The sequence below is a fragment of the Zea mays genome, chromosome 1 (assembly GCF_902167145.1).
Source record: "Zea mays cultivar B73 chromosome 1, Zm-B73-REFERENCE-NAM-5.0, whole genome shotgun sequence".
Taxonomy (NCBI): Eukaryota; Viridiplantae; Streptophyta; class Magnoliopsida; order Poales; family Poaceae; genus Zea; species Zea mays.
The window spans coordinates 267,966,641-268,110,819 of NC_050096.1; the positions used below are offsets into that span (position 1 = coordinate 267,966,641).

Genomic DNA, 144,179 nt, shown 5'->3' on the forward strand with positions numbered 1-144,179 from the left:
CCTGTAGCAAGAGAGAGAAAGGGGAAGAGGAAAAGGATACGAAATTGAACGACGTGGCACACCTTTTTTGACGTGGTCATCATGGCGGAGGTGAAGCGTCGTCCGTTTCGCCTGCCAGAGGTGTCGCCTGCCCTGCCGCGGAGTTAATGCGACGGGACGAGTGGTTCGCGGGGCAGGCGTTGCGTGAGCCGTTCGAGGGACGGAACACGGGCGCGTCGTCTTCACGCCGTGGGAGAGGGCTCCCCTGCTGCTCCAGGAGGGGACGTGAGCCTACAGACGATTTGACTGCTGCTTCCGCCCGCCTGCTGCCGCCATTACTGCCGGCCCACTTTTGGCCATATCGACCGTCGCGCCTTCTCCCGCGGCTGACTGACTCGTGACCGATGCGCTTGGTTGGCACTGTTGGGCTATGCGTAGGGTTGCCTCGAGTCGCGGCACCGGTTCCACAGTCGAGGAGGCGCGACATTGGCGTAAGTGGCGGTGCATTTTTTCGCACGTAGTAACTGTCGCGCCAGTTACATGACGTGTGGGCCTGGGCCGCCATGCTGGATGCGTCGAAGTCGAAAGGGTGCATCCCTGTGGTGCAGTTGCATGCCGCCTGCATGGCGGTCTGCCCTTTCACCCACTGGTTTAGGCAAAGATGGAGAAGTGCTTGTAACCGCTGGGCGGTTACACGCTCCTCGCGCGGCGGTTTGGCTTCTTTTGTCCCGGCCAGCTTGCATGGCGTGTGGGACCCAGCCCCCGTGTCGTAGGGGGAGGACCTTGGAGCGCGTTGGTGAAGACTTAGTCCGCGACGCCTGAGGACGCAAGTGAGGAGAGTCGCCTTTAAAAAGGGATCGACCCCCCGGGTGGTAGCCACGCCTTCGCACTCTCCTCATGCATCGTGCCCTTCCGCCTTCCGAGCCCCCGGATGGGGAGCGCCTGCGTTGCTTTCGTCTTGCTGCTGTTGGAGGAGCGCAACTTCACGGAGGTTGTCACCTTTCAGCCATCGCTCGGCTTCAAGGATTTTCATCAGGCAGTCTGGCTGCATTCCCTCACCAATGGTCACCCAAGACGGTGACCACCAGTTCGATGGTGGGGAGAAGCAAGCCGGGCTGCGGCCTCTGCCCTGCCCTCAGCTTCAAGGATCTTCATCATCCTTGCTGGGGCGAGGGGCGAGCTGAGCCGGAGCTCTACCTCTCGTACGGGCCGGCGGGCCACCTCCTCCTTCAGCAATCAGGGTAGAGGACGCTCACCGGCCTAGCGGAGGGGGCGGACTTCGACAACGCGGGGCCGATCGGCCGCAAGCGTCATCAGCTCCAGCATGCCTGGTTCGCTGGCTCAGCTGGCTCTGGCACAGCTTCCGGTGCCACCTCCCACCGCTGGGTGGAGTGTGGCTATCTGCCCGCCGTACGGGCGGCTGTTGCGCCGCGCGCACCGGGGACCGCCCAAGACGTCGCGCGCTGCTAGGGCAGCGTTCGTGTTCTTGGGCTGTCCCGCCCTCGGTTCGGCACAATGCTTCCGCGTAGAGGTCGGTGCTCGCCCGTCCGGGAGGATTTGAGTGGGGATCTGCCGGTGGGCAGGTGGCTGCCGTCGTTGGTGCTGAGGTGGTGTCAGTCGGAGAAGGCTTCTCCGCCAACGAGACCGTCGGCGCCCCCCCCCCCCCCGCGGACTGACCTCCGGCTCTTTGGCTTTGATAGCTTGTCCTTGCCCCTCAAGTGGGGACGTGGGCGAGGGCCTTGTCGCAGTAGCGTCTGCCCTGAGGTCATCGCTGCTGTTGTTTGGCCGCCCGGAGCGGAGGTCGTTGTCGCTGCTGCCGGAGTGGGCGGCGGCGAGCCACCTGGAATTTTGTCGTCCCGCAGGCCCTCCAATGTGGGAGGTTGTTCGTACCTGCGGGAGTGGAACTGGAGTTCCGTTTGTAATGGCATTTTGAGTGCCGACGTCTGTTCATTGTGGCTGTCGTGGCCTGAACATGTAGGTATTTTGGGTGCAATACCGTGTTTCTTCCTTATTTCGAGCACCAGGACTCGCCTGTCGGCTGGCTGGACCGCTTAACCAAGTGTGAGTTCTCATGTGCGGAAGGTGACGAGTGAGGTATCCGTATCCCGGAGGCGTAGGAGTCCCTTGGCTCGACCGGCCTTGCCGCTCGAGGCTTCTCTTGCTCAGTTAAAGAAAACCCTCGGCTGCTCTGCGATGAGCCAGAGCCGAAGGCAGCGGTGTGAGCATGGATAGAGGCGGAGTCAGCTCGAGAAGAAACTTCGTCGGCCCAGGAGCAGGTGACTTCCCAGGCCGAAGAGGCGTAGCAGCGGCGGCTAGAACTTGGTCAGGTCGTCCACTGGCGGGACCAACCCTGGAGTCGGGCTGCCGAGGCCATGAGCCGGGCTGATGTCCTTGGGGGTCAGCTGGCTGAGGCTACGGAGCGGCCGGTCGAGCTGTCTGCTCGGGTCGGGTTCCTGGAGGAGACCCTGGCGGCGATGGCCCAGGCGCGGTGCTGACATCTTCCTTTGAGGTGGAGATCCTCCGACCGTGTTGCTGTCCGAGGCCGGGTCGGATTCCGTCGAAGGTGGAGTCGATGCCGAGGGTGCTGCTGCTCCCCCTACTGATGTCTGAACCTGCATGATCAATTTGTCTGTAGTGTGTGTATGTTTTTTGCGGCCACCGAGGCCCAAACATATCATCGTCGTGTTGTAAAGCTGCATTTCTTTTCCCCTTGTTTCGAGTATCAGGACTTGTTCGTCGGTAGCAGAATCGTTTATCCGAGCGAGAGTTACTTTTCATGGAAGGTGATGAGTGAGGTATCCGTATCCCGGAGGCGTAGGAGTCCCTCGGCTCGGTCGGCCTTGCCGCTTACGTGTGCTCTTACTCGTCCACAGGATTCTATCATCGATATAGTCGAGAAGGCACGAAAAATCGTTTCGGCAGAACGGCTTTCGAGCGTTTAAGACTTGTTCGGTCAGCAGAATCGCTTATCCGAGCGTGAGTTACTTATCACATAAGGTGATGAGTGAGGTATCCGTATCCCAGAGGCGTAGGAGTCCCTCGGCTCGGTCGGCCTTGCTGCTTACGTGTACTCCGTCGTTTTCAGGATCCCACTATCGAAGTAGTCGAAAAGCATGGAAGACGTTCTGGCAGAAAGACTTTTTCCGAGGAAAATTTTGACACAGAGGGGGTTCCCCCCTTCTAGCCCCCGAGGGAGGGTCGGGCTTTGTCGAGGCAGGGCTGACCCTTCCTTGACGGTTAGACTCTTTTTGCGTATGTAAAGAGAACGAGGTATGTGAACGACTTGAAAACATCTCAAGGGTAAAAGCGACATAGCTGTCAGATGTTCCAAGCGTTGTTGTAGACCTTGCCTTGACTGTTGGCCAGCTTTTATGTTCCGGGCTTTAAAATCTTGGCGATGATGAACGACCCTTCCCAGGGAGGTGTGAGCTTATGACGCTCTCGGGCGTCTTGTTGTAGCCGAAGCACCAAGTCCCCCACCTAGAGGTCTCGGGACCGAACCCCTCGAGCATGGTAGCGTCGCAGAGACTGCTGATACCGTGCCGATTGTAGTAAGGCCATGTCCCGAGCCTCTTCCAGCTGGTCCAGTGAGTCTTCTCGACTGGCCTGGTTGCTTCGGTCGTCGTACGTCCTTGTCCTTGGGGAGCCGTATTCTAAGTTTGTGGGCAAGATAGCCTTGGCCCCATATACTAGAAAGTACGGCGTGAAGCCCGTGGCTCGGCTTGGCGTCGTCCTCAGACTCCAGACCACCGAGGGGAGTTCCTTCATCCATCGCCTGCTGAACTTGTTGAGGTTGTTGTAGATCCTCGGCTTGAGTCCCTGCAGGATCATGCCGTTGGCACGCTCTACCTACCCATTCGTCATGGGGTGAGCTACGATGGCCCAGTCCACCCGGATGTGGTGGTTCTCGCAGAAGTCCAGGAACTTTCTGCCAGTGAACTGGGTGCCGTTGTCGGTGATGATGGAGTTCGGGACCCCAAAGCGATGGATGATGTTGGTGAAGAACGCCACCGCATGTTCGGACCTGATGTTGTTTAGGGGTCGGACCTCAATCCACTTGGAGAATTTGTTGATAGCGACCAGCAGGTGCGTGAAGCCCCCAGGTGCCTTCTGCAAGGGACCGACGAGGTCCAGACCCCACACAGCAAACAACCAGGTGATGGGTATTGTTTGCAGGGCCTAAGCGGGCAGGTGTGTCCGCCTTGCGTAGAATTGACACCCTTGGCAGGTGCGTACAATCCTAGTGGCGTCAGCCACCGCGGTTGGCCAGTAAAAACCTTGTCGGAAGGCGTTTCCAACGAGGGCTCGAGGTGCTGCGTGATGACCGCAAGCCCCCGAGTGTATTTCTCGCAATAGCTCCTGACCTTCGGCGATGGATATGCATCGTTGGAGGATGCCTGAGGGGCTACGGTGGTAGAGCTCCTTCTCGTCACCCAGCAAGACGAACGACTTGGCGCGCCGCGCCAGTCGCCGAGCTTCGGCTCTGTCGAGGGGTAGCTCTCCTCGGTGGAGATATTGCAGGTATGGGGTCTGCCAGTTTCGACTAGGCGTGACCCCATTCCGCTCTTCCTCGACGCACAGTGCCTCACCCTCGGCGGCCGAGGGTGCCTCGGGCTGAGCCGAGGCCTCCTTGGGCTTGGGCGTGTCGTCGGTCTTGACGGAGGGTTGATGTAGGTCTCGGGAGAAGACGTCCGGGGGAACTGTTGTCCGTCCCGAGGCTATCTTAGCCAGCTCGTCCGCAGTCTCGTTGTATCGTCGAGCGACGTGGTTGAGCTCGAGCCCATAGAACTTGTCTTCCAGGCGCCGAACCTCGTCGTAGTAGGCTTCCATCTTCGGGTCACAGCAATGGGAGTTCTTCATGACTTGGTCGATGACAAGCTGCGAGTCGCCACGAGCATCGAGGCGTCGAACCCCTAGCTCGATGGCGATGCGCAACCCGTTAACGAGAGCCTCGTACTCGGCCACGTTGTTTGACGCCGGGAAATGGAGGCGCAGCACGTAGCGGAGGTGCTTCCCGAGGGGTGAGATGAAGAGCAGGCCCGCGCCCGCTCCTGTTTTCATCAGCGACCCATCGAAAAACATGGTCCAGAGTTCCGGTTGGATCGGAGTTGCTGGAAGCTGGGTGTCGACCCATTCAGCCACAAAGTCCGCCAAGACTTGGGACTTGATGGCCTTCCGAGGAGCGAACGAGATTGTCTCGCCCATGATCTCCACCGCCCACTTTGCAATCCTATCCGAGGCCTCTCGGCACTGGATGATCTCCCCCAGGGGGAAGGATGACACCACAGTCACCGGATGGGACTCGAAGTAGTGTCGCAACTTTCGCCGCGTCAGAATTACCGCGTACAGTAGCTTCTGAATTTGCGGGTAGCGGATTTTGGTCTCGGACAGTACCTCACTGATGAAGTAGATTGACCTCTGGATGGGCAATACATGCCCTTCTTCTCGTCTCTCGACTACGATCGCGGCACTGACCACCTGAGTGGTTGCGACTACGTAGATCAAGAGGGCTTCTCCGGCAGCGGGGGGCACCAAGATGGGCGCGCTTGTAAGGAGCGCCTTTAAGTTCCCGAGGGCTTCCTTGGCCTCGGGGGTCCAAGTGAAGCGCTCGGTCTTCCTTAAGAGGCGGTACATGGGTAGGCCTCTTTCGCCGAGGCGCGAGATGAAGCGGCTCAGAGCCGCAAGGCATCCCATGACCCTCTGTACTCCTTTCAAGTCCTTGATAGGCCCCATGTTGGTGATGGCCGCGATTTTCTCCGGGTTGGCCTCGATGCCCCGCTCGGAGACGATGAACCCCAGGAGCATACCTCGGGGGACTCCGAAGACACACTTCTCGGGATTGAGTTTTATGCCTTTCGCCTTGAGACACTTGAATGTCGTTTCAAGGTCAGCGAGGAGGTCGGAGGCTTTCCTCTTCTTGACTACGATGTCATCGACGTAAGCCTCGATCGTTCGGCCAATGTGCTCTCCGAACACGTGGTTCATGCACCTTTGGTATGTCACACCTGCATTCCTCAAACCGAATGGCATAGTAATATAGCAGTACATGCCAAAAGGTGTGATGAAAGAAGTCGCGAGCTGGTTGGACTCTTTCATCCTGATTTGGTGATACCCTGAGTAGGCATCGAGGAACGACAGGGTTTCACACCCAGCAGTGGAATCCACGATTTGATCGATGCGAGGCAGAGGGTAGGGAACTTTCGGACATGCTTTGTTTAGACCAGTGTAGTCTACACACATCCTCCATTTCCCACCTTTCTTTTTCACAAGCACAGGGTTGGCTAGCCATTCGGGATGGAATACCTCTTTGATGAACCCTGCAGCCATCAGCTTGTGGATCTCCTCGCCTATGGCTCTGCGCTTTTCTTCGTCGAATCGGCACAGAGGCTGCTTCACGGGTCGGGCTCCAGGTCGGATATCCAGCGAGTGCTCGACGACATCCCTCGGTATGCCAGGCATGTCCGAGGGACTCCACGCAAAAACCTCGGCGTTCGTGCGGAGAAAGTCGACGAGCATTGCTTCCTATTTGGGGTCGAGCTCGGAGCCGATCCGGACTTGCTTGGAGGCGTCGTTGCTGGGGTCGAGAGGGACGGACTTAACCGCCTCTGCTAGCTCAAAGTTGCCGGCGTGGCGCTTCACGTCTGGCACTTCCTTGGAGAGGCTCTCCAGATCGGCGATGAGGGCCTCAGATTCGGCGAGGGCCTCAGCGTACTCCACGCACTCCACGTCGCATTCGTACGCGTGTCGGTGCGTGGGTCCGACAGTGATGACCCCGTGGGGGCCTGACATCTTGAGCTTGAGATAGGTGTAGTTAGGGACGACCATGAACTTGGCGTAGCATGGTCTCCCCAGCACTGCGTGGTAGGTTACTCGGAACCCGACCACCTCGAACGTGAGGGTTTCCTTTCGGAAGTTGGAGGGAGTCCCGAAGAAGACGGGCAGATCGAGTTGCCCAAGGGGTTGGACGCGCTTCCTGGGGATGATCCCGTGAAAGGGCGCCGCACCGGCCCAGATCGCGGACAGATCGATCTGCAAGAGCCCGAGGGTCTCGTCGTAGATGATGTTGAGGCTGCTGCCTCCGTCCATGAGGACCTTGGTAAGCCTGACGTTGCCGATGACGGGATCAACAACGAGCGGGTACTTTCCTGGGCTCGTCACGCGGTCGAGATGGTCGCCTTGGTCGAAGGTGATGGGCTTGTTGGACCAGTCTAGGTAGACTGGCGCCGCCACCTTCACCGAGCAGACCTCCCGACGCTCTTGCTTGCAGTGTCGAGTCGAGGCGTTCGCCACTTGCCCACCGTAGATCATGAAGCAGTCGTGGACCTCGGGGAACTCCTCTGCCTTGTGGCCCTCCTTCTTGTCGTTGTTATGGCCTCTGCCACCTTCCACCGGGGGCCCGGCCTTGTGGAAGTAGCGCCGAAGCATGACGCACTCCTCAAGGGTGTGCTTGATGGGACCCTGATGATAGGGGCACGACTCCTTGAGCATCTTGTCGAACAAGTTGGCCCCTTTGGGAGGCTTCTGAGGGTTCCTCTACTCGGCGGCGGCGACAAGATCTGCATCGGTGGCGTCGCGTTTCGCTTGCGACTTCTTCTTGCCCTTCTTCTTGGTGCCGCGCTAAGCGGACGCCTCAGGGACATCTTCCTGCTGGCGCCCTTGAGGCTGCTTGTCCTTCCGGAAGATGGCCTCGACCGCCTCCTGACCAGAGGCGAACTTGGTGGCGATGTCCATCAGCTCGCTCGCCCTGGTGGGAGTCTTGCGACCCAACTTGCTCACCAGGTCGCGACAAGTGGTGTCGGCGAGGAACACGCCGATGACATATGAGTCGGTGATGTTGGGCAGCTCGGTGCGCTGTTTCGAAAATCGCCGGATGTAGTCCCGCAGGGATTCTCCCGGCTGCTGGCGGCAGCTTCGGAGATCCTAGGAGTTCCCAAGGCGCACGTATGTGCCCTGGAAGTTGCCGGCGAAGGCTTTGACCAGGTCGTCCCAGTTGGAGATCTACGCAGGAGGCAGATGCTCCAGCCAGGCTCGGGCAGCGTCAGAGAGGAACAGGGGGAGGTTGCAGATGATGAGGTTGTCATCGTCCGTTCCACCCAGCTGGCAGGCCAGCCGGTAGTCCGCGAGCCACAGTTCCGGCCTTGTTTCCCCCGAGTACTTGGTGATGGTAGTCGGGGTTCGGAACTGGGTCGGGAACAGCGCCCGTCGTATGGCCCGGCTGAAAGCTTGCGGACCGGGTGGTTCGGGCGAGGGACTCCGATCCTCCCCACTGTCGTAGCGTCCCCCCACGCCTGGGGTGGTAGCCTCGGCGCACCTTCTTGTCGAGGTGGGCTCGACGGTCGCGGCGGTGGTGCTCGTTGCTGAGGCGACCTGGGGCTACAGGCGTTGCGTCCCGCGTGCGCCCGGTGTGGACCAAGGCTTCCCGCATGAATCGGGAAGTCGCGGCGCGATGCTCCGGGGGGTACCCCTGCCTTCGGGAGGCAGAGCTTTCGGCTCGTCAGACCGCGACATCCTCCAGGAGATTCTTGAGCTCTCCTTGAATACGCCGCCTCTCGGTGGTGGATGGCTCCGGCATTGCTCGGAGTAGTATTGCTGCTGCAGCCAGGTTCTGGCCGACCCCACTGGAAGCCGGGGCAGCCTTGCCCTGGCATCGTCGGCGATGCGGTGCTGGATGTCCTGGGCCAGATGACGCGCTTCTCCGGCTGGTGCTCGGCCTGCCCACTCCTGCCCGATGTTCTGCCGGAGCTGCACAAGTTGTCCTGCTTCCTCGTTGAGCCTGGCCTGCATCTCGCGGATTTGCTCGAGCTGTGCGTCCTGACCCCCCGCAGGGACTGGGACCACAGCTAGCTCCCGAAGGATGTCAACACGAGGCGCATGCCTAGGGGGATCGCCATCCTCCGGCATACCAAGATGGTTGCCTTTGTCGAGACCCCCTAGATCGACGTGGAAACATTCGCGACTTGGGCCACAGTCCTCGTCGTCAAGGCCGTGGCCATCATCGGAGTAATCGTAGAGGCAGTAGTCACATGCGGCCATGAAGTCTCGCATGACACTGGGGTTACCGAGCCCGGAGAAATCCCAACCAGAGTCGGGCTCGTCATCTTCCTCGGAACCTGGGGGCCCATAGGTCGAGACGGCCGTCAGTCGGTCCCAGGTTGACCACATATGGTACCCCGGAAGGTTAGGATATGCCTTTATGAAAGCGTCCACCGAAGCGGGGTCGCTCGGTGGGTCGAAGCTGAATCTAAAAGGCACAGGGTGGAAAACGGACGGTACCTCTTGATCGACGGATGGTGATGAAGTCGCGTCGGGGACGGACTGCACTGTTATCTCAGGTACGAGGCTAACGCCCAGCAAGTCCTTCGCGAGCGTGCTGGCGTCATCCGTCCGCTTGGGGTTGGCGTGTTGCGGGGAAATGACGCTCGTCTTTGTCTCAGACGCGAGTTCAACGCCCGACGTGTCCCCCGCTAGGGCGCCGGCGTCGTCGACTCGCTCGACAGCCGACGAGGTGCCGTCTCCTGCTTGGCCATGGTTGCCCCGCCTCCTCCTCCATCGGCGGGGAAGGTGACGGGACAGACCCGGATGCTGCTCTTCCGCCACGTGGGGAAGACGTCGTCGATTCCGCCGCCGTCGGGCGGGCTAACGGCCGTCGTTGTCGTTGTCGCGCGGCGGAGGAAGGAGTACCATGTCATAGCTGTCGTCGAGGGACATGAACTCGAGACTCCCGAAACGGAGCAGCGTTCCGGGCTGGAGAGGTTGCTGGAGACTACCCATCTGGAGCTTGACGGGAAGCTGTTCGTCAACACGCAGCAGGCCCCTACCTGGCGCGCCAACTGTCGGCGTTTTGACCTCGGGGGGTCCCTGGACCGACGAGTAAATTGTCGCTGCGTGTCCTAGTCCAGATGGGTCGGCGCGAGATGGAACACAAGGGGGAAAAGCCGCGGCTCGTGTTATCCTGCGCCCAGGGCGGATGCGCTTGCAGTAGGGGGTTACAAGCGTTCGCAAGGGAGAGAGAGAGAGCCTGTTCGTCAGCCCGTCCTCCTGCGCGGCCACCTTCCGTACGAGGGCCCTGGACCTTCCTTTTATAGATGTAAGGAGAGGGTCCAGGTGTACAATGGGGAGTGTAGCAATGTGCTAATGTGTCTAGGAGAGAGGAGCCAGAGCCCTATGTATATGCCGACGTGGCTGTTGGAGAGGTGTTGGTGCCCTATTCATGTGATGTCGTGGCCGTCGGGAGGAGCGCTTGAGCCATGTAGAAGCATAGCTGTCGGGGCTGTCGGGTCCTTGCTGACGTCTCCTTGCTTCCGTAAGGGGCTGATAACCGTCGTCGTCATGGGAGCACGCGGGGTGCCATCATTACCTGTTTACCGGGGCGAGCCAGATGGGACGCCGGTCTTGTTCCTTGTCGCCTGAGCTAGCTAGGGGTAGGGTAATGATGGGCCCCCTATAACGTGGTCGGTCCGAGCCCAAGGTCAGGCGAGGCGGTGACTCCTCCGAGGTCGAAGTTGAGTCTGAGCCCTGGGGTCGGGCGAGGCAGAGTCCGTCTTCCGAGGTCGAGGCTGAGTCCGAGCCCTGGGGTCGGGCGAGGCGGAGCTTCCTATGGCGCCTGAGGCTGGACTCGGCTGCTGTCAGCCTCACCCTGGCGGGTGGCACAGCAGTCGGAGCAGGGCAGGCGACGCTGTTTTCCTGTCAGGTCAGTCAGTGGAGGGGCGAAATGACTGCGGTCACTTCGGCCCTGTCGACCGAGGAACGCGCGTCAGGATAAGGTGTCAGGCGATCCTTGCATTGAATGCTCCTGCGATACGGTAGGTTGGCGAGGCGATCTGGCCAAGGTTGCTTCTCCGCGAAGCCTGCCCGAGCTGGGCCTCGGGCGAGTCGAAGGTGCGCCCGTTGCTTGAGGAGGCCCTCGGGCGAGGCGTGAATCCACCTGGGTCTACTGTTCCTGCCCGAGGCTAGGTTCGGGCGAGGCGAGATCGTGTCCCTTGAGTGGACGTAGCCTTGACCTGTATTGCGCCCATCAGGCCTTTGCAGCTTGTGCTGATGGTGGTTACCAGCCGAGTTTAGGAGTCTTGGGGGTACCCCTAATTATGGTCCCCGACAGCAATTTTACCCAATCCTTTGACCAAACCTTGATTCCCATCCCCGAATGTGATAGCTCTTTGGGGATCTTGGTTTTTCTCGTAGGAGAAGAACATCTTCTTCTCCTCTGTCATGTGGTTTGTGCACCCACTATCGATGATCCAACTTGAGCCCCCGGATGCATAAACCTACAAAACAAATTTAGTCCTTGTTTTTAGGTACCCAAACGGTTTTGGGTCCTTTGACATTAGATATAAGAGCTTTGGGTACCCAAACACAAGTCTTTGATCCCTTGTGTTTGCCCCCAACATACTTAGCAACTACCTTGCCGGATTTGTTAGTTAAAACATAAGAAGCATCAAAAGTTTTAAATGAAATGTTTGAATCATTTGATGCAATAGGAGTTTTCTTCTTAGGCAATTTAGCACGGATTGATTGCCTAGAGCTAGATGTCTCACCCTTATACATAAAAGCATGATTAGGGCCAGAGTGAGACTTCCTAGAGTGAATTCTCCTAATCTTGTGCTCAGGATAACCGGCAGGGTACAAAATGTAACCCTTGTTATCCTGAGCCATGGGAGTCTTGCCCTTAACAAAATTAGACAATCTTTTAGGAGGGGCATTAAATTTGACATTGTCTCCCTTTTGGAATCCAATGCCATCCTTGATGCCAGGGCGTCTCCCACTATAAAGCATACTACGAGCAAATTTAAATTTTTCATTATCTATCTCATGCTCGGCAATTTTAGCATCTAATTTTGCTATATGATCGTTTTGTTGTTTAATTAAAGTCATGTGATCATGAATATCATCAATATTAATGTCTCTACATCTAGTGCAAATAGAAACATGCTCAACGGTAGATGTAGGGGGTTTGCAAGATTTTAGTTCAACAATCTTAGCATGTAAAATATCATTTTCACTTCTAAGATTGGAAATGGAAGCATTGCAAATATTTAAGTCCTTAGCCTTAGCAATTAAATTTTCATTATCATTTCTAAGGCTAGCAAAAGAATCATTCAATTTTTCAATCCTAGCAAGCAAATTAGCATTATCATCTCTAAGATTGGAAATTGAATCATCACATACATTTGAATCAACCTTAGCTATTAGACTAGCATTCTCATTTCTAAGGTTGGCAATAGTATCATGGCAAGTGCTTAGCTCACTAGATAGTTTTTCACATTTTCTACTTCTAGAGCGTAAGCATTTTTAACCTTAACATGTTTCTTGTTTTCCTTGATTAGGAAGTCCTCTTGGGTGTCCAAGAGTTCATCCTTCTCATAAATAGCACTAATTAGTTCATTTAGTTTTTCTTTTTGTTCCATGTTAAGATTGGCAAAAATATTACGCAAATTTTCTTCCTCATCACTAGAGGATGCATATTTAGTGGAGGATTTTGATTTTACCTTCTTCCTTTTGTCGTTCTTTGCCATGAGACACTTGTGGCCGACATTGGGGAAGAGGAGCCCTTTGGTGACGACGATGTTGGCAGCGTCCTCATCGGAGGAGGAGTCGCTGGAGCTCTCGTCGGAGTCCCATTCGCGGCACACATGGGCATCGCCGCCCCTCTTCTTGTGGTACCTCTTCTTTTCTCTCCTCTTTCCCTTCTTGTCGTTGCCCCTGTCACTGTCACTAGATAGTGGACATTTTTCAATAAAATGACCGGGCTTACCACACTTGTAGCAAACTTTCTTGGAGCCGGGCTTGTAATCCTTCCCCCTCCTTTGCTTGAGGATTTGGCGGAAGCTCTTGATGATGAGCGCCATTTCCTCGTTGTCGAGCTTGGAGGCATCGATGGGTAATCTACTTGATGTAGATTCCTCCTTCTTCTCCTTCGTCGCCTTGAATGCGACCGGTTGTGCTTCAGGCGTGGAGGGGCCGTCGTGCTCGATAATTTTCTTTGAGCCTTTGATCATCAACTCAAAGCTCACAAACTTTCCTATTACTTCCTCGGGAGACATTAGTGTATATCTAGGATTACCACGAATTAATTGAACTTGCGTAGGGTTAAGAAAAACGAGTGATCTAAGAATAACCTTAACCATTTCATGGTCATCCCATTTTTTGCTCCCAAGGTTGCGCACTTGGTTTACCAAGGTCTTGAGCCGGTTGTACATTTCTTGTGGCTCCTCCCCTTGGTGAAGCCGGAAGCGACCGAGCTCCCCCTCGATCGTCTCCCGCTTGGTGATCTTGGTCACCTCGTCTCCTTCGTGTGCAGTCTTGAGCACGTCCCAAATTTCCTTTGCGCTCTTCAACCCTTGCACCTTATTATACTCCTCTCGACTTAGAAAGGCGAGGAGTATAGTTGTGGCTTGGGAGTTGAAGTGATGGATTTGTTCGACCTCCTCCGAGTCGTAATCCTTATCTCCCTTCTTTGGTACCTGCACTCCATACTCAACAATATCCCATATGCTTTTGTGGAGTGAGGTTAGGTGATGCCTCATTTTATCACTCCACATAGAATAATCTTCACCTTCAAACATAGGTGGTTTGCCTAATGGAACGGAAAGTAATGGAGTGCGTCTAGAAATGCGAGGATAGCGAAGGGGCATCTTACTATACTTCTTGCACTCATGGCGCTTCGAAGTGGTGGATGCCGATTCCGAGCCGGAGGTGGAGGGTGACGAAGAGTCGGTCTCGTAGTAGACCACCTTTTTCATCTTCTTCTTCTTGTCACCCATCCGATGGGACTTGATGGAGGAAGAGGATTCCTCCTTGTGCTTGTGGGCGGACTCCCTTGAGTGTGTTCTCCCCGAGCTTGCGGACTTGTCGCCGGTCCCGAGATCCCTCTTGGCGGATGCTCCCGATATCACTTCGAGCGGTTAGGCTCTAATGAAGCACCGGCTTTGATACCAATTGAAAGTCGCCTAGAGGGGGGGGTGAATAGGGCGAATCTGAAATTTATAAACTTAAGCACAACTATAAGTCGGGTTAGCGTTGGAAATATAAACGAGTCCGAGAGAGAGAGGGCGAAAAAACAAATCGTAAGCAAATAAAGCGTGAGACACAAGGATTTGTTTTACCGAGGTTCGGTTCTTGCAAACCTACTCCTCGTTGAGGTGGTCACAAAGACCGGGTCTCTTTCAACCCTTTCCCTCTCTCAAACGGTCACTTAGACCGAGTGAGCTTCTCTTCTCAATCAAACAGGACACAAAGTTCCCGCAAGGACCACCACACAATTGGTGTCTCTTGCCTCAATTACAATTGAGTTGATCACAAGAAGAATGAGAAAGAAAAGAAGCAATCCAAGCGCAAGAGCTCAAATGAACACAAATGTCACTCTCTCTAGTCACTATTTGATTTGGAGTGATTCCGGACTTGGGAGAGGATTTGATCTCTTTGGTTGTGTCTAGAATTGAATGCTATAGCTCTTGTAATGTGTTGAAGGTGGAAAACTTGGATGCCATTGAATGTGGGGTGGTTGGGGTATTTATAGCCCCAACCACCAAAAGTGGCCGTTGGAAGGCTGCTGTCGCATGGCGCACTGGACAGTCCGGTGCACCACCGGACACTGTCCCGTGCGCCAGCCGGCCGTTGGGTTCTGACCGTTGGAGCTCTGACTGGTGGGGCCTCTGGGCTGTCCGGTGGTGCACCGGACAGGTCCTGTAGACTGTCCGGTGCGCCGTCTGGCGCTGCTCTGACTCTGGCGTGCATTGTAGCGCATTGAATGTGTTTGCAGTCGACCGTTGGCGCGAAGTAGCCGTTGCTCCGCTGGCACACCGGACAGTCCGGTGTGACACCAGACACTGTCTGGTGCTTCACCGGACAGTCCGGTGAATTATAGCGGAGCGGCCTCCCATTTTCTCGAAGGTGGCAAGTTCAGCTTCGAGTTCCCTGGTGCACCGGACAGTCCGGTGGTGCACCGGACAGTCCGGTGCGCCAGACCAGGGTGTCTTTCGGTTGTCTTTTGCTCTCTTTGTTTGAACCCTTCTTGGTCTTTTTATTAGCTTATTGTGAACCTTTGGCACCTGTAGAACTTATATACTAGAGCAAACTAGTTAGTCCAATTATTTGTGTTGGGCAATTCAACCACCAAAATTAATTTAGGAAAAGGTGTAAGCCTATTTCCCTTTCAGTATCAACTCACATATCTATATTTCTACATTTTAGGCCTCAATTGGTGTTCCTACTTCATCTCAACCAAACCCGTCAACATTTGAAGGTTTAAGCCAATACAATTTGGCTCCATTTGAAGGCCAAAACTACATGAACAATGATGAAGGCAATGGAGTCTGTCAGAACATCGAAGGAGGACCTAGAATTAGGCCACACAAGTTGTTCTCAATAAGGAAAAGGAACGATTAACTGTGATATGTGCCTTGTTAATGTAAACTATGACTATTGCGCCTTGTTACTACAAAATATGATTCTGAAACGATTTTTATTGGGTCACTACATTATGTGCTGGATGTGTTGGATGGAGCGCTTGGTTCCCGTGAGCATTCTGAAACGATTTTTATTTGGTAATTGCATTCTGAAACGATTTTTATTTGGTAATTGCATTCTGAAACGATTTTTATTAGCCCTGCTGTATAAGCTGGATAGAGCGCTCGGTTCCCGTGAGCTCATGCGGGTTGTTGGAGCGCCTACTTACAAGTTACAATGAGTTCTGAAGCATAGCTGGTTGCGTATGCACAAGCAGACTAGCCGCGTGCAGCATGCCCTTCACTCATGTTCCATTTCCACCGGTTGCTGCGCCGTCTTGGCTTTTCAGTAGCCCTGGCATTTGACTACTAGTGCTAGCTACTAGTTTCTTCACTCGCCTTACAAAGTTACAAGTGACCTCGACAAAGTGTTACTGGTAGTTTAGTTTCTGGAAAAGCTTGTTCTCTTGTTGGATGATTGATGACAATTTGATAAGGCTGTACCTTCTGGCTTCAGATTTTCTTCATGGCATATTGTATGAGCTGGATGGAGCGCTCGGTATTGGCTAAGCTAACCAAGCCAAGGAGCCAAGCCGATTAGTGTTTTAAGGATGGAGCCAAACGTGTTTGCTATAAGATTAGACCACCTAATTTGGAGGGAGGAGTTTGACAGAATATAAGTTGTAAGTGGGTATTTGATAACACCCCAAACTTGCAAGTGGGTTTTATGCAGTTTTCCCTAAAAAATCTACATATGATATTTTTCTAGGTGTGTGCACGTGCGTTGCAACGGGAGTACGCTGGGATGAGCATCGACACATATCTGATCGAATCTTATATTTCCTTGGGGTCTAGAGAAAGTTTGGTCGCAAGCCAAACATGTTAAAACCTGAGCATGTGTTACCCTTGTGCCCCATCAGCACACTGTTCCACGCTTGTATGAGTCTTGTTAATTTGCATGCCTTATGTCTCGGTAGCAGTATCAGATTCTTCAACCGTGGTCAAACCAACTGAAAGATTACAGAACAGTGGGAAAACGAACTCACTATAAGTCGAGACCTTTTTGTTCTACACTTGTCCTTTACATGGGCAACATATATTTTCTTATCATCAGCTGCTCTTACCACAGCATGCTATCCAGAGTTCCAGACAGCAACTCCAATAGAAATTTCAAATCCAAGAACAACAACCAATGTAATTGTAACTATTAAGTTAGTACTGTAGACCGCCACCGCCCTCGCCTCCGCCCACAAACACCGCCGCGCTTCCAAACACCTCCACAAACCACGCCACCAATGCTGCCAATGCCGCCGCAATCCGCCCGCCTCCGCAAACCATGCCGCGAACAACACAAACCCCACCGCAATCCCCGACAAAACCGCCCGCCTCGCTGTAATGCCCGCCCGCCCACGCACACCACGCCGTGAGCTCGCCGCAATCCGCCCGCCCGCAAACACCATTGCAGTCCGTTGGCCGCGACCCCGCCACAATCCCGAGCAAGCCGTAGAAACACTCGCACATGTCGCCACCGCCGCAAACAATCGCGCGAACATCTGCCGCAAACAACTACGCGCCCTTCGCGCGCCCGCCTGCCGCAAACATCGCTGCAGTCCATTGGCCACGGGCCCGAGCAATCCCCAGCAATCCGCCGTCGCAAGCACGAGCAAGCCGTTGATTGTCTATGGCGGAGGTTTGGTATGCTCTCAATCCTACTCCCCCCGCCTCCCTCCGCACTTGCCCTCAGCGAAAGCCGTGACCGCGCCAACCACCTGTGCATGCCGCAAACAACCGCGCCTGCCTGTCTCTAATCAAGTTGCGGCCTCCCCCTGCGCACATCACAATGACAACGCCAACATCCATTCTGCGCATGCCGCGAACAACCACGCTCGCCCGCCTCCAGTCCAGCCGCGAACAACCTTATCGTCCATGGATTTTGCCGCTGGTTCCATCGCCGGAGCAAAGTCTCCACCTCCAACCAGTCATTCCTCACTCGCGAGGGTGAAGCAAACGGCGGATGTGCGGGTACATTTCTCTCCTACTACATGGTAATGCTTTTGTATTTTCAATTTGCATCAAGATGAGCACCATTAGCAACTAGGAAACTAAGAAGTTTGCAGGGTGTCTCAGCTAATAACTTTGATGGATCATGGTCATTCTGCAAGAAAACAAAGATTAATCAAAATTTTCTTATGTGATGTCACCTGCTGAAGCAAACAACAGAACCCATTGTTAATGCAAGTGGTCATCTATGCTTCAATCATTCTATTTCTGATAACCACAACATCACCAAAAATAATTCTAGAAAGGAATCATTAGTTATGACACAACAATAGAAACCAAAGACAGACCTTGAATTAGAAGTGGTCATCTATGCTTCAGAATGCGAAAGTAAGTCTCAAATACAACAGAAACTATTTCAGACAGAATGATTGAAGTGAATGCAGTTTTCTGTATTCTTTTGTTTTCTGAAACGTCGTGTAAAAGTGAGTAGAGGTAGTAACACATTTTGGCCCAAAGAAAAAAGCACAACTCTTTGCAGATAATACAGACTATATATAGAACAATACCAATAATCAAATATAGAGTTTACTGAAGTACAATTTCATGTGCATATGAGGACCTTTGCAGGAACAATAAGTGCATAAAAATTTATATTATATAAGCATATTATTGACTATTATTTTTATTCTCTAATAGGCATTTCATTTGACGCCACAACCACTCCGCTGTATGTATCAAAAGTCACAAGTGAAGTTATAATAAGACAGACCACAAAAATACAAATACTAATGTAAGTTCCATCAGTAGATTGAATATGCTGCTCATATCACAGAAATAAATAAGAAAATTACAAGTTTATGAGTATTGAGTTCAGTGCTTTGCACTCTTGAATAATTTCATCCTCATCAAGTAGTTCTTCCAATGTAAAATTTTCTTTGTCCATAATTGTATCCACCTAAAAAAGCACTATGTTAGCACAGTTAAGAACCTCTCTTTAATAATAAATGACAAAGAAAAAACGCAAGGCCTCCATGGTTGAAGCTATTTGCAGTGACTACTGAAAGAATAAGAATGATTCACGTTGACAGTTGTCAAGTTTGGAAATCACTTCAAAAAAGAATTAATTTCAGATACATATCAAGTTGTACACAAAAAATAACACTGAAACTAAATTACAGATGTCACATGATTTTTATTCCATATATATATTGTGACTATGCAAGTTGTCGGAGAGGAAATTCTCCGGCCGGGTGGTGGAATGCACCCGCCCTAAATCCTAAGATGAGGAGGGGGCCTAAGCGTTTTGCCTGCGAGATTAACTATGGGATGAACACAAAAGCACACAAGGATTTAGAGTGGTTCAGGCCGCCGGAGCGTAAAACCCTACTCCACTGTGTGTTGTATTGAGAGATTGAGAGCTTGTGAGCTTGAGTGTTTGAGAGTCTAGCGTGTGAGTTGGACCTATGTCTAAGTGAGCTTGGTTGAACCTGCCTTGTAACGCCATGTGCCTTCCCTTTTATAGACCAAGGGAGGCACATACAAGGGAGCTGAGCCCCGACATGTGGGTCCAGGAGCAAAACGGAAGGAACATACTATGGAAGTATCCAATGCCAGCAGCCTTGAGCAACCGTCGTGCGTCCTGATGTCCGTAGTGCAGCGTGGACTTCGATAGTCAGTGACGGTTTTCCTGGCAACATATGAGTCATGATGGGCGCGATGCACGCGACAGTATGGGCGTACCGGCTGCCAGGGGAATTGACAGGCATGCCGCCTGTCATCGGAGTGACAGGTCACCGCCTGCCCGCGGAATGGGCAGGCATGCCGCCTGCCCACGGACTAGACAGGTCGCATTAAATGCTGAGGCGATACGCCGCCTGCCAGCGGAATAGACAGGGGCACGCCTTATCCGCAATAAATGCTAGGGCGGCGTAGCCCACGGCGCAGCCCGTGGCGCAGAGGCCTTACGTCAGGCTCTGCCCGTTGGCTTACGTCACGGGCAGTAGGCCACATGGCAGCATCGGGTCTCTGCCTGGGCGGGGAGCAGAAGTGTACACGATGAGGCCCGGACACATGTTAGCCCTGGACCTCTGCCTGGGTCTTGACTAAGGTCTGGGTATTCTCTGTCCTGGAATTCTGGGACCCTACTGTGAGCGGTCCAGACCCCACACAGAGGGGTCCAGACCCTATCCCAGGGGTCCGGCTTGCACTCGTGGAGGTTCCGGACCAACCTTGGGGGTCCTGACTGTACACCCAGAGGTCCGGCGCACTCCCATGGGGGTCCGGACTTACTGTAGGTGTCTTGGCGCATATCACCTTTCCCGGACACGTGGTGGCTCCGAACCCGCTTGTGTGGTGGGTCAGGCGCTGTTGCGGTCCCAGAGTAGTCGCCCGAGGCTGGGGCGAGCCACGCCTTGGTCCCACACGCAGCACCATCGCCACGCGACTAAGATATAGCCGCGTGGGTACTACGTCTTCATATAGTAGCAGGGGATACCCATGTTTAGGGGTACCGACAGTGGCCCCTGGGCCCACCTCAGGGGAGGATGCGAGCCTGCAGGTGGGGCCAAAGCTTGTACCTTGCCTTGATACGGCCTGAGCGGCGATTGGGCGCCATTTCAGTGCGCCTGCTGACGTACCCTCGGTCAAAATTCCTTCGGTCATGTCAACTGCCACATCTGCCCCCGCGGCTGACTGACCCATGGCCCCATGTCTGGCGGTTCCATCGGGCCACGCGTGGGGCGCCTTGTTGCCGCTGCTCCAGTTTAAATATCTTCCAACGGCGGTTTCGAAGCGGCATGCGGTCGTGTGCGGCGGTTCGCCTTCTCCGCACTCAGAGGCCGGCGCACCAGCCGCATGACTTGTGGGCCCGGGCCCCCGTGTCAGAGACCGGGTTGTTTGGGCGCTAGGTTCGCGACGAATGGAATTCCCCGCGGCGTTTTGGGGCGCGAGTGGAGGAGTCTACCTTAAAAAGGGTTTCACCCCATGTGCAGCGGTTACGCTTTCGCATTCTCCTTAATAATTTTCGCCCCTTCGCCTTCGTGCTCCTCTGCGCCCTTTTGCATCCGCGCTTTCCTGCTCTGCACCTGCGCCGCCGCAGTTGCCATGACTTTGCTTGGCCATCCCGACCGCTTCCAGGGCAAGACAGAGCTCAACCTGGTGCACAACCTGCTCGGGTGGACCACGCTAGTTCACGACGGGAAGATTCGCGCCGGCGCCACCCCCTCGGTGGTCTCGTTGTCGGGGAGTTCATCCTCTTCATCTCCTATGTCTCCTGCGGGTTGGCGTTGTCGATCTTGCCGTTCTTCTTGCTGCTGCTGGAGGAGTTTGGGCTCCAGCTTCAGCACCTCACTCCCCACTCCGTCCTCCAGGCGGCGGTCTTCGTCCACCTCTGTGAGATGTTCATGAGGGTGGCGCCCTGCACCGCACTCTTCCGCCATTTCTTCGTGCTGGTGAAGTCCGGGAAGGCGAAGGACCACCTTGGTGCATACTATTTCCAGACGAGGTCGGATTCGTCGATGGCTTACATCCCCACCTTCGGCGGCGCGAGGTGGAAGAACTGGCGCAACGACTGGGTCATTGCCAACGTCGAGGCCAATGACCGCCTTGCCCTGCCGAGTGGTGGGCCGACACTCGACCGGAAGCTGTGGAGGGCCAAGCCATCCCTCACGCCGGAGTTCCTGCCCGTGCTGGACAGGATTAAGGTCTTGACGACCGGCGGGCTGACCTCGATGCACGTGGTCGGCGTTTTCTTGAAGCGCCGGATCATGCCGCTGCAGAGAAGGCCACATCCGTGTTGCTGGTTCACCGGCTCGAATGATATTGGGAGGATCCGGCGTGGGCCGGGAACTGACTTGTCCTAGGAGGAGCTGGAATACCTGGTGAGGGGAGTTACTGGGGAAGCCTTCGTCACTGAGTCCCTAATCCTCCCCCAGGACATCCGGCAATTTGCGACGACCTAGGGTTGAGGACGGCGATTCTCGCCACGCTGCCGACTCTAGACGACAGCGGCGTGGTGGTCCGTCAGACCGGCGGCCGGGACCCCCACCGTGGGATCCAGATTCCCAGTGTACCGGCCGGGGCCCCCAGCCGGCTAGGGAGGCTCCAAGAGCTGGCCCCGCCGTGGCCCCCTAGCCCCATGGACAAGGGAAAGGGGCATGCAAGCAGCGCCTCCGCCCCAGGTGACTCCAGGGGGGCGGAGGACGAGAGGCGTCACAGGCTGCGCCGCGCCGATGGGTCGTTCGTCACCGAGCCGGCCCAGAAGCGCCAGTGGACTACAGGCGTGGCCGAGGAGATGGGCTCCCAGGCCCACGACGCGCAGAGGCACGTCAGTTTGCCGCCACCACCTCCACCACCGCCACTGTCAGGCCCACCGCCGCCACCGCCATCTAGGGGTGACCTCCCCCAGGGGCAGCAGCAGCAGCAAGGGCGGCGATCCCGCTTCCAGGGCCAATGGATGGTCCAGGGTCCCAAGTAAGTGCAGTCGCTTTTTTCTCTGGGCTTAATCGTCATGACGACAAGTCTTAACCCGCCGTGTGTTTTTCAGGGCTTCCTCCCCCTCTACTCCCAAAATCGCGCCTCCTCCACCGGACGCCAGGCCCACCAACGGGTTTGGCTCCCAACAACAGGCATCTGCTGGGAGTGGTGCCGGTGTCCCGCCTCCGGCTGCCACCGAGACCGCGCCAGCGGCTTCCCACGCACCAACTGGGGATCCGGCGGCAGCGGGGCCATCATCGGATAGCTCTGCAGCAGCGCCAGCGTTGGGCGGCGCCGCGACGGCGGAGGAGACGCCAGCTGGAGGGTCCGCGCCCCCTCCAGACACCGAGGTTGAAGCGGGAGGTGTGTCCAGCTCCTACCCCCCGCCTGCTCCGGAGGAGGTGGAGGTGGTGTTCGGGCGACGCCTCCGGTCGGGCACTGAGCCAGAAGAGGCGCTAGTCCCGCTCCCCCGCGTGCTATCCTGCGCCCACCAGGTCCTCAGTGACACTGGGGCGGCAATTTTGCAGGAGTGGGAGGCGCTAGAGGCCGAGCGCCAACGCCTCAGCGATTGGCGTATGTAGCTGGAGGAGCGCACGAAGTCAGCATCCCAGCAGTACCTCTACGAGCGGTCCCAACTCAAGTGGGACTGCAAGGATTACAAGAGGGACCTCTAGAAGGTATACGCCAGGGAGCTGGAGGCGTCCCGGAAGGAGAATAGGTTGGCGAGGAGGGAGGAGGCCTTATCCCAGCGGGAGGCCGTCGCTACAGAGCTCCGGGCCAAGCGGAGCGCCCTGGACCAGATCCTGGAGGAGCAGCGGGCCCAACAGACCGGGGCTATAGAGAGGCTGCAGGTGTGGCAGCAAGAGCTCGATGGCAAGGCCAGCGAGGCTGCCCTCGCTGAGGAGAGGCTCAAGGCCAAGGAGCAGTCCCTGGACAGGCGGGAGACGGACCTCGCCAGGCGGGAGACAGATCTCTCCAGGCGGGAGACGAATCTCGCCTTCCGGGAAGAGATGCTCACCCGGCGGGGCGAGATGCTGGCCGAGCACAAGCTCGAGGCCGAGGCGAAGGAGAAGGAGCTGTAGTAGCGGATCCGCCAGTTCCAGGCGGCGCAGGCGGCACCGGGCCCCCAGGCGGTGGAGGCCACTAGGAAGGCCCTCGAAGACCTCCAGGTGGAGCATCGCGCCGAGGTCCAGCGTATCACCGCATGGGCCAGCAAGGCGAGCACGACTCTGGTGCCATTAGGAGTGAGCCCCATCCCGGTGTCGGAGCAGCCAACGTCGATCTCGGACGCGCTCCCGGTGCTGGACTCCGCCGCCGACCAACTCTAACGCCTGGACCAACTTCTTGGCGCCCGCCTGGAGGACGAGGGCGGTAGGCTCTGCTGGGCGGTGATAGAGTACGTCTTGACATGCTTCCGGAGCCACGACCCGGCCATATCCTTGGAGCCGGTGATCGCTGGTCTGATGGCCGCCACTGAAGACACTGCCCGGGAGGGCGTACAAGACGCCGTAGATGTGGTGGCCGAACGTTTCCAACGGGATCCTGCTGACGACGAGTAGCCAAATCTGCAGAGAGAAGGCAAGGGTCCCGCTGGGAAGCGGCTTGTAATAATTTTTGGCCTTGTAAGATATTTTTGAGAACCATCACTTAAATAGCAATAGAACTTATCTGTGTGCCACTTGCTTTTGCTGTGTGTGCTGTGTGTGATGTCACCAACTTCCACTTGGTACTCGCCCCCCTGGGATGCAGGCTTGAGGCTTCGAGGCTGGATACCAACACACCAAAGAAAGAATTGGTGACCCGGCCCCCGGGAGGTAGTATGAACTAGGACCTGGGCCTGTACACAGCCTCAGCTAGGAAGTTTTAGCAACACACCCATAGGACCCCCCCGTCTGGTATCTTTCATCCTTTGATTCATGCAACAGGACCAGCAGGGTTAGCCTGGGAAGCCAAGTCGTATGCCCAGACCCCCTGGATCACGGCTCTAAATACTAGGACACCCATCGCAGAGTGGTGGAGCGTGCAGGCTTAGGGTACGGAACCAGGCTAAGCGGCTACACAACTCCGGACCACCCCAGGAGACAAGTGTCTATTCTCTAGAACCGGACCCAAGTTGTCGGACCACAAGACTATAGTTCCAAATACTAGGGTGCCCGTCGCAGAGTGGTGGAGAGTGTAGGCTTAGGGTACGGAACCAAGCTAAGCGGCTGCACTGCTCCGGACCACCCTAGGAGTGAGCACCCGTTCTCCAGAACTGGCCCCTAGGCTTCCGGACCCCCCTACCTTTGTAGAGGGATCCTAAACTGCAAGTCTGGCTACTCAATTCGGACGTCATCATACCAGCAAGAGTGGGAAACCACATGGGTGGGTAAGATAAAAATAATGTTTGTAAACTGCAGCAGAATAAAACCAGCGGAAAAGCAACTCTGGGGGATGAATCTCTTCCTTATAACTTGATAAACATGAGCGTAAGTCAACAGACCGGGTTTATGAGGACAGACCTCACCGGGCTGACGTACATATATGTGCAACCTAGATACAGAGGAAGAAAAAACGAATTCCCTAGTCTTGCCTTTACGGGAAAAACTTACGGAGATGCTCTATATCCCATGGATTGGGCAGAGGCACTCCTTCAGTCGTGGCAAGGCGGACGCACCCGGGGTGGCATATTTCCGTCACCTTGAAGGGTCCTTCCCAGCTCGAGGAGAGTTTGTGGAGCCCTTCTTGGTTCAGTACTCGCCTTAGGACCAGGTCCCCGACCCCGAGCTCCCTACTATGCACGAACCATTGGTGGTAGCGCCTGAGCGCCTGGTTGTACCGTGCATTTCAGATCGCCGCTCGCCATCTGTGCTCGTCGATGAAGTCCACGTCCTCATGCCGTAGTTGTTCCTGCGTAGACTCATCAAACGAATGGACCCGTGGGGAGCCCATAATGATTCCAGGGGAAGGCAGGCTTCAGCTCCATAGACCAGGAAGAACGTGGTCTCCCCGGTAGCCCGGCTGGGTGTGGTCCGGTTCCCCCACAGCACATACGGAAGCTCACTGACCCAATTAGCACCATGCTTTTTCAAGCAGTCGTAGGTGCGTGTCTTGAGTCCCCTGAGGATTTCCGCGTTTGCCCTCTCCACTTGGCTGTTGCTCTTGGGATGAGCGACAGACGCAAAGCAGAGCTGGGTGCTGATGCCCTCGCAATACTCCTGGAAGAGCCGACTTCTGAACTGGGTCCCATTGTCCGTAAAGATACGGCTTGGGACCCCGAATCTGTAGACGATCGACTTGAGGAAAGCAACAACAACACCCTGGGTGATGCTGACCACAGAGGTGGCCTCAAGCCACTTTGTGAACTTGTCGATGGCGACGAAGAGAAAGCGGTACCCGCCGACGGCCCTGGGGAATGGCCTCAGGATATCCACCCCCCATACGGCGAATGGCCAGGAGGGTGGAATCATTTGCAGAGCCTGAGCCGGTGTGTGTATCTGCTTTGCATGGAACTGGCAGGCTTTGCAGGACTTTACCAGCTCAGCTGCATCTTAGAGGGCAGTTGGCCAGTAGAAGCCATGCCGAAAGGCCTTACCGACCAGCGTGCGGGATGAGGAATGACTTCCGCACTCTCCTCCATGGATCTCCGTGAGCAGCTCACGACCCTCCTCCTGGGTGATGCACCGCATGAGAATGCTGTTGGTGCCACGGCGGTAAAGACCCCCCTCTACCACCATGTAGCGTTTAGCCAACCGCACTATGCGCTCTGCGGACACATGGTCTTCAGGAAGGATATTCTCCTTCAGGTAGTCCCGGATCTCGAAGATCCATGCATCAGGACCACTCTGAGCTGTTGGCTGCGGTGCTAAGGGATTGGCAGGACTCCCAATAGCATACGCAGCCTTTGGTGGGTTCTGGACGCCACTGGGACCGCCAGCTTCAAGGTGCCAGGCTCGCCCCCTTCGCCCAGTTCGGCAGGCTGGGCGGCGGGTCTCAGCAACCGTCTTTTGAAGACACCCTCTGGCATGGGTGCCCGAGTTGATGCCCTCTAGGAGAGTTCATCTGCCGCTAAATTGTCTGCCCGAGGAACATGTTGCAGTTCCAGGGCCGTGAAGTCCTTTTCCAGCTTCCTTACGTGGAGGAGGTAAGCTGCGAGCCCGGGCTCGTTCCAGCTACATTCCCACGGACTTGCTTGATGATTAGTTGGGAGTCCCCCTTCATGAGGAGCTGGCGGATCCCTAGGGATAGGGCTGCAAACAAGCCGAAGATCAGTGTCTCGTACTCTGCCATGTTGTTGGTGGCCTTGAACTTGAGGCGCACCATGTACTTCACTTGATCTCTGCTTGGATCAACGAGGATCACCCCCGCACCAGCACTCTGCTGGCGGGCAGATCCATCGAAGAAGAGCGTCCAGTGGGGCTCAGTGAAGACCGTACCCCTGGGCTCCACCGGTGTGGGGTCCGAATCAGGATCCGGACCCCTAGGAGCGCTCAGGGGAGGTGTCCACTCCACGATGAAGTTGGCCAGGACCTGGCTCTTGATGGTGTGGCGAGGCTGGAAGTCCAGCTGGAACTCAGCGAGCTCCGCTTCCCACTTGGCGATGTTGCCTGTGGCGTTAGAGTTGTGGAGGATGGCCTTTAACGGGAAAGAGGTCACCACCACCACCCTATGCGCCTGGAAATAGTGGCGCAGCTTCCTGGACGCAACAAGCACAACATAAATAAGCTTGTGTGTCTCGAGTACCTGGCCTTCGCCTCATGGAGGACCTCGCTGACGTAGTAGACCGACTTCTGTACCGTCCGAACCCCTACGGATGGCCCTGGGTCCTCGAGTTCCGTGGTGGTCAGGCCACCACCTTCTCCCAGGGGAACTTCCTGACTTCCCTGGGGTAGTTGCACCGTCCTTTCAACGACTAGCACAATGCTCACCGCCTCTGCAGCCGCCGCAATGTACAGGTACAACGGCTCCCCTGGCTCCGAAGCAACCATGATCGATAGAGAGACAAGGTGCTGCTTCAACTCTTGGAAGGCTTGTTCCGCCTCTTCGGTCCAAGAGAATGGGCCGGATTTCCGCAGGAGCTTGAAGAAGGGCAGCGCCCTCTCGGCCAGCCTCGAAATGAAGCGGCTAAGGGCGGCTAATGACCCCATAAGCTTCTGTACGTCCTTGATGCGGGTCGGAGGCCTCATTGCCTCAATCGCCCTGATCTTCTCCGGGTTAGCTTCAATGCCCCAGTGTGAAACCAGGAACCCCAGGAGCTTCCCTGCGGAGACGCCAAAGACACATTTCTCCGGGTTCAGCTTTGTGCGGGTCGCCCGCAGCTTGTCAAAGACTAGGGTCAAGTCTTCCACTAGAGTCGACCCCTTTCTAGTCTTGACCATGATGTCATCGACATATATCTCCACTCTGTCCCTAATCAGGTCCCTGAAGGTCTTACTCATCGCCCAGACAAATGTTGGCAAGGCGTTCTTTAGACCGTAGGGCACTACAACATAGCAGTACAGCCCATCCACTGTTACAAAAGCGGTATTCTTCCTATCCTCCTTAGACATCCGAAATTGATGGAAACCAGAGTAAGCATCCATGAAGGACAAGAGGTCGCACCTAGAGGTGGAATCCACGATTTGATCTATGCGTGGCAGTGGGTATGGGTCCTTGGGACAAGCCTTATTCAGGCTGGTGTAGTCGATGCACATCCGAAGCTTCCCGTTTGCCTTTGGCACGATGACTGGGTTGGCTAGCCACACGGGGTGATGAACCTCTTCGATGAAGCCGGCGTGCAGCAACTTCCGGACCTCCTCACGGATGAAGTCCTGCCACTCCACGGACTGTCTCCAAGGCTTCTGACTCACCAGCTTGGCGTCGGGGTAGATCTTCATATGGTGCTCAATCACCTCCCTGGGGATCCCAGGCATCTGTGATGGCTCCCAAGCGAACACGTCGGCATTTGCCTAGAGGAAGGCAACGAGCGCGAGTTCCTATTTCTCTCCCAGATTGCCCGCGATGCGGGTGGTCTGGGAGGAGTCCGCGCCGACCTGGATGGTCTTCACGGGTCCACCGTCTGCTCCGGACGGCTGCACCTTCGGCACCTTGGTAGGCGCCTTGGCACTGGAGGTTGAGGGGTTCCTCCCTCCGTCGTCCGAACGAGCAATCTCGGCCGCCAGGGCGTGCAGCTTCTCGACGGCCGCAAGCGCAGCAGCGCGGTCGCCCCGCACGGTGAGAACCTCTGCCGGGGACGACATCTTGAGGACCAAATACCCATAATGGGCAATGGCCATGAACCGGTACAGGGTCGGCCTGCCAATGATGGCATTGAAGGGGAGGTTAACCTCCGCGACATCGAACTGGACGTTCTCCGTGTGGAAGTTCTCCTCCGTCCTAAATGTAATCGGGAGCGTGATGCTCCCAAGGGGATACACCGGTTGTGAGCCCACTCCGGAGAATGGGCGAGAGGGCCCCAGACGGGACCCCGGAATCTGCAGCTGCTTGAATGCCGCATGGCTGATGACGTTGAGGCCGGCTCCGCCGTCGATCAGCACATGGTGCAGCCGCATGTTGGCGATGACAGGGGCGGTGATGAGCGGCAGTATGCCAGCCCCTGCCATGTTGTCAGGGCAGTCGGATGCCCCGAAGGAGATAGTGGTGCTCCTCCACCGATGGTGTGGAGCAGCCTTTGTGACCCCTGGGACTGCCGAAAGAACCTCCCGGCGTAGGGACTTCACGTTCCTGCGGGAGGTGAGCTCCCAGCTCCCACCGTACATCATGTACTGCTTCTTGTGACGGTCGTTGTCATCACCGGAGTCGGAGTCTCTGGTGAAAACGTCCTTGAGGTCCCCCTCAGGTGACTGATACCCGATGTCTCATTCCCCTACGGCCGCGGCGCCCTCGTCGGCCCTCTCCTTGCCAGGCCAGCGACGAGGTGGTGAGCCATCCTTGGAGGACTGCTCGCGCCGCTCGCTGACGCGCTTCGCGAGCTTGATGATCTCGCGGCACTCCGTGGCGCTGTGGTGGCTGTTGGGGTGCACATGGCATGTGCCGCTGTTGCCTCCCTGGGGCCGCAGGCGCTTGTTGCGCTCATTCCAGCCCCCAGCCACGACCGCGACGACCGGAGCGGCGGTCCATGGCTTCTCGTGGCCGCGGTTCTTCTTCTTCTTCTTGCCGCCCTGGGAGGCGGCACTCGAGCCACCCGTCTAGGCGACTCCGATCTGTGGTGCCGAGTGCCATGTACGGCCCTCGGCGGCTCTAGCACATTTATCGGCCAGAGTGAAGAGCGTGGTGACGTTGTCCACGTTGTGCGTAGGCAACTTCTCCAGCATCTTTTCATCACGCACTCCCTGGCGGAAAGCGGTGATGATGGAAGCATCTGAGATACGAGGGATGGTCCCACGTACCTTAGTGAAGCGGGAGATGAATGCCCAGAGAGTTTCTCCGGGTTCCTGCCTCACTGCATGGAGGTGAGCTTCCACGCCATGCTATTGATAAGCGCTGGCGAAGTTCGCTGTGAACCGCGTGCAGAGCTCTTCCCAGGAGTAGATCGATCCTGGGGCAAGGTTCATGAGCCAAGTCCGAGCTGGCCCAGACAAGGCTACATGGAAATATGTCGCCATTACGACGGTGTCTCCACCTGACACCGTAATGGCGGTGACGTATACCTGCAGTAATTCTGACGAATTTGACGTACCGTCGTACTTGTCCAGCAGGTGTGGCCAGAACTTGGATGGCCACGTCGTCGCGCGGAGATGATCCACTAGAGCAGCGCAGCCCACGCCGGCCAATGGGATACCCGTCTGGAACCGAGCACCCCTTGGTGTCTGTGGTGCTACTACAACGAAGTCTTGGTCAAGGTTGTGACCCTTGAGGTTTTGTCGGCGCTCACGCGCCCTCTCCAGAGAGACGCGGGCATCTTCGCCCACATGCCTGCGGTTGAGTTCAGCTCGCAGGTCTTCAGGCCTCTCCAGAGAGGCCGGAGCGTCCTCAGCCACACGTCTGCAGTTGAGCTCCGCCCGCAAGTCCTCGGTTGGTGCGGCCCTCACCGAGGGTGAGCGCACCGATGCCGATACCTCGTGTTGACGCCGGGACGACCGAGGTCTGGCCCTGGCAGAGCCAGAGTGCGCCATGTCGAGGAGACGATCGACATCGTCTCTCCACTGCTTCATGGCCCCTGGCGAGGTCGTGGAGCTTGGTGGGTGGCGCAACAACTCCCTGGCCGCCGATAACGCCCAGGCAGGAGCAACCCCCGATGGAGTCCGGGACGCCTGCGTAGGCGCGTGCTGCCGCGCAGCGCGCACAGCAGCAGCACCAGGCGTAGGACAACTAGAGCTTAGCGGAGCGGAAGATGCAGCCTCTTCCTCCATCAGGAAGTCCTCGGAGGCCGCATCACGATGCTCGACGATGTGAACCATGGTGACGAGCAAGAACATGCGAAAAACCTAAAGCCTAAGCCCCCTACCTGGCGCGCCAAATGTCGGAGAGGAAATTCTCCGGCCGGGTGGCGGAATGCACCCGCCCTAAATCCTAAGATGAGGAGGGGCCTAAGCGTTTTGCCTGCGAGATTGACTGTGGGATGAACAGAAAAGCACACAAGGATTTAGAGTGGTTCAGGCCACCGGAGCGTAAAACCCTACTCCACTGTGTGTTGTATTGAGAGCTTGAGAGCTTGTGAGCTTGAGTGCCTGAGAGTTTAGCGTGTGAGTTGGACCCATGTCTAAGTGAGCTTGGTTGAACCTGCCTTGTAACGCCGTGTGCTTTCCCTTTTATAGACCAAGGGAGGCACATACAAGGGAGCTGAGCCCTGACATGTGGGCCCAGGAGCAAAACGAAAGGAACATACTATGGAAGTATCCAATGCCAGCAGCCTTAAGCAACCGTCGTGCGTCCTGATGTCCGTAGTGCAGCGTGGACTTCAATAGTCGGTGACAGTTTTCCTGGCAATATACGAGTCATGATGGGCACGATGCACGCGACAGTATGGGCGTACCAGCTGCCAGGGGAATTGACAGGCATGCCGCCTGCCATCGGAGTGACAGGTCGCCGCCTGCCCGCGGAATGGGCAGGCACGCCGCCTGCTCGCGGACTGGACAAGTCGCATTAAATGTTGAGGCGGTACGCTGCCTACCAGCGAAATAGACAGGGGCACGCCTTATCCGCAATAAATGCTGGGGCGGCGTAGCCCGCGTCGTAGAGGCCTTACGTCAGGCTCCGCCCGTTGGCTTATGTCACGGGCAGTAGGCCACGTGGCAGTATCGGGTCTCCGCCTGGGTGGGGAGCAGAAGTGTACACAATGAGACCCGGACACGTGTCGGCCCCGGACCTCCGCCTGGGTCTTGACCAAGGTCTAGGTATTCTGTCCTAGAATTCCGGGACCCTGCTGTGAGCGGTCCGGACCCCACACAGAGGGGTCCGGCTTGCACACGTGGAGGTCCCGGACCAACCTTGGGGGTCCTGACTGTACACCTAGAGGTCCGGCGCACTCCCATGGAGGGTCCGAACTTACTGTATGTGTCTTGGCACATATCACCTTTCCCGGACACGTGGCGGCTCCGAACCCGCCCGTGTGGTGGGGTTGGGCGCTGTTGCGGTCCCAGAGTAGTCGCCCGAGGCTGGGGCGAGCCACGCCTTGGTCCCACACGCAGCACCATCGCCACGCGACTAAGAGATAGCCGCGTGGGTACTACGTCTTCATATAGTAGCAAGGGTATCCCTGTTTAGGGGTACCGACACAAGTAATCCAACAAGGACATTCCCAAAAACAGAAATAATGGGAAGGGCATATTGCAATGGTACACTATGCCAGCATGAAATGCAATTCCTTTCTGGAGCAGCAGTGTACACACAAAAATTCCTGTATGGTCTCAAATGGTAAGCTGCCAAAGTCATCACTTGTAGCACTGGTATAGACTGAAACTTTGGAGGTCAAATCTTTCACATTTATTCTCTTAAGCATTGATGGCAGTGCCATGCTGATTACCAGAAAAATTCCTGCCAATGGTTATATAAGCTTTCTTTTTGCCATGGGTCAAAACCAACAGCCTCGAGCCCCCGACAAAGAAACTACAATAAGCAGATTTGGTTGAGAAATCTCCTGTAGTGGATGGTGATCGAATGTGCCAGTAGGTCGTGTATTCTCGGGTGAAGATCAATTTCTGCTATACTATCCCATAGATCGATGGAGGTATTCCATCATGCTGTAGCTGACAGCCCCCTGATGTACCATACCCAAGCATTGTTGTCCAATGCATCCTGCACCATTGTTCTTTTGATTGCTCTCTTTGCCACATGTGTGAACGACAGATTTTCCCTGAAACCATTTATCACACCAAAAAAGTTTTCGGCTGTCATCACCTAACACAGAATAAGCTGAAATGCAGAACATGGACATAGAATTAGAGTGAACCTGTAAATCTAGAGCAGCCCATGGCTGATCAGGTTAGATCTTTTTTAACCATAGCCACCTCATTCTTAGAGCCCAACCCAAAATTTCCAGGTCCAAAATTCCTAAACCACCAAGATCAAGTGGCCTTTGGACCCGACCCCAGTGTTTCATTCAACTAAATATGGCAACTGATCCGTGAATACAGACTACTTCAGAGTTCAGAGTAACCTGTATCAAGCATGATGCATATGTGTGCTTTGAACCTTGTAGATAGTATTCCTTATGTTTCCATCCTGTTCAACTCAGTACCATACTAAGTTAGTAGTATGTGACAAGACTCGATTGGAGAATTCGCTACCTATACTATTGTGATTTATTGATTTACCATTTTTTCTGTAATTGTCCAACATTGGTAGAATAGATATCATAGTTTCATGCATGTTTCATGGGCACTTTTGTTATCTATGTCAGTAGTGTCATCACAAATCTTCCTGAGCTCTTTCCTCGCTGCTTTGTTAACCTTGTCATTCAAAGCTCGGAATGACTGACCCCCAATTGGGATACCTAATATCTTGTGCACCACTTGAGGACTGATATGAAAAATATTCCTAGAAAATTCTATCCTCAGGGGTATTCTTTGTATTCTTCATTAAAAACATCGCTAAGGCTCTATCGTCAAGCTTATCATTTTGTAAATGTAAAAACTGACCAAACCCAATCTTAGACAATCTCCTCTTGAAACTATCAGACAAGACACATATTAATCTGAATATAACAGTTGGTGAGCACCTCATAGTTGAATAAAACCCCTTTTTAATCTACAAAACAAACTAAAAATGACTGATTATTAAAAAAGATGTAGTGACTCGGCATTGATAACTGAACTCATAACAAGGAATGACCGGCACAAAAATAAACTGCAATAACTGAATACAATGAATTAGTAAATAAAAAATGAGAGAGCATACATCAGTTGTAAATCTCACTATTTTTCCCTTCTCCTCTAGTGGAGTTGGAAAATCACTGTCATCATCAGAAATTGGAACAAGTGCTTTGCCTTTTGTTTTGATTTTTGAAATTACTCTGCTGACAGGAACCTTCCTAACAGCAGATCTAGTCTTCATTTGTATATCGGATGGCTTATCACTGCCAGCCGTAGCCTAAAAACGTAAAAAAATTAGAATAACTGACTACAAAAATTGTAATGTATAATATGCTATTAGAATGGCTGACTACACAAATTACAACGCAAAATACTCAACACACTTACAATGACTGACAACGACTCAACACACTTACAATGTTAATCTGAGTAGTACTAAATAATCAACCTGATTAGACTAGTGTAAAAGGCATTATGATTAGGCTACCACGTTCTCTATGTCCTCTCGAGAGTGTGCTTGCATTAGAATATTGTGAACGATGGTAGAACATGATTAAAATGGTTGTTCCTTTTAAGTAAATCTGTCTATGTGACGCTTATAAGTCATAGTGAATGTACATGTTCTTGACAAGTATAATAATAAAAGAACTAACAAAAATCTAGAGCAATTGGGATAAGTGCTAGTACTCGAGATGTCATGTTTGTGTTGGTTAAGTATAGGAAGTACTCGTCGTTTTCTTTGGTGATTGGTTGGGTGCCAAATAACGCATAGATGGCTAGTGCTTGCGTATAGTCGTTGCATGTCTTTTTAGTTGATGTTTAGTTCGCTACCATGTGCCTTGGAGTGTCTTGCACTATTTTCCATCATGTTCATACATATGCATCTCATTTAGGACCGAGAGATGACGATCGTGCGAATTGAAGTGGTGCCGACCACAAGATGAACTTGATGGACAACCCGAAGAAGGGCAAACGAGACAAACATCAAGATAGTGGATGCTCGCCAAGCAAGTACCCTCTAGCAAACACTACCTAGTTTTGGATTCCAGGCAAGCACCGGTTTTATGCATAACCATTATATATGATATTTTATGGAAACTATTGTTTGTAGGCTTGTACTGTGCACTTAAGTGTAGGAATTACTTGAAACCCTAGTTGCATGAACTCGGGTTCCTTTTTGAGATGGAAACTAGTATGCTAGGTCGAGTAGCTGCTTTACTAATTAAGGATCTCAGTAGAAGTCGAGTGATTTTTCTAGCACTCGCGTGAGGTTAGGAATTGGTTGTATCCATTTTTGATAACATAATTATGAATGTCTGTGGACACAGATCCATGGGGATGCGTTGTCTACAAGACGAAATTGGAATAAGGTTTAACGTGCGGATACCTATGTCAAGCGTTTAAACATATTAAACACATGCCGAGAAATATAGTAATCGATAAGCCTAGTACCTGAGTGAAGCCGGGCGCGGACTTTCCCCCTCACTTGTCCTGAGACGTGGTCTTCCATTCTAGGTATGGTGGGTGCAAGTGCAGTCACTGCATGGTGACAACTGGGGTCAGTGGGGCATTGCATGCCAAGGTGGTGGGCACTGGCCGCGAACGGGGAATCGATGGGGACGGTTGATGTGGGTGAAGACGGAGTGCCCTGACACATCATGTGTTTAGGTTTACCTTGCAAGGTTAAAAATTTGATTCAAATCGTCTGCTTCTCTTGGCTAATGAGACTGCTTGATCCATGGTACTGAATTGAGTAATAAGTGGAAATGAGGTTACTTGTAAAAGGATGTTGATTGACATAATGTTTGATACCATGGATGGATAGTTAGATGCTCATCTAGTCTAAAAGTATTATTCTAGAACTTGAAAAGCTAAATCTTGTTTTAGACTCAGCTAGTGTGAATAAAACGGTGACGCCTAAGAGGGGGTGAATTAGGACTTCTAAAACTTTCTCTAAACTAGGCCACAAATAAATCCCTAGAGCAAAACCTATGCAAATAATTAAACTAGAATGTGTAAACTAGGTTTTGTCTAAGTGATGCTATCTCTACCACAATGTCTAAGTTTCAATCCTAAACAATATAAGTATAAAGACAAGATTGAAACTTAAATGCGTAATATAAATGCGGAAGTTAAAAAGCAAGGTAGAGATGCAAACAAACGTGGATGATGCCAGTATTTTACCGAGGTATCCGGAACCACACAAGGTCTCGACTAATCCTTGTTGGTGCCCCTACGCAAAAGGAAGCCCATGCGAGGGCCAAGCACCACTATCGAGTAACTCCGTAGAGAGTCGCGGGCTTCTCTACGTGCAAGTGGTTCTCCGCTTCCGGCTCCTCTCGGATGCTCCCCACCGTCTCCACTTTTGAGCTTTCAGCCGAAAACATCGCGGGCCTCGTTCCCTCTGGTACACGGTGGCGGTCGTGACACAAACACGGTTGCCACTGTCTCACAAGACTCTCACCCCACTCGGTACAATCACAACGGTTCACGCAAGAGCCGAGGGGTTGTGTGATTTTTCTAAACTCACTCAACTAACTAGGATTCACCTAGAGCAAGCGCTAATACGGTCTAACTAACATAAGTACTACGCAAAGCACATACGCTAATCATCGACTGATTCTATTAGGCACTTGGGTATATGAGCACTTGGGAATGTCTATACTATGCCTTGGTATGTTGCTTGGGCTCCCACACCCCCAAATGCCCGGTTGGGGGTATTTATAGCCTTCCCCACACTTCTAGCTGTTGGACAGAAAGCAGCAGCTTTCTATCGACGGGCGCACGGGACTGTCCGGTGCACACCGGACAAGCACTGTTCACTGTCCGGTGTCTTCCCACGTCAGCCGACCGTTGAGGTCTGTAGCAGTCGATCGTTGGATCCGACCATTACCCAGACTGTCCGGTGCACACCGGATAGTCCTATGCTATAGCCTGAGGACGCTTGGTTGTGGGCCCCTCTACGCAGACTGCCTGGTGTCCCACCGGACAGTCCGGTGTGCACTGTACAAGTTTCTGTTCACTGTTTGGTGCGCCACCAGGGTGCTGGCTGACTGCCCACTTCATGGATTTCTTCGCTGATTCTTTGGGCTTCTTTTGTTCTTGAGTCTTGGACTTCTAAGCTCTTTTTATGTCTTCTTTTAAGGTGTTGCATCCTCAGTGCCTTAGTCCAATCCTCTTCGCATCATGTGAACTACAAACATAAACACTAGCAAACACATTAGTCCACATGTTATGTTGATCATCAAACACCAAAACCTATTGAACCAAATGGCCCGGGGTCCATTTTCCTTACATAGTGCTTTTGGCAAACCAAACCTCTCAGCCAAACAACTTCATGGTCTAGAGTAGGGATGGCAATATTACCCGTGGGTTCGGATATCCGCGGATATCCGACCCGTCGCGTTCGGTTTCGGGTACAATATTTTACCCGCGGGTCTTACCCATACCTAGGGCTGGAAGAAATGCTCGTGGCTCGCTGGCTTGCTCGGTTCATGGTCAGCTCGGCTCGGCTCGGTTCGTTAACGAGCCAGCTGACATCCTAGCTCGGTTTGTTAACGAGCCAGCTCGGTTCGTTAACGAGCCAGCTCGCGAGCTAAACGAGCTACCATATTCCAGTAAAACAAAACTATATACATATCATTTACAGAATAATTGATGAACATGTTATATATGTGAGGTGTCTATGGCCTATGAATTAAACTAATGATTAATGAACTATGTCTATGTGTTAATTTGGTCTATGCAAATATAATTATGGGTTAAACTGATGAACATGTATTGTGAATTAATGAGTGATGAATTGTGCTAATTTGGTGTTATATTGACGTGGTTTGTGAAACTATGAGTATAATTATTATTTTCTATTGTTAAATTAGTTTGAAATTAATTAAAAAATAATTTTTATGTATATTTTATTTTTTTCTGCTCTGGCTCGCGAGCTAAACGAGCCAGCTCGAGCTCGTAAACGAGCCAAGCCGAGCTGACTCTGTGGCTCGTTACCTTAACGAACCGAGCTGGCTCGTTAGCTTAACGAGCCAGCTCGAACTCGGACGAGCCAAGTCGAGCTGACTCGTTATCCACCCCTACCCATACCCGACCTGAGGTAACATCGGATCGGGTTCAGATACTGTACTTTACCCGCGGGTACCCACGAATATCCGAAAATATGTAAATAGGAGCCACTGAGCCAAGTAGCCAATTATGGCCCAGTTGCAGGCCCAACTTGTGACCGGCTGGGCTAACCTACGCTCTCCAAGTCCCACCCGGCATCCCGGCCGCCAGTAGTACTGCAGTAGGCATCGAGGCATCAAGCCGAGCGAGTGAGCGACCACCGCGTCTCCCCTGCCGTCCTGCGTCCGACGTACCTGTCCTAGCCACCCGGCCGCCACCCGCCAGTAGTAGGCATCAAGCCGAGGCGCCGAGCGACCCTAGGACCCTACTGTGGGGGACAGATATCCCCCGGGTCCACTAGAAGGCAGGAAGGCCTCGCGAGAGTCTTTGGGCTAATTACCTCGCAATGCCATCCCTTCGTGGGCCGGGGCAGAACTGCCAGCGGAGTGGGCTAACGTGAGAAAGAAGCAGACCCAGGCCCAGACAACCCGTCAGACTCAAACGCTATCCGTAGCGTCCGCCCGACTTTCCCGCGTGCAGTGCCCTTGAATATCGGGGCGGATTAGGGATAAGTCGACAAGATTGTGGGAAGATCAGTTTAGTCGATTCACTATTATTTAGGGTATACATAATCATCACATATAGTGCCCCATGGTCGAGTATATAAGGCATATAGGGGTACCCCATCATTTCCATAAACCAGCTCGGTTCGTTAACGAGCCAGCTCGGTTCGTTAACGAGCCAGCTCGGTTCGTTAACGAGCTAGCTCGCGAGCTAAATGAGCTACCATATTCCAATAAAACAAAACTATATACATATCATTTACAGAATAATTGATGAACATGTTATATATATGTGAGGTGTCTATGGCCTATGAATTAAGCTAATGATTAATGAACTATGTCTATGTGTTAATTTGGTCTATGCAAATATAATTATGGGTTAAACTGATGAACATGTATGTGAATTGTGAATTAATGAGTGATAAATTGTGCTAATTTGGTGTTATATTGACGTGGTTTGTGAAACTATGAGTATAATTATTATTTTCTATTATTAAATTAGTTTGAAATTAATTAAAAAATAATTGTTATGTACATTTTATTTTTTCTGCTCTGGCTCGCGAGCTAAACGAGTCAGTTCAAGCTCGTAAACGAGTCGAGCCGAGCTGGCTCGTTATCCACCCCTACCCATACCTGACCCGAGGTAACATCGGATCGGGTTTAGATACTGTACTTTACCCGCGGGTACCCACGAATATCCGAAAATATGTAAATAGGAGCCACCGAGCCATGTAGCCAATTGTGGCCCAATTGCAGGCCCAACTTATGACCGGCTGGGCTAACCTATGCTCTCCAAGTCCCACCCGGCGTCTCGGCCGCCAGTAGTACTGCAGTAGGCATTGAGGCATCAAGCCGAGCAAGTGAGCGACCACCACGTCGCCCCTGCTGTCCTGCGTCCAGCGTACCTGCCCCAGCCACCCGGCCGCCACCCGCCCATAGTAGGCATCAAGCCGAGGCACCGAGCGACCCTAGGACCCTACTGTGGGGGACAGATATCCCCCGGGTCCACTAGAAGGCAGGAAGGTCTCGCGAGAGTCTTTGGGCCAATTACCTCGCAAGGCCATCCCTTCGTGGGCCGGGGCAGAGCTGCTGGCGGAGTGGGCTAACACGAGAAAGAAGCAGACCCAGGCCCAGGCAACCCGTCAGACTCAAACGCTATCCGTATCGTCCTCCCGACTTTCCCGCGTGCAGTGCCCTTGAATATCGGGGCGGATTAGGGATAAGTCGGCAAGATTGTAGGAAGATCAGTTCAGTCGATTCACTATTATTTAGGGTATACATAATCATCACATACACATGTAGTGCCCCACGGTCGAGTATATAAGGCATAGGGGGTACCCCATCATTTCCATCAACCATCTACCTATCTCACTAGCTTTTCTCCATCCTGGAGACTTCCCTTGTAACCTACCGCATAAAGATCCACACCAGGAAGTAGGGTATTACGCCTCTCCAAGCGACCCGAACCTGTAGAAAATTGTCTATCGTCTCTTATGCATCCCGCACGAACCATTGAGTTATAGTCAACAACACCGTCCTACCCAAAAGCACCGCGAGGGGTAACCCTAGGTGTGCGGTCGGACTCTAAACACTGACAGCTGGCGCGCCAGGTAGGGGTGTGTGTCATTGACCCGAGCTACCTCAATGGCCGTTACTTCCCAGTGCAAGATCGCTCTTCGCCCTGGATCCGTGTTCTGCTTCGGAACCATATCGTCCATAGCAGATGATAAAGGAACTCTGCACCGCATAACAGATCCGCCGAAGAAGAGGTTTTCCCCGGAAATCCCTAGGAAATCCGGAGCAAGACAACGGATAGCGCATCCTCCTGCGCCTCGAGCGAAGACTACTTCTTACAAGCCAAAAATCGGGAATTTGCCTGTCCGAAGAACTTCGCTGCCCACTTCGCCCACAAAGGAGTGGATGCGGATTAAAGAAAGGAAGAGGCAAGCGTTCTGAGAAAGGGGGCGAAGCTTCGCCGAGTTATCTTTCCAGCACCTTCGCCCTCAAAGGAGGACGGAAAGAAGCACACCATCACAACAACTCCTTTCTACCCCGACATCCTCTTCATCTAGGGGAGATTGGAATCATCTCCCATCTCCGACAAAGGGCCGACCGTGCAAGGGGAAGAACCTCCCCAACGCGATGAAGGAACAGAAGCCAGAATGTTCGGCGACATCACGAGGCTAGGGAGCGAGATCCAGCACAGCCCGTATCCTGAGATGAAGTTTCAGAAGTGGGAGAAACCCCTGATGAGCGAGTATACCAAGAAAGACGGAATTTGTGACACCCCAGGTGTCTATTTCGTGTTATGTCGGGAGATTTATCCTAATCTCGGATGCTCAGTGAAAATTTCTATTTCTCGATCATATCAATCTCCATTCATCAAGTTACTCATGAATGTTTCACTACGTTTGGAATTATTCAATCTCAAGAACAGCCAAATTTGGAGCCTGTTAAAACTTTTGTTTCTTGAAGCAAATGCAAATTCGAAAGTCAATCTCGTCTCGCAACTTCTGTCCAGACTCATTTATTCGGACTCTAGACAATTGTGATGTTATCTAATCTATGTCCGAATCCGCTTTCTCCATAGTAAGTCTATGTCCAAATACTTAATATGAATCCGCATTCTCCCGCAGGATCTCTTTGTGTGAACCTCTAATTAGTTTTTATGCAAATAATCTTGTTATCTTTTTGTCATCATTCATCTCTATCTATCAAGTGTATTCTAAAGATTTCTTAAAGTTTGAACCAAATATTCGTGTGAAATTATAAATCCTACGCTTGCCTGAGACTGCTCGATTAAGTAAAAGAAAATTTATAAATTCAACCAAGTCATAACAACTTTCCCAAAACACTCTATATGAACTCTACAACAAAAGTTATTAAGGGTTCATGTAGAGAAAATGCCAAGAAAATGTTAAGAAAATACTTCGATTGCTTTAAAAATATAAATTGAAGCTTTATAACTATACTACTTTTACCAAAGTGAAACTTTAATTTATATTCGAGATATGAGGTTTGACCTTTAATAAAAGTTGCAGAACATCTGTTATACAACAAATATTTTATTTCTACCAAGCCTTGATTCAATCTCTAAGTATCTCAAATCGTGCATCAAGACAGAATAAAAATCTGATTTCGGGATTCGAATTCTTCTAAGTCTGGAATCAGTGTCGTTCGGGTCGACGTCTCGCGTTCCCAAATTTTTGTTGAACAACTCAAGTTTTCCCAAATATAAAAGTTGTTAATAACTAATAGGGGCACAACATATTAAAAGGTGGCATTCATCCGATTCCGTTTGACATGCTTTGACATTCAGTTTTCACGAGTTTTCACTGATTTCTAACCCACTGACAAACCAGTTTTCGTGGGTCTATAACTCTCTAACCAGTGCTCGAATCACCTCAAGTCATGTACACGATTTGTAGAGTATACATCAAGGAACAAATCTTTTGCAGTGATTTGGGTCTGAATTCAAACAGAAAATGCCAAAAATGTTCGTCCAATGCGTGCCTTCTTCTGTCGCTGTGCAGACTAGTGCTCTGGCAGGCAGCCGCCCACGCCCACCAATGAGCAGAGCTCACACCTGCCATTGCCCCCTCCTGTCTGACCCTTCTCTGCCTCCCCCATCTATATAAACGGCGCCAGGGCACTCCCCAACGTTCTCCATTCCTTCTCCACGCTCCCAGCGCTGTCCCTCCCATTCTCGCGAGCTCCCGTCCATGGCCGCCGTCGTTCTGCTCGCAGCCGTGGGCGGCGCTCCACCAGCCACCTCCGACCGAGCTACGACCCTCCAGTAGTGCACACTGGCCTCCTCGTACTCCCCCTCCATTTCCCCATCGTCGGAGAGCATCCCATCGGCGGGAATCGCGAAGGCCCGGTGTGCTTCTCTGTGCAAATCGCGTGGGGGACATGGTGCAGGAATTCAACTAAAAGCAGGGGGTTACGTGCAAAGGGCATGACTCACGTGAATAGTGCAGCCAAGGGCTTATGTGCTGAAGTTTTTCTTTTTCGAATTTTATTTCACAGATTTGGTGCCGAACTTTAGAAAATCGTAGTAAATCACAGAAAAATCGTAAAATAGTAAATGAGAGCTTTTTGGAATCCTTGGGAAATTGTCTATGCAGTGGATCTATATGTTGGCATATTTTAGTAGAAACGTTTGGCTGTAGAAATTCATTTTTGAAAATAGGATTAGAAAACAAATGAACTTGCTTCTCTCCGTAGTTTTAATTATAAAAATCTAAAAATGATGAAACTTGTTTTGTTGGTTATATGTTGTCATACTCTAGCTAAGAAAAATATAAAACACATATGGTGTTCACTGTTTTATTGGTGTGTTAATTAAAACATGTTAAATAGAGAAAAGAAGATTGATTTGCTTGTTATTTTTTTGATCTGTAGCTCTAGTGCTCTAAATGCATTCAAATTTTTACAGTAGACTCTTGGTGTGATGCTTGGTGACTGGTAAACATTTCATGAATTGTTGTGCATGTATGATTAAGTTAGTGATTTAACTTGTTTAATGCACCTTAAGTAGTTTTAAATGATTTAAAAATAATGTATAGATGCAAAAATGTAAAATGGTGTTCCACTGTCCTTGCATGATATTATAGTAGCCTAATAAAACTTAATATGGTCATGAATCCACAGAAAATAATTAGTTTTAGATTTAACTTGCTCTCACATGCTTTATTGCATTAACAATTTGTTATTTTTGTATTAAATAAAATATAAAACCTGGGCATGTGAAATTTATACATTGGTCATGATTTGTTATTACCTATGCCTCATAAAAATTCCAGCCCTAAATTAGATAGTTTCATATGGTGCTAAAATGACAGACATTTTATAGTTATAAGAACAATTAGTGAAAAATTAGAAGTAAACAAGGGCATGCATGTTTCTTGAAATGCTTAAGTGCCTTGATATAAATTGAAACTTGATAACTAAGTCACAATGACTTAAACTTGAGAATTTGTGGCACTATCCCTCCATGATTTTGTTTGGTGCTTGAGTTAAGTGCTATTATGACCGCAAGCTGAATTTCCTGCGTGTTTAGTTTTAGTTGTGCGATTAATCTACTTAAGTACAGTATGTTTTAAGTAGATATGTGCTATATAAAAGTCGTAGTTCACTTGTGTATCTAGCTTGTCCTAAAAATGCATGAGCTAAGAATTGATTGTTTAGAAGTTATACTTTTCACAAGTTCAGTAACTGAATTTGTCCAATTTCTGAACAGATTTCAGAGATTGCAATGGTTGCTTAATTTAATGTTGAAATCAGTTATTGCTGGTCACAAGAAATTTGTAGATAACTTTATTAACTTTCTTGTGTTAAAATTTGGCAGCCATAAGTCTGATCGTTTAGAAGTTATGCTTTTCGCAAGTTTAGTAACTGAATCTGTCCAATTCCTGTACAGATTTCAGAGGTCGCATTGTTTGCTTAAGTTCAGTTTAGAATCAGTCCTTGTAAATTATAAGAAAGTTGCTGTCGACGTTTCGAGACCGGGGGGTCCCTAAGCCGACGAGTGAATGTGCCGCGTGCCCCAGCCCAGATGGGTCGAGCGCGTGGGCAAGCGCGAAGGGGGGAAGTGAGGTGGCCGGAGACGGGCGTGAGAGAGGTGGAAATCCCGCGGCCTTCGTGTTCGTCCCACGCCCAGGTCGGGTGCGCTTGCAGTAGGGGGTTACAAGCGTCCACGCGGGTGAGGGAAGCGAGCGGCCCTAAGAGAGCGCCTGTCTCGTCCTCGTCCCCGCGCGGCCAACCCTCTCTAAGAGGGCCCTGGTCCTTCCTTTTATAGGCGTAAGGAGAGGATCCAGGTGTACAATGGGGGTGTAGCAGAGTGCTACGTGTCTAGCGGGGGAGAGCTAGCGCCCTAAGTACATGCCAATGTGGCAGCCGGAGAGATCTTGGCACCCAGCTGGTGTGATGTCGTGGCTGTCGGAGGATCAACGGAGCCTGGCGGAGGGACAGCTGTCGGAGCGGTTGAGTCCTTGCTGACGTCCTCCTGCTTCCGTAAGAGAGCTGAGAGTCGCCGTCGTCACAGGGCTTGCGGGGCGCCATCATTGCCTATCTGGCGGAGCTAGCCAGATGGGACACCGGTCTTGTTCTCTGCGGCCCGAGTCGGCTCGGGGTAGGGTGATGATGGCGCTTCCTGTTGACGTGGCTGGCCTGCGCCCTAGGTCGGGCGACGTGGAGGCTCCTCCGAAGCCGAGGTCGAGTCTGTCTTCCATGGCCGAGCCCGAGCCCGAGCCCCTGGGTCGGGCGAAGCGGAGGTCGTTCGGCAGAGGCCAGGGCGGAGTGGAGCCCTGGGGTCGGGCGAAGCGGAGTTCGCCGTCTTCCGGGGCCTAGCCCGAGTCCGAGCCCTGGGTCGGGCGGAGCGGAGTTCGCCGTCTTCCGGGGCATAGCCCGAGTCCGAGCCCTGGGTCGGGCGGAGCGGAGTTCGCCGTCTTCCGGGGCTTAGCCCGAGTCCGAGCCCTGGGTTGGGCGGAGTGGAGTTCGCCGTCTTCCGGGGCTTAGCCCGAGTCCGAGCCCTGGGTCGGGCGGAGCGGAGTTCGCCGTCTTCCGGGGCTTAGCCCGAGTCCGAGCCCTGGGTCGGGCGGAGCGGAGTTCGCCGTCTTCCGGGGCTTAGCCCGAGTCCGAGCCCTGGGTCGGGCGGAGCGGAGTTCGCCGTCTTCCGGGGCTTAGCCCGAGTCCGAGCCCTGGTCGGGCGGAGCAGAGTTTCCTATGGTGCCTTTGGCAGGGCCTGACTGCCTGTCAGTCTCACTCTGTCAAGTGGCACTGCAGTCGGAGTGGCGCAGGCGGCGCTGTCCTTCTGTCAGACCGGTCAGTGGAGCGGCGAAGTGACGGCGGTCACTTCGGCTCTGCCGGGGGGCGCGCGTCAGGATAAAGGTGTCAGGCCACCTTTGCGTTAAATGCTCCTGCGACCCGGTCGGTCGGCGCGGCGATTTAGTCAGGGTTGCTTCTTAGCAAAGGCAAGGCCTCGGGCGAGCCGGAGATGTGTCCACCGTTGGAGGGGGGCCTCGGGCGAGACGGAAATCCCTCGGGGTCGGCTGCCCTTGTCCGAGGCTAGGCTCGAGCGAGGCGTGATCGAGTCGCTCGTATGGACTGATCCCTGACTTAATCGCACCCATCAGGCCTCTGCAGCTTTATGCTGATGGGGGTTACCAGCTGAGAATTAGGCGTCTTGAGGGTACCCCTAATTATGGTCCCCGACAGTAGCCCCCGAGCCTCGAAGGGAGTGTTAGCACTCGCTTGGAGGCTTTCGTCGCACTTTTTTGGAAGGGGACCAGCCTTTCTCGGTTGCATTTTGTTCTGGTGGGTGCGCGCGAGCGCACCCGCCGGGTGTAGCCCCCGAGGCCTCGGAGGAGTGGTTTCACTCCTCCGAGGTCTTAATGCCTTGCGTAATGCTTCGGCTGGTCTGGTTGTTCCCTCATGCGAACTGGCCGTAGCCCGGGTGCACGGTCGGGGCCCAAGTTCTCGGGCTGGTATGTTGACGCTGTCAACGGTTCGGCCGGAGCCGGTTTTGCGAGAGCAGCCCCCGAGCCTCCGCACAGGGCGAGAGGGCGATCAGGGACAGACTCGGCTTTTTTACATACGCCCCTACGTCGCCTTTCCGCAAGGAGGAGGGGGGGAGAGCGCCATGTTACCCTCGATGGGCACCGAACATGGTGTCTCCGGTGAGCTGCAAGCGGGTAATCCGAGTGGACGTCCGTGCCCCGTTCGTTGGGGGTCGGCTAGGGGCCCAGAGGCACGCCCAAAAGTACCTGCGGGTGATCTGCCGGACCCGGTCCCCTGGCGACGGGGTCCGAGGGCTCGATGCCTCCCTCCGATGGGATTCCGTTACAAGATCGCTCCCGCTGGTCTCGGAAATGTCCTAGGGTACCTCGGGAGCGCAGCCCGAGCCTTGGTTATGTATCGAACGTACCCCTGGTCATCCCTCGCTCGGCGTCTGAGGCGACTGTGAACCCTTCGGGGGCCAGCCTTCGAACCCCTGATCAGTAATGGGCGCGGAGCCCGAGTAGCCTGAGGCGGCCGTGGAGCCCTTCGGGGGGCCGGCCTTCGAACCTCTGACCAGTAGTGGGTGTAGGGCCCACGCGATCTGAGGCGGCTGTTGAACCCCTTGGGGGGCCAGCCTTCGAACCTCTGATCAGTAGGGGGGGCTCGGAGCACGGTTCCTTCACAGGGAAGGATCCTTTTCGGGGTATCCCCCTTTCCCGGTCCCTGTTGCAAGAGATAGAGAAAGAGGAAAAAAGGAAAAGGATACGAAATCGAACGACGTGGCGTACCTTTTTTGGCGCGGTTATTACGGCGAAGGCGAAGCGTCGCCCGCTTCTCCTGCCAGAAGCGCCGCCTGTCCTGCCGCGGAGTTAATGCGACGGGGTGAGTTGTTGGCAGGGCGGCCGTTGCGCGTGCGCGAGCCGTTCGAGGAACGACTGTTTCGCTTCGCGTTTTTTGAATCCCGCGTCCGGTCCGGGCGGAACGCTGGAAACGGTCTCGCCCTGGTCTTTATATACCCGGGAGAGGGTTTGGTGACGGTTCTTCGCTCCGCTTCCTGCCTCTTCCTTTAGGTTTTCGCAACCCGAGAGACTTTAGCCAGAGAAGAGGAAACCGCCCTTCCTGCCTCTTGCGCCGCCATCCCTTCCGTTTTGGTGATGGCTGACCGGGTAACCATCATCTCACCACGCGATCCGTGGCCCTTTTCCACGGTGACGGCGAGCGATCTGGAGGAGCTGGTCGGCGAGGGTTTGCTTCGCCCTCTCACCGATGAGCAGCGACCAGAATGGATTCCTCCCGTGGGCGGAGTCGCTCCATCCCCACCGCCGGGGTACGTCGTGAGCTTCGTCTCCTTCCACGAGCGGGGATTCGGTGTGCCGACGGGCCGCTTTATGCGGGCAATCCTGTTCCACTATGGGGTGGAGTTGCATAACCTCACCCCCAACTCCATCTCGCAGGCCGCTATCTTCGTAGCGGTGTGCGAAGGGTATTTGGGGATCGCCCCCTATTGGGATTTGTGGACTCATCTCTTTTTCGCCGAGCTTTTTGCCTCGCCGACGGGGGAGAGGAAGGTCCGCGCAGCGGTGCGGGCCGGCGGCTGCACCCTTTTGCTGAGGCAGTCGCGGGCGTCGCAGTACATTCCTGCCATCCTCGCGTCCTCGAACAAGGGGTGGCAGCGCCGGTGGTTCTACCTCCGGAATGACAGTGAGTTGCTCCCGCCGTTCTCCCAGCGAGTAGTCACCGCCGCCACCGACGCCTGGCGTCATGGGACCCCGCACGAGAGACAGAAGAACCTCGGACCCCTTCTCCAGGCCCTGGAGGCGTTGCGGGAGGGGGGACTCACCGCTGCGGGAGTGGTTGCCGCCATCCACCGTCGGAGGGTGCTTCCCTTGGCGGAGCGACGGCTGCCGCTTTGGGAGATGACCCCGGAGGCTGACTGGGAGGGCTCACGGATGTCCCCTGATCCTCTTCCCTTCGACGCCCTCCAATGGCGGGTGTCGGCTGCGATGGGGAAGCCGGACTCCCACGCCTTCTCCCAGCTTCGGATGCGCCCCGACCAGGGGTGCGTAACTCTGGTGAGTGTTCGCTCCTTCCTTCTTCATACATCGAGTTGCTCCTGGTTCTTACGATCGGGCTTCTTTCCCCCCTTTCTTCAGGAGGTGGGGTGGCACAAGCCCTCCCGGCCACGGGTCCCGGAGGACGCGGTGGACCGAGCAGCGCGGCGGGTTGCCGCGGAGGAGAAGAAGAAGAAGAAGGACGCGGAGAAGGCCCGGGCCCGCGAGCGGAGGCGGGCTCGGGACGCCTTGGAGAAGCGTCGTCGCCAGCAGGAGAGGGAGGGACTCCCGAGGGAGCCGTCGCCGGAGACGCCCGACGACGACGACGACGATGATGAGGAGGAGGAGGACGACATGGCCGCCCGTCTCGGCCTCAGCCCCGGCTTGGGGTGTGGCCAGGAGCCGTCGAGCCAGCCCCCGAGCGGGCCGACACCGTCAGTCCCCGGAGTTGGGGCATCGGGGTCCCGGCCCGAGGCACGGGGGCAACCCGAGAGGTCACCTGACCCCTCGGCTGGAGGAGCTAAGGTGGCTCCGGAGGGCCAGGTCAGGGCGTATGCTCCCCAGGGGCCGCTGCTCGTACCGGCAGCGCATGGGGGTGACCCTCAAGTCATCATGACAGTGCCCGGGCAATCTGCTCCACGGGTGTCCAAAGCAAGGGTGGCGCCGAAGTTGCCGGCGAAGCGGACCTCGGCGGCTGTTCCGGGAGCCGGGATCCAAGAAACCTCCCCCAGGCGCGGTGGATCATGGCCCGGAGTGGGTAAGTATCTCGGAATGTCTTCGTCTTGGCTTTCCATTCATATGTCTCGGCCGTGATTTTCCCTTTTTCCTCAGCAAGCGAAGCCATGGCCAGACCGACCTGGCACCCCAGAAGGCCCTTAAGACGGCGCCGGTCTGTGCGGCCAGCGCCGCCCCGGGCCTTGTCGTTCAGCCGACCCTTTCGCAGGGCGTTTCACCACAGGGGGCTCGGGCGTCACCTGTCGCTGGGGAGCAGGTTCTCGAGGCTGGCTCTTCTGCCGAGGCGGCCATCGTGATAGGGGAGGCGGCTGACGCCGACGTGGTCCCGAGCCCGCCTGTCGTGCCGGCCATGCTGGCGCCTGCCGCTTCCGAAGTCGCCGCCGTCCCAGTCGGAGAGCGACCGGTTGCTGCCGGCGTCGAGATGGCTGATGCGTCGGCGCCTAGTGCCTCGGAAGAGGTGGGCGTGGAGGCGCGATCCGTCCAGCCGGGCGGCAGCCTCATCGCTGTGCGGCGGAGCCCCGGGGCCCGGCGCCAGTTGCTCCGGTTTCGGACCCGCGAGGCCTCGGACCCTGTCTTCGTTCTCGACGATGAACAGGAGGACCAGTCCTGGGATGAGCTCCGCGAGTGTGCTGAAGCAACGGTGGGGTCGCTCCGGTCATCGCTGGAGGTTTTCTGCAGGGACGTCCCCAAAATCCTCCAGGTAACGGTTTCAGGCATACCTTTTCCTTTCTGTGAGCGAGGCGTTCTTCGTGACGCCCTGTTTCCTTCCCCCAGGATCTGACGGATCAGAGCGCCGCCAAGTCGTCGTTCATCCGCCGCGAGGTCGATGTCTGGGGCTCGCTGCGATCCCTGAGGACCTCGCTCGCCGGGGCTACTGCGCACCTTTCTCAGCAGGATGCCAAGGTAGCGGACCTCCAGTTGCTCTGCGCTGACCTGAGAGCCGAGGCGGCAGCAGCGCACGCGGAGGCGCAACGGCAGCGGTCGGAGTTCGTCCAGGTCGTCGAGGAGCGGGACCAATCTCGGGGCCGGGCTGCCGAGGCCGAAAGCCAGGCTGAGACCCTCGCGGCCGACCTAGCCGCAGCCCAGGTCGCGGCCTCGGAGCAGCGTGCCCGAGCCGGAGGTACGCCTTGGTCGTCCCTGGTTCTTGTTCTTGTCTGTTTCCTCTACTTGTGCTTGAGGTCTTTCTTCTGGTTGTTCGCAGAGCTCGAGTCCGCCCTTGACGAGTCCGCCAAGGCGCACGCCGAGGCGCTTGCCGGAGCTACCGAGCAGAGGGAGGCTGACCTCGCGGCCATGTCCGAGGCCGTCTCGGACGTTTATCGGATCCTTGGCTCCGGCGACGTCCCCTCAGGAAGCTCTCCTCAAAGCCGCCTTCAAGCCTTGGGTGATCACGCGCGCGGCAGAGTCCGCGAGGCGCTACACCATGGCGTCAGGCGGGCCTTCGCCGTGCTCGCTTCCCACTACGTTGTGGACCTGGAGCGGGTTAGTGAGGGGTATTGTCTTCCTGACGAAGACGAAGCTGCCCTGGCAGAAGTTCAGCGGCTCGACGCGGTCGCCGCGGGTCCGAGCGCGGCGCTGGTGACCACCTTTGAGGCGGAGATCCTTCCCCCTGCGCCGTCGTCGGAAGCCGAGATGGACCTTACCGACGGCGGGGACGGAACTGAAGGCGCGACTCCTTCCCAAGGCGGCGCCTAACTCTTGTTGGAACAGTTTCTGTTGGATGTGTGTCTTACCGCGGCCGCTGAGGCCTGAACACTTTGTTTTTCTTGCATGAAGTCGTACTCTCCTTTCTTTCAATTTGCGTGTCCGGCCTAGCTTGTCAATAATAAGGGCGGCTTCTCGAGTTGGGTCATTTTTCGTGGCAGGTGATGAGTGAGGTGTCCCTAACCCGGAGGCATAGGAGTTCCTCGGCTCAGTCGGCCTCGCCACTTACATGTACCCACGTTCGCTCCTCGGGACCCTGCTTCTGACATAGCCGGGAGAACGCAAAAGCCCTTTTTGATCGAAAATTTTGGATGCGGAGAAGTACACCCAATCTTGACGCAGAGGGGTTCCCCCTTTTTAGCCCCCGAGGGAGGGTCGGGCTCCGCCGGGGCGAGGCCGACCCTTCCTTGACGACTGAGACTTGTGTATGAGCGAGGTATACGAACAGCTTGAAAACATCTTAAGGGTAGAAGCGACGTAGCTGTCGGACGTTCCAAGCATTGCCGTAGACCTCGCCTTGACCGCCGACCAGCTTGTACGTTCTGGGCTCCAGAACGTCGGCGATGACAAGCGGCCTTTCCCAGGGGTGTGTGCAGCCCCCGGGTACCCCCAGCAAGGGCTCGGGGTGCTGTGCGATGGTCGGGGTTTTTTCCTGGTTGGCTTTGATGCCCCGTTTGGAGATAATGAACTCCAAGACCATGCCCTGGGACGCCCCGAGGACCCACCTTTCAGGGCTGAGCTTGACGCTTTTCGCTTCTTTTAGCTTGTGGATCTCCTCGCATATCACTCTGCGCTTCCCCTTGTCGAATCGGCGCGGAGGCTGCCTGACGGGTCGGGCTCTAGCCCGAATATCCAGCGAGTGCTCGGCGACATCCCTCGGTATGCTAGGCATGTCCGAGGGACTCCACGCAAAGACGTTGGCGTTTGCGCGGAGAAAGTAGGCGAGCACTGCTTCCTATTTGGGGTCGAGCCCGGAACCGATCCGGGTCTGCTTGGAGGTGTCGCCACTGGGGTCGAGAGGGACGGCCTTAACCGTCTCCGCTGGCTCGAAGTTGCCGGCATGACGCTTCACGTCTAGCACCTCTTTGGAGAGGCTCTCCAGGTCGGCGATGAGGGCCTCGGACACGGTGAGGGCCTCGGCGTACTCCACGCACTCCACGTCGCATTCGAACGCGTGTTTGTACGTGGGGCCGACGGTGATGACCCCGTTGGGGCCCGGCATCTTGAGCTTCAGGTAGGTGTAGTTGGGGACGGCCATGAACTTCGCGTAGCATGGCCTCCCCAGTACCGCGTGGTAGGTTCCTCGGAACCCGACCACCTCGAACGTCAAAGTCTCCCTTCGGAAGTTGGAGGGCGTTCCGAAGCAGACGGGAAGGTCGAGTCGTCCGAGGGGCTGGACGCGCTTCCCGGGAATGATCCCGTGGAAGGGCGCAGCGCCTGCTCGGACGGAGGACAGATCGACGCGCAGGAGCCTGAGGGTCTCGGCGTAGATGATGTTGAGGCAGCTGCCCCCGTCCATCAGGACCATGGTGAGCCTGACGTCGCCGACGATGGGGTCGACGACGAGCGGGTATTTCCCCGGGCTCGGCACGTGGTCGGGGTGGTCAGCTTGGTCGAAGGTGATGGGCTTATCGGACCAGTCTAGGTAGACTGGCGTCGCCACCTTCACCGAGCAGACCTCCCGGCGCTCTTGCTTGCGATGCCGAACCGAGGCATTCGCCACATGCCCACCGTAGATCATGAAGCAGTCGCGGACCTCGGGGAACTCTCCTGCTTGGTGATCTTCCTTCTTGTCGTCGTCGCGGGCCCTGCCACCCTCTGCGGGTGGCCCGGCCCTGTGGAAGTGGCGCCGAAGCATGAGCACTCCTCGAGGGTGTGCTTGACGGGCCCCTGATGATAGGGGCACGGCTCCTTGAGCATCCTGTCGAAGAGGTTAGCACCTCCGGGGGGCTTCCAAGGGTTCTTGTACTCGGCGGCGGCGACAAGGTCCGCGTCGGCGGCGTCGCGTTTCGCTTGCGACTTCTTCCTGCCTTTCTTTTTGGCGCCGCGCGGAGTTGACGCCTCGGGAGCATCTTCCGATGGGCGGCCCTGGGGCTGCTTGTCCTTTCGGAAGATAGCCTCGACCACCTCCTGGCCAGAGGCGAACTTGGTGGCGATGTCCATCAGCTCGCTCGCCCCGGTGGGGGTCTTGCGACCCAACTTACTCACCAGGTCGCGGCAGGTGGTGCCGGCAAGGAACGCGCCGATGACATCCGAGTCGGTGATGTTGGGCAGCTCGGTGCGCTGCTTCGAGAATCGCCGGATGTAGTCCCGGAGAGACTCTCCCGGCTGTTGCCGGCAGCTTCGGAGGTCCCAGGAATTCCCGGGGCGCACGTACGTGCCCTGGAAATTGCCGGCGAAGGCTTGGACCAAGTCATCCCAGTTGGAGATCTGCCCCGGAGGCAGGTGCTCCAACCAGGCGCGAGAAGTGTCGGAGAGGAACAGGGGGAGGTTGCGGATGATGAGGTTGTCGTCGTCCGTTCCACCCAGTTGGCAGGCCAGGCGGTAGTCTGCGAGCCACAGTTCCGGTCTCGCTTCCCCCGAGTACTTTGTGATAGTAGTCGGGGGTCGGAACCGGGTCGAGAACGGCGCCCGTCGGATGGCCCGACTGAAGGCCTGCGGACCGGGTGGTTCGGGCGAGGGACTCCGATCCTCCCCGCTGTCATAGCGTCCCCCACGCCTGGGGTGGTAACCTCGGCGCACCCTCTCGTCGAGGTGGGCCCGACGGTCACGACGATGGTGCTCGTTGCCGAGGTGGCCCGGGGCCGCAGGCGCGGTGTTGCGCGTGCGCCCGGTGTAGACCGAGGCTTCCCGCATGAATCGGGAAGTCGCGGCATGAGGTTCCGAGGGGTATCCCTGCCTTCGGGAGGCAGAGCTCTCGGCCCGTCGGACCGCAGCGCCTTCCAGGAGATTCTTGAGCTCTCCCTGGATTCGCCGACCCTCGGTGGTTGATGGCTCCGGCATCGCGCGGAGGAGCATCGCTGCGGCTGCCAGGTTCTGACCGACCCCACTGGATGCGGGTGGCGGCCTGACCCTGACGTCGTTGGCGACGCGGTGCTGGAAACCCTAGGGCAGGTGACGTATTTCTCTGGCCGGGGGTTGGCCCGCCCATACCTGCCCGACGTCCCGGTGGATCGGCTCAAGCGCTCCTGCTCCCTCGTCGAGCCTGGCCTGCGCCCCGCGGACTTGCTCGAGCTGTGGGTCGTGACCCCCCGCCGGAACGGGGACCACAGCTAGCTCCCGCGGGATGTCTGCGCGAGGCACCGGCCTAGGGAGATCACCGTCCTCCGGCATGCCGAGATGGTTGCCTTCGGAGGGATCCCCTAGCTCGACGTGGAAACATTCGCGGCTTGGGCCGCAGTTCTCGTCGTCGAGGCTGCGGCTACCGTCGGAACAGTCGGAGAGGCAGTAGTCACATGCGGTCATAAAGTCCCGCATGGCACTGGGGTTGCCAAATCCAGAGAAATCCCAACAGATGCTGGGATCGTCATCTTCCTCGGACCCAGAGGGCCCGTAGGTCGAGACGTCCGTCAGCCGGTCCCAAGGCGACCGCGTGCGAAACCCCAGAGGGGTTGCACTCGCCTCAACGAGAGCGCCCGCCAAAGCAAGGTCGCTAGGCGGGTTGAGGCTGAGTCGAAATGACGTAGGATGGGAATCAGTCGGCACCTTTTGGTCGACGAGGAGCGACATAGTCACGTCGGGGACTGATTGCACTATCGTCTCAGGTGCGAGGGCGACGTCCTGCAAGCTCTCCGCGAGCGCGCTGGCGTCGTCCACTTGCTCGGGATTGGCGTGTCGCGGGGGGACGGCGCCCGCCTTCGTCTCAAACGCGAGGTCGACGCCCGACGCGCCCCCCGTTGGGGCGTTGGGGACGTCAATTCGCTCGACAGCCGACGAAGCGCGGCCTCCCGCTTGGCCTTGGTTGCCCCGCCTCCTCCTCCGTTGGCGGGGGAGAGGACGGGGCGAGCTCGAATGTTGTTCTTCCACCACGCGGGGAAGATGTCGTCGATTCCGCTGCCGGCGGACGGGTTGTCGGCCGCCATTGTCGTTGTCGCGCAGCGGTGGAAGGAGTATCATGTCGTAGCTGCCGTCGAAGGACATGAACTCAAGACTCCCGAAACGGAGCACCGTCCCGGGCCGGAGAGGTTCCTGGAGACTGCCCATCTGGAGCTTGACGGGAAGCTGTTCGTCAACACGCAGCAGGCCCCTACCTGGCGCGCCAACTGTCGGCGTTTCGAGACCGGGGGGTCCCTAAGCCGACGAGTGAATGTGCCGCGTGCCCCAGCCCAGATGGGTCGAGCGCGTGGGCGAGCGCGAAGGGGGGAAGCTAGGTGGCCGGAGACGGGCGTGAGAGAGGTGGAAATCCCGCGGCCTTCATGTTCGTCCCGCGCCCAGGTCGGGTGCGCTTGCAGTAGGGGGTTACAAGCGTCCACGCGGGTGAGGGAAGCGAGCGGCCCCAAGAGAGCGCCTGTCTCGTCCTCGTCCCCGCGCGGCCAACCCTCTCTAAGAGGGCCCTGGTCCTTCCTTTTATAGGCGTAAGGAGAGGATCCAGGTGTACAATGGGGGTGTAGCAGAGTGCTACGTGTCTAGCGGGGGAGAGCTAGCGCCCTAAGTACATGCCAATGTGGCAGCCGGAGAGATCTTGGCACCCAGCTGGTGTGATGTCGTGGCTGTCGGAGGAGCAACGGAGCCTGGCGGAGGGACAGCTGTCGGAGCGGTTGAGTCCTTGCTGACGTCCTCCTGCTTCCGTAAGAGAGCTGAGAGTCGCCATCGTCACAGGGCTTGCGGGGCGCCATCATTGCCTATCTGGCGGAGCTAGCCAGATGGGACACCGGTCTTGTTCTCTGCGGCCCGAGTCGGCTCGCGGTAGGGTGATGATGGCGCTTCCTGTTGACGTGGCTGGCCTGCGCCCTAGGTCGGGCGACGTGGAGGCTCCTCCGAAGCCGAGGTCGAGTCTGTCTTCCATGGCCGAGGCCGAGCCCGAGCCCCTGGGTCGGGCGAGGCGGAGGTCGTTCGGCAGAGGCCAGGGCGGAGTGGAGCCCTGGGGTCGGGCGAAGCGGAGTTCGCCGTCTTCCGGGGCCTAGCCCGAGTCCGAGCCCTGGGTCGGGCGGAGCGGAGTTCGCCGTCTTCCGGGCTTAGCCCGAGTCTGAGCCCTAGGTCGGGCGGAGCGGAGTTTGCCGTCTTCCGGGGCTTAGCCCGAGTCCGAGCCCTGGGTCGGGCGGAGGGAGTTCGCCGTCTTCTGGGGCTTAGCCCGAATCCGAGCCCTGGGTCGGGCGGAGCGGAGTTCGCCGTCTTCCGGGGCTTAGCCCGAGTCCGAGCCCTGGGTCGGGCGGAGCGGAGTTCGCCGTCTTCCGGGGCTTAGCCCGAGTCCGAGCCCTGGGTCGGGCGGAGCGGAGTTCGCCGTCTTCCGGGGCTTAGCCCGAGTCCGAGCCCTGGGTCGGGCGGAGCGGAGTTTCCTATGGTGCCTTTGGCAGGGCCTGACTGCCTGTCAGTCTCACTCTGTCAAGTGGCACTGCAGTCGGAGTGGCGCAGGCGGCGCTGTCCTTCTGTCAGACCGGTCAGTGGAGCGGCGAAGTGACGGCGGTCACTTCGGCTCTGCCGGGGGGCGCGCGTCAGGATAAAGGTGTCAGGCCACCTTTGCGTTAAATGCTCCTGCGACCCGGTCGGTCGGCGCGGCGATTTAGTCAGGGTTGCTTCTTAGCGAAGGCAAGGCCTCGGGCGAGCCGGAGATGTGTCCACCGTTGGAGGGGGGCCTCGGGCGAGACGGAAATCCCTCGGGGTCGGCTGCCCTTGTCCAAGGCTAGGCTCGGGCGAGGCGTGATCGAGTCGCTCGTATGGACTGATCCCTGACTTAATCGCACCCATCAGGCCTCTGCAGCTTTATGCTGATGGGGGTTACCAGCTGAGAATTAGGCGTCTTGAGGGTACCCCTAATTATGGTCCCCGACAGTTGTAGATAATGTTCTTATATTACTTGTGTTAAATTTTCATGACAATAAACCAAATAGTTTGAGAGTTATGAATTTTATAAGAGGATTGCTGTATTCTGTCCACTGTCAGAACAGATTTAGAAAACTGTATTGTTTGATTTAGTTAAATATAGAATCACTTCTTGGTGATTATAAAAGTTATGTAGTAAGTTTTCTAAGCTTTCCAAAAAGTCTTGGATCACTCTTTTTGGTGATCTGAAGATTAAGTTGTGGATGTTTAAAGTGTGAAGTCTGAATCTGTCTAAATCTGGACAGCAAAGCCTTCTAGTGTCTTTTACTCTTGATACACTTTAAATCAACCTGAGATGTTTATAAATAATTTGTAGAACATTTAATTAGCTTTCCAGAAAGTCTAGGATCAATTGATTTGAATTCTTGAGTCTCTAGTTATAAATTTTTGAAGTCGCAAGTCTGAATCTGTCAAAATCTAAATAAAACTGTCATATATCACTATTTAACCTTATTAAGTGTTTAATTACCTCGAGATGAAAATACCAAACTTAGAGAGTGTTTAATAAGATTTCTAAAGAGTATTTGTTCACCATGTTTAGATAAATAACGTGTGAGTTATAACTGAAACAAGCAACTGCTATGCTGCTGTCCCAAACATGTTGAATGTGATTGATTGCCCTACCTTGTTTTAGCTGTCTTTAGTCGACTGCTTGTTTGTTTTGGGATTTGGCTGAACGTGAGTAATAATAATAAGTGACTAGTATAATTGGGGTTATATATAAGTAAGTAGTACACATTTCACTAAGTTAGTGAACTAAATTGGTTAAGGTCTAATAAGTAGCTTAGCTTAATCAACAGTTAGCAAGTGCAGTTATATATTAGGGAAACAAAATGAATAATGTCATGTCTTTGGCTTTCTGCTAATACTACTAAGTAACCAACGTCATTAAAATAGTACAATTTGTAATTGTGAATAAACTATCTCCTCGTGTGTGTTCTCTGGGGTGTATGCTTGCAGTAGAAGGTTGTGAATGATTGTAAAACCCGATTAAGCAACTATTCCTTTTTAACTAAGTCTGTCTATGTGTAAGTCATCGTAAATTTATGCGTACTTAACTAACTTAATGATTAAGTAACTAGTGGATGATTAAGGTGAGCGTAGTAAATGCGTGTACTTGTGATGTCCTAGTTGTGTTGCGTAAATAAGTAAAAGGTTGTCGTCTTTTTAATGGTGTTATGTTGAACGCCGATGACGTGTAAATAACTAATGTTAGCGTGTGGTTGTTCATGGTGTCTTACAATTAAATGTTAGTTCGCTACCGTGTATTATATATCTTGTGATATTTTTCATTGTATTCATACATATGCATCCTGCATCTCATTTAGGACCGAGAGGTGGTGATCGTGCAATTGATGTAGTGCCAACCACAAGGTGCAGTCGGTGGACAACCCAAGGAAGGATGGACTTAACCAGTGGATGCTTGCCAAGCGAGCACCTCCCCCAGCAAACACTATCTAAGTGTTAAATTAAAGGCAACCCCCGGTTTTATGCATAACCGTTTATATATGCTATTTTACTACACTTAATGTTTGTAGGCTTGTACTGTGCACTTAAGTGTAGGAGTTGGTTGAAACCCTAGTTGCATGAACTCAGAATTCCTTTTGAGATGGATACTAGTATGCTAGGTCGAGTAGCTGCTATGCTAAATCAGGATCTCGGTAGAAGTCGAGTGATTTTTCTAGCACACGCGCGAGGTCAGGAATTGGTTGTATCCATTTTTTATAACAAGAATGATGATGGTATGTGGACACGGATCCGTGGGGATGCGTTGTCTATGAGACGAAATTGGAATAAGGATTAACGTGCGGATACCTGTGTCAAGCGTTTGAATGTACTAAACACATGTCGGGAAATATGGTAACCGGTAAACCTAGTACCTGAGTGAAGCCGGGCGCGGACTTTATCCCTCACTTGTCCTGAGACTAGGTCTCCCATTCTAGATATGGTGGGTACAAGTGCGACCACTGCACGGCGGCGGTCGGGGTCAGTGGAGCATTGTACGCCAAGGCGGTGAGGCCTGGCCGTGAACGGGGAATTGATGGGGACGGTTGACATGTGTGGGGACGGAGTACCCTGACATGTCATGTGTTTAGGTTTACCTTGCAAGGTTAAAACTCGATTCGAATCGTCTGCTTCTCGCAGCTAATGAGACTGCTTGATCCATTGTACTGTATTGAGTAATAAGTGGAAATGAGATAGTGGCAAAAGATGCTGATTGATATAATGTTAGATACCATGTATGAATAGATATGTTCTCATCTAGTCTAAATTATTATTCTAGAACTTGAAAAGCTAAAACTTGTTTTTAGACTCAGCTAGTGCTTTTGGCAAACCAAACCCCTCAGCCAAACAACTGCATGGTCTAGAGGTAGAGGAGTAGACTCCTCACACCGGGTAAGTCTAGCTGAGTATTAGTATACTCAGCCTTGCTTGTGGCATAATTTTTGCAGGTACCTTCTTGTTTTGCTTGATGGTGTGACTTGGCCTCCATCCCTGCCACCGGGATAGACGGTCGAGTGGGTTACTGCTCCGCAGGAGAGGACTAGGAGGAATAGCGTGGCCAGGCTTCGCCATGTTACCCAGTTTTCTCCGTTAGTTATTTCCGTTGCACTAAAATTATTGTTATTATTTCTAAAACTCCGATAATGTAATCACTAATGATACTTTCTTAATTTATGGTATTATGCTTTATTGTATTTCTCTGTGCCTCACCTTTGAGTGAGCTAGTGGTATTCGATCCTGGATAAGTGGCTTTATCGGACTAGATTCGAGGGACTGACGGGTTATTCCGATTTAAGTGTGTGCTGCCTTTAAGGGTGCGACTTGGGCGCTTAAGCTGGAATAATTCGGGCGGTTCTGCCACAGAATTCTCGCCGGCGTGATCGCCGACAAGCTCAGGACTGAGAACGAGAACAAGCCGAGCAGGGCGCAAGGTTGCCCCGAGAGAATCCCCTCTTCGCTCGAAACCTAAACCCTGACTTCGCACGCGCAATGAACACACCGAGCGAAGTCAGAGGAGTGCTGGCCCAGATAGCTGATGGCCTCCCACGAACTCCGGACGCTGAAGGCTATCGGTGGCTACTTACTCAGGCAGCTAACCACCTTCTACCTATCGCCCATCCCCCGAGCGACCTACGACACACCATCAACAGTCGGCGGGACGCGCAGAGCTCCATCAACGCTTCACACGACCAACGACATAAAAACGAGATAAGGCGCTGGGAGGAGTATGACCGGGACCACGATGTCCCGGCTCAAAGTCATGCCACCCGAGTTGAGTCGGTTGTGGCCTCAACTAGTGGCCCGTTCCGGGGACGGTCGAGGCGACACATCACCGACTCCCCACCCCGGGACCAACACCATGAACGCCGACAGGAAGACACATGTGGAGTCTCCACGCTTACTCCGTGTCTTTGGGCCATCCAGTGGCCCCCTAACTTCAAAGTCTCCAACATCGACAAGTACGAGCCTAAGCAGGACCCAGGGGGCTGGTTGGCCATCTACACGACCACCGCCCGGGCCACTGGGGCAACAGAAGACGTAATGATAGCATATTTTCCCATCATCCTTATGCAAGATGCACTGCAGTGGCTACGACATCTGCCACGACATTGCATTGATGATTGGAGCGACTTCAGCCGGCGATTCATCGTCAAATTCTAGTCCCTCTCTGACAAGCCGGCGCAGCTGTGGGACCTCATATCCATCAGGCGACAGGGCGATGAAACACTTCGGAAATACCTCAAGAGGTTTCAAACCATGAGAAATCGCATCCCCGAAGTCACCGAGGCAGCGGTAATCAAATATTTCTACTAGGGATCCAATGACTCGACCTTCGTCCGAGCCGTACTGCAGAAAGCGCCGACCACCTTCGAACAACTGTTTCGAGAGGCAGACCTCTACATCACCGCTGACGAGCGGGCCCAGGACCTCATCGGAGGTACAAAACCTGCACCACCAGCACCACGGCGCGACACGAACTAGCAACCTGACAGGCGCTAGGATAAGAGGCCTCGTGAGGTGGTACATGCTGCCGGACCACCCGTCGCTCGAGCCCAAGGTGCACCCCACGGAGGCGAACAGACACTAGATGACATCCTTGACGCCCAGTGTCCGTACCACAAGGACATGCGCCACACCCTACGGAACTGTAGAGACTTCAAGCACTCCGTCGGACACGGCCAACCGTTCCAGCCTCTACCACCTCCCCCACCACGAGGAGGGCCCGACAAGCCCAGATAGCCTCAGCAACCAGAAGGGGGAGGGGGTGGAGCGTTCACACGCGTTGACAGGGAGGTCAACATCATCTTCGGAGGACACGGGTCGTAGGAGAACAGAAGGCAGCAGAAGCTCAACGACCGACAGGTCCTGGCGGCAACCACAAGTGCCCCAGCTCCTTATCGGTGGTCGGAGCACGCAATAACCTTCAGCGAGCGAATCAATGGCTCAACTTCGACCACCCCGGCAAGTATCCGCTCCTCGTTGATCCGGTGATCCGAGAGAGCAGGGTGAAGAAAGTACTAGTGGACGGGGGAAGTAGCATTAACGTTACCTTCCCCCGGACGCTCCAAGCCTTGGGGGTTGCACTCAAAGACCTCACCGAGTTAGGTACACCTTTCTTCGATATCGTGTCGACTGAAGGGGAATACCCACTCGGGCACATCTACATGCCTGTCACCTTTTGAACTCCGGAGAACTACAGAACCGAGTTCCTGAGGTTCAAGGTGGCACGCTTCGACTGTGGGTACAACGCCATCATCGGCAGACCGGGACTGGTGAAGTTCATGGCCATCCCACACTACTCATACATGATATTGAAGATGTCGGGACCTCAAGAAATCATTACCACACGAACCATTGAGTTACATTCAACAACACCGTCCTACCCAAAAGCACCGCGAGGGGTAACCCTGGGTGTGCGGTCGGACTCTAAACACCGACACCTGCGTCCCTGGCACCTAGCTCCCTGCCCCTACGTGGCTGCGTCACTGCACTTCGAGGTAGGAGCCGGCCTGTCACACCCGGATTTATGCGACAAAGCCGGGTGCATCTCATATATGCGTCAAAGAAGACAACACATATAATAACAGAGTGTATAGAGATAAATGTCACAATATAATCAGAGTACTTATTACATAGCAGAAGTCTTACAAAATAAAAGATAATTATAAAACAAACTAAAATCCATCCTTGGTGCCATAAAGGCAACTAGGAGACGCCACCTAGATCAAATCGAATTCCTCGTTATGTGGCTCCTCTAGAACCACATGTTCTTCTCCTGTGGGGGGTGTGAGACAGCAAGGGTGAGCTCACACATGTTCATCGCTCAACAAGTTGTGGGGAATAATGTGCATGAACTCACCAAAGGTGGGAGTTCATGTGATGTGTAAGGCTGATCAACGAAAGGGGTTAAAGCTGAGCATTGCTTTTAATAAGTTGGTCAAATTTTATTAGCAGTTACTAAATGTAAGTAAATACCAAACCATAATAAGAATAATATAACAAAATTAATAAATAATCCCATGCAATGCATATGACAAATTGAGTTTAGTTTTATAATTTAATCATGCGAGAGTCCTGAGCTGCTCTTGACCGTGAGCTGGGCTAGTATACCAGGTTTACACTCTACAGAGGTTGTACCCTGTACCCACAAGTCATGTTACCCATCTGCCAAGGTGTCATGAGTCCCATACACCTCTACCAAGGAAGCGAGGCAGGGTAACACTATGAGGCCTTTACAAAGTTCCACTAGCTTCCGAAAACCCGCTACAGTTTATGGGAAGAGCACTTGCAAGAATCCCTCGTCTGACCACCATCGCAGCAAAATCAACCCGAGAACATCCCTGCATGCAACTCCCCTACTGCCCTTGCCCCTTTCGGGTAAGGTAGTCTTCCACTAGCTTTCCTAATTAGTCAGCCAAGGGCGCCCCATCCCACCCTTATGGTGGCACGTGTTTCTCAAGTTAAGCTCCATATTCCAATTAAAGATAATGATGATCTTGACATGAACATAAATAAAATAACAGAATAATTGGAACATGGACATAATGTAGTATTAATCCCAAAACCATATAGAGCAATAGCAAAACTACCTAAATGATTCAGGGGTAAACAAGGTAACAAGATAAGCAGACTAGGGTGACCTATTGGGTCCCATCAAAATTAAACCTATGCATGAATAAGTGATATTAAACAACATTATTGGGTAAAAAAGTGGTCAAGGGCACAACTTGCCTGGCACTTGAGATTCCACGTACCAGGATGATTCTTCAGATCCTCATGACCTCGCTGCTAGTGAAAGCAATACAAACAAACATGGTATAGACAAAATTAATATCACACCAAACATAAGAATAAAATAAATAATAATGATATACGCGAAGTTACGAGATCGTGGGATCGAGATCTACTAAGATCGGAGTCAGGGTTACAAAGTTATGATTTTTGAAAGATCTATGTGGTTGAATATCAAATTACATTATAAATTGATTATTATACATCATATGAGAAAATATACTCTAAATAATCAATTCAACTTTAATCTAGGTTATACTTGACTAGAGATCAAATTTTAGAATATCATAATGATAAGCAGATTAACAAGACTAACCAACATAAGTTAAATAAAGATCTAATTATAAAAGAATGAGACATGGTACAATGAATGTTGTTATTGTATAGTAAATATTCATATGAAGCTAACGCAACTGGAATGGTTCAATTCGGAGTTAAAATGGGGAAGTTATAAATTTCCAAAGGTTTTATGTATTTGATACTAGATTAATTAAGAGACTAATTTTAATGGGGCTTTCATGTCAAAACAGTGGCACTAGATGATAAACAATAATCTTACAAAATTATAGAAACTGGAATGGGTCAATTTGAACTTATTATGAATTTTCTATGAATTTACTAAGTTTCTGCTATTATTTTTACTCTAAAAACTATTTCCCAATTGAATTTATTTGATTTTCTGCATCCCTGGCCGAGCGCATCATTACCAGAAAACCCAGGGGTTAATCCATAAAATTTCCCAGACTCAGAACCCATTTATGTGGGCCGCGGGTTGACTCTATGGTTTCCCAGGTGCTCTTATGCAATTTTACCCATACGAACCGATATTGACAGATCTCGGTCGCCCGATCAAACACGGACAGATAGAATTAGAGCAGAGCTGTTATGAATCGGTATGAAACCGGGGTCACTGGATTAAATTATTTCCCACACACATGGGACGGCGGGTTGATTACCCATAAACTAGGGGTCCTAACTGTAAAGACGCTCGACCGAAAGGGTATCTGCCCAACTGAGCCATCCGATCACCAACGATCGGCCCATATTAGAACCCAGACGATACGTAACCAGTAATTTGCTCTGGTCGCCAGATCTGATATCGACGGATGAGGAACATCCACGCCCCAACATGACCTAAACCGTCTGTCATAGAATCGACGCCCCAAATCAACTCTCGCAAAGGGGGTACATGCTGACCTAATCTTGGCCGCCCGCACTCCAATCAATGGCCATGCTCAACTCAGTTCCTCACAGCGGAACTCGGCGGCGCCGCCCACCGCATACGGCGAACCATCGCTGGAGTAGGATATCCATTACGCCCTAATGTGCTAATTCCATCGGGGAGTGGTGCTATACGCAGGTGGGTACATGCGAACAACATGAAGAATATCTCACCGTTGAGTATGGCGCAGAGGTCCCAAGCGACAGTGACGCCGATCCACGATGGAGAGGACACGCCGGTGAGCAATTCCTCGGTTCCCCTAGTCGGAGCTCTCACAGGGGACGATTCGCAAGCCCAGGATGATGCTACGGTGGCCCGCAATGTGATGACGCCCCCCTCTCTCTTGTTCATGGCAGAACTGCTGACAACGGTGGCAAACGGTGATTTGGGTACGGCGAGGCGACAAGACCCAAGGGGGTGTTTATATCCACTGTGCACCCGATCCCGCAGGTGCGGAGGCCGTTATGCCAGTCGGGTCGCCTGGCCGCGCCATGCGCGGATCGATGGTTGCGACTCCGAGCGGATCGACGAAGGGTGCGGGGGTTCGCTCTAATGGGGACGAAGCCGACACCGAGGCCCATCCGTCTATGACCTGGTGTGGCGCGCTGAGCGACTGAGAAGCGGTCCCACCAGCGCAGCCAGCGAGCGAGCAAGGGAAAGCGGGCGTCCGGTGGGGCCGGGCTGTCAGCACACGACCACGGGAGGAGACGAGGCTGGCCACGTGTGTCGCAAGCAACTGATAGGAGCGGTCCATATGTCAGTGTCGTGCACAGGTTCCTGGGCTACGCGGGATAAGCTGGGCCGAGCAGGCTGAATCCGGCCCAAGCGAAATTTTCCATTTTCTTTTATCTTTTCCTTTCCCTTTTTTCCTCTTTATTCTCTTTCTTTTACTTATTTTCAAATTCAAGTTTAATTTCATATTCTAAATTCAAATATGAGTTTCAAATTTGGTTATAAGTGCATCAACACATGAAACCCAACATGAAGCAAGTATAGTTTTTATTTGAGTTATTTATTATCTCGGTTAAGTAAATGCTTCTAAACATAATATTGATTAATGGGGTATTCACCCAAATCAATAGGAAACCTCCAATCTGTTTATTTTTCTGAGTTTAAAATAAATTTAAAAGTCCCGTCATGACTTGAGTCATCTAATTTTAATACTATCTTTACCTAGCAATAATCATTTAAATAAAGGCTTTAAGTGTATCATTTAATGAAATGAATAATCATTTTGTTGAATAGAAAACCTTTCTATTACCTCTTTTCGAAAATAATTCTCAGTTCCAAAATTCAGTCCTCAAAATTCAAGGCTCAAATATAATTTAAGATATCTGAATTTACCATTTTATTCCTTTATTTATTTATTTTGTATATTTTTTCTTATGCAAATTTTGGGCTCTACACGGCCATCGGGGCCCTGGCAGATCCCAAGCTGCTACTGCCAGCCGCCCAGCCACCGGCGTCCAGGTCCAGATCCCAGGCAGATTGCTTGCTTGTGTACCAGTAATCGGATTTATTATACCCACGGGTACAAAATCCTACCTGTGGGTATAGTCACGGGCGGGTATGAGTAATGTCCGCGGGTATTGTCGCGGGCGGATATTTACCATACCCGATCCGAACCCGACCCATTGCCATCCCTAGTCTAGAGGTAGAGGAGTAGATTTCTCACATCGGGTAAGTCTAGCTGAGTATTAGTATACTTAGCTTTACTTATGGTATATTTTTTTTCAGGTACTCCTTGGATGAATGGTTGCTGGTGTGACTTGGCTTTTCTCCATACCACCGGGATGAACGGTCGAGTGAGTTGCTGACTCTGCAGGAAAGGGCCAAAAGGAGTAGCGTGGTCAGGCTTCGCCATGTTACTCGGTTTTCTCCGTTAGTTATTTCTATTGCATTAAAAACTATGATTACTGCTTCTGAAACTCCGATAATGTAATCACTATTGAGACTTCCTTAATATGTGGTATTATACTTTATTGTATATTTCTATGTGTCTCATTTCGAGTGAGCTAGTGATACTCGATCCTTGTTAAGTGGTTTTATCGGACTAGATCTGACGGATCGACAGTTTATTCCAATTTAAGTGTGTCGTTGCCTTTAAGGCGGGACTTGGACATTTAAGCTGGAATAATCTGGATGATTCCGCCACAACAAGATAGCTAAGAAACTGTATAATACAACAGGATGTCTCTAAAAGCAGTCAGATCATAAATATAGTTAAGAGCCAATATTTATCGAGAGTCATGTAGATACTGTAGGAAACGGGTGACGCCTAAGAGGGGGGTGAATTAGGACTTCTAAAACTTTTACTAAACTAGGCCACAATTAAAACCCTAGAGTAAAACTTATTTAAATAATCAAACTAGAATATGCAAACTAGGTTTTGTCTAAGTGTTGCTATCTCTACCGCAATGGCTAAGTTTCAATCTACACTAAATAAGTATGAATACAAGATTGAAACTTAAATGCTTAATGTAAATGCGGAAACTTAAAGAGCAAGGTAGAGATGCAAACTCTCGTGGATAACGCCGGTATTTTTACCGAGGTATCTAGAACCGCGCAAGGTCCCGACTAATCCTCGTTGGTGACCATACGCAAAGGGAAGCCCACGCGAGGGCCAAGCACCTCGGTCGAGTAACTCCGTAGAGAGCTGCGGGCCTTCTCCACGCGCAAGTGGTGCTCCGCTTCCGGCTCCTCTCAGACACTCCCCGCCGTCTCCACTATCGAGCTTCCGGCCGAAACGCCGCGGGCCTCGTTCCCTCCGGTACACGGTGGCGGTCGTGACACAAACACGGTTGTCACGGTCTCGCAAGACTCTCGCCCCACTCGGTACAATTACAATGGCTCACGCAAGAGCCGAGGGGTTGTGTGGTTTTACAAAACTCACTCAACTAACTAGGGTTCACCTAGAGCAAGCGCTAAAGCGGTCTAACTAACCTAAGCACTTCGCAAAGCACCTACACTAATCACCGAGTGATTCTATTAAGCACTTGGGTGTTTGAGCTCTTGGAAATGTGCACTATATGCCTTGGTATGTTGCTTAGGCTCTCACACTTGAGAATGGCCGGTTGGGGGTGTATTTATAGCCCCCAACACAATTGTAGCCGTTGGAGAAAAGCTGCAGTTCTCTGCGGCACACCGAACAGTCTGGTGGTGCACCGGACAACGCACTGTAGCCTGTCCGGTGCTCCTAGCCGTTGCTCTGTCAGAGCATGTGACCGTTGGCGCCGCAGGCTTTCTATACCAGACAGTCCGGTGTTCACACCGGACATTTCGGTGGTATTCTCTCCGGGTGCCACTTGGAACTAGCCGTTGGGCTACAGTTCACTGTTGCACCGGACAGTCCGGCGTGTGGGCACCGGACAGTCCGGTGCTCCATGCACAGACAGTCCACAGGCAGCACTTCTTCACTTCTTGGACTTTTCTTGAATCTTCTTAATGTCTTCTTTTGAGGTGTTGTTTTCCTCAATTTCTTAGTCCAAGTAGATCTTGCATCCTGTGAACTACAAACATAAACACTAGAAAACTTATTAGTTCACGGATTTTGTTGACCATCAAACACCAAAACTCAATTAGCCAAATGGCCCGGGGTCCATTTTCCTTACAATCTCCCCCTTTTTGGTGATTGATGACAACACAACCAAAGCAAGCAAATAATATAAGTATTTGAATGAAAATATGCAATCTATTTGCTATGATGCATGTTTGTCCCCACGATGTGATATTATGGAATTAAGCCTCCCCTAACTCCATAATTCACTTACTTCCTATTTTGGACCAAATAACCAAAACCACTTTAAAAGCCACTTGTAGATTCTAAAAAAAATTAAATTGGTGGTGTTTGGTGTTTGATATATTTTCATTGCTTTGGTCCCTAAACTTCTCCCCCTTTGGCATCAACCACCGAAAAGGAAGACATTAAAAACATGTAGGAAGTAAATAAGACTTGCCCTCATAAGAGATTTGTCAATTGATACCAATTGTAGGATACCAATTGAAACACTTGTAGGGCCATCAAATGATAACTCCTCCTAAATGAGTGTACTCTTTAGAAAGAAATTTCTCCCCCTTTTTAGAGACGAAGAAATACTCCCTCTGACAGAGATCTTCAACTTAGGAAAAAGCATGTGAAAATTTAGAGGTGCAAGACATGATTTGAAAAGACTAACTTCCCTTATGCATAAGTAACAGAATATGAGTTAACCAGATATGCATTTTTAGCAACATGGAAGTATATGATATGAAATGTAGTCTAATCAAATATTGGAGAAGACATGTAAATGATACTAGATGTAGTCTCAAAAGATACCGATTGAAATTCAATGGCGAGCTTGAGAGACATGAGAGTTCTTGGAGATTTTGCAGTGGAAGATTGTTGTCTTTCTCCGGGGACCTCATTTTACTTACAATGAGACTATTACATAAAATAAACTTGAAAAGGTGTTAGTCTCAAAGTATTAGATTATACAGTAACCTCCCCCTAAAGATGTGCATACAAGTTTTGAATACTTGTAGGAGACATGCACTTTGATTTGATATCAAGAGGGGCAAATTATCTATAATCCGAACTTTGGCACATATAAGTTAAATGATACACATTGTAGAATATGAGTGTTTTAAGACTTGTAATATTTAAAAATATCACTTGATGTATCATTTACTATGGAGTGACTTAGAAGCTATGTGCCATGCTTAAATGAACATTTTAAACTATGTAGGCTTGCTTAAGTATAAGAATTTAAAAACAAGCAGTCCTACCATGTGATTTACCTAGTATGCATGCATTTAAACAAAAGTAAGTACAAATTGCAATACTAGGCATGAAAGGTAAACTAGACAAAATAAATAGATACACATATCTAAGAATAAGAAATACTGTAAATCTAGTTACCTTAGTCATGGGTGGGGAAATTTGGGTCCAAAGTTTCTACTAACCCACTTGGCAATAAACTTGATCCAATATGATGTATCCCATGATATACATCCCAACTTTTCCAAGTCTCCAAATTTCTCGTAGTCCTTCGGACTAATCACTTCCCTTTCGGGATCCAAACCTTCTTGGTGCTTTTCATGGTTGAAATTATTTCCTTTGGCACCTAGATGCGTTTGGCCCCTTTTCCTTTGTTGGCTTGCTTGTTGGCCTTGATTGCTATCACCTTTCCATTCTTTTTCTTCTTGATCAAATATGGTGTAGCAGCCTTTTTGTCCACTTTTTTGATGTAGGTGTTGAAGATTTTGCAAGATGGCTTTTGCTTGAGCTTTTGCCTTTGTTTATCCCCAGTATTCACCTTGCATTGAAAATACTTGTGGCCTTCCTTGTGGCATAGCCTACAAATCACAGTTTCACCCTCCATAGGCTTGTTCACTCCCGCAGTGATGTTATCCTGTGGAGGTTGGATTTGTTTGGCTTTGCCTTTCTTGTTATACAAGGCTTTTCCAAGGCGAGCCACTTCTTGCTTTAATTTCTCATTTTCCTTTGCAATCTCGTCCGAGCAGGTTTCTATAATCACATTGTTAACAAGAACTTGATTGCAGGGGTTAGAATCATCAATTAAATCAAAGCAGGAAATAGAAGCATCTTTCTTAATTATTTCAGGTATTTCAACAAAAGATGCTACTGGGGTGCTACCAATGTTTTCTAGCTTAGTAGTTAGCTCATTATTGTGTATGCTAAGAATTTCCATTTTCTCTAGAAGTTTTCAATAGCTTCTTGGGAGCTAGCTAACTTAGCCTTAAGTTTTTCATTCTTTTTAATAAGGCCATCATTGGTAGCAGTGGATGGAGCACTAGACTCTAATAGCTCAATTTTAGTTGATAGCTCACTATTTAAGTTTGCAAAAGTTTCAATTTTTTCTAGCAAACCTTTATAATCATTTTGAGAGCTAATCAACTTATTTTTCAAAGTTTTAAGTTGAGCTTTTTGTTTAGTGCAAACATCCTGGAAAAATTCAATGACTTCCGCAAGCTCATCTGCGGAGGGCTTTCCCTCACCTTCATCATCACTACTACTTTCATCACTAGAGGATGGAATGCTTTTGTTACCTCTTGCCATAAGGCATTTGTGTGATGACCGTGATGAGTGTGATGAGGACCAGTGGCTACGCGTCCTTGGAGGTTCATCTTCGCTTGAAGAATCATCCGAAGTTTTGACACTTGTTAGCGCCTTGCCTTTGCTCCTCCCCTTTTTGGGTTTGGCCATATTTGGACAGTTGTCCCTGAAGTGGCCCTTCTCCCCGCATGTGAAGCATCCTCTCTTTCTTTGCTTTTTCCTGTCAATGTTAAAGAGAAGATCCTCTACCTGCAGAGGTACACCCATTAGATTGATCTTGTGGATCATCCCCATTACCTTTCCGACCCGTCGGATTGTTTCTTCGTTCTCGGAGGATGATGTGTACTGTTGATTATCTTCATCATCATCACTTTCTTCCTCTTCCTCTTTTCGCTTGAGGAACTTGGAGTGGGAGCCTTCTTTTTGCCCTTCCTTTCATCACATGCAAAAGCATATGGCCTTGAGGAAGTTGGCTCCTCTCGCCGACACATTTTTCGCGACATCTCAAAAGCCGCGATTTTCCCAATCACAATGGTCGGGGTCATTTTGCTCAAGTCCTCCATGTTGTGAAGGATGGTGATGATGCTCCCATATCTTCGTTGTGGTAGTAGGGAGATAATCTTCCTCACAATGTCCGCATCACCTAGCTTATTTATGCCAATGGAGTTGAGCTCATTGATGATTAGTTTAAACGAGAATACATGTCTCTAACAAGCTCATCATCTCTCATAGCAAAAGAATTATACTCATTTAAGACTAGGCAATGTTTTTGCTCACGGACATTGGATGTGCCGTTATGGAGCTCATGCAATTTTAGCCAAATCTCATTAGCAGTTTTCAGAATAAATACTTGATTAAAAATATCCATGCTAAGAGATTCATACAAGCAATTTTTGGCTCTAGCATTTAAATGAATTTCTTTTTCCTCACTCGTGGTGGGTTTCTCGGGATTCTTGGGGGGTTTCATCCCGTCACGAGTGACTCTCCAAACACCTAGATCAACGACCTCTAGGTAACAAGCCATTCTAGCACTATAATATGGGAAGTTAGTGTCGTCAAAGTGTGGTGGCCTATAAGTATCCATCCCTTCCTCTAAAAAGTGTCGACTCTTTTAGCGGTGAAGCTAAAGCGTTTCAAATGAGCCAAACCGGGCTCTGATACCACTTGTAGGAAATGGGTGACGCCTAAGAGGGGGAGGTTAATTAGGACTTCTAAAACTTTTACTAAACTAGGCCACAATTAAAACCCTAGAGCAAAACCTATGCAAATAATCAAACTAGAATGTGCAAACTAGGTTTTGTCTAAGTGTTGCTATCTCTACCGCAATGGCTAAGTTTCAATCTACAATAAATAAGTATGAATACAAGATTGAAACTTAAATGCTTAATGTAAATGCGGAAACTTAAAGAGCAAGGTAGAGATGCAAACTCTCTTGGATGACGCCGATATTTTTACCGAGGTATCCAGAACCGCGCAAGGTCCCGACTAATCCTCGTTGGTGCCCCTACGCAAAGGGAAGCCCACGCGAGGGCCAAGCACCTCGGTCGAGTAACTTCGTAGAGAGCCGCAGGCCTTCTCCACGCGCAAGTGGTGCTCCGCTTCCGGCTCCTCTCGGACGCTCCCCGCCGTCTCCACTATCGAGCTTCCGGTTGAAACGCCGCGGGCCTCGTTCCCTCCGGTACACAGTGGCGGCCGTGACATAACGCGGTTGTCACGGTCTCGCAAGACTCTCGCCCCACTCGGTACAATTACAACGGCTCGCGCAAGAGCCAAGGGGTTGTGTGGTTTTACAAAACTCACTCAACTAACTAGGGTTCACCTAGAGCAAGCGCTAAAGCGGTCTAACTAACCTAAGCACTTCACAAAGCACCTACGCTAATCACCGAGTGATTCTATTAAGCACTTGGGTGTTTGAGCTCTTGGAAATGTGCACTATATGCCTTGGTATGTTGCTTGGGCTCTCACACTTGAGAATGGCCGGTTGGGGGTGTATTTATAGCCCCCAACACAATTGTAGCCGTTGGAGAAAAGCTGCAGTTCTCTGCGGCACACCGGACAGTCCGGTGGTGCACCGGACATCGCACTGTAGCCTGTCCGGTGCACCTAGCCGTTGCTCTGTCAGAGCAGGTGACCATTGGCGCCGCAGGCTTTCCACACCGGACAGTCCGGTGCTCACACCGAACAGTCCGGTGGTCTTCTCTCCGGGTGCCACCTGGAACTAGCCGTTGGGCTACAGTTCCCTGGTGCATCGGACAGTCCGGTGCTCCACGCACAGACAGTTCACAGGCAGCACTTCTTCACTTCTTGGACTTTTCTTGAATCTTCTTAATGTCTTCTTTTGAGGTGTTGCTTTCCTCAATTTCTTAGTCCAAGTAGATCTTGCATCCTGTGAACTACAAACATAAACACTAGAAAACTTATTAGTTCACGGATTGTGTTGACCATCAAACACTAAAACTCAATTAGCCAAATGGCCCGGGATCCATTTTCCTTATAGAGACGAACTATTTATTAAGAAAATGTCTCTTATATTTTTTTCGTTTAATCCCTTAGATACTCCCAAATTATAAAGTATTAAATAAGGTTATACATGTTCTCGTAACTTGGTGGCACTCATCCCACGTCGTCGCATCACGAGACGATGACTCACGTCTCTATCCTCCTTAATTATTGCACATTGAGTTTTTTTGCAAAAATTAGAAGCATATAGATAGTATCTTTGTGCGCGTGGTAGGTGTCGTAAGTCATACTTGTTTGGACGATTTATAACTTGTTGTTCAATTTATTCCCATCTATCTAAAGGTCTGTTTGAAGCACCAGGTTGTTGAGGATATGCTTATAAAAACTTGGTTGCTATGACAGTGGATAAGATTCCCAATAAACACATATAGTCATATCCATATACATACCTACAACCTATCATAGGTACAAAATTATGTTATATTTAAAATTGGCAACAAAGAAAATGAAAAGAATAATTGAATCAATTTATTTTAAAAAGTAAGGATAGACTTATCTTTGTTTATCGAAAAAGCTAGAAATTAGTTTTCTAACTAGGTTCTAAACACGCACACCTGGCTTTTTACAAGTTAATTTATAGAAACTATCTTAAAAATTATGGTGATTCCAAACAGACTCTAAGCTATTGTAGGATGCATGCAATTTACCTTTTTATATTTGATCTCGTCAACAACCATTTCTATTTTTAGCGAACATACCTTCATCACATGTATTTAATTAAGAGTGTGTTCAAATGCATTAGAGTTAATAGTTAGTTGGCTAAACATTGCTAGTGAAATTAGCTAACTAACAAATAGTTAGGGGTGTTTGGGATGACTCTAGGTTTCGGCTCCAGTGTGGAGTTATAGTTTATAATATCAATTTCAATAGTTTTAAAAATATATTTAATCTAAATAATAAACAAAATGACTTATCTAAATGTCTTATAAAGGCTTACAACTCTAGGTCTACGATTTTCTGAAGCACCTAATGACCAGCTCCATCAACTCCACCAAATTTTCTAAAGCTAACTATTACTCTCATCCACATGAGTTAGTTATTTTGGGTTATCCTAAGTCAAACTATTGAAAGGGAAATGTGCCTTTGTGCCATTTCTAAATGTTTTGGTGATAAAATGCTCAACACACCACCTTTAATTAACAATTTTTTATGAGCGTGAGCACGGGTGTATAAAGAGCAAATTGAAGATGTCAAGTCCAAAAGTATAGGTGTATATTTGGGTCGATTCTGATGGGCTGGCCCGAAGCACGAAAAAAGCACGGCCCAGGCACGGCACGACCCGAAATAATTTAGTGCCGGGCTAGCACGACTCGATATATCGAGCCAGGTTTGGACCGAGGTCGCGGCCCATGGGCGGGCACGAGCACGACCATTTAACGCAGGCACGAAAAGGCCAATATATTCATTAAACACACTTCATTCCACACTTTCATGTACTTGACAAAAGAACACAAAGCTAGAGGTGATGCTAGTTAGATGTTTTTGTAGCTTTGAATTAGAGTATGTGATGCAATTTTACTTTTGTTATGAACATTAGATAATGAACTGAACTTACGAACTATATAGATGGTTATATACTTTTTCTTTCTAACAAAATGATTATACTTGATAAAGAACACAAATCTAGAGATTATGTTAGTTATACTCTTTTATTTGTTTTATTAAATCTGTTTTGAATTTTGGGATCTAATGTGAATTTCGGACCAAAAATTGAATTATGGGCCAAAAAATGAATTTCGGACTTTTTATAATTCCGGGCAGCCCGAAATAAGCCCCACACATTTAATCAATTACGTGACAGACCGTGGGTCGAGGGCTAGGCCCGTAGGCCGGTCAGACACGACTCGGAATTCAAACGGGTCGGGCTGGCCTAAAATTTAAACGGGTCAGGCCTTTTCGGGCTTGCGTGAGGTCTGGCGGCCCGAATGTACACCTATATCAAAAAGAGCACAAACATGGACCTAAATATGCAACTTTGTGAGAAATGGTATAGGAACGTGGTTTACACTTCTAAATATGTTGCATAGGTCCTTTACAAAGTTTCTAGTACTTGTGTTTGGTTCTAACTCATTTTGTAGAGAAAATTACTTTTTGGACTGAGTTTGCACATATTGCAAATCCTATTGAAATGAAGTTGCAAAGGTATGGTTCTAGCACTTAGTTGGTTGTTTTAGTTGGTAATAATGTTTATCTAAGTGTTAGGGAACTTCTCAAGTCGAGCCAAAAAAGATTTAAAAAGTTTGGCTCGAAAGTGGACAAAGTTAGGCCTCATCGGACATGTCTGATGCCCGGCCTGGCCAGCTGGCCAACTGCCCGTTCTCGGGAAATTGATGGGGCTCGCTGGCTAAAAATCATCAAACAGTCGGTGTGAACCGAACATGTCTGGTGCGCCAGGCGGCCAACAGCTCTCAGGCAACACAACAGTCAGCACTGTAATCAGCGCCGGATATATCAGCACCACGTTAACGCCAAGTCAGAAGGTAACGTGATGCGTCACGATGCCCGATCTTCACGACGTAGGATCAATCTTCAGATAACTAGCTTCAAAGAAGCCAAGATAACTTGCTGCAAGCAGCGATAACTAGTGCAACCTGGCAAATAAAACTCGAAGCCAACCACCGTCTTTAACCGGCAGCCTGAATCGAGGATTCGCCCAACCACACTCTCAAAGAACCAACCAACACAGCTTACAATCAATCGAGGAGACCTCGAAGGGAGTAGGAGCACCAATTGGGAGCGGATGAAGCCGCCGCTTCTGCAATCCCGCGAAGGAATTCACAAGAGCAAAGGGGTAGAGATCACTCTCAATATTTGTTAGCACACAGCTGAACAAAGGGGTTCTGTTTTAGATTATCATAAGCTGCCTTACATCTTAGACATAGAGGGGTATTTATACTAGTAACAACCAGCCTTAGCGAGGTATAAACACAAAACAGAAGTATTTTCACGAGCTAATGTGAAGGAGCCTCTTCGGGAGATCTGCAGAGTTGATTTCCGTGTGGCTGTTTGACTTCTGTGCAGTCTTCAGTATTTTGACAATAACTTCTTCTAGGAATCTTCAAATGACGTGGGACTGGTTGCATTGGAAAGCTAACTTGATAAGCTTTCTCACCATATATAGCATGCTTAATGAAACTTCGTAGAATGATGCAGTTTAATACGAAAACTTGATCATCAAGCAGACTGTTGACCTTCTGACCAGTCAGCACTAAAGTAGGTCGGCTGCCTTACTGGTAGATGTGGTTAAGTCGGCTGTAGAAGCATTGGAAACTAGACTTCAAGAGCTTTCCAAAAAGTACTTATGGGCCTTCATAGCTTTTGGGAATCAAAAGTTATGACTGTTTCTTCTGGACGGTTCTGTAGCGCTGGACTGACTCAGACGTAGCTCTTCTTGCTGATTCGCCTTTGATAAGTTTTGTCCTCCTCTTTGGTGAACCTAAGTAATATCAACATACACGACTTAGGTAGCATAAAATTCTCATTAGTGTTTAATCGAAATTCATAAAGTAGCGTGTGCACCTCTTGTTGTAGCTTCTTAGCTCGGCTACGTGTAATTGGTCCATCAAAGACTTGGGTCGGTGATGATGTTGGTTGTACTTGAGTTGATGTAGTATGACTTAGGGGTTGTAACGTGTTGCTTGATGGCGTGGTCATATCATCCTCCTCCCCTTGAAAAGGAGTCGTCCTCGACTCTGAAATGTCTTCACTTGTATATGGTAAGAGGTCAGCAACATTGAACGTGTTGCTCACGCCATAGCTTGGTGGAAGATCTATCTTGTATGCATTATCATTGATCTTGGTAAGAACACGAAATGGACCATCCGCTCGTGGCATCAATTTGGATTTGCGCTGATCAGGAAAACGCTCCTTGTGCAAGTGAATCCAAACCAAGTCACCCGGTTCAAATAACACTTTCTTCCTATGCTTGTTCATGCTTGCTGCCTTGCGCACTGCTTTGAGCTCAATTGCTTCCTTGGTCTTCTCATGTATCTTTTTTATGTATGCAGCACGCTTGGAAGCTTCCATATTAGTTCTTTCCTGCAATGGAAGGGGCAACAAATCTATCGGAGCAATAGGTTTGAACCCATATACAATTTCGAAGGGGCATAAATTAGTTGTAGAATGTACTGCCCTATTATAAGCAAACTCCACGTGTGGCAAACATTCCTCCCAATCCTTCAAGTTCTTCTTTACCATTGTTCGCAGCAGCATTGACAATGTACGATTCACCACTTCAGTTTGGCCATCAGTTTGGGGGTGGCATGTGGTGGAGAACAAAAGTTTAGTCCCAAGCTTGGCCCACAATGTCTTCCAAAAATAGCTCACAAACTTCACATCACGGTCAGATACGATGGTTTTGGGCACTCCATGTAGTCTCACGATTTCTCTGAAAAACAAATTGGCAACATGTGAAGCATCGTCGCTCTTGTTGCATGGAATAAAATGAGCCATTTTTGAAAATCTATCAACCACAACAAAAATAGAATCTCTCTGTTTTTGAGTCTTCGGCAGCCCTAAAATAAAATCCATGCTTATGTCTTCCCAAGGAATTTTAGGAGTGGGTAAAGGAGTATATAAACCATGAGGGTTCAGTTTTGACTTAGCTTTGTGACAGGTGACACAACGCTCCACAAATCTGATGACGTCTCTCCTTATCTTGGGCCAATAGAAATGATCACTGAGCAGTTCATAAGTCTTCTTTTGTCCAAAATGACCTGTTAGACCTCCTCCATGTCACTCCTACAATAAAAGCAATCTAACCAAAGAATTTGGTACACAAAGTTTGTTAGCTCTAAACAAAAATCCATCGTGTATATGATATTTTTCCCAACCTTTTCCATCTTTACAATGATTGTATGGTTCTGAAAATTCAGGATCATCATTATACATTTCTTTCAAATTTTCAAGACCCAAAACTTTTACCTCTAGTTGATTCAACAACACATTCCTTCGAGACAAGGCATCAGCGACCACATTGTCCTTACCTTTCTTATATTTCACAATGTATGGAAATGTTTCGATAAACTCAACCCATTTGGCATGGCGACGGTTCAGTTTGGCTTGCCCTTTCAAATACTTCAAAGCTTCATGATCGGAATGAATAACAAACTCTTTTGGCCATAAGTAGTGCTGCCATGTTTCAAGCGCTCGGACCAAAGCATACAATTCTTTGTCATACACAGAATAATTTAATTGAGCACCTCCCAATTTTTCACTAAAATATGCTATAGGTTTTCCTTGTTGCATTAAAACTCCTCCTATCTGAGAGCACCTAGAGGGGGGGGTGAATAGGTGATCCTGTAAAAGTTCAAAACTTAAGCCACAAAAACTTGTTAAGGGTTAGCACAAGTATGACCAAGTGGCTAGAGAGAACTCAAAACAAGATAACCCCAAGAAAGCAATCACAGAGTTGACACGGTGGTTATCCCGTGGTTCGGCCAAGTACAAAACTTGCCTACTCCACGTTGTGGCGTCCCAACGGACGAGAGTTGCACTCAACTCCTCTCAAGTGATCCAATGATCAACTTGAATACCACGGTGTTTTTCTTTCCTTTGATCTTTTCCCGTTTGCGAGGAATCTCCACAACTTGGAGTCTCTCGCCCTTACAATTGAGTTCACAAAGAAATATGGAGTAAGGTGGGAATGAGCAACGCACACAAGACTCGAAAATCAGAGCAACAACACGCACACAAGTCGCAACAAGAGCTCGCAACGCAACACAAAGAGTTCACAACTCCACAAGAGCTCTATATGCTATCACAATGAAACGAATGCGTGAGATTGATGTCTTGGTGCTTAGAAGAGTTGTAGGAATGCTTGGTGTACTCCTCCATGCGCCTAGGGGTCCCTTTTATAGCCCCAAGGCAGCTAGGAGCCGTTGAGAGCACATCTGGAAGGCTATCCTTGCCTTCTGTCGTCGGGCGCACCGGACAGTCCGGTGCACACCGGACACTGTCCGGTGCCCGATTTCTTTCCTTAACAGGCGCAGCCGACCGTTGCCGACCACTGCAGATCTGGCGCACCGGACAGTCCGGTGCACACCGGACAGTCCGGTGCTTTCTTCCGACCGTTGGCTCAGCCACGTGTCGCGCGGCGATCGCGCGGCCGACCGTTGGCCCGGCCGACCGTTGGCTCACCGGACAGTCCGGTGCACACCGGACAGTCCGGTGAATTTTAGCCGAAGTTGCCAGAGAAAAACCCGAGAGCGGCCTCTTCGGTCGAGGCAGCCTGGCGCACCGGACACTGTCCGGTGCACCACCGGACACTGTCCGGTGCACCACCGGACAGTCCGGTGCCCCAGACCGAAACAGCCCCTTGGCTGCACACAGCCAAGTCTTCTCTTCTCTTCTTCTTTCTGTTTCTAACACTTAGACAAATATATTAGTACACAAAACCAATGTACTAAGACTTAGAAACATACCTTTGTTGAAGATTTGCACTTTGTTCATCCATGGGCATTGATTTACATTTAAGCACTTGTGTTGACACTCAATCACCAAAATACTTAGAAATGGGCCAAGGGCACATTTCCCTTTCAATCTCCCCCTTTTTGGTGATTTATGCCAACACAACATAAAGCAACTAGAACAAGTGCAAAATCACTTCAAATAAAAACTTAAATTGATTTTGATTCAATTTTGGCATATATGGATCATCCTTTGCCACCACTTGGTGTGTTTTTGCAAATCAACTCAAATCTCTATCTCTAAGTCAAACACACATGTTGAAGCATAAAGAGAGTCATTCCAAAAGAGATTGATCAAAGATATCAAAAACTCCCCCTATTTCCCATAATCAATACTTCTCCCCACAAGAAGCCAATTTTTGACAAGAGAGACAATAAAAGCTTTTGACAAAACAAAAACTCTATTCTACTATTTTCAAAATCTCTCAAGTGGTAGCTGATCCATTTATCGCTTTGGCCTTTATTTTCTCCCCCTTTGGCATCAAGCACCAAAACGGGATCAATCTTGGCCCGTTAACCCCATTGCCTCACCAAAGTCTTCAATTAAGAGCAAATGGCAATAAGATTTCATGAGATGAACTTGGAATTAGTTACCCTCTCATCGGAGTGCAGTGGAAGTCTTTCATGGTCCAAGTCCACCTTTTCCCTTTCAATCCTCCTTCGAGACTAAATTATCAAACTCAAGCACATGGTTAGTCTCAAAGGGTCAAGTTGTAACACATCTCCCCCTACACATGTGCATCACTTTGCAACGGACTTGTGAGGTCCAGGGAGTGTTTGTACAACTTGAGCACCATAATAAGCAACATAATGCAAAAAGGAACATGATCAAAAGCATAACTACATGTATGCTACAATTCAATCCAGGTTCCGCGAATCTAAGACATTTAGCTCACTACGCAACCTGCAAAAGGTCTTCTCATCTAGAGGCTTAGTGAAGATATCGGCTAGCTGGTTCTCGGTGCTAACATGAAACACTTCGATATCTCCCTTTTGCTGGTGGTCTCTCAAAAAGTGATGCCGGATGTCTATGTGCTTTGTGCGGCTGTGTTCAACAGGATTTTCCGCCATGCGGATAGCACTCTCATTATCACATAGGAGTGGGACTTTGCTCAGATTGTAGCCAAAGTCCCTGAGGGTTTGCCTCATCCAAAGTAGTTGCGCGCAACACTGTCCTGCGGCAACATACTCGGCCTCAGCGGTGGATAGGGCAACGGAAGTTTGTTTCTTAGAGTTCCATGACACCAGGGACCTTCCTAAGAATTGGCACGTCCCCGATGTACTCTTCCTATCGACCTTACATCCAGCATAGTCGGAGTCTGAGTATCCAACTAAGTCAAAGGTAGACCCCTTTGGATACCAGAGCCCGAAGCAAGGCGTAGCAACCAAATATCTAAGAATTCGCTTCACCGCCACTAAGTGACACTCCTTAGGATCGGATTGAAATCTAGCACACATGCATACGCTAAGCATAATATCCGGTCTACTAGCACATAAGTAAAGCAAAGAACCTATCATTGACCGGTATGCTTTTTGATCAACGGACTTACCTCCTTTGTTGAGGTCGGTGTGTCCGTCGGTCCCCATCGGAGTCTTTGCGGGCTTGGCGTCCTTCATCCCAAACCGCTTTAGCAGATCTTGCGTGTACTTCGTTTGGGAGATGAAGGTGCCGTCCTTGAGTTGCTTCACTTGGAACCCAAGGAAGTAGTTCAACTCGCCCATCATCGACATCTCGAATTTCTGCGTCATCACCCTGCTAAACTCTTCACAAGACTTTTGGTTAGTAGAACCAAATATTATGTCATCGACATAAATTTGGCACACAAACAAATCACCATTACAAGTCTTAGTAAAAAGAGTTGGATCGGCTTTCCCAACCTTGAAAGCATTAGCAATTAAGAAATCTCTAAGGCATTCATACCATGCTCTTGGGGCTTGCTTAAGTCCATAGAGCGCCTTAGAGAGCTTACACACATGGTCGGGGTACCGTTCATCCTCGAAGCCAGGGGGTTGCTCCACGTACACCTCCTCCTTGATTGGCCCGTTGAGGAAGGCGCTCTTCACATCCATTTGAAACAACCTGAAAGAATGGTGAGCGGCATATGCTAGCAAGATACGAATTGATTCTAGCCTAGCCACAGGAGCAAAAGTCTCCTCGAAATCCAAACCTGCGACTTGGGCATAACCTTTTGCCACAAGTCGAGCCTTGTTCCTCGTCACCACCCCGTGCTCGTCCTGTTTGTTGCGGAACACCCACTTGGTTCCCACAACATTTTGCTTCGGACGAGGCACCAGTGTCCAAACTTCATTGCGCTTGAAGTTGTTTAACTCCTCTTGCATGGCCAACACCCAGTCCGGATCTAGCAAGGCCTCTTCTACCCTGAAAGGCTCAATAGAAGAGACAAAGGAGTAATGCTCACAAAAATTAACTAATCGAGATCGAGTAGTTACTCCCTTGCTAATGTCACCCAGAATTTGGTCGACGGGATGATCCCTTTGATTCATCGCTCGAACTTGAGTTGGAGGTGCCGGTTGCGCTTCTTCCTCTATCACTTGATCATCTTGTGCTCCCCCTTGATCAAGCGCCTCCACTTGAGGTACATGTTCGTCATCTTCGGTTGGGGGTTGCACCATAGTTGAGGAAGAAGGTTGATCTCGTTTATCTTGTTCCTGTGGCCGTACTTCTCCAATCGCCATGGTTCGTATAGCGGCTGTTGGAACATCTTCTTCATCTACATCATCACAATCAACAACTTGCTCTCTTGGAGAGCCATTAGTCTCATCAAATACAACGTCGCTAGAGACTTCAACCAAACCCGATGATTTGTTGAAGACTCTATACGCCTTTGTATTTAAGTCATAACCTAACAAAAACCCTTCTACAGCTTTGGGAGCAAACTTAGAATTTCTACCTTTCTTCACTAGAATGTAGCATTTACTCCCAAATACACGAAAGTACGATACATTGGGTTTGTTACCGGTTAGTAGCTCATACGACGTCTTCTTGAGGAGGCGATGAAGGTAGACCCTGTTGATGGCGTGGCAAGCAGTGTTAACTGCTTCCGTCCAAAAGCACTCGGGGGTCTTGAACTCTCCTAGCATCGTCCTCGCCATATCGATGAGCGTCCTGTTCTTCCTCTCTACCACACCATTCTGCTGTGGTGTGTAGGGAGCGGAGAACTCGTGCTTGATCCCTTCCTCTTCAAGGAACTCCTCCACTTGAAGGTTCTTGAACTCGGATCCGTTGTCGCTCCTTATCTTCTTCACTTTGAGCTCAAACTCATTTTGAGCTCTCCTGAGGAAGCGTTTGAGGGTCCCTTGGGTTTCGGACTTTTCCTGCAAAAAGAACACCCAAGTGAAGCGGGAAAAGTCATCAACAATAACTAAACCATACTTACTTCCTCCTATGCTCAGATAGGCGACGGGTCCAAAAAGGTCCATATGCAGCATCTCCAAGGGTCTTGATGTTGTCATCACATTTTTGGTGTGATGAGAGCCTCCCACCTGTTTCCCTGCTTGACAAGCTGCACAAGGTCTATCTTTTTCGAATTGAACATTAGTTAGACCTATCACATGTTCTCCCTTTAGAAGCTTGTGAAGGTTCTTCATCCCCACATGTGCTAAGCGGCGATGCCACAGCCAGCCCATGCTAGTCTTAGCTATTAAGCATGCATCTAGACCGGCCTCTTCTTTTGCAAAATCAACTAAATAAAGTTTGCCGTCTAATACACCCTTAAAAGCTAGTGAACCATCACTTCTTCTAAAGACAGACACATCTACATTTGTAAATAGACAATTATACCCCATATGACATAATTGACTCACAGATAGCAGATTATATCCAAGAGACTCAACTAAAAACACATTAGATATGGAGTGCTCACTAGAAATTGCAATTTTACCTAAACCTTTTACCTTGCCTTGATTCCCATCACCGAATATAATTGAATCTTGGGAATCTTTATTCTTGACGTAGGAGGTGAACATCTTCTTCTCCCCCGTCATATGGTTTGTGCATCCGCTGTCGATAATCCAGCTTGAACCCCCGGATGCATAAACCTGCAAGGCAAATTTAGGCTTGGGACTTAGGTACCCAACTCTTGTTGGGTCCTACAAGGTTAGTCACAATTTCCTTAGGGACCCAAATGCAAGTTTTATCACCTTTGCATTTTGCCCCTAACTTCCTAGCAATTACTTTTCTATCCTTTCTACAAATTGCAAATGAAGTATTCAAAGCACAATAAATTGTAGAAGGTTCATTCACTACTTTCCTAGGAGCATGAATAACATTCTTTCTAGGCACATGATGAATAGCATTTCTCCTAGACATATTTCTACCATGCATAACATGAGAACTAGAAGCAGTCATAGCATAAGAGTCATAAGCATGTGAATCAAACACATCATGACCTCTAAAAGCATTTCTAGAATATCTCCTATCATAGTACATAAAAGCATGGTTCTTTTGCACATTACTAGCCATAGGGGCCTTCCCTTTCTCCTTGGCGAGAATGGGAGCCTTATGGCTTGTTAAGTTCTTAGCTTCTCTCTTGAAGCCAAGTCCATCCTTAATTGAGGGGTGTCTGCCAATTGTGTAGGCATCCCTTGCAAATTTTAGCTTATCAAAATCATTCTTGCTAGTCTTAAGTTGAGCATTAAGACTAGCCAGTTCATCATTAAGCTTGGAAATTGAAACTAGGTGTTCACTACAAGCATCAATGTCAAAATCTTTACACCTAGTACAAATTTCAACATGTTCTACACAAGAATTGGATTTATTTGCTACTTCTAATTTAGCATTTAAATCATTGTTGACACCTTTCAAAGTAGAAATGGTTTCATGACAAGTAGATAGTTCAAAAGAAAGCATTTCATTTCTTTTAACTTCTAAAGTATAGGATTTTTGTGCCTCAACAAATTTATCATGCTCTTCATACAACAAATCCTCTTGCTTTTCTAAAAGTATATTCTTTTCATTCAAGGCATCAATTAATTCATTAATTTTGTCTATCTTAGATCTATCTAAGCCCTTGAACAAACATGAATAATCTACTTCATCCTCATCACTAGATTCGTCCTCACTTGAAGAAGCATAGGTAGAGTTGCGAGTACATACCTTCTTCTCCCTTGCCATAAGGCATGTGTGACGCTCGTTGGGGAAGAGGGTTGATTTGTTGAAGGCGGTGGCGGCGAGTCCTTCATTGTCGGAGTCGGACGAGGAGCAATCCGAGTCCCACTCCTTGCCTAGATGCGCCTCGCCCTTTGCCTTCTTGTAATGCTTCTTCTTTTCCCTCTTGTTTCCCTTTTCCTGGTCACTATCATTATCGGGACAGTTAGCAATAAAATGACCAAGCTTACCGCATTTGAAGCATGATCGCTTCCCCTTGGTTTTAGTCTTGCTCGGCTGTCCATTGCGACCCTTTAGCACCGTCTTGAATCTCTTGATAATGAGGGCCATTTCTTCTTCATTAAGACCGGCCGCCTCAATTTGCGCCACCTTGCTGGGTAGCGCCTCCTTGTTCCCTGTGGCTTTGAGAGCAAAAGGTTGCGGCTCGTTGATCGGTCCATTCAAGGCGTCGTCCACATACCTTGCCTCCTTGATCATCATTCGCCCGCTGACGAATTTTCCTAGGACTTCTTCGGGCGACATTTTGGTGTACCTGGGATTCTCACGAATATTATTCACCAAATGAGGATCAAGAACGGTAAAGGACCTGAGCATTAGTCGGACGACGTCGTGGTCCGTCCATCGCGTGCTTCCGTAGCTCCTTATTTTGTTGATAAGGGTCTTGAGCCGGTTGTATGTCTGAGTTGGCTCCTCGCCCCTTATCATCGCGAACCGTCCAAGCTCGCCCTCCACCAACTCCATTTTGGTGAGCAAGGTAGCGTCATTTCCCTCATGAGAGATCTTGAGGGTATCCCAGATTTGCTTGGCGTTATCCAAGCCACTCACTTTATTATATTCATCCCTGCACAATGAGGCTAGAAGAACAGTAGTAGCTTGTGCATTCTTATGGATTTGCTCATTAATGAATATAGGACTATCCGAACTATTAAAGTGCATTCCACTATCTACAATCTCCCATATGCTAGGATGGAGAGAGAATAGGTGACTACGCATTTTGTGGCTCCAAAATCCGTAGTCCTCCCCATCAAAGTGTGGGGGCTTGCCGAGTGGAATAGAAAGCAAATGTGAATTTGAACTTTGCGGAATACGAGAGTAGTCAAAAGAAAAGTTAGAATTAACCGGTTTCCTTTGTTTGTCGTGGTCGTCGTCCTTTTGGGAAGAAGAGGACTTATCGCTGTCGTAGTAGACGATCTCCTTGATGCGTCTTGTCTTCTTCTTCTTCCCATCTCTTCGCTTGTGGCCCGAGCCCGAGTCATTGGACTTGTCATCCCTTGGCTCGTTGACGAAGGACTCCTTCTCCTTGTCGTTGATCACAATTCCCTTCCCCTTAGGATCCATCTCTTCGGGCGGTTAGTCCCTTTCTCGAAGAGAACGGCTCTGATACCAATTGAGAGCACCTAGAGGGGGGGGTGAATAGGTGATCCTGTAAAAGTTCAAAACTTAAGCCACAAAAACTTGTTAAGGGTTAGCACAAGTATGACCAAGTGGCTAGAGAGAACTCAAAACAAGATAACCCCAAGAAAGCAATCACAGAGTTGACACGGTGGTTATCCCGTGGTTCGGCCAAGTACAAAACTTGCCTACTCCACGTTGTGGCGTCCCAACGGACGAGAGTTGCACTCAACTCCTCTCAAGTGATCCAATGATCAACTTGAATACCATGGTGTTTTTCTTTCCTTTGATCTTTTCCCGTTTGCGAGGAATCTCCACAACTTGGAGTCTCTCGCCCTTACAATTGAGTTCACAAAGAAATACGGAGTAAGGTGGGAATGAGCAACACACACAAGACTCGAAAATCAGAGCAACAACACGCACACAAGTCGCAACAAGAGCTCGCAACGCAACACAAAGAGTTCACAACTCCACAAGAGCTCTATATGCTATCACAATGAAACGAATGCGTGAGATTGATGTCTTGGTGCTTAGAAGAGTTGTAGGAATGCTTGGTGTACTCCTCCATGCGCCTAGGGGTCCCTTTTATAGCCCCAAGGCAGCTAGGAGCCGTTGAGAGCACATCTGGAAGGCTATCCTTGCCTTCTGTCGTTGGGCGCACCGGACAGTCCGGTGCACACCGGACACTGTCCGGTGCCCGATTTCTTTCCTTAACAGGCGCAGCCGACCGTTGCCGACCACTGCAGATCTGGCGCACCGGACAGTCCGGTGCACACCGGACAGTCCGGTGCTTTCTTCCGACCGTTGGCTCAGCCACGTGTCGCGCGGCGATCGCGCGGCCGACCGTTGGCCCGGCCGACCGTTGGCTCACCGGACAGTCCGGTGCACACCGGACAGTCCGGTGAATTTTAGCCGAAGTTGCCAGAGAAAAACCCGAGAGCGGCCTCTTCGGTCGAGGCAGCCTGGCGCACCGGACACTGTCCGGTGCACCACCGGACAGTCCGGTGCCCCAGACCGAAACAGCCCCTTGGCTGCACACAGCCAAGTCTTCTCTTCTCTTCTTCTTTCTGTTTCTAACACTTAGACAAATATATTAGTACACAAAACCAATGTACTAAGACTTAGAAACATACCTTTGTTGAAGATTTGCACTTTGTTCATCCATGGGCATTGATTTACATTTAAGCACTTGTGTTGACACTCAATCACCAAAATACTTAGAAATGGCCCAAGGGCACATTTCCCTTTCACTATCCCAATCCCACTAGCATCACATTCTACTTCAAAAGTTTTAGTGAAATCAGGAAGAATAAGTACAGGTGCTTCAGTCAAACGTTTCTTCAATTCTTGAAAAGCATCTTCTTGTGAGTTTCCCCATTTAAATTCAACACCTTTCTTTGTCAATTCATTTAAAGGAGAAGCGATGGTACTGAAATCTCGCACAAATCTTCTATAAAAACCAGCAAGACCATGAAAACTTCTTACTTGACTTACATTCGTTGGAGCTGGCCAATCCTTGATGGCTTTCACCTTGGATTCATCCACCTCTATTCCTTTTGCTGAAACAACAAAGCCAAGAAACACAACATGGTCTGTGCAAAAACTGCACTTCTCAAGATTAGCAAATAATTTCTCCTTTCTAAGCTCATCTAAAACTTGTCGAATGTGTTTCACATGTTCATCAAAAGACTTGCTGTAAATTAGAATATCATCGAAGTAGACAACAACAAATTTTCCAATGAAAGTTCTTAAGACATGGTTCATTAATCTCATAAAAGTACTAGGAGCATTAGTCAACCCAAAGGGCATTACTAACCATTCATACAACCCAAATTTTGTTTTAAATGCAGTCTTCCATTCATCTCCAGTTTTCATTCTTATTTGATGGTATCCACTTCTCAAATCAATTTTAGTAAAAATTGTGGAACCACTTAATTCATCAAGCATATCATCTAGTCGTGGAATAGGATGGCGATAGCGAACGGTAATATTATTTATAGCTCTACAATCAACACACATCCTCCAAGATCCATCTTTCTTAGGTACTAAAATCACAGGAACAGCACAAGGGCTTAAGCTTTCACGAACAAAACCTTTATCAAGAAGTTCTTGTACTTGCCTTTGTATTTCCTTAGTTTCTTCAGGATTGGTTCGATATGGTGGACGGTTAGGAAGTGCAGCCCCTGGAATAAGATCGATTTGATGCTCAATCCCTCGAATTGGAGGTAGTCCAGCCAGTGTTTCTTGTGGAAATACGTCTTCAAAGTCCTGCAAAAGATCAGCCACAACACTAGGAAGAGATGTTATGTCGTTAGGAGAAATCAAAACATCTTTGTTCACAAGTACAAAGAGCACTTGATATGGGTTGTTCCTCACTTCTCTCAGCTCAGATTTTGTGGCTAGCATAACTAGATGTTCTCCCTCTTCCTTCTTTTTATCTTTGGAATTTGGCTTGTAGCACTCACTCACCGAATTGTGGATGGCACTCAATTTCTTTTGCTCTTCTCCTCCTCTACTTGCTATACTAATTTCAGTTTTCTTTTGTAAGTGTTCAGCCATGATTTGTTGAGGGGTCATAGGCTTGAGTACAAACTTTCTCCCTTTCAGATCTAGCGTGTATTGATTTGTTCTTCCACAATGTTGAGAATATCGGTCATATTGCCAAGGTCTTCCTAGCAGCATGTGACACACAGACATGGGTGCAACATCACACTCCACTATGTCAACATACTCTCCAATCTTGAATGGAACTTTCACTTTATAACCAATCTTGATATCTCCCGATTCATTCAGCCATTGGACATGATATGGATGAGGGTGTCGCTGCAACTTCAAACCAAGCTTTTCAACCATCTCACGACTTGCAAGATTATGACAGCTCCCTCCATCAATGATCACCTTTACTACTTTGGCTTGCACTTTTGCTCGTGTTTGAAAAAGATTATGTCGCTGTCCAATTTCAGCTTCTTTCATTTGAACACTCAAGATTTGTGTAACCACAAGAGTAGTACCATGCTCAAATTCACATCCCGTATGTTCTTCAGATTTATCAATGTCATCTTCATTTCCTGCTTCAGCTTCCTCTTCACTAGCTGATGTATATTCTCCATCATCAGTCACAAGGATCACACGATTATTTGGACACTCCTTTATGACATGACCACGACCTCCACACTTGAAGCACTGAATACCACTACTCTTGGCTGTTGAACCCACTGACGTTGAAGTGGAGGCTGCTGGTTTATAACTCGTGTTTGGAGCAGCACCGTTCTTTCCACTAGAATTGCCTTGAATATTGAATCGCAAGCCTCCAGTTGAACCTTTTGTTGCTGAGGATGCAGCAGTAAACCTTGAGATCGATTTGCTTCCTCCAGTCATGGTTCGTGCACCATATGACAAGGGCTTGCTGCTCTTAGCATCTTGTTGCAGCTGGCGTTCAGCTTTGGTGGCTTGATGTACCAAGTCAATAAGACTTTGGTACGGCTGAAACTCAACAATACGCTGAATGTTGCGGTGTAACCCAACCATGAAACGTGCAATGGTTTGCTCTTCGTCTTCATACACATTGGCTCTAATCATGGCCTTCTCCATCTCTTTATAATACTCCTCAACAGAGAAACTTCCTTGCCTCAAATTCTGCAATTTATCAAAAAGATCACGCCGATAATGCTTCGGCACAAAACGAATTCTCATTTCTCGCTTCATCTCTTGCCAAGTAATAATAGGGTCCTCTTCATCTTCTTCACGATCACGAAGAAGTTGCTCCCACCAAATCAGAGCATATCCTTCAAACTCAAGAGATGCCATTGCAAGTTTCTTCTCCTCTGAATAATTATGTAGGCGGAAGATTTTCTCCACTTTCAATTCCCATGTGAAATAATCTTCAGGATCAGATCTACCATCAAATTTTGGCATGGTAAACTTAAGTTTCCCAAATCTCTCTTCTTGGTTGACGCCTCTATGATGACGACGACCATAGCGATGTTGAGACTGATCATCCCCAAATTCAGATTCTTCATTGTCATTATTTCTTCGATTCCGGCCTCTTCCTCTACCATATGCAGCACTTTGATTTCTCCTTCCATGTTCACTTGCTCTTCTAGAATAATTTCCTTCATCTTCTTCCCCATCTTCATCATGGTTTCTTACACCGTCGGGGAGTCGACGACGACCTCTGATTTCAGCCATAAGTGTCTGAAGATCTTGTGCCAACAGATCTTGCTTGGCTTCTATGCTTTGTTTGAGCTCATTAAATTGTATCAGGGTGACACATTCTTCAATCTCAACGTTGGGATCCATCTTCCTGCGAAGTTAGTGGCAACAAGGCAACAAATATAGGTGGAATATGAAGCTATATAGAATCTCACAACCTCACCACTCTTACCAACCAAAGCTCTTATGAGTTCCCTGCGGATTGCAAGAAAATGTGTGGTGGTAACAAGAAAGTGGTGGTTAAGCGAATACAAGACCAGAGTACCGATTACGATGGCTTATATGTGGAGCTTGGTGGGGATTAATAAACAAGGGATACAATCTGAATTCTAGTTGTTGTTAAGTTAAATAACCATCCGACTAGAAGTTCCCTGCCTAGTGCTGACCACAAGATTCGAGTGATGTAAATAGATCAAACACACGAGCAAGAAATTTCAGATTTGATGCAGACAAGGAGTATGATTGGAATGCAAGTGTTGCAATCAGATCCAACCAAAATTTTGCACCAAATGACAATAGCAAATTGGTTGAATAACTTGATAAAATTTTCAGCACTTGTGCACATAAACAAACTGATTGTTCTACTTTTCTTTCACAATCTTGTTCAACACTTTTCTTGGTACTTTTCTTTCTTCTCTTTTTTTGATACTTTTTTTATAGAACTAAACACAGAGATCTGATATGATATTGCACACTTTATAATAGTTAACAAAGAACTCAACCAGCAGCTATAACTTAAATAGGATCAAAGTTAACGCGAAGGAAATGATGAGGTTTTTTTTCAGAATACTCTTTTTGTGGATATTTTCAGATATATATAAGAGGCTCAAAGGGAACACAAAGGATAGAGTGACCAGCAACTAAACAAAGACTCTAAGGACTGAAACTTAACAAAACTCACTGGAACAACAGATTGAAACAAAGGGTTATGACAAAATATTTTATGGCTTTTTGGTGGATAGGACGAACACAAAATATATGTAGCTAAGGGTAAACAATCCTACCGTGGCAACTGAGGCTTTGATACCAGATGATGCGTCACGATGCCCGATCTTCACGACGTAGGATCAATCTTCAGATAACTAGCTTCAAAGAAGCCAAGATAACTTGCTGCAAGCAGCGATAACTAGTGCAACCTGACAAATAAAACTCGAAGCCAACCACAGTCTTTAACCGGCAGCCTGAATCGAGGATTCGCCCAACCACACTCTCAAAGAACCAACCAACACAGCTTACAATCAATCGAGGAGACCTTGAAGGGAGTAGGAGCACCAATTGGGAGCGGATGGAGCCGCCGCTTCTGCAATCCCGCGAAGGAATTCACAAGAGCAAAGGGGTAGAGATCACTCTCAATATTTGTTAGCACACAGCTGAACAAAGGGGTTCTGTTTTAGATTATCATAAGCTGCCTTACATCTTAGACATAGAGGGGTATTTATACTAGTAACAACCAGCCTTAGCGAGGTATAAACACAAAACAGAAGTATTTTCACGAGCTAATGTGAAGGAGCCTCTTCGGGAGATCTGCAGAGTTGATTTCCGTGTGGCTGTTTGACTTCTGCGCAGTCTTCAGTATTTTGACAATAACTTCTTCTAGGAATCTTCAAATGACGTGGGACTGGTTGCATTGGAAAGCTAACTTGATAAGCTTTCTCACCATATATAGCATGCTTAATGAAACTTCGTAGAATGATGCAGTTTAATACGAAAACTTGATCATCAAGCAGACTGTTGACCTTCTGACCAGTCAGCACTAAAGTAGGTCGGCTGCCTTACTGGTAGATGTGGTTAAGTCGGCTGTAGAAGCATTGGAAACTAGACTTCAAGAGCTTTCCAAAAAGTACTTATGGGCCTTCATAGCTTTTGGGAATCAAAAGTTATGACTGTTTCTTCTGGACGGTTCTGTAGCGCTGGACTGACTCAGACGTAGCTCTTCTTGCTGATTCGCCTTTGATAAGTTTTGTCCTTCCTCTTTGGTGAACCTAAGTAATATCAACATACACGACTTAGGTAGCATAAAATTCTCATTAGTGTTTAATCGAAATTCATAAAGTAGCGCGTGCACCTCTTGTTGTAGCTTCTTAGCTCGGCTACGTGTAATTGGTCCATCAAAGACTTGGGTCGGTGATGATGTTGGTTGTACTTGAGTTGATGTAGTATGACTTAGGGGTTGTAACGTGTTGCTTGATGGCGTGGTCATATCATAACGGGCGGAAAGGGGCACCAAACATGTCTGGTGCGCCACTGGATAATCCGGTGCGCTCGTAGATAGAAGGCAATATGAGCCTTCCAAAAGGAGGAGCAACGGCTCCTTAGCCCCTTGGGCTATAAAAGAGGCCCTTGGATGTCTCTACCCTAAACCAAGCATTATAAGAGCACACTACAACTCTGAGACTCCGCGACCATGTTGTTTGAAGTGTCTGAGAGATTTGAGCGTGTTTCTGAGTTGTAACTCTATCGTTCTTGTTCTCGTGCTATTTTCTGCGCTTGTGTGTGTGTGTTCTTGCAATGATTGTGCTCTTATGTACGTGTTCTTACTCCCCCATACTCCAATTTTGATATTGATCACTTATGTAAGGCGTGAGAGACTCAAACGTGTGGAGATTCCTTCCAAACGAGATTGAGTTATAAGGAAGACATATGTGGTACTCAAGTTTTATCGTTGAATCACTTGAGAGGGTGAAAGGGAAATGTGCCCTTGGGCCATTTCTATAATTGTTTTGGTGATTTGATGGCCAACACAAATGCTTTGAACGCTTATGTGCTAAACGAGCAAGAAGTGAAAATCAAAGATTAAGGTATGTTTCTAAAACTTAGTGAATTGTTTTTGAGTACTAACGTATTTACCTAAGTGCTAGAAACAATGCCAACAAGAGAAGAAAGAATTGGAAAAAGGTTGGTTGTGTACAGCCAACACTAGCTCGGGCCTGGCGCACCGGATAGTGTCCGGTGGTGCACCGAACAGTGTCCGGTGGTGCAGGCTAGCCAGCGGTGAACATGCTGCTCTCGGGAAACGACGGAGTCGTACGACTATAATTCACCGGACTGTCCGGTGGTACACCGGACTGTCCGGTGAGTCGTCAGTGACGAACTCACCTCTCTCGAGAAAAGGAAAAAGGCGACGCGGCTAAAATTCACCAGACTGTCCGGTGGTGCACCGGACTGTCCGGTGAGCCAACGGCGCCAGCGGCCAACGGTCGTCCGCGCGATCAACGCGCGACACGTGGCCAGCTCCAACGGTCGGCTGGGTGCACTGGACTGTCCGGTGTGCACCGGACAGTGTCTGGTGCGCCATTTGGCCCAGAGGAGCAATGGTCGGGTGCGCCCGATTTGGAAGGAAATCGCGCACCGGACTGCTATAGTAGCTGTCCGGTGGTGCACCGGACTGTCCGGTGCACCACTCGACAGAAGGCAAGATTGGCCTTCCTAGTTGGTCTCCAACGGCTCCTAGCTGCCTTGGGGCTATAAAAGGGACCCCTAGGCACATGGAGCATACACCCAAGCATTCTCTAGCTCCGCCCTCACGCATTTGATTCGTTGTGTTAGTGATTTGAGCTCTATTCGAGTTGTGAACTCCTTGTGCTGTCCTTTGAGCTCAAGTCTTGACTTGTGTGTGTGGTTGTACTGCGGATTTGAGTCTTGCGTGTGTTTCTCTCCCATCCTTACTCTTGTGCCTTCCTTGTGATCATAACTGTGTAAGGGCGAGAGACTCCAACTTGTGGAGATTCCTCACAAACGGGAAGAGTACTCTAAGATAAAACACCGTGGTATTCAAGTTGATCATTGGATCACTTGAAAGGGGTTGAGTGCAACCCTCGTCCATTGGGGCGCCACAACGTGTAAGTAGGCAATTGTTACTTGGCCGAACCACGGGATAAAAATCATGTGTCTCGTGTGTTGCTTCTTGTGATTGTTTTGTTCGCACGAGCGTGTTCCATATCCACTTGATTTCACTAACACTTTAATAATCAAGTTTGTGGCTATTTAGTGTTTGGTTTTATAGGATCACCTATTCACCCCCCCCCCTCTAGGTGCTCTCAATTGGTATCGGAGCCGTACTCTTCATCTAAGGGACTAACTGCCCGAAGAGATGGATCCTAAGGGAAAGGGGATGGTGGTCAACGATAAGGAGAAGGAGTCCCTCTTCAACGAGCCAAGAGACGACAAGCCCACTGACTCAGGCTCGAGTCACAAGAAGAGCGATGGGAAGAAGAAGAGATGCATCAAGAAGATCATCTACTACGACAGTGATGCGTCCTCTTCCTCACCAAGGGACGACGACGACGATGACTCCTCATCCAAGAAAAAGATGGTTAATCAAAACTATTCCTTTGATTATTCCTGTATTCCATATAATTTGAATGCCCATTTACTTTCTATTCCTCTTGGAAAACCCTCACACTTTGATGGAGAGGATTACTCATTTTGGAGCCATAAAATGCGTAGTCATCTATTTTCTCTCCATCCTAGCGTTTGGGAAATTGTGGAAAATGGGATGCATTTCGATAGTACGGATAATCCTGTGATGATTAATGAACAAATTCATAAAAAATGCCCAAGCTACTACTGTCTTGCTAGCGTCACTTTGCAGGGATGAGTATAACAAAGTGAGCGGCTTGGACAATGCTAAGCAAATATGGGACACCCTCAAGATATCTCATGAGGGAAACAACGCCACTATGATCACCAAGATGGAACTAGTGGAAGGAGAGCTGGGGAGGTTCGCGATGATCAGGGGAGAGGAGCCAACTCAGACCTACAACAGGCTCAAGACCCTGGTCAACAAAATTCGAAGCTACGGGAGCACAAGATGGACGAATCATGATGTCGTTCGACTCATGCTAAGGTCATTTACTGTAATTGACCCCCATCTTGTCAATCTTATTCGTGAAAACCCCAGGTACACCAAGATGACGCCCGAGGAGATCATTGGAAAATTTGTGAGCGGGCGCATGACGGTGAAGGAGGCGTGATACGTAGATGATGCGCTAAATGGTCCACTACCCATCTACGAGCCGCAGCCTGTTGCTCTCAAAGCAACAAGCAGCAAGGAGGCGCTACCAAGCAAGGTAGCATAAGTGGAGGTTGTCGGGCTTAATGAGGAAGAAATGGTGCTTATCATCAAGTGTTTCAAGACCGCACTCAAAGGACGCAAAGAGTACCTCAACAAGAACAAAACAAGGGGAAAGCGCTCCTGCTTCAAATGCGGTAAGACTGGTCATTTCATAGCACAATGCCCCGATAATGATAATGACCAGGCACAAGAAAAGAGCGGGAAGAGGGAAAAGAAGAAGAATTACAGGAAGGCGAAGGGCGAGGCACATCTTGGAAAGGAATGGGATTCTGACTGTTCTTCATCCAACTCCGACGATGAAGGACTGGTTGCCTCGGCCTTCAACAACTCTTCGCTCTTCCCCAATGAACGTCATACTTGCCTTATGGCTAAGGAGAAGAAGGTACGTATTCGATATACCCCCAAGTACTCTTCTTCTAGCGATGAGGAATCTTCTGATGATGAAGTAGATTACTCTGGTTTGTTTAAAGGGTTAGATAGAGCCAAAGTAGAGAAAATTAATGAATTAATTGATGTTCTAAATGAAAAGGATAGACTGCTAGAAAAGCAAGAGGACATTTTGTATGAGGAACATGACAAGTTTGTTGGTGTTCAAAAATCTCTTGCTTTAGAACTTAAAAGAAATGAAATGCTATCCTCTGAGTTGTCTGCTTGTCGGGAATCTATCTCTAGTCTAAAGGATTTAAATGTTGAATTAAATGCTAAACTAGAGGAAGCAAATGCAACTAGATCATGTGTAGAACATGTAGTTATTTGCAATAGATGCAAGGACTTTGATGTTAATGCCTGTGATGAACATCTTATTTCTATTGCTAAATTAAACGATGAGGTGGCAAGTCTTAATGCTCAACTTAAGACTTGCAAAGTTGATTTTGATAAATTAAAGTTTGCTAGGGATGCCTACACTATTGGTAGACACCCCTCGATTAAGGATGGACTTGGTTTTCGAAAGGAAACCAATAACTTAACAAGCTAAAGGACTCCCGTTCTTAATAAGGACAAAGGGAAGGTCCCTATGGCTAGTAGTTCCCAAAAGAATCATGTCTATATTTATGATAGGAAATATTCTAGGAATGATTATAATGATAGATGTTACGATTATGCTTTTAATGATTCACATGCTATGTTTGCATCTAGTTCCACTTTTGTTCATGGTAGAAGTAGACCTAGAAGAAATCATGTTGTGCATCATGCACCTAGGAAAATGGGCAATGGACCTTCTACCATTTACCATGCTTGTAATGCTTCTTTTGTTCTTTCATGTAAGAATGCAAAAGTAGTTGCTAGGAAGTTGGGATCCAAATGCAAGGGAGATAAATCTTGCATATGGGTTCCAAGAACTGTTATAACTAACCTTGTAGGACCCAACAAGAGTTGGGTACCTAAAACCCAAGATTAAATTGCCTTGCAGGTTTATGCATCCGGGGGCTCAAGCTGGATTATCGACAGCGGATGCACAAACCACATGACAGGGGAGAAGAAGATGTTCACCTCCTACATCAAGAACAAGGATTCCTAGCATGCGATTATCTTTGGAGATGGGAACCAAGGCAAGGTTAAAGGATTGGGAAAGATAGCCATCACATCCGAGCATTTTATCTCCAATGTGTTTTAGTTGAATCGCTCGGGTACAACTTATTGTCTATGAGTCAAATATGTAACATGGGTTATAATTGCTTATTCACAAATGTAGATGTATCTGACTTTAGAAGGAGTGATGGTTCACTAGCTTTTAAGGGTGTATTAGATGGCAAGCTCTATTTAGTTGATTTTTCGAAAGAGAATGCCGATCTAGATGCATGCTTAATAGCTAAGACTAATATGGGTTGGTTGTGGCATCGTCGTCTAGCACATGTTGGGATGAAGAACCTTCATAAGCTTATAAAGGGAGATCATGTGTTAGGACTAACCGATGTATGTTTTGAGAAAGATAGACCTTGTGCAGCATGTCAGGCAGGGAAAAGGTGAGAAGCACTCATCACAGCAAGAATGTGATGACAACATCAAGACCACTCGAGCTTTTTCACATGAATCTCTTCGGACCCGTTGCCTACCTCAGCATTGGGGGAAGTAAGTATAGTCTTGTAATTGTAGATGATTTTTGCTGCTTCACTTGGGTATTCTTTTTACAGGATAAGTCAGAAACCCAAGGGACCCTAAAGCACTTCTTAAGGAGAGCTCAAAATGAGTTTGAGCTTAAGGTGAAGAAGATAAGAAGCGACAATGGGTCCGAGTTCAAGAATCTACAAGTTGAAGAGTTTCTTGAGGGGGAAGGCATCAAGCACGAGTTCTCCGCTCCCTACACTCCATAGCAAAATGGTGTGGTAGAGAGGAAGAACAGGACGCTAATTGACATGGCGAGAATGATGCTTGGAGAGTTCAACACGCCCGAGCGGTTTTGGTCAGAAGCTGTGAACACAGCCTGCCACGCCATAAATCGGCTCTATCTACATCGCCTCCTCAAGAAGACCTCCTACAAACTCCTTACTGGTAACAAACCCAATGTCTCTTACTTTCGTGTATTTGGGAGCAAATGCTACATTCTGGTGAAGAAAGGTAGACATTCTAAATTTGCTCCCAAGGCAGTAGAAGGGTTTTTACTAGGATATGACTCAAATACAAAGGCGTATAGGGTCTTCAACAAATCATCAGGATTAGTTGAAGTCTCTAGCGATGTTGTATTTGATGAGACTAATGGCTCTCCAAGAGAGCAAGTTGATCTTGATGACATAGATGAAGAAGAAGTTCCGACGGTCGCAATGCGCACATTGGCGATAGGCGATGTGCGACCATAGGAACTACATGAACAAGATCAACCATCTTCCTCGTCAGTGGTGAATCCCCTAGCTCAAGATGATGTACATGTACCTCAAGTAGAAGGGCAGGATCAAGGGGGATCAAGTGATGGAGGAAGAAGCACCACGGGCCCCTCCAACTCAAGTCTGAGCATCGATCCAAAGACATCACCCCCTCGATCAGATTCTGAGTGACATCAGCAAGGGAGTAACCACTCGCTCACGATTAGCTAATTTTTGTGAGCATTACTCAGTTGTCTCTTCTATTGAGCCTTTCAGGGTAGAAGAGGCCTTGCAGGATCCGGTTTGGGTGCTGGCCATGCAGGAAGAGCTCAACAACTTCAAAAGGAATGAAGTCTGGAGCCTGGTGCCACGCCCAAAGCAAAACATTGTGTGAACCAAGTGGGTGTTCCGCAACAAGAAAGAAGAGCACAGAGTGGTGACGAGAAACAAGGCTCGACTTGTGGCAAAAGGTTATGCCCAAGTCGCAGGTTTGGATTTTGAGGAGACTTTTGCTCCTGTAGCTAGGCTAGAGTCAATTCGGATATTATTAGCCTATGTTGCTCACCATTCTTTTAGGTTATTCCAAATGGACGTGAAGAGCGCTTTCCTCAACGGACCAATTAAGGAGGAGGTATACGTGGAGCAACCCCCTGGCTTTGAGGATGACATGTATCCCGACCATGTATATAAGCTCTCTAAGGCGCTCTATGGACTTAAGCAAGCCCCAAGAGCATGGTATGAATGCCTTACAGATTTCCTTATTTCTAATGCTTTCAAGGTTGGGAAAGTCGATCCCACTCTTTTCACAAAGACATGTAATGGTGATCTCTTTCTTTGCCAAATTTAGTTGATGACATAATATTTGGGTCTACTAATCAAAAGTCTTGTGAGGAGTTTAGCAGGGTGATGACGCAAAAGTTCGATATGTCAATGATGGGCGAGTCGACCTACTTCCTTGGATTCCAAGTGAGGCAACTCAAGGACGGCACTTTCATCCCCCAAACGAAGTATACTCAGGATCTTCTCAAGAGGTTTGGGATGAAGGACGCTAAGCCCGCAAAGACATTGATGGGAACCGACGGACATGTTGACCTCAACAAAGGAGGTAAGTCCGTTGATCAAAAGGCATACCGGTCCATGATGGGCTCATTACTTTATCTTTGTGCTAGTAGACCGAACATTATGCTAAGTGTATGCATGTGTGCTAGATATCAATCCGACCCCAAGGTATGTCACCTTGTGGCCGTTAAGCGAATTCTTAGGTACTTAGTTTCTACGCCTTGCTTCGGGATCTGGTATCCAAAGAGGTCTACCTTTGACTTGATTGGATACTCAGACTCCGATTATGCCGGGTGCAAGGTTGATAGGAAGAGTACATCAGGGACGTGCCAATTTCTAGGAAGGTCCCTGGTGTCCTGAAGTTCCAAGAAACAAACATCTGTTGCCCTATCCACCGCTGAGGCCGAGTATGTTGCCGCAGGACAGTGTTGTGTGCAACTACTTTGGATGAGGCAAACCCTCCGGGACTTTGGCTACAATCTGAGCGAAGTCCCACTCCTATGTGACAATGAGAGTGCAATCCGCTTGGCGGATAATCCTGTTGAACACAGCCGCACTAAGCACATAGACATCCGGCATCACTTCCTGAGAGACCACCAGCAAAAGGGAGATATCGATGTGTACCACATTAGCACCGAGAACTAGCTAGCCGATATCTTCACCAAGCCTTTAGATGAGAAAAGGTTTTGCAGGTTGCATAGTGATCTTAATGTCTTAGATTCGCGTAACTTGGATTGATCTATAGCATATATGTGTTCTATGCCTTTGAGCATTTAAATCAATTATTGTTTGTTTTTGGTGCTCAAGTTGTACAAGTCATCCCCGGATCTCACAAGTCCGTGTGCAATTAATGCACATATTTAGGGGGAGATGAGCTACAACTTGGTTCCTTTGAGACTAACTTGTTTGGTTGAGTACACTTGATGTAGTCTCAAAGGTACATTGAAAGGGAAAGTGAACTTGGACGACGCAAAGACTTCCACTGCACTCCGGTATTAGTGTATTTAATTCCAAGTTCATCCTTGTGCTCTCATTGCCTTTTTGCTCTTAATTGATATTTTTGGTGAGACAATGGGGTTAAAGGGCCAAAAATGATCCCGTTTTGGTGCTTAATGCCAAAGGGGGAGAAATTAAGGCCAAAGCAAATGGATCAGCCAACCACTTGTGACTTTTGAAAAGAGAAGAGCTAGAAATTTGTTTTTGTCAAAATACTCTTATTGCAAAATTTGGTCTCTTATGGGGGATTATTTTTTGACTTTGAGAAAAGGGGGAGTTTTTGACACTTCATCAATTTCACTCTTGGAATACCTCTTTATTTGCACAAACAAGTGTGTTTGACTTAAAGATAAGCAAAAGAATTTGATTTGCAAAAATAAACCAAGTGGTGGCAAAATATGATCCAAATATGTCAAATCTTGAATAAAGAGAATTTGGTCTTCAATTTGAATTGATATTGCACTCCTCTTGTTGCTTTTTGATGTGTTGGCATAAATCACCAAAAAGGGGGAGATTGAAAGGGAAATGTGCCCTTGGGCCATTTCTATAACTGTTTTGGTGATTTGATGCCCAACACAAATGCTTTGAACGCTTATGTGCTAAACGAGCAAGAAGTGAAAATCAAAGATTAAGGTATGTTTCTAAAACTTAGTGAATTGTTTTTGAGTACTAACATATCTACCTAAGTGCTAGAAAAATGCCAAGAAGAGAAGAAAGAATTGGAAAAAGGTTGGCTGTGTACAGCTGTCGGGGACCATAATTAGGGGTACCCCCAAGACTCCTAATCTCAGCTGGTAACCCCCATCAGCACAAAGCTGCAAAGGCCTGATGGGCGCGATTCAGGTCAAGGCTCCGTCCACTCAAGGGACACGATCTCGTCTCGCCCGAGCCCAGCCTCGGGCAGGAACAGTAGACCAAGGCAGATTCACGCCTCACCCGAGGGTCTCCTCAAGCAACGGACGCACCTTCGACTCGCCCGAGGCCCAGCTCGGGCAGGCTTCGCGGAGAAGCAACCTTGGCCGGATCACTACGCCAACCGACCGTATCGCAAGAGCATTCAATGCAAGGATCGCCTGACACCTTATCCTGACGCACGCTCCTCAGTCGACAAAGCCGAAGTGACCGCAGTCACTTCGCCCCTCCACTGGCTGACCTGACAGGAAAACAGTGCCGCCTGCGCTGCTCCGACTGCTGTGCCACTCGCCAGAGTGAGGCTGACAGCAGCTAAGTCCAGCCTCGGGCGCCATAGGAAGCTCCTCCTCGCCCGACCCCAGAGCTCGGACTCAACCTCGACGCCGGACGACGGACTCTGCCTCGCCCGACCCCAGGGCTCGGACTCAACCTCGACGCCGGACGACGGTCTCCGCCTCGCCCGACCCCCGGGGCTCGGACTCAACCTCGACCTCGGACGACAGTCTCCGCCTCGCCCGACCCCTGGGCCCGGACTTAGCTTCGACCTCGGAGGAGCCTCCGCCTCGCTCGACCCCGGGCTCGGACTGACCACGTCGCAGGGGGGCCATCATTACCCTACTCCTAGCTAGCTCAGGCTACAGGGAACGAGACCGGCGTCCCATCTGGTTCACCCCGGTAAACAAGTAATGATGGCACCCCGCGTGCTCCATGACGATGGCGGCTCTCAGCCCCTTACGGAAGCAAGGAGACGTCAGCAAGGATCCGACAGCCCCGACAGCTGTACTTCCATGGGGCTCAAGCGCTCCTCCGACGGCCACGACATCACATGAACAGGGCGCCAAAACCTCTTCGACAGCCACGACAGCATGTACATAGGGCTCTGGCTCACCTTTGCTAGACACGTTAGCACATTGCTACACCCCCCATTGTACACCTGGGCCCACTCCTTACATCTATAAAAGGAAGGTCTAGGGCTCTCGTACGAGAAGGGGGCCGCGCGGGAGAACGGGCCGACGCGCAAGGCTCGCGCCCTCTTTCACTCTCTCCCTCGCGAACGCTTGTAACCCCCTACTACAAGCGCATCCGCCCTAGGCGCAGGACAACACGAAGGCCGCAGTTTTCCCTTACTGTTTTCCCCCCTTGTGTTCCGTCTCGCGCCGACCCATCTGGGCTGGGACACGCAGCGACAATTTACTCGTCGGTCCAGGGACCCCCCGGGGTCGAAACGCCGACAGTTGGCGCGCCAGGTAGAGGCCTGCTGCGTGTTGACGAACAGCTTCCCGTCAAGCTCCAGATGGGTAGTCTCTAGCAACCTCTCCAACCCGGGACGATGCTCCGTTTCGGGAGTCTTGAGTTCATATCCCTCGACGGCAGCTACGACATGATACTCCTTCCTCCGCCGCGCGACAACGACAATGGCGGCCGTCAGCCCGCCCGCCGGCGGCGGAATCGACGACGTCTTCCCCACGTGGCGGAAGAGCAACATCCAGGTTTGTCGCGTCACCTTCCCCGCCGATGGAGGAGGAGGCGGGGCAGGCATGGCCAAGCAGGAGGAAGCACCTCGTCGGCTGTCGAGCGAGTCGACGGCGTCGGCGCCCCAGCGGGGGACACGTCGGGCGTTGACCTCGCGTCTGAGACGAAGGCAAGCGTCGTTTCCCCGCAACACACCAACCCCAAGCAGACGGACGATGCCAGCACGCTCGCGAAGGACTTGCTGGGCGTTAGCCTCGTACCTCAGACAACGGTGCAGTCTGTCCCTGACGCGACTTCGTCACCACCCGTCGATCAAGAGGTACCGTCCGTTTCCCATCCCATGCTTTTTAGATTCAGCTGCGACCCCGCTTCGGTGGACGCTTTCATAAAGGCATGTCCAAACCCTCCGGGGTATCATATGCGGTCAACCTGGGACCGACTGATGGCCGTCTCGACCTACGGGCCCCTGGGTTCCGAGGAAGATGACAAGCCCGACTCTCGTTGGGATTTCTCCAGGCTCGATAACCCCAGTGCCATGCGGGACTTCATGACCGCATGTGACTACTGCCTCTCCGATTGCTCCGATAGTAGCCACAGCCTCGGCGACGAGGACTGTGGCCCAAGTCGCGAATGCTTCTACGTCGATCTAGGGGGTCTCGACGAAGGCAACCATCTTGGTATGCCGGAGGACGGTGATCCCCTAGGCCTGCGCCTCGCGTTGACATCCTTCGGGAGCTAGCTGTGGTCCCAGTCCCTGCGGGGGGTCAGGACGCACAGCTCGAGCAAATCTGCGAGATGCAGGCCAGGCTCGACGAGGAAGCAGGACAACTTGTGCAGTCTCGGCAAAATATCGGGCAGGAGTGGGCAGGACGAGCACCAGCCGGAGAAGCACGTCATCTGGCCCAGGACGTCCAGCACCGCATTACCGACGATGCCAGGGCGAGGCTGCCCCCAGCTTCCAGTAGGGTCGGCCAGAACCTGGCTGCGGCAGCGATACTACTCCAAGCGATGCCGGAACCATCCACCACCGAGGGGCGGCGTATCCAGGGAGAGCTCAAGAATCTCCTGGAAGATGCCGCGATCCGACGGGCCGAGAGCTCTGCCTCCCGAAGGCAGGGGTACCCCCGGAGCATCGCGCCGCGACTTCCCGATTCATGTGGGAAGCCTCGATCCACACCGGGCGCACACGGAACACAGTGCCTGCGGCCCCGGGTCGCCTCGGCAACGAGCACCGCGCGACCGTCGAGCCCACCTCGATGAGAAGGTGCGCCAAGGCTACCACCCCAGGCGTGGGGGACGCTACGACAACGGGGAGGATCGGAGCCCCTTGCCTGAACCACTCGGTCCGCAAGCTTTCAGCCGGGCCATACGACGGGCGCCGTTCCTGACCCAGTTCCGAACCCCGACTACCATCGCCAAGTACTCGGGGGAGTCAAAGTCGGAACTGTGGCTCGCGGACTACCGGCTGGCCTGCCAGCTGGGTGGGACGGACGATGACAACCTCATCATCCGCAACCTTCCCCTGTTCCTCTCCGACGACGCCCGAGCCTGGCTGGAGCATCTGCCTCCTGCGCAGATCTCCAACTGGGATGACCTGGTCAAAGCCTTCGCCGGCAACTTCTAGGGCACGTACGTGCGCCCTGGGAACTCCTGGGATCTCCGAAGCTGCCACCAGCAGCTGGGAGAGTCCCTACGGGACTACATCCGGCGATTTTCGAAGCAGCGCACCGAGCTGCCCAACGTCACCGACTCAGATGTTATCGGCGCGTTCCTCGCCGGTACCACTTGCCGCGACCTGGTGAGCAAGCTGGGTCGCAAGACCCCCACCAGGGCGAGCGAGCTGATGGACATCGCCACCAAGTTCGCCTCTGGTCAGGAGGCGGTCGAGGCCATCTTCCGGAAGGACAAGCAGCCTCAGGGGCGCCAGCCGTAAGACGTCCCCGAGGCGTCCGCTCAGCGCGGCACCAAGAAGAAGGGCAAGAAGAAGTCGCAAGCGAAACGTGACGCCGCCGACGCAGACCTTGTCGCCGCCGCCGAGCACATGAACCCTCGGAAGCCTCCCGAAGGCGCCAACCTATTCGACAAGATGCTCAAGGAGTCGTGCCCCTACCATCAGGGTCCCGTCAAGCACACCCTTGAGGAGTGCGTCATGCTTCGGCGCTACTTCCACAAGGCCGGGCCCCCGGCGGAAGGTGGCAGAGCCCACAACAACGACAAGAAGGAGGATCACAAGGCAGAGGAGTTCCCCGAGGTCCACGACTGCTTCATGATCTACGGTGGGCAAGTGGCGAACGCCTCGGCTCGGCACCGCAAGCAAGAGCGCCGGGAGGTCTGCTCGGTAAAGGTGGCGGCGCCAGTCTACCTAGACTGGTCCGACAAGCCCATCACCTTCGACCAGGGCGACCACCCCGACCACGTTCCGAGCCCAGGAAAGTACCCGCTCGTTGTCGATCCCGTCATCGGCAACATCAGGCTTACCAAGGTCCTCATGGATGGAGGCAGCAACCTCAAAATCATCTACGCCGAGACCCTCGGGCTCCTGCAAATCGATCTGTCCTCGATCCGGGCCGGCGCGGCGCCCTTTCACGGGATCTTCCCCAGGAGACGCGTCCAACCCCTTGGGCAACTCGATCTGCCCGTCTGCATCGGGACTCCCTCCAACTTCCGAAAGAAACCCTCACGTTCGAGGTGGTCGGGTTCCGAGGAACTTACCACGCAGTGCTGGGGAGACCATGCTACGCCAAGTTCATGGTCGTCCCCAACTACACCTACCTCAAGCTCAAGATGCCGGGCCCCAACGGGGTCATCACTGTCGGCTCCACGTACCAACACGCGTACGAATGCGACGTGGAGTGCGTGGAGTACGCCGAGGCCCTCGCTGAATCCGAGGCCCTCATCGCCGACCAGGAGAACCTCTCCAAGGAGGTGCCAGATGTGAAGCGTCACGCCGGCAACTTCGAGCCAGCTGAGACGGTTAAGTCCATCCCTCTCGACCCCAGCAACGACGCCTCCAAGCAAGTCCGGATCGGCTCCGAGCTTGACCCCAAATAGGAAGCAGTGCTCGTCGACTTTCTCCGCGTGAACGCCGAAGTTTTTGCGTGGAGTCCCTCGAACATGCCTGGCATACCGAGGGATGTCGCCGAGCACTCGCTGGATATCCGAGCTGGAGCTCGACCCGTGAAGCAGCCTCTGCGCCGATTCGACGAAGAAAAGCGCAGAGCCATAGGCGAGGAGATCCACAAGCTGATGGCTACAGGGTTCATCAAAGAGGTATTCCATCCCGAATGGCTAGCCAACCCTGTGCTTGTGAGAAAGAAAGGCGGGAAATGGCGGATGTGTGTAGATTATACTGGTCTAAACAAAGCATGTCCGAAAGTTCCCTACCCTCTACCTCGCATCGATCAAATCGTGGATTCCACTGCTGGGTGCGAAACCCTGTCGTTCCTCGATGCCTACTCAGGGTATCACCAAATTAGGATGAAAGAGTCCGACTAGCTCGCGACTTCTTTCATCACACCCTTTGGCATGTACTGCTACGTTACTATGCCATTCGGTTTGAGGAATGCGGGTGCAACATACCAAAGGTGCATGAACCACGTGTTCGGAGAGCACATTGGTCGAACGGTCGAGGCTTACGTCGATGACATCGTAGTCAAGACGAGGAAAGCCTCCAACCTCCTCTCCGACCTTGAAACGACATTCAAGTGTCTCAAGGCGAAAGGCGTAAAACTCAATCCCGAGAAGTGTGTCTTCGGAGTCCCCCAAGGCATGCTCCTGGGGTTCATCATCTCCGAGCGGGGCATCGAGGCCAACCCGGAGAAAATCGCGGCCATCACCAACATGGGGTCCATCAAGGACTTGAAAGGAGTACAGAGGGTCATGGGATGCCTTGCCGCCCTAAGCCGTTTCATCTCGCGCCTCGGCGAAAGAAGCCTACCTCTGTACCGCCTCTTAAGGAAGACCAAGCGCTTCACTTGGACCCCCGAGGCCGAGGAAGCCCTCGGGAACCTAAAAGCGCTCCTTACAAGCGCGCCCATCTTGGTGCCCCCCGCTGCCGGAAAAGCCCTCTTAATCTACGTCGCCGCTACCACTCAGGTGGTCAGCGTCGCGATCGTGGTCGAGAGACGAGAAGAGGGGCACGCATTGCCCGTCCAGAGGCCGGTCTACTTCATCAGTGAAGTACTGTCCGAGACCAAAATCCGCTACCCGCAAATCCAGAAGCTATTGTACGCGGTAATTCTGACGTGGCGAAAGTTGCGACACTACTTCGAGTCTCATCCGGTGACTGTGGTGTCATCCTTCCCCCTGGGAGAGATCATCCAGTGCCGAGAGGCCTCGGGTAGGATTGCAAAGTGGGCGGTGGAGATCATGGGCGAGACAATCTCGTTCGCCCCTCGGAAGGCCATCAAGTCCCAAGTCTTGGCGGACTTTGTGGCTGAATGGGTCGACACCCAGCTTTTAGCAGCTCTAATCCAACCGGAACTCTGGACCATGTTTTTCGACAGGTCGTTGATGAAAACAGGAGCGGGCACGGGCCTGCTCTTCATCTCGCCCCTCGAGAAGCACCTCCTCTACGTGCTGCGCCTCCATTTCCCGGCGTCCAACAACGTGGCCGAGTACGAGGCTCTGGTTAACGGGTTGCGTATCGCCATCGAGCTAGGGGTCCGACGCCTCGACGCTCGTGGCGACTCGCAGCTTGTCATCGACCAAGTCATGAAGAACTCCCATTGCCGCGACCCGAAGATGGAAGCCTACTGCGATGAGGTTCGGCGTCTGGAGGACAAGTTCTATGGGCTCGAGCTCAACCACATCGCCCGATGATACAACGAGACTGCGGACGAGCTGGCTAAGATAGCCTTGGGGCGGACAACGGTTCCTCCGGACGTCTTCTCCCGAGACCTACATCAACCCTCCGTCAAGACCGACGACACGCCCGAGCCCGAGAAGGCCTCGGCTCAGCCCGAGGCACCCTCGGCCCCCGAGGGTGAGGCACTGCGCGTCGAGGAAGAGCGGAATGGGGTCCCGCCTAATCGAAACTGGCAGACCCCGTACCTGCAATATCTCCACCGAGGAGAGCTACCCCTCGACAGAGCCGAAGCTCGGCGACTGGTGCGGCGCGCTAAGTCGTTCATCTTGCTGGGTGACGGGAAGGAGCTCTACCACCGCAGCCCCTCAGGCATCCTCCAGCGATGCATATCCATCACCGAAGGTCAGGAACTATTACAAGAAATACACTCGAGGGCTTGGGTCATCACGCAGCGCCTCGAGCCCTTGTTGGAAACGCCTTCCGACAAGGTTTCTACTGGCCAACCGCAGTGGCCGATGCCACAAGGATTGTACGCACCTGCCAAGGGTGTCAATTCTACGCAAAGCAGACCCACCTGCCCGCTCAGGCCCTGCAAACAATACCCATCACCTGGTTGTTTGCTGTGTGGGGTCTAGACCTCGTTGGTCCCTTGCAGAAGGCGCCCGGGGGCTACACGCACCTGCTGGTCGCCATCGACAAATTCTCTAAGTGGATCGAGGTCAGACCCCTAAACAGCATCAGGTCCGAACAGGCGGTGGCGTTCTTCACCAACATCATCCATCGCTTTGGGGTCCCGAACTCCATCATCACCGACAACGGCACCCAGTTCACTGGCAGAAAGTTCCTGGACTTCTGCGAGGACCACCACATCCGAGTGGACTGGGCCGCCGTAGCTCACCCCATGACGAATGGGCAGGTAGAGCGTGCCAACGGCATGATTCTGCAAGGACTCAAGCCACGGATCTACAACGACCTCAACAAGTTCGGCAGGCGATGGACGAAGGAACTCCCCTTGGTGGTCTGGAGTCTGAGAACGACGCCGAGCCGAGCCACGGGCTTCACGTCGTTCTTTCTAGTCTATGGGGCCGAGGCTATCCTGCCCACAGACTTAGAATATGGTTCCCCAAGGACGAAGGCGTACGACGACCGAAGCAACCGGACCAACCGAGAAGACTCGTTGGACCAGCTGGAAGAGGCTCGGGACGTAGCCTTACTACACTCGTCGCGGTATCAGCAGTCTCTGCGACGCTACCACGCCCGAGGGGTTCGGTCCCGAGACCTCCAGGTGGGCGACTTGGTGCTTCGGCTACGACAAGACGCCCGAGGGCGCCACAAGCTCACACCTCCCTGGGAAGGGCCATTCATCATCGCCAAGATTTTGAAGCCCGGAACATACAAGCTGGCCAACAGTCAAGGCGAGGTCTACAACAACGCTTGGAACATCCGACAGCTACGTCGCTTCTACCCTTAAGATGTTTTCAAGTCGTTCATACACCTCGTTTACATACGCAAACAAAGTCTAACCATCAAGGAAGGCTCAGACTTGCCTCGGCAAAGCCTGACCCTCCCTCAGGGGCTAGAAGGGGGGAACCCCCTCTGCATCAAAATTTTCCTCGGAAAAAATCTTTCTGCCAGAACATCTTTCGTGCTTTTCGACTACTTCGATAGTGGGATCCTGAAAATGACGGAGTACACGTAAGCAGGCAAGGCCGACCGAGCCGAGGGACTCCTACGCCTCCGGGATACGGATACCTCACTCATCACCTTCTGCGATAAGTAACTCACGCTCGGATAAGCGATTCCGCTGACCGAACAAGTCTTAACGCTCGAAAACTTTTCTACCGAAATGATTTTTCGTGCCTTCTCGACTATATCGATAACAGAACCCAACGGACGAGTAAGAGTACACGTAAGTGAAAGGGAAATGTGCCCTTGGGCCATTTCTAAGTATTTTGGTGATTGAGTGCCAACACAAGTGCTTAAATGTGAATTCATGCTCATGGATGGACAAAGTGCAAATCAAGAGTAAAGGTATGTTTCTAAGCCTAAGTACATTGGTTTTGTGTACTAATATACTTGTTTAAGTGTTAGAAACAGAAAGAAGAAGAAAAGAAAAGAAGTGCAAAAGGCTTGGCTGTGTACAGCCAAGACTCAGCTCAGTCTGGCACACCGGACTGTCCGGTGGTGCACCAGACAGTGTCCGGTGCACCAGGCTGACTCGGCGTGAAGAGGCCGCTCTCGGGAATTCGCCGACGGCGTACGGCTAAAATTCACCGGACTGTCCGGTGTGCACCGGACTGTCCGGTGAGCCAACGGTCGGCCGGGCCAACGGTCGGCAGCGGAATCTGCGCACGACACGTGGCCAGGCCAACGGTCGGAAGGGGGCACCGGACTGTCCGGTGTGCACCAGACATGTCCGGTGCGCCAACGGCTCCCAGTTCTGCAACGGTCGGCAGTGCTATTTTAAGAAGGAAATCGGGCACCGGACAGTGTCCGGTGTGCACCGGACTGTCCGGTGCACCCGACGACAGAAGGCAAGATTGGCCTTCTAGATTTGCTCTCAACGGCTCCTAGCTGCCTTGGGGCTATAAAAGGGACCCCTAGTCACATGGAGAAGACATCCAAGCAACCTTAGAGCATTCTTGATCATCCACACTCAGTCTTTGCGCATTTGTTTGTCATTCTCAGTGATTCGAGCTCCGTTCTAGTGAGAACTTTGAGATAGTCTTTTGAGCTCGATTCTTGACCGTGTGTTGCGCATCTTGCTGTGGATTTGTGTGTGTTGCTTCCCTCCCTTACTCCGTGCTTCTTTGTGAAATTCAATTATAAGGGCGAGAGACTCCAAGTTGTGGAGATTCCTCGCAAACGGGAAAAGATTAAAGTAAAGAAGAACACCGTGGTATTCAAGTTGATCATTGGATCACTTGAGAGGAGTTGAGTGCAACTCTCGTCCGTTGGGACGCCACAACGTGGAGTAGGCAAGTTTTGTACTTGGCCGAACCACGGGATGTGATATCCTGGCCCCTGGGATGGGATATCCTGGCCCAAGGCTTAATAGAATTAATAGAGTAATCATATCAACAAGGTGCATCTTCTTTTTCGGAAGCCTATCTAGAAAGAACCTCCAAGTTAAGCGTGCTTGGCTTGGAGCAATTTGGGATGGGTGACCGACCGGGAAGTTTTCTCGGGTGCGCATGAGTGAGGACAAAGTGCGCACAAAAGACTCGTGTTGGTCTGTGGGGACAATATATCATCCTAGAGAGCTGCCAGGAGTAAGTACCGCCGGTCCAGGGATTGGACGGGGTGTTACAAGTGGTATCAGAACCGACCCTCGCGGTTTCACGGGCGTGTGTGGGCTAGGGGGTTCGGGTATATGGCGCATGGCGCATGTGGGCCCAAAGTGGTCACATGGCATGGCATATGACGGCACTAGACATACAGACGTGGCCAAGAGGGGAGGTTCCTGGATTGGGGTTGACCGACGAGGACGTCGATCTTCTAAGGGGGGTGGATTGTGATATCCTGGCCCCTGGGATGGGATATCCTGGCCCAAGGCTTAATAGAATTAATAGAGTAATCATATCAACAAGGTGCATCTTCTTTTTCGGAAGCCTATCTAGAAAGAACCTCCAAGTTAAGCGTGCTTGGCTTGGAGCAATTTGGGATGGGTGACCGACCGGGAAGTTTTCTCGGGTGCGCATGAGTGAGGACAAAGTGCGCACAAAAGACTCGTGTTGGTCTGTGGGGACAATATATCATCCTAGAGAGCTGCCAGGAGTAAGTACCGCCGGTCCAGGGATTGGACGGGGTGTTACACGGGATAACCACCGTGTCATCTCTGTGATTGATTTCTTGTGGTTATTGTGTTTTGACTCCTCTCTAGCCACTTGGCAATTATTGTACTAACGATTAACCAAGTTTTTGTGGCTTAAGTTTTCAAGTTTCACAGGATCACCTATTCACCCCCCCCCTCTAGGTGCTCTCAATTGGTATCAGAGCCGTTCTCTTCAAGAAGGAACTAATCGCCCGAAGAGATGGATCCTAAGGGAAAGGGGATGGTGGCCGACAACAACGAGAAGGAGTCTATCTTCAACGAGCCGAAGAATGACAAGTCTACCGACTTGGGCTCAAGCCACAAGCGCAAAGATGGGAAGAAGAAGAAGACAAGGCGCATCAAGGAGATCGTCTACTACGATAGCGACGAATCCTCTTCTTCCCAAAAGGACGACGACAACAACTACAGGAAGACGGTCAATTCAAACTTTTCATTTGATTACTCTCGTATTCCACATAGTTCGAATTCGCATTTGCTTTCCATTCCTCTTGGCAAACCTCCACACTTTGATGGGGAGGACTACGGATTTTGGAGTCACAAAATGTGTAGTCATTTATTCTCTCTCCATCCAAGCATATGGGAGATTGTAGAGAATGGAATGAAATTTGATAGCTCGGATAGCCCTATGTTTATTAATGAACAGATTCATAAAAATGCACAAGCTACTACTGTATTGCTAGCCTCTTTGTGCAGGGACGAGTACAATAAGGTGAGCGGCTTGGACAATGCCAAGCAGATATGGGACACCCTCAAGATTTCTCACGAGGGGAACGACATCACCATGCTCACTAAAATGGAGTTGGTGGAGGGCGAGCTTGGAAGGTTTGCGATGATAAGGGGCGAGGAGCCAACCCAAACATACAACCGGCTCAAGACCCTTATCAACAAAATAAGGAGCTATGGAAGCACGCGATGGACGGACCAAGACGTCGTCCGACTATTACTAAGGTCCTTTACCATTCTTGATCCTCATTTGGTGAATAATATTCGTGAGAATCCCAGGTACACCAAAATGTCGCCCGAAGAAGTCCTAGGAAAATTCGTCAGCGGGCGAATGATGATTAAGGAAGCAAGATACGTGGACGACGCCTTGAATGGACCGATCAACGAGCCGCAACCTCTTGCTCTCAAAGCAACAAGAAGCAAGGAGGCGCTACCTAGCAAGGTGGCACAGATTGAGGTGGCCGGACTTAATGATGAAGAGATGGCTCTCATCATCAAACGCTTCAAAACGGTGCTAAAGGGTCACAAGGGGCAGCCAAGCAAGACCAAGACAAAGGGGAAGCGCTCATGCTTCAAGTGCGGTAAGATTGGTCATTTTATTGCTAACTGTCCCGATAATGAAAGTGACCAGGAACACGGGAGCAAGAGGGAAAAGAAGAAAAATTACAAGAAGGCCAAGGGCGAGGCACATCTAGGAAAGGAGTGGGACTCGGATTGCTCCTCTTCCGACTCCGACAATGAGGGACTCGCTGCCACCGCCTTCAACAAATCAGCCCTCTTCCCCAACGAGCGTCACACATGCCTTATGGCAAGGGAGAAGAAGGTATGTACTCGGAACTCTACCTATGCTTCTTCAAGTGAGGACGAATCTAGTGATGAGGATGAAGTAGATTACTCATGTTTGTTTAAGGGCCTAGATAGAACCAAGGTAGACAAAATTAATGAGTTGATTGATGCCTTGAATGATAAGAATATGCTTTTAGAAAAGCAAGATGATTTGTTGTATGAAGAACATGATAAATTTGTAGAAGCTCAACGATCTCATGCTCTAGAAGTTAAAAGAAATGAAATGCTTTCTTGTGAATTATCTTCTTGCCATGAGACAATTTCTAAATTAAGGAGCATTAATGATGATTTGAATGCTAAGTTAGAGATTGCTAGTAAATCTACCTCTTGTGTAGAAAATGTTGTAACGTGCACTAGGTGTAAAGATATTAACCTTGATGCTTATAGTGAACACCTAGCTTGCATTTCTAAATTAAATGAAGAGGTAGCTAGTCTTAATGCCCAACTTAAGACTAGCAAAAGTGATTTTGAGAAACTAAAATTTGCTAGGGATGCCTACACGGTTGGTAGACACCCCTCAATTAAGGATGGACTTGGCTTCAAGAGAGAAGCCAAGAACTTAACAAGCCATAAGGCTCCCATTCCCGCCAAGGAGAAAGGGAAGGCCCCTATGGCTAGTAGTGTGCAAAAGAACCATGCGTTTATATACCATGACAGGAGACAATCTAGAAATGCTTATCGGAGTTATAATGCATATGATGCTTTTGATTCTCATGCCATGTTTGCTTCTAGTTCTTCCTATGTGCATGATAGAAATGTTGTTCATAATATGCCTAGGAGAAATATTGTAGATGTTCCTAGGAAAGTTAATGAACCTTCCACAATATATCATGCTTTAAATGTTTCCTTTGCTATTTGTAGAAAGGATAGGAAGATAGTTGCTAGAAAATTAGGGGCAAGATGCAAGGGAGACAAAACTTGCGTTTGGGTCCCTAAGGATATTTGTGCTAACCTTGTAGGACCCAACATGAGTTGGGTACCTAAGACCCAAGCCTAAATTTGCCTTGCAGGTTTATGCATCCGGGGGTTCAAGCTGGATTATCGACAGCGGATGCACAAACCATATGACGGGGGAGAAGAAGATGTTCACCTCCTACGTCAAGAATAAGGATTCCCAAGATTCAATTATATTCGGTGATGGGAATCAAGGCAAGGTAAAAGGGTTAGGTAAAATTGCAATTTCCAATGAGCACTCTATCTCTAATGTGTTTTTAGTAGAGTCTCTTGGATATAATTTGCTATCGGTTAGTCAATTATGCAATATGGGATATAACTGTCTATTTACAAATGTACATGTGTCTGTCTTTAGAAGAAGTGATGGTTCATTAGCTTTTAAGGGTGTATTAGACGGCAAACTTTATTTAGTTGATTTTGCAAAAGAGGAGGCCGGTCTAGATGCATGCTTAATTGCTAAGACTAGCATGGGCTGGCTATGGCATCGCCGCTTAGCACATGTGGGGATGAAGAACCTTCACAAGCTTCTAAAGGGAGAACACATGATAGGTTTGACTAACGTGCAATTCGAAAAAGATAGACCTTGTGTAGCTTGTCAAGCAGGTAAACAAGTGGGAGGAGCGCATCACAGCAAGAATGTGATGACCACTTCAAGACCCCTGGAGCTGCTGCATATGGATCTCTTCGGACCCGTCGCCTATCTGAGCATAGGAGGAAGTAAGTATGGTTTAGTTATTGTTGATGACTTTTCCCGCTTCACTTGGGTGTTCTTTTTGCAGGATAAGTCTGAAACCCAAGGGACCCTCAAGCGCTTCCTCAGGAGAGCCCAAAATGAGTCTGAGCTCAAAGTGAAGAAGATAAGGAGCGACAACGGGTCCGAGTTCAAGAACCTTCAAGTAGAGGAGTTCCTTGAGGAGGAAGGGATCAAGCACGAGTTCTCCGCTCCCTACACACCACAACAAAATGGTGTGGTAGAGAGGAAGAACAGGACGCTAATTGATATGGCGAGGACGATGCTAGGAGAATTCAAGACCCTCGAGTGTTTTTGGTCGGAAGCTGTGAACACGGCTTGCCACGCCATCAACAGGGTCTACCTTCACCGCCTCCTCAAGAAGACTTCGTATGAGCTACTAACCGGTAACAAACCCAATGTATCTTACTTTCGTGTATTTGGGAGCAAGTGCTACATTCTAGTGAAGAAGGGTAGAAATTCTAAATTTGCTCCCAAAGCTATAGAAGGGTTTTTGTTAGGTTATGACTCAAATACAAAGGCGTATAGAGTCTTCAACAAATCATCGGGTTTGGTTGAAGTCTCTAGCGACGTTGTATTTGATGAGACTAATGGCTCTCCAAGAGAGCAAGTTGTTGATTGTGATGATATAGATGAAGAAGATGTTCCGACGGCCGCTATACGAACCATGGCGATTGGAGAAGTGCGGCCACAGGAACAAGATGAACGAGATCAACCTTCTTCCTCAACAACAGTGCATCCCCCAACTCAAGACGATGAACAGGTTCATCAAAAGGAGGCGTGTGATCAAGGGGGAGCACAAGATGATCACGTAATGGAGGAAGAAGCGCAACCGGCACCTCCAACCCAAGTTCGAGCGGTGATTCAAAGGGATCATCCCGTCGACCAAATTTTGGGTGACATTAGCAAGGGAGTAACTACTCGATCTCGATTAGTTAATTTTTGTGAGCATTACTCCTTTGTCTCTTCTATTGAGCCTTTCAGGGTAGAGGAGGCCTTGCTAGATTCGGATTGGGTATTGGCCATGCAGGAGGAACTCAACAACTTCAAGCGCAATGAAGTTTGGACACTGGTGCCTCGTCCCAAGCAAAATGTTGTGGGAACCAAGTGGGTGTTCCGCAACAAACAGGACGAGCATGGGGTGGTGACAAGGAACAAGGCTCGACTTGTGGCAAAAGGTTATGCCCAAGTCGCAGGTTTGGACTTTGAGGAGACGTTTGCTCCTGTGGCTAGGCTAGAATCAATTCGTATCTTGCTAGCATATGCCGCTCACCATTCTTTCAGGTTGTTCCAAATGGATGTGAAGAGCGCTTTCCTTAACGGGCCAATAAAGGAGGAGGTGTACGTAGAGCAACCCCCTGGCTTCGAGGATGAACGGTACCCCGACCACGTGTGTAAGCTCTCTAAGGCGCTCTATGGACTTAAGCAAGCCCCAAGAGCATGGTATGAATGCCTTAGAGATTTCTTAATTGCTAATGCTTTCAAGGTTGGGAAAGCCGATCCAACTCTTTTCACTAAGACTTGTGACGGTGATCTTTTTGTGTGCCAAATTTATGTAGATGACATAATATTTGGTTCTACTAATAAAAGGTCTTGTGAAGAGTTTAGCAGGGTGATGACGCATAAATTCGAGATGTCAACGATGGGCGAGTTGAACTACTTCCTTGGGTTCCAAGTGAAGCAACTCAAGGACGGCACCTTCATCTCCCAAACGAAGTACACGCAAGATCTGCTAAAGCGGTTTGGGATGAAGGACGCCAAGCCCGCAAAGACTCCGATGGGAACCGACGGACACACCGACCTCAACAAAGGAGGTAAGTCCGTTGATCAAAAGGCATACCGGTCAATGATAGGGTCGTTACTTTACTTATGTGCTAGTAGACCGGATATTATGCTTAGCGTATGCATGTGTGCTAGATTTCAATCCAATCCTAAGGAGTGTCACTTAGTGGCAGTGAAGCGAATCCTTAGATATTTAGTTGCTACGCCTTGCTTCGGGCTCTGGTATCCAAAGGGGTCTACCTTTGACTTGATTGGATATTCAGACTCCGACTATGCTGGATGTAAGGTTGATAGGAAGAGTACATCGGGGACGTGCCAATTCTTAGGAAGGTCCCTGGTGTCATGGAACTCTAAGAAACAAACCTCCGTTGCCCTATCCACTGCTGAGGCCGAGTATGTTGCCGCAGGACAGTGTTGCGCGCAACTACTTTGGATGAGGCAAACCCTCAGGGACTTTGGCTACAATCTGAGCAAAGTCCCACTCCTATGTGATAATGAGAGTGCTATCCGCATGGCGGAAAATCCTGTTGAGCACAGCCGCACAAAGCACATAGACATCTGGCATCACTTTTTGAGAGACCACCAGCAAAAGGGAGATATCGAAGTGTTTCATGTTAGCACCGAGAACCAGCTAGCCGATATCTTTACCAAGCCTCTAGATGAGAAGACCTTTTGCAGGTTGCGTAGTGAGCTAAATGTCTTAGATTCGCGGAACTTGGATTGATTTATAGCATACATGTGTTTATGCCTTTGATCATGTTCCTTATGCATTTTGTTGCTTAGTAATAGTGCTCAAGTTGTACAAACACTCCCTGGACCTCACAAGTCCGTTGCAAAGTGATGCACATGTTTAGGGGGAGATGTGTTACAACTTGACCCTTTGAGACTAACCATGTGCTTGAGTTTGCTTGATTTAGTCTCAAAGGAGGTTTGAAAGGGAAAGGTGGACTTGGACCATGAAAGACTTCCACTGCACTCTGATGAGAGAGTAACTTATTCCAAGTTCATCTCATGAACTCTTATTGCCATTTGCTCTTAATTGAAGATTTTGGTGAGGCAATGGGGTTATTGGGTCAAGATTGATCCCGTTTTGGTGCTTGATGCCAAAGGGGGAGAAAATAAAGGCCAAAGCAATAAATGGATCAGCTACCACTTGAGAAATTTTGAAAATAGTAAAATAGAGCTTTTTGTTTTGTCAAAACTCTTGCATTGTCTCTTTTGTCAAAAGTTGGCCTCTTGTGGGGAGAAGTGTTGATTATGGGAAATAGGGGGAGTTTTTGAAATCTTTGATCAATCTCTTTTGGAATGACTCTCTTTATGCTTCAACATGTGTGGTTGACTTAGAGATAGAGATTTGAGTTTGATTTGCAAAAACAAACCAAGTGGTGGCAAAGGATGATCCATATATGCCAAAAATGAATCAAAATAAATTTGAGTTTTATTTGAAGTGATATTGCACTTGTTCTAGTTGCTTTATGTTGTGTTGGCATAAATCACCAAAAAGGGGGAGATTGAAAGGGAAATGTGCCCTTGGGCCATTTCTAAGTATTTTGGTGATTGAGTGCCAACACAAGTGCTTAAATGTGAATTCATGCTCATGGATGGACAAAGTGCAAATCAAGAGTAAAGGTATGTTTCTAAGCCTTAGTACATTGGTTTTGTGTACTAATATACTTGTCTAAGTGTTAGAAACAGAAAGAAGAAGAAAAGAAAAGAAGTGCAAAAGGCTTGGCTGTGTACAGCCAAGACTCAGCTCAGTCTGGCACACCGGACTGTCCGGTGGTGCACCGGACAGTGTCCGGTGCACCAGGCTGACTCGGCGTGAAGAGGCCGCTCTCGGGAATTCGCCGACGGCGTACAGCTAAAATTCACCGGACTGTCCGGTGTGTACCGGACTGTCCGGTGAGCCAACGGTCGGCCGGGCCAACGGTCGGCAACGGAATCTGCGCACGACACGTGGCCAGGCCAACGGTCGGAAGGGGGCACCGGACTGTCCGGTGTGCACCGGACATGTCCGGTGCGCCAACGGCTCCCAGTTCTGCAACGGTCGGCAGTGCTATTTTAAGAAGGAAATCGGGCACCGGACTGTCCGGTGCACCCGACGACAGAAGGCAAGATTGGCCTTCCAGATTTGCTCTCAACGGCTCCTAGCTGCCTTGGGGCTATAAAAGGGACCCCTAGTCGCATGGAGAAGACATCCAAGCAACCTTAGAGCATTCTTGATCATCCACACTCAGTCTTTGCGCATTCGTTTGTCATTCTCAGTGATTCGAGCTCCGTTCTAGTGAGAACTTTGAGATAGTCTTTTGAGCTCGATTCTTGACCGTGTGTTGCGCATCTTGCTGTGGATTTGTGTGTGTTGCTTCCCTCCCTTACTCCGTGCTTCTTTGTGAAATTCAATTGTAAGGGCGAGAGACTCCAAGTTGTGGAGATTCCTCGCAAACGGGAAAAGATTAAAGTAAAGAAGAACACCGTGGTATTCAAGTTGATCATTGGATCACTTGAGAGGAGTTGAGTGCAACTCTCGTCCGTTGGGACGCCACAACGTGGAGTAGGCAAGTTTTGTACTTGGCCGAACCACGGGATAACCACCGTGTCATCTCTGTGATTGATTTCTTGTGGTTATTGTGTTTTGACTCCTCTCTAGCCACTTGACAATTATTGTACTAACGATTAACCAAGTTTTTGTGGCTTAAGTTTTCAAGTTTCACAGGATCACCTATTCACCCCCCCTCTAGGTGCTCTCAGTAAGCGGCAAGGCCGACCGAGCCGAGGGACTCCTACGCCTCCGGGATACGGATACCTCACTCATCACCTTCCGTGAAAAGTAACTCTTGCTCGGATAAACAATTTTGTTACCGATGAACAAGTCCTAATACTCGAAACAAGGGGAAAAAGAAACGCAGTTTTACAACACGATGACGGTATGTTTGGGCCTCGGTGGCCGCAAAAAACATACGCACACTACAGATAAATTGTTCCTGTAGGTTCAGACATCAATAGGGGGAGCAGCAGCACCCTCGGCACCGACTCCACCTTCGGCGGAGTCCGACCCAGCCTCGGACAGCGACACGGATGAAGGATCTCCACCTCGAAGAAAGATGTCAGCACCGCGCCTGGGCCATTGTCGCCGGGGTCTCCTCCAGGAACCCGGCCCGAGCAGACGGCTCGACCGGTCGCTTCGTAGCCTCAGCCAGCTGTCCCCCGAGGACATCAGCCCGGCTCATGGCCTCGGGAACCCGACTCCGGCGTCGGCCCCGCCAGTGGACGGCCCGGCCAGGCTCTGGCCGACGAAGCTTCTTTTCGAGCCAACTCCGCCTCTGTCCATGATGACACCGATGCCTCTGGCTCTAGCTCATCGCAGAGCGGCCGCGGGTTTTTCTTTAACTGAGCAAGAGAAGCCTTGGGCGGCAAGGCCGACCGAGCCGAGGGACTCCTACGCCTCCGGGATACGGATACCTCACTCATCACCTTCCGCAAGAGGCAACTCACACTTGGTTAAGCGGTTCGGCTAGCCAACAGGCGAGTCCTAGTGCTCGAAATGAGGAAGAAACACGGCTTTACGCCAAAATACATAGATGTTCAGGTCCCGACAGCCACAATGAACAGACACTGGCACTCAAGGTGCCATTACAAACGGAACTCCGGTTCCACTCCCGCGGGTATGAACAACCTCCACATCGGAGAGCCTGTGGGACGACGAACTCCGGGCGACTCGCCAGCGACCTCTGCAGCAGCAGCGATGGTCCCGGGACGGACGCTGCCGCCGGAAGGCTCTCGTTCGCGTCCCCACTCAAGGGACGAGAACCAGACATTAAAGCCAAAGAGCCAGAGGTCGGTCCGCGAGTAGCGCTGACGGTCTCATCAGCGGAGAAGCTTTCTCCAGCTGCCACCACCTCAGCACCGACGGCGGCGTCCACCTGTCCACCAACACCGCACCGGCGAGCGCCGGCCGCCCCAAAGCGCACCGGCAGGTCCTCACTCCCGTCCTCGCCACGAAAACGAGGACAGAGGACGGAATGTTGCACCCTGGCTGGGCAGCAACAGTTCGCCTTCCCCGGCATGGCTGGAGGGTGCCTCCTCCGAAGAGCTGGAGGATGGTTTCCACCCCCAGAAGCTGGAAGAAGAGGTGGCCCGCCGACCCGTGCGGGAGGTAGAGCTCCGACTCGCCTCGCTCTCCGCCCCAGCAAGGATGATGAAGATCCTTGAAGCCGAGGGCGGGGCAGAGGTCGTAGCCCGGCTTGCTTCTCCCCACCATCAAACTGATGGTCACCGTCTTGGATGACCATCAGCGAGGGGATGCAGCCGGGCTGCCTGATGAAAATCCTTGAAGCCGAACAATGGCTGAAAGGTACCAACTTCCGCGAAGTTGCGTTCCTCCAACAGCAGCAAGATGAAAGCAACGCGGGCGCTCCCCATCCGGGGCTCAGAAGGTGGAAAGGCGCAATGCATGAAGGGAGTGCGAAGGCATGAATGCCATCCAAGGGGGTCGCCCCCTTTTTAAAGGCGACTCTCCCCGCTTGCGTCCTCAGCCATCGCGGACTGAGTCTTCACCAACACGCTCCAAGGTCCTCCCCCTTACGACACGGGGGCTGGGTCCCACGCGTCATGCAAGCTGGCCCAGGACAGAAAAAGCCAAACCGCCGCGCGCAGAGCGCGTAACTGCCCAGCGGTTACAACGACTCCTCCACTTTCGCCCGGACCAGCAGATGAAAGGGCGGACCGCCATGCACGCGGCATGCAACCGCACCAAGGGGGCGCACCCTTTCGACTTCGACGCGTCCAGCATGGAGGCCCAGGCCCACACGTCATGTAACCGGCGCGCCGATTACTACGTGCGAGAAACTACACCGCCACTTGCGCCAGTACCACGCCTTCTCGACTGCAAAACCGGTGCCGCGACTCGAGGCAACCCTGCGCATGGCCCAACAGTGCCAACCAAGCACATCGGTCACGGGTTAGTCTGCCGCGGAGAAGGCGCGACGGTCGATATGGCCAAAAGTGGGCCGACAGTAATGGCGGCGGCAGGCGGGTGGGAGCAGCAGTCAAATCGTCTGCAGGCTCACGTCCCCTCCTATGACAGCGAGAGAGCCCTCTCCCACGGCGTGAAGACGACGCGCCCGTGTTCCGTTCCTCGAACGGCTCACGCACGCACAACAGCTGCCCCGCGAACCACTCGTCCCATCGCATTAACTCTGCGGCAGGGCAGGCGGCACCTTTGGCAGGCGAAGCAGGCGACGCTTCACCTCCGCCATGATGACCGCGTCAAAAAAGGTACGCCACGTCGTTCAATTTCATATCCCTTTTCTCTTCCCCTTTCTCTCTCTTGCTACAGGGATCGGGAAAGGGGATACTCCGAAAGGGATCCTTCTCCACGAAGGAAGCGGGCCCCGAGCCCTCCTACTGATCAGAGGTTCGAAGGCTGGCCCCTCGAAAGGGCTCGACAGCCACCTCGAAGCACTCGGGCTCCGCGCCCACTACTGGTCAGAGGTTCGAAGGCTGGCCCCTCAGAAGGGTTCGGCAGCCGCCTCAGGCCGCTCGGGCTCCGCGCCCACTACTGATCAGAGGTTTGAAGGTTGGCCCCTCGGAAGGGTTCGACAGCCGCCTCGGGCCACTTGGGCTACGCGCCCATTACTGATCAGGGGTTCGTAGGCTGGCCCCCGAAGGGTTCGACAACCGCCTTAGAGCATGCAGAGCGAGGGATGACTCTGGGTACGTCTGATACATGGCCGAGGCTCGGGCTACGCTCCCGAGGTACCCTAGGACATTTCTGAGACCAGCAGGAGCGATTCTGTAACGAAATCCCACCAGAGGGAGGCATCGAGCCCTCGGACCCTATCAAACGGGACCGGGTCCGGCAAATCACCTGCAGGTACTTTTGGAGCGCGCCTCTCGGCCACTAGCCGACCCTTATCGAACGGGGCACGGGCGTCCACTCGGATCACCCGTTAGCAACTCAATGAAGACACCATGTTCGGCGCCCTACGAGGGCAACATGGCGCTTCCCCCTCCTCCTTGCGGAAAGGCGACGCAGGGGCGTATGAAAAAAGCCGAGTCAGTCCTTGACCGTCCTCTCGCTCTGCGCGGAGGCTCGGGGGCTGCTCTCGCAAACCCGGCTCCGGCCAAACCGTTGACAGTGTCAACATACCAGCCCGAGAACTCGGAACCTGGCTATGCACCCGGGCTACGACCAGTTCGCATGAGGGAACAACCAGACCGGCCGAGGCACCACGAAAGGCATTAAGACCTCGAAGGAGTCAAACCACTCCTCTGAGGCCTCGGGGGCTACACCCGGTGGGTGCGCTCGCGCGCACCCACCGGAACGAAATGCAACCGAGAAAGGACGGTCCCCTTGCAAAAAAGTGCGACAAAAGCCTCCAAGCGAGTACTAACACTCCCTTCGAGGCTCGGGGGCTACTGTCGGGGACCATAATTAGGGGTACCCCTAAGACTCCTAATCTCAGCTGGTAACCCTCATCAGCACAAAGCTGCAAAGGCCTGATGGGCGCGATTCAGGTCAAGGCTCCGTCCACTCAAGGGACACGATCTCGTCTCGCCCGAGCCTAGCCTCGGGCAGGAACAGTAGACCAAGGCAGATTCACGCCTCGCCCGAGGGTCTCCTCATGCAACGAACGCACCTTCGACTCGCCCGAGGCCCAGCTCGGGCAGGCTTCGCGGAGAAGCAACCTTGGCCGGATCACTACGCCAACCGACCGTATCGTAGGAGCATTCAATGCAAGGATCGCCTGACACCTTATCCTGACGCACGCTCCTCAGTCGACAAAGCCGAAGTGACCGCAGTCACTTCGCCCCTCCACTGGCTAACCTGACAGGAAAACAGCACCGCCTGCGCTGCTCCGACTGTTGTGCCACTCGCCAGAGTGAGGCTGACAGCAGCTAAGTCCAGCCTCGGGCGCCATAGGAAGCTCCGCCTCGCCCGACCCCAGAGCTCGGACTCAACCTCGACGCCGGACGACGGACTCCGCCTCGCCCGACCCCAGGGCTCGGACTCAACCTCGATGCTGGACGCTGGACTCCGCCTCGCCCGACCCCCGGGGCTCGGACTCAACCTCGACCTCGGACGACGGTCTCCGCCTCGCCCGACCCCCAGGCCCGGACTCAGCTTCGACCTCGGAGGAGCCTCCGCCTCGCCCGACCCCGGGCTCGGACCGACCACGTCGCAGGGGGGGGCCATCATTACCCTACTCCTAGCTAGCTCAGGCTACGGGGAACGAGACCGGCGTCCCATCTGGTTCGCCCCGGTAAACAAGTAATGATGGCACCCCGCGTGCTCCATGACGATGGCGGCTCTCAGCCCCTTACGGAAGCAAGGAGATGTCAGCAAGGATCCGACAACCTCGACAGCTGTAGTTCCACGGGGCTCAAGCGCTCCTCCGACGGCCACGACATCACATGAACAGGGCGCCAAAACCTCTCCGACAGCCACGACGGCATGTACATAGGGCTCTGGCTCCCCTTTGCTAGACACGTTAGCACATTGCTACACCCCCCATTGTACACCTGGGCCAACTCTTTACATCTATAAAAGGAAGGTCCATGGCTCTCGTACGAGAAGGGGGCCGTGCGGGAGAACGGGCCGACGCGCAAGGCTCGTGCCCTCTCTCTCACTCTCTCCCTCGCGAAGGCCGCCCTGGGCGCATCCGCCCTGGGCGCAGGACAACACGAAGGCCGCGGTTTCCCCTTACTGTTTCCCCCCCCCCCTTGTGTTCCATCTCGCGCCGACCCATCTGGGCTGGGACATGCAGCGACAATTTACTCGTCGGTCCAGGGACGCCCCGGGGTCGAAACGCCGACAACAGCCAACACCAGCTCGGGCCTGGCGCACTGTCACACCCGGGCTTTAATGGAACAAAGCCGGGTGCATCTCATATATGCGCCAGAGAAGACAACACATATAATAACAGAGTGCATAGAGATAAATGTCATAAATGTACTTATTACATAGCGGAGTCTTACAAAAATAAATGATAGAATAAAACGAACTAAATTTTATTCCCTGGCGCCACAAAGCTGACTGGGAGACACCACCTAGATCAAGTCGAAAGCCTCAGTGTTAGGCGGCTCCTCTTCGACCACCTGTTCTTCTCGTGTGGGGGGGTGTGAGATAGCAAGGGTGAGCTCACACATGTTCATCGCTCAACAAGTTGTGGGGAATAATGTGCATGAACTCACCAAAGGTGGGAGTTCATGTAGTGAAAGGCTGATCAATAAAATAAAGGTTGAAGCTGAGCATTGCTTTTATAAGTTGGTCAAAATTTTATTAGCAGTTACTAAGTGTAAGTAAATACCAAACCATAATAATAATAAATAAAAGTAATAATAAAATAATCCCAAATGCAATGCAAATGACAAATTGAATTTAGGTTCCATAAATTAATCATGTGAGTGTCCGAGCCGCTCATGACCGTGAGTACGGCTAGTATACCAGTTTTACACTCTGCAGAGGTTGCGCATCTTTACCCATAAGTCATCTTACCCATTTGCCATGGAGTTGATCAGACCCCATACACCTCTACCAAGGATGCGAGGCAGGGTACCACTACGAGGCCTTTACAAAGTTCCACTAGCTTCAAACTACCGCTACAGTTTATAGGGAAGCTCCAGTGCAGGAATCCCTTGCCTGACCGCCATCGCGGCAAAATCAACCCAAGGACCTCCCTACACTGACCACTCCCCTACTGCCCTTGCCCCTTTCGGGTAAGGTAGTCATCCACTAGCTTTCCTAGTTAATCAGCCAAGGGCGTCCCATTAAACCCTTGTGGTAGCACTGTTTTCCCGGGTGGTTCTTCATGTTCCCATTAACATAATGATCTTATCATGAACAATAATAATAAACAGATAAGTATAACAATGAGTGATGAATATCTTTATACCCAAAGCCACATAAAGCAATAGCATGAACTACCCAAAAAATCAGTAGTAAAACCAGTGGTGAAACAAGGTATAAAGATAGTCAAAATCTAGGGTAACCTATTGGGTCCCATCAAAATTAACCTATGCAGATCATTATGATTAATAAGAACATAACTGGGTAAAAGAAGTGACCAAGGGCACAACTTGCCTTCAATGAGCTCCTGCCCAGCAGTCTCTACCAGCTGAACCTAAGGATCCTCAGTAGCTTGCTCGTCTACTCGCATCAATACAATACATACATAGTACAACAAAAATTATCATCATACCAAACATATAAATAAAATACACAATAATAATCTAGACATTAAAATAGGATCATAGGAACTGGAATCATTAAATTTGGAGTTATAGATTTTAAGTTATGAATTTCCAAAGATTTTATGTATTTAATACAAGATTAAGTGATAGATAAATTTTAATGTGTCTTTCATGTCAAAACAGAGGCACTAATGGTTAGACAATAATATTACAAAATTTTAGGAACTAAAATAGACCAATTGGGAGTTCATATGCATTTTCTTTGATTTATACAAGTTATAGGAATTGTTTTATATTAAAAACTCATTTTATAATTCATTTCCTGATTTTATCACTCTCTGGACTGGGCACAATATTATATAAAATAGCAGGGACCTCGGGGTAAGAAACCCGAGACACAGAACTCCCAGCAGTGGACCGCGGGTTGGTTCCTGGATAACCGAGGGGCTGTTCTGCAAAATGAACATGGCGAAAGGGTACGGGGTGATATCGGCCGTTCGATCTAAGGCTTGCGGCTACGATTAGATTTTATCGCATTATGAATCATTGTGCGACTGGCACCATCAGATCGGGATCCAATGGTTATGGTTTTATGAAGTCTGATTCGCCCTGAACCGTCCGATCAGATCCATACGGTCCCGATTAAACCGCCAGGGGTGTAAGCACGATTAAATCCCTATCGCACATTCAGATCCCACTGCTACCAATCATACCACACTTCACCTAATTGCGGCCCTCCATCAAGAAATCGATGTCCCGTGCCATCTCTTCTCCGCACTCGCCTGGGTACGGCGACCCCACTATGCCGGCGACGAACACCGACGAACCGCGGCCCAGCGCTTTAAGACCCTATCCCTGAGCCCGATAGCATTGACACAATGCGGAACTAATGGTGAACACGTGGATGGGTGATTTACCTGCAGTGGCGTAGAAGAAATCTCTAGCCACGAAACCGAGCTAACTGCGGTGGAGGAGATAGCGGAGCGAAGAATTCTGAACGCCAGACCTAGCCGCTCGAGTGGACACTCACACCAACACTATCCCCGGCTTCTGGTGAACTCCGCGTGAACACGAATTGAGGCCCGAGCGGCGAAATCTGTGGCAATCGCAGAGGCAGCGGCGAGGTCGCCGCGATTCGCACTCTCTCTCCGGTTCTACGGCGCTGGTGGCTGGGTAAGGTGGACGCAGGGTTGTGAGATGGGGCCGAGGACGGCGGCACTGCCCCGCGATTATATAGGGTCAACAAAATCGGTAGCGGGATGCGTTGCTCCCGGAAGAATCGCGGAGTTAGTTGAGCTCGGGTCATCCGGCAATGGCATTGAGAGGGAAGGGATAGAGTTAACGAATAGGTCCCACCCCGCAGTGACACCGAGTCAAACTCGCGCGCAGCAATACAAATCGGTCGCTGACACCTGGCCCCCCTTGGCAATGAACGTGGCACGCAACAGAGGAATAGGGGTGACGGCTGACCAGGGCCCCCCAGTGTCAGCGCGGGGCGTGGGGAAGAATGGGCCGCACAGATGTTATCTTCAGATGGGCCAAATGAAGTATCTGAGGCCTAGGTATGCTCCCTTCCCTTTTCTTTTATGTTTTATTTTCTGTTTTTCTTTTATTTATAACTCTTTTGAATCCAAATTTTGAATGCCATCTCAAGTGCAAATTTAAACTCATTTTAACTATGTATATTGGTCATACCAAATTATGAGGATGTTATTTAAGTTATAAGATTATTTTATATTGGATATTATTTCCTTCTTTCCTCTATTTTCATGGCTTTGCTTTCAAGTTAGAGGTTAAATTCCAAATTTGGATTATATATACACACATTTTTTTACATCATTTTGATATTTTCACAAAATGCACATAAAATATAAACCCAACATGATGCATGTATGATTTTTGGGTGTCCTTTGTTATTTATTTGTTTGTTTTCATGTGATGTCCTCATGAAATGATAAATATAGATAACACACATGTATACAAAGGATTATAATTTTCCCTTTTAGATTTCTTACAAAGTGGGTACTACAAATCCTACCCCCCTTAACAACGCATAAGGTTGTGCATAGCTTGGCGTCCAAGAAGGTCCTGATCGGATGGTATATATATGTGCCTTGGATTCTAAATCTCTAATTCGTAGTACCAAAGATGGCACTCACATTTTGCAGGGATTTTATTTGTGTGACGTTGTATCCATTCGATCTTTTGTCACAGTAGTTGTATATTGTGAAAAGATGGATTTTTTAAGCTTTGGCATTCTGCTTGTAGGGCTAACATACCGTTCGAACATGAAAAATGAAGCAGGTTTTGTGGTGCTGTTGTTGGGTTTATATCCTAAGACTGGACATGGATGCATGCTCAAGCTGTTTATCATGTACGTTGTATAATGCCAATGCAGTTTTGTGCTGTCAGTTATTTGCTAATTATTTGTTCCTACTAAACTATATATTTAAAAAATGCTTCGTCTATACTAAATTTCATTGAAAAGATATAATAATGAAAAAATGTATCTTGGTTCTTTGATTACACAATTTTTTGTGGCATTGTTTCAACAATTGTTTTGTATATAATTTGCTTTCGTAGGGGAGCTTGAAGGAATCGACCCACTGTTATCAAGTATGAAACCTAAAAAGAAAGACCAACTCATGAAACTTCTAGACGCAAGGATGGGTGATCTTATCCTATTAGCAGTGGGTAAACAATCATTAGCTAACGAATATAGACAGATAAGATTATTTATTTCTCATAAGCTGGAGGGCATATACACAGTGAGTCACAAATTGAGGAATATAACAATCCATGTTGTTGATATCCTTTGTCCATCGCTCATGACACATCGATGAAATGTTGTTCTTTGCCATCATTCACTATTTCTTTATGATGATTCTGTTTGTGCTTCATACTCCTAACATTTACCTTTCCATTTTCTATATTTTGTCAGTATGCACATTCAGTTCTTTCGGTGACAGATTTTCAATGTTTTAATGGAACAACGATGAGCAAAGATATGAGATCAGTTGTTTTTAATCTTTGATGGGGGAATTATAAGAACTACATCTATATACTTTATAAAATTTGAAATGGCTATTACTTACTGTTATGATTACAATTGTTTGAGATGTCTACACTTGTTATTATTTAGTATTTACTGTGTTGACACTTTGCATTACACCATCAGCAGAACTTGGAAGAGTTGATTATCACATTCAACCACCAGAATTCCCACTATTATTGGATTTAGTATTCAGAATCTATAAATGGTATGATAAGGGAAACTGTGTAGCTGTGTTACAGATTAGAGGGAAATTATGGCCAATATACTGAGTATTTGCAAGTTGTAGAAGTAACAGTGTCTATCTGTACTCTCAGTATTGCCCATTCTTCTGCCTTTATATGTTAGGTCCTACATCATCCTTTCACTGCACCAAATCCTAAGGATATGAACGATCTACCATCAACCCGTGCTCTGGTGTATGACATGATTTACAATGGTGTGAAGGCACATCTTGTTTTTTATCTTTCTAAGTGTGCAAGCAAGCTAACTTGATCTATTTCTAAGCAAAATATTCTCCACGTTGGTCCGGGCGAGTGGGACTCATTGCAGGCATGCATGTTCCTATATGGCTCGGCGTCCGTGCCCAGGTGGCGGCAACTACACCAGTACTGGCAGTGTGGGCTTGAAGCCCCGCACACGCGTTGGTGATGCTCGTCGTGGACGTCGGCACCGGGTGCGGCCCCGCAGTAGGGCTGGTGGTATGATGGCCGGGCCAAGCAACGACTTCGACCAGCTTAGCGCCATGGTCACCGTGCTGCTCAACCTTGTCAACCTACCCCTCCGGTGAGGTGTGGGGCTGCCAGACGCCTCCTGTGAGGCTGTGACATAGCTGGATACTTAGTAGTGGATCAATAATGTACTCTGCAATTGATTACCTTGGTTTTGTTGCATCGCGTACACCTAACTATCAATCATTATGCTATCACAAAAATTGAGGAATGCAGTAAATAAGGTATCTTTTCTCACCTATCTTGTTAATGCAGTCTGACAAGTACTTGAGAAATGGAATGGTAGTATGTTTTTGTTTCTTAGGTAATTAGTTCACATTATCCTTAGATCTCTAAGTTTATATTTGAATTTGCTTGAAGTGGATGCTCCCTCATCGTAATTTTGTCCCATGTAACCAGTGTCGTTGCCATTAGAATTCTCCTATACAGACATCTATGCATAAGGTTAGCCCTTCCATTCTTCTATTTAGTGTTGTTTCCTTTGTTTTGTTTTCGGCCTCTTCGATTGAACAATATAAATTTTGCCCATTGTGTCCCATCGGTAAAAGAATATAAGGCAACATGGATAAACAGTTTTAAATTAAACCCAACATTTCGCTGGTGCAGTCATTCTAGATTGACACACCAACACCCTTAACCTTCTTTAAGCATATGCAAAAGTATCGGTATTGAAAACTGAGAATTGTGATATATTTGGCAACGAGTATAGTTTTTTTGCTGAACCTTCAGATCCTAATATAAGTGTGTAATTACTGCTAGGTGATGAAAACATCACATTCTAGATGTTGATACAACCATTGGTTGGAATGCATTAATCAATAGTTTTTGCCACTAAGCTACTGGTATTTACAGGCTATACATCCATGTTTACTCATCCTTTTCCCTCCCAATTAAGGATCATATGTTTACAGCTTACACATCCATGTTTACTCATCATTCTCTAATGTTTTTTTCTTACTGACTTTATTAATTTAATTTCTAAAGTTTTTCGTTTTAGGTGTCTTTCACTGCCTAAACTAATGAATAAGCTCATTGGAAATTCTAAACGTTGTCAGTACAAGAAACTACTCCTGAAGCATTGTTCTATCAATTCCATGGTACATATGAACATATGTAATTGTTTTCATTGTTTACAACACCTAACACAGAAGTTTGTTGTTTCTCTGCCTTCATAATTTTTCGTTGCAAACACTTACCATCCTAAAGTTTTTTGGCTTATCAAAAATCTGTTATACCTATATTGTAGATTTTTTATTTTTTAGTGTAGTGTGAGTGCATGATTCATTTCATTGAGTTTCATAAAATAGGAAACTTTCAAGTTTTTGTAAGTGGCTTTTGGCATTGAGGACATATGCGTCATCACAAAATAGGTCTGGAATGCAAAAAAAAATAGAAATATACAAATATGCAGGCTGCACATTGTGGCTATGAGGGTTCTGTGAACGAGGCCATCAAGATGTTTAATCCCATGGTTCACGCTGGGTTCATCCAGAACATGTGGCACGTGCCTGCAATATGCTTTGTTGCAGTTGACAATGAACTATGTTTCTTACAGTGTTTATATCTTCCTGTGCAATTGCACCTAGCAGTTGAGGAGTGCCTCTTTGGCTCTTTTCGTGTAAGCATTACAACTTTTACTACCTACATTGTTCATGTGTTTTCTTGGCTTACTCGATCGCGAAGTATTAATCTCTATTTGTGACAGATGGCTTGGCAAGATTATACAAGAGACTTGTTGTTGGGGGCCTTCGTCCTCCGAAGGTCCTCAAAAACATGATTTGACAATGTTTTCCAAGTGAATTATATGAACAGGTATTTTCGGATTCAGAATTATGGATATGGAGCACGACCAGGACGAAGGCTGAGTCAGACGAAGGTCGGGGGCAGCCGAAGCTGTACGCAGGGAAGCTTCGGCGCGATGGCACAAGGGGGAACCGACCTTAAGATGAAAAGACTTCGGGGTCCTCAATAGATTTCCATAAACCGTTAACAAATGTAATGGACATGGATGTAATTTTACGTGGGCTGCGTCCCGCGTCTATAAATAGATGAACAGTACTCCCGTACTGTTCACGCTGACTGGTCATTTTGCTTTTGGCGTCACGCTCGTACTTTCCACCTTCTCTCAGGATCGAAGGTACATTTGTAATTTGGGATCATTTCTGTTTTTCCATGTTAATAAAATAGAAATGATTCTTTGGTGATGCTTATATCATATTTCATGCTTTATGTGAGTCCTTCGTCATTACTTGTTATGTTTATGAAGGTATGTCTCTCATGACCTTCGTCCGAGACTCATTATTTCCCGAAGGGATATAATGCTTCGAAGGACGAAGGACCCTAACACTTAACACTTTTTATGTTGCCTTGTTCTTAACTCTTAGAATTTGAGAACAAGTCACCAACATTGGCGCCCACCTCCGGTGAACTCACTTCCACTTCGAGTCTTCGTGAACACCTTCGGAAGCTATAGACCTTCGCTATGGCGCCGAAGAAAGCTTCAGCGGCTGGGGCTGCAGCACTACAACCGCTGGACCACAACCAGGAGACCGTCTCTCTTCGGGAGGCCAGAAGCCAGAAGAGAAAAGCTGTTAGCCCGACGCTTGAGGAAGAAGAGCTGGACCAAGAAATCAGAGAGATGGAGATGCTACATCAACAAGTGCAGAGGAAGAAGGAGAAGATGGCCCGCCTAGCTGAGTTGCAAAGGCAAATTGACGAAGCTTCTGAGGAAGTTCGCCATCTCACTCACGATGAGCAGAACAGAAGGCCTCATCAGAAAGACCTTCATCAGGAGGGCTTCGTCAACGAAGGCGACTGGTATGATAATTTCCATCAGGGAAATTTTGTTTTTGATGATGCTTCTCCTCTGTCTGCTGAGCTGCAGGCTACTCCTTGGCCTCCATCCTATAAGCCACCCCAGCTCCCCATGTTTGACGGCCACTCCGACCCGAAGCAATTCTTGATGAGCTACGAAGCAACAGTGTCTTCGTACGGGGGCAACGCTGCAGTCATGGCGAAGTCTTTCGTCATGGCCGTCAGGAATGTTGCTCAGACCTGGTATTCCTCCCTTCGGCCAGGAACAATCACTTCATGGCAGAAGCTGAAGGATATGTTACTGACCAGCTTTCAAGGATTTCAAACGAAACCGGTTACAGCTCAAGCCCTCTTCCAGTGTATTCAGGATCACGAAGAATACCTTCAGGCTTATGTCCGAAGGTTCTTACGATTAAGGGCGCAGGCACCAACGGTGCCCAATGAAATCGTTGTCGAAGCCATGATCAAGGGGCTTCGTCCTGGACCTGCAGCTCAATACTTTGCTCGGAAGCCTCCTCAGACCTTGGAGAAATTGCTCCAAAAGATGGATGAGTACATTCGTGCCGACAATGACTTTCGCCAAAGAAGGGAGGAGGCCTTCAGATTTTCTGAGATGACCAGGGGCTTTGGAGGAAAATACTACCCGAGGCATGTCCGTTCCATTCACAGCACTCAGAATGATGATAAGGGGAGTCAGCAAAACAGAGCACAGTGCTCCTCACAGGCTTCGGGGCAACAACAAACTTCTTTTCGGCCACCAGCTCCAAGAGGCAGAGGCGCCAGGGGCTTCGGCGGAAGATTCGGAGATCAGCCAAGGAGACTGTTTTGCCTATTTTGTGGAGAGGGCAAGGGCCACACCACTAGGTCGTGCCATGTTACAATCCAGAAGCAAAAAGAACTAGCCGAAGCTGCATCTCAACAAGCTCAGTCGAAGCAGGTTATGCATACTGCTTCGTTTCATCCGCCTTATGTCCCACAATACATAGATAACCACCCTGCGGCTTCTGTAGCTTCGGCAAGTCAACCTCAAGCTTCCTGGCAGCAGCTTCCACCTCCACCTCCATTGCAGCAAGGTCAACAGCCAGAAGGGAGTCAATACGCTCCACAGCAGAGGGACTTCAGAGAACAGTCCGAAGCTCGCACAGTCAACAGCACTGTGCCAGAATCGAAGCACATTTATTGAAATATCCTACCTCTGATAGCAGTCTTTTCTATTCAGTTTTATTTTCTGTGAAGCAAAAAACATTGATAGTTTCCATGTAATAATTTCGTTGTCTCCACGAGAAAAATTTATTTGATTCACAGGCCTAAGTTGCCGAAGCCTAAAATTTCTTCCGTTACCAAGAAGGACCTTCGGACTAAAAATCCTTCGGAGTAACAAAAAGTCGTTCTAAGGAACGCAGAGTAAGTTTATAAAGTCACAAAAAGTCGTTCCAAAGGGAGCGCAGCGTAAGTTTTCTGCTCAGAAGTCGTTCCTAAAGGAATGCAGAGCCTACAGCGAAAAGTCAACGCTGATACCGCCTAAGTAAAGGGCGAAGAAGCTCCTAAGGGAGGCTTACAACGAAAAGTCAACGCTGATACCGCCTAAGTAAAGGGCGAAGAAGCTCCTAAGGGAGGCTTACAGCGAAAAGTCAACGCTGAGATCGTCTAAGTAAAAGACGAAGAAGCTCCAAAGACGTTCCTAAGGGAATGCAGAGCTTACGAATGTGTTTTATGAGTATCTTCGGAACAGACGACATTTGCATAACATAACATCATCACATCATTTCGCATAGCATAAGCATCATACATCATGTTGCATACAGCAAAAGAAGGGCACACAGTACTAACCTTCGAAAGAATGATTTGAGAAGATGCAAATTGTGCAAAGTCACAAGGGAATATAATGATAATCTTCGGAAAATAGCTTCGGAGAATGCTTTCACGAAGCATGGATGATTAGCTTCAGAGGCTGTTTTTACGAAGCATGGATGTGTTTTTTCAGAACAGTTTTAACGAAGAATATTTTCTTCACGAAGCATGAAAAGAAGGGAAGGTGTTTTTTCGCCGAAGGCTCAAAAATGGTATGTATGTACAGTTTCATGCATCGTAAAGAATTGAATAATGGAAAGAAACTTGTATATTACATTCAAATGCACAAATGTTACATAGATTACAATTTAACTGTTCTTCTAAATAACATTGTCTTCTCTTAACATTGCTTCGGCGACTTCATTTAAAAGTTGATCAACAATTTTGTCCATGATAGCTTCGGCCATTTGTTTAATTTCATCATCCCCTTTTTGTCTGGGGATCGACAGTCGATTCGGTACCTTCTGGAACAAAAGAACATTTTTTCATTACTATTACAAACTGTGAGTAGAGTTTGAAACAAAAATTGCAACACAATAAGAACGACTAATTAATACTTAATTGTTCTTCGGGCTCCGTACTTTTTCGGCAGTCTCTGCCACTTTCCTAGCTTCGTGGATGCCTTTTTCGCTCCTTTCGATAATTTCTTGTGCCATTCCTCGGCCGCCGTCGTTCCAGATATCAGTAAAAAATTTGCCAGCAACCACGCTTGCTTCGGCCGAGGGGTCCTTGATATCTTCGGAGCATAAGGCAGCTTCGGACTGAGCTAAAAGTTTTACGTGCCCGCAACCCTTCTTCTCTAACACAGAAGTAATTCCTCTAGCGCCTGAAAAAGCGCATATGTCGCCGCGGCTGTTTAGAATTTCTTCGAAGGCCTCTGCTTCGTGGCTAATCCATTCCAGCGGATCTTCGGGATTGCCTCGAGAAAAATTCTCTTCGCTGGAAAAGGCGCCGACGCTAGCAAAGCTGTTTTTAATTTTATTCACGCATTCTATAGATTTAACATAGCATTTCCTCTGCGATGTGCGAAGCTCCTTAACTCTTGATTCCAATTTGTTGACCATAAAATCACTAAGTTCACGATTCGTTTCCTCAAGCGCGCGCTCCTCTTTAGCTCTAGCCAGTTGTTTCCGAAGATCTTTAATCTCGCGTTTTTGAGCTTCGGATTGGGCCTTTGAAGCGGCTTCGTCTTTTTTCACTTTATCCACCAATGTAAGCAGAATTTTATCTTTTTCCAAAGCTTCATTTCTCAGCTTGATAACTTCGGAGCGTAAATTATTAAACGCAATTTCATAACTTTCATCTTCGGCGCTCTTCTGCGCTCTTAGCGCGTTGCTTAGGATCAGGCCCTATACGAAAAAGAATTCAGATAAGGAAAAAGGAATGATGTGCGTAAAAATAATGGGGGGGTTTTTTCAAGCGTTTAATTCCGGTACCTTCAAGCTGTTGTACGCAAGGCTGTCTGCGAGATCCTCTTTCGTCATGGCGCTTAGTCCAACTTCGAGCTTCGGGAAGCCTATGCCCCTGGCCATTTCTCGACAGACAGATAGTTCCTTATTATCCGGTAGGCAGTATAAAAAATCATCTTCATTTGTCCCATTGAATATTATTGCCCCCTTTGGATATTTTAGCTCCTTTGCATAATGATTAGCTTCATGAATTTCTCCATCAGATAGCTTTTTCCCCGAAGCATGTCGTATAATGTAATCACACATGCTGGCAGGCGCTTCGGGGATGGCAGTGTCAGTCTCTTCAATTAAAATTGGTTCTGGTATTTTTATCGCTTCGGTTTCCAAAGTTTCTTCCCTGAAGGGCTCTGAAGGCCCAGCTTCAGCTTCAGTTTGTTGTTTCGGAGCTTCAGAGGAAGCTTCAGCAATTTCAACACTCTTTTTTGGAGTTGTGCTTGAAGACTTAATTGTCTCCAAGACATCTAGTACATTTACCATTCTTTTCCTTTTTGGGGTCACCATTGGAGCCTTTTGGATTTTTGCTGCTTCAATATTTATTGCAGGACTTAAAGTTTCTGAGGTTTTTTCCTTAGTCAGATTTTTCGCTTCTTCCATTTTTTCTGTCGATGGTGCTTCGGCCATCTCTGCAATTTCTGGCAATAAGAGTGGCTGTTCAGCTTCAGCGGCCGAAGGAGTTCCTCCAGTATACTCAGGCACCGAAGCTGGTTCAATATGGCGTGGTCGGTGTGTGAAGACCTTCAACCTTTTTCCTTTTGGGTCTAGCTCGCTAGGAGCAGTTCCAGCTTCTTCTTTTTCAGATGTTATGTTTTTCCTTTTTTGCCTTCGGATGGGATAACAATAATCAGGGTAGAAGAACCCGATTGCATCAAACACTCGGTTCAATCTCTTCTTTTTTCGGCCTCCGAAGGCTGCTGATAGTGCAGTATTTTCAGCCTTCGAGAATGCCCCAAGTAATTCATCACTTAATGTTTCAATGCTTTTCAGCCAGTCATCATCAGGTTCAATAAATTTATCTGCATATTTGAATGTGTATTTTAATCTGATTAGTCCGCCTTCGTCGGACTCTTTGATGGTTTCTTTCGGCATTTCCCACTTTTCCGCAAGTGGCCATATCCTGAAGGCAATGTGCTCCTGGACCAAGTCCCTTGTACCAATGAAGGAGCAGACTGCGCCGAAGGCTCTTTGGCATTCTTCGGCTGCCTCATCCATTTCAACCTTCGGCCTTCGAAGTCCGAAGCGTTGCCAAATTGGGTACATAATGATACTTTTGACATTATTTTGCGCTGTTAGATCATTTTTCACATAAAACCATTCAGACATCCAGGCTCCGGGCCACCTCTTCCGAAAGGTTGGCACAGGGTAGCTTGACCCGGAGCGGGCGCCGAAGCTGTAGCACCCAAAGTTGTTGTGGTATTGCTCCTTTCCCCAGGGCTTCGTCTCGTACAATAACTCGTGTATGTTGCAGAAGCTTTTAGCGTTTGCTTCCAAACCTTGGCTTCTCACAGCCCAGACAAAAATCCCCATTCTTATAATAGCTTCGGGAGTGAGTTGATGAAGGTAGATTTGGAATGTTTTCAGTACCTCAACAACAAAATTGCTCAGGGGGAATCGAAGCCCAGCCTTGAGGAGGCTTCGGAAAATCACAACTTCATCTTCTTCAGGGGTGGGAGAAGTCTTTTCCCCGGCATCAGCTCTCACAATAGATATGTCTCGGAAGTATCGCCCCCTCATATTATCAATGTGACTCTGCTTGATGGTTGTTTTCCCAAAAACTGAGTGACTTGGTCGCCACGGTCGATCTTCGGCCTCTTCCCCATCACTTTCCACATCATAGCTGTCGCTGTCATCAGTATCTTCGGACAAACCTTCGAGAATCTCCTTCGTGATTTTCTCTGTATTAGTCTCTGCCATCGCTATCAGGAACCCCAGATTCTCCTCCTCCTCGAGACTCAGCTTCGTCTCAACAGGGATCTTCTTGTCTTCAGACATCTTCGGAAACACTAAAAATTTGTTCCCGAGGCCGAAGCTTCGAAATCAAAAAGACCAGCAAATCTCAATGAGCAAGAGCTAAAAATTTTTAGTGGGCCGAAGCAAAAGGCAGGCGTGTGTACCAAATGAATTCACGATGTGTTCTTATTTATACGCCTAGGGCGTTAAAAGTTAAAGGGCCCCGCTTGTCAGTGAATGTTGCTATTCTAGCAAAGGGAAGGTGTTTTTTCGGACCTTCGGCTCAAGGCCTTCGTCCATATCGCAATCTGAATTTATTATTTACAAATTAATATTGCGAGGGGCTACTGTTGGGGGCCTTCGTCCTCCGAAGGTCCTCAAAAACATGATTTGACAATGTTTTCCAAGTGAATTATATGAACAGGTATTTTCGGATTCAGAATTATGGATATGGAGCACGACCAGGACGAAGGCTGAGTCAGACGAAGGTCGGGGGCAGCCGAAGCTGTACGCAGGGAAGCTTCGGCGCGATGGCACAAGGGGGAACCGACCTTAAGATGAAAAGACTTCGGGGTCCTCAATAGATTTCCATAAACCGTTAACAAATGTAATGGACATGGATGTAATTTTACGTGGGCTGCGTCCCGCGTCTATAAATAGATGAACAGTACTCCCGTACTGTTCACGCTGACTGGTCATTTTGCTTTTGGCGTCACGCTCGTACTTTCCACCTTCTCTCAGGATCGAAGGTACATTTGTAATTTGGGATCATTTCTGTTTTTCCATGTTAATAAAATAGAAATGATTCTTTGGTGATGCTTATATCATATTTCATGCTTTATGTGAGTCCTTCGTCATTACTTGTTATGTTTACGAAGGTATGTCTCTCATGACCTTCGTCCGAGACTCATTATTTCCCGAAGGGATATAATGCTTCGAAGGACGAAGGACCCTAACACTTAACACTTTTTATGTTGCCTTGTTCTTAACTCTTAGAATTTGAGAACAAGTCACCAACACTTGTATTTCTCATATCCATATTTGGCTTAGGTATGATTCTTTTGTCACGGCTACATATATTTTTTCCTAATTATTGGAGGTACTTTCATTTAGCCTTGCAGTAATATATTCCTATAATTGTATAGCATGCTGGATATAAGGTCAACTCTGATTTTTTTCTCATATAGCAATAGTTAATTCAACTGAACTAAAAATGTTGCTCAAATACCTTTGTTTTTCTACACTGTGACCAAGCTTTTTTTAGGTCTTTGGAGCTGAGGATGAGCGCATAATGGCGCACCGTCTAGCATTGGCTGCCCTGAGGTGCACCGTCCACTCGCAGTGCGATTGTTGGCTTTGCATTGGCTACTCGGCTCTGGCATGTTCAAAATCTGGTGCCTGGTCTCACCCATTGGTTTTACCCTGTCGTGTTTGTTCATGCCGCTCTATGATGGCGTTGCCCACAGGCTACCATATCACCATATCAATCGAGGTCCTTCAACGTGGTGTGCTCTGTGGAGTGTTGTATCCTATGGACTGCTTATGGTAGCCTTATGCATTTTAGGCTAATCTTCTGGCGTGAATATTTGCGTTTACAAAGACAAATATGAGTGTTTTGCGATCTTTTGTTTTGAATTAGGCTAGCCTTATGCTTTTTTAGACTAATCTTTTGTTTCAGGTTCCACCATTTTAGGTGTAACATGTCAAGTATTTGAGGCATATGACTATATGAAAAATATTTTAAGCAGCTATATAGTTGGATTCCTAAAGTGCCATGGTATTGCCATTCAACTTCTATCTCTGTTCAATTTATTTGTCTCATGAGTCAAATAGTTCTAATTCTTGATATACAAAACCTTTGGAAGCTACTCATTCTATAATACCTATTTTCCCAATGAAAATGCCTTGATATACTCAATTAGTCATTTTTATTTCAGTGTATTTGTCTTTGAGCTATATGCCATTTTCACTTTAGATTGAAATACCATGAACCTTTGTCTATGCTGAGAGCAAAATATTGTTGTTTCCGAGTGGGCTACTTGCCAGTTGAGCGTCTGGCTCGATCCAACAGGTTACTGTTGGTTTGTGGTGTGTGACTTACAACTTTGAATGTTCACATTAAATGATTCAACATTCCATTTAGGGGAATACGAATTTACTTCGCCACAAATCAAATTTACTTTTCTAATGGATTTTACTGTTGCTAATTACATAGGGAATGGAGTGTAAGCATAACAATCATGGTCCAACTTTTATGGTAAACATGGTTGGCACAGAATGGATGCTTCAAAGATCCTGCACTTGTTGATGTTTTACTTAAGAAGGCCATTGATGTGAAATCCGATTCATGTACCAATGAACGCATTCTTGAATATTCAAATCAATAAAGACTATCTCCCTGTTGGCATACCAACCAATAAAGTTGGAGCAGAACTCCAGGCCTCTGGTATGCACTTTGCACTTGTATTTTATAAGTGAGAGGACATGTTTGATGTACCACTTTGATTTTTTGGGGTATATACCTTGGTCGGTTCATGCATATTTAGCCCTTTACCTTGTCAAAGTTATTTGATGCATCACTTACGGCTTGTGGTTAGCTAATTGCATTGGCTGTTTTATATGGTAAAAGTAGGTCAATGAAAGCATCATGTTCTTTTCTGTGGGCTTTATAATTTCTGAATAGTTGGAATATCCTAAGTGAAAGTTCCATCTTACTTATTCGGGGGTGACAGATATGTCATCTCGCCTTTATGAGTATTTATTCAGTATACATTTAAAATTTAATGAAAGCTTGTATGCACAATTGTACAGTTTTATGGAACACATCTTGAATGTTTGGTATGGGACTAACATGACCTGTTGCGAAAAAGGTATGTCTATGTTGTCTTGGTACATATCTGGTCTAAACTCATGGTGTGACTTGATATGTTTAATTACTATAGATATATAGGGCACCAACACATGAAAACAGCCTCAAGTCTGGAAGACTCATAGCATCTCCATTACAGAACAGTCGTTGCAGCTCATTGCACACTATAAACGACATGTGATATCAGAACCGTTTATATGCCTTAGGACAAACTTTTCAATATTTTTCAGAAATTGCAATTATTGAATATCAGAGGATCCTAACTTTTTCGCAATGTATTTTTGTATATCTTTATTTCTACTACCTATTAAGAGGCAGTGTATGCCTTACCGTTTATTTATACCCATCTCATTTGTGGGGGATGCAGTGGGCAGGCAATATCTTAGAATATTTTTAGAATTAGGCCAATGAAAGCATCATGTTCTTTTCTGTTGGCTTTATAAGTTCTAAATAGTTGGAATATCCTAAGTGAAAGTTCTATCTTGCTTATTCGGGGGTGACATATATGTCATCTCGCTTTAAGATTATTTAGTGTGTCATTTTTATGGTTCAAACTTATGTCCTATCTACTAGGTAAAAATAGTCAATATGTGTTCAAAACATTTATTGGAACAACTTGTGCTCAATTCATAATACAATTACTGTATGTGTAACTTAAAGTTGCATTCCTCAGGCTGTTCTATTCATACATGAGACGAGTTCTGCGGATGGGCCCATATGGTCAGTTCACTACCAAGCTCATAATCTTTGGCACTGTAAGGTGGGCTGTGAATTAGCTAATGTAGCCTTACTGTCATCATATTTGTAGCTGCAAGAATCTGTAAATTTCTGACGTCATAAATGTAAAACTACCTTTTGGATAAGCCATGTATAAGTAAAGCTCTCCTTATTCTGTTAGCAGGAGTGGACATGAATAATTTCATTTTCTTTAGTTTTTAATGTTCGTGCAGATGATTTATCACTTACAATTTTAGAAATCAAACATTACGTTCTAGGGCAGTGCACGTCGTCGTCGGACAGGGATGGGATCTTCCCGGACAAGGTCGATGAGTCCTACTCCGCCCGCGATCTCACCGTCACCATGCTACATGAGAGTAGCTAGGCTAGCAGGTATAGGATGCAACAACAGGGAATTGCATTGGACGAAGCTGTACATATGCATACCACACCATGTGCAGGTGGTTAATGAGATGGATGTCTGTGTTTGGCATGCTTTCACTACGGTTAGTTTTTTCCCGATGTATCTAATGAGGTACTTTTTACTCCAAAACCATTAGTTTTGCTCTACTTAATGAAAATATAGTGAGCCCATTCGATATTGCTTTAACTATCATTTATGTTTGTCTTTTTGAAAATGTATTAACCATTAATTTTGCTGAGATAAAACCACATACTCATGTACCTTTATGTTTGTCCTTGTGACCTCTTGAAACTTGTTAATTAAGACCTTTAGACCTTGTAGAGTTGTGGTCTTATTTTATATGATGGATGGCAGAGAAGTAGCTTTTTCTGAAATGGGATAACTGGATAAACTTTTTAATATAATTTTGTGGAATGTTATTGGTACAGAAAAAGATCGAGGACGATATATTTGTACTTGTTAGTGTCCATGGATGTGTAGAGGAAGCATTTTTCTGGAAACGAGCAATTCCCTGATAGTGAGGTTGTTGTTTGCCCATCAGAAACCTTGTCCTTCCCCCAAAAAATCTTGCTTGTTTACAATATGTATCTTGTTTCCAACATATGAGTATGACCTTGTGCATCTTTTTGTCAAATTTGCAATCTTATAGAGTCAAAGTTGGATACACAGTCTCTGGCCAATCTGGAGGCGTTGGTAGCTCATCATCTCAAGGTGGTGGTTGTGCAGCTAATCTGCTAATGCTGTTATGTACAAAGGCATATATGTCGTGTGCGTTTTAATACAATATAGTTATTCCGATTTCTTCACAATAGTTTTTATTCATACTTTTCGATGTTTACTTGAAATATGGAATCCATATTGTTCTATTGTTGTGCTATTGAAGTCAAAACCACTTTCTATGACTTTAGATCACTATGTTGTCCTTGTGTCGGATTAACACTTTTTATTATTTCTATTTCTTGGATAAAATGTTGTGATTCTGTCTGAACTGCTATCGGAGAAGAAAATTTTCAACGCATTGTTGCAGCAAATGATGGAATTGTTCAAACTTCTATCATCGCAACGTACGAGCATTGTACTATCACATATATATAAACCTGTATGGTACCGATGATTTCAATGTAGTGATAAAATAGCTATATTAAAATAATAAAGTTTATGTATAGCTAGGATCATAAATTAATTATGAAATATTCTCATAACAGTGTAACACATTTGTACTCTGGAACCAAACACTACCTAAATTCCGGAAGAAAGACGAACCGACATTGGTACTCAGATCCAAATGGCATACTATCGCCATTCGCCACCGGTAACTCTTGTGTCCCATACCACCACATGCACTGTTGCGCGAGCCCACACGTCAGATCTTCTTGTGTCGCAAGACAGGCCCACAAACTGGGACTAATGGTTCGAGAGTCGAGACTTCGAGTGCCTTCTCCCTTATAAAACCGAACGCCCAGGGCCCTCCATGTTCAATCTCGTTGTCCGTTGTACTCTCTCTCTCTATTCGTTCCCCGCCTCACCCCGAGCCAGCCGTCTCGCTAGGGTTTCGCCGCCGCCGCCGCCATGCCTCGCCGCAGCTCAGGTAACCTTCCTTTCTGGCGCCTCCTAAGGTTTCGTTTCGAGATTTGGCTGTTATTTTCGTTGATCGGTCGGGCTGTCTCCTCCCGGATCTGGGGTTCGGGTGCGTAGGTTTGGGCGTTTGTGGATTTGATTCAGTCGGTATGACTTTGTTGCTCGCTCGTGTTAGTATGTGCAAATTATATTGTTCCTGTGGGTGTAGGAATAGCCGGATCTGTTTCTAGCGTTCAATGGCTGGGTCGCGCCTCTTTGGGTAATTGTGGGAAATGGGCAGCTGTTACTATTCGGCAGAGAATCGATTGCTTCTTGAATAACCGGTTGCAGATACTATTTCTTCGCAGGCGGTTCAGACAGGGGCATAAAGAAAATCTGAATCCCGACGGGGATCGGATTCCTGACTGGGAAGGGTTACTTCCATTGACCCTTTCTTGTTCGGATTCTGAATCCCCTCGAGGGAAGGGTTATTTCCGTTGATCCTTCCTCGTTCGGATTCAAATAGATTTATACTACTGTGTTTTCTAATGAGGCGTCTATTCTTGAAAGTTATTCACCTGCGTAGTGCCGTAGTGGATTGAATCTTATGATGTTGCATTTATGTAGCTGTATTGTCAGTTGATCAGTGCCCCTTTGAGTAACCATTACAGTCCCTGGGTACTGTCTTGGTTTAGTTAGGGGGCGCATAGCAATGGCCATCTGATGACCACTCAGGCCTTTTGAGGGGGCGCCTCATCTGTCATACCAAGAATTGCCCCCAAGCGGCCCTAGACATGTATCTACATTATCACAATGCAATGCTTTTTTCAGTTGTTTTTTTGTGGCTTACTACCATATGCCTTTTTGAGTAGCCATCATAGTTGTGTATACTATTTTGGTTTAGTTAGGAGGCACATAGAGATACGTGACAAAGTCACCTTGGCTGATCAGAGCGGCACATCAAGCATTTGTTGGATGTGTTTTTTTGAAAAACCTTACATTGTAGTGTCATCATCTTTATTTTTGCTTCTCTGCTTATGAAGTTTATTGAATGGTATACATGTTATGCAAAACATTCGTAAGATTGCTTTTGTACTTGATTAAAATCAAGGTTTCAGGGAGCAAAGAAACATCTGACAGGATTACTTAGTCGCAAAGAATGTGCCTCTTGAATAACCAGTTGCTTTGATTACTATGCTTGCATTTGGTTCAGACAGGGGCCACATAATAAATGGATGATTTGAGGGAACGGATCTTGTCTTCTTTTGTCCCTTCTTAAAAAACTCGACCTGCGAGGGGTAAGACAGCCCCCGGGCATTGAATTAAGAAGAAGACCTTCTCACACAGGTCGAGAAAACCCCCGAACCCCTGCCCCACCCATACACAGCGGCATCGAAGCCCATGTGAGAACGACCACGACCGGGGCTGAGCCTTAGACCTGTGCTTTGGCATGGGACAGACGAGGGGATTTTTTTAACCACAGCCTGAAATTCGCTCCCACGGGGAGTCGAACCCAGGACCTGAGGAGTGCTACTCAGACCACCTAACCAACTCAGCTAGAGGCCCTTTCGCTTGTCCCTTCTTAGATTGATTCCTATAGTTAACTGCTATTCTCATCATCATAATTTTGCTGGTGGAGGATGTGGCTGTGCCAGGTTTATAGTATCATGGTTTGTTAGCTTGTTGCATCTATCTCTCTACCATTGTTGTGTCCTGATTTTTGTGTTAAACTGTGTTTACAATAAACCAAGCCACTTTGTTTGTGTAATTCTTTTGTTGCTTATTTTTTGCCATTATATTGTCAGGAAGGTCTGCCCCACGCCCAGCTCCCCGTGCTGCTCCAGTGAGGAACCCGCCACAGCCAGGTACTCAAGTGATTCACATAGGCGATAAGTATCTTTAGAACTGACATTGGCATGGTTAGCATGTGTCTTTTGACTCTGCAGTATTATATTGTGGATGTGTTATGATTATGTAACTTCAGTTATGTTTTTTGTATATCTGTGTCTGTTCAGTTGTTCAAAATGTGTTCAATTTGTTACTATAGCAATGTTGATGACCTAAATATACCGTAAGTTATATACTTATTGGAAGTTGGGGTGCTAGTATGAAGCTGTTCTTAAACATTGTTGATTACGTTGGAAACAGAGATGATAATAATAATTACAGTTCCTTGTTTTCGAATCAGAATCAATTAGATTTCAGTTCGTATTAGGATTACAGTCCATTATGCTTATATTGGAGTTATAATTTGCTTTATTTCTGTAACTAATGTGTCATCTGTTTTTTTTCCTTTTGGCAGCACGCCAGGCTCCTCCTCCAGCTCCTGTTCGAGATGGTGGTGGCTCCATGTTTGGAGGAATTGGGTCCACCATTGCTCAAGGTGGTATTCAAAGTTTGTCCTTTTCTGGATAGCTTCAGCTA

At 49.6% G+C, this 144,179-nt stretch overlaps 1 protein-coding gene across 1 annotated transcript in view; it reads left to right on the forward strand.

The window, feature by feature from the left end:
* The first annotated feature begins 141,694 nt into the window (after window positions 1-141,694).
* The window catches only part of LOC100283861 (p8MTCP1), a 3,579-nt gene continuing 1,094 nt past the window's right edge, over window positions 141,695-144,179 (forward strand). Inside the window, exons 1-3 of the mRNA NM_001291789.1 lie at window positions 141,695-141,786; window positions 143,561-143,620; window positions 144,058-144,138. Of these exons, the coding sequence (NP_001278718.1) occupies window positions 141,768-141,786; window positions 143,561-143,620; window positions 144,058-144,138 (160 nt within the window). The 5' untranslated portion in view covers window positions 141,695-141,767. The remainder of the gene's footprint in view (window positions 141,787-143,560; window positions 143,621-144,057; window positions 144,139-144,179) is intronic.